Genomic DNA, 144,179 nt, shown 5'->3' with positions numbered 1-144,179 from the left:
CTCAGTCTGTAACCATGGGCACTCCCTGTACTATCCTTACAAATAAGGATAGTATTTCCTGTCAGGAATCCTTCCAGTCATAGTGAGTATGTCTGAGGATACCCTGCTCCCAGGCATAACAATCGGCTCCCAAAGAGAAAAAGGCTCAGTTCCACTCCTACAGGGACAACTCAGTCTGTAACCACGGGCACTCCCTGTACTATCCTTAAAAATAAGGATAGTATTTCCTGCCAGGAATCCCTCCGGTCATAGTGAGGACATCTGAGGATACCCTGCTCCCAGGCATAATAATCGGCTCCCAAAGACAAAAAAGCTCAATTCCACTCCTACAGGGACAACTCAGTCTGTAACCATGAGCCCTCCCTGTACTATCCTTACAAATAAGTAACATCATTATAGTGTTATCCAGTGTCCTAACCAGTGTATGCGATAGCAGCCTGCCGCAAGTCCCCTGAGTCCATGGTTATCCCTCGACTGCTCCTACTAACCCCATAAAAGCATTACAAGTGCTGTGCAGACTCCTAAACTGCTGTGCATTTTCTTTTTTGTAGAAATTATAACAGTTTTTGAACATGCTATTAGTACAGACACCACAAAGATACAACCCACTCCCTGGCTTTACCTGCAGTTGAAATCCTGTTCACTGATTGTTTATTTTCCTGAGCCACCTCACCTCTCGGCTCAATACCCCTCCCCCTCCCCTACTGTCTCTACCTCATCCCCTCCCACAAAGACTCATATCCGCCCCAAGTTTACATAGCAGTGGTGCTCTTTGTGGTGCCATTTTCAAATCAGGAAGCAAACGGCAGGCTGCACGTCCCGCTACCCGGTAATGACAGAAATGACAACGTACCTTGTTTAATGTAAATCATCTGCCTTATTGCTATATTTCAAGTATGTTAGAAGACTGTTAAAACAAAATGCACCGCAATGCAGTGTAACCGTAGCTTGTGCTGTTAAACCTACTATGCTATGAATGCTGTACTGGTGACACGTGCTTAGAAATGACCATTAAGATATCCTTAGTAGCTTTATTATTGTTGGATCATTAGCGACTGCAACTTATAAGGTTACAGATATTTAATATAGTCGCCTGAAGCATCATTTGTTTCATTTGGCAATATCCCTACTATCTACCTCTTATACCAGTAGAACTACCTGCTTAACTGCTGACAAATGCTAATTTCTGTTAAATTAATGATTAGAGGCTATATGAATAGGCGCTAGTATACTGTCCTGTGAAACGTTTGTACTGTCGTTTGTGTACTGTGCAAGCGTACATATTTCCGTCGCTAGCTGCTGTAGAGACACAAAATACCTAGTGGCTCCTAATCTTTAGAATTCTGCCACTATTTGCTGTTTTAGGTCCTCTCGACCTTATTGTGTAGTACGTTATTAACGCATTTATACAGCCGCTAGTACGTATTCAGTCACTAATGCTGAAAAGACGTAAAATACCTAGTGGCTCCTAGATTTTTTTTAGAATTCATCTAAAAGTATGTTTTTAGGTCCTCTTGACCTCATTGCATAGTGCATTATTAGTGTACTTATACAGTCGCTAGTACTTATTCAGTCGCTAGTGCTGAAGTGACATGAAATACCTAGTGGCTCCTAGACTTTTAAATTTCTCCCAATGTTTGCTGTTTTTAGGTCCTCCCGACCTCATTGTGCAGAGAGTAACCATATCCATTTGAATGCATTGCAGTGTGTTTTATTTTGTGTAGAGAGATTGATGCAAGTGCTCTCCTCAAGTTAACAGGGGCATTGTATTTGTATAGAGAATAACAGATCAAGTATTGTTATACAAGTGTTCTCCTTGAGTTAACAGGGGCATTGTATGTGCAGAGAATAACCATATCCATATGAATGCATTGTAGCATAATTTATTTTGTGTAGAGAGATTGATACAAGTGTTCTCCTCGAGTTAACAGGGGCATTGTATTTTATTTTGTGTAGAGTGTTTGATACAAGTGTACTCCCCGAGTTAAAAGGGGCACTGTATTTAATAGTGGAACTCCATACTTTGTACTACTAATCTGCCTCCCATTCCTCTTCATCTATTCTTATTTCTGCAGTTGTCTCTCCTTCTGCCTCCTGTTCTACTCTTTCTTCTGGTACAGTAGAGGTCTCTCCCTCCACCTCACTCTCTTCCCTCTTTTACTCTCGGTATCCTCTTTCCTTGGCTCATGCTGGTACTATCCCTCTCACTCTGAACTCTCCTTCTCTATGCCCTATCCTCTACACAATCCTCCTCCTACTTTCCTGAAGTACTAAGGTTTTTTGTCTCTCCTCACCTTACAGCTGTAACCACGGGCACTCCCTGTACTATCCTTACAAATAAGGATAGTATTTCCTGTCAGGAATCCCTCCGGTCATAGTGAGGACGTCTGAGGATACCCTGCTCCCAGGCATAACAATCAGCTACCAAAGAGAAAAAGGCTCAATTCCACTCCTACAGGGACAACTCAGTGTATGTAGCTCTAAGGGCAATATTGTAACAGCATTATAGTGTTATCCAGCGTCCTAACCAGTGTATGCAATAGCAGCCTGCCGCAAGCCCCCTGAGTCCATGGTTATCCCCAGACTGCTCCTACTAACCCCATAAAAGCATTACAAGTGTTGGGCAGACTCCTAAACTGCTGTGCATCACTCCCCCTTCTTCACCACCAGGTGGCAGCATTTCACCGTAAAAAGGTCCTGCTAAACCCATTTTATAAGACCTTGCAGACTTACCAAACAGGATTTCTCTCTGCCCCTAAACAGAGTATTTCCACTTAATAATTCTCTTTCTCCCTAGGTTTTTTCTTTTTTGTAGAAATTATAACATTTCTTGAACATACTATTAGTACAGACACCACAAAGATACAACCCACTCCCTGGCTTTACCTGCAGTTGAAATCCTGTTCACTGATTGTTTTTTCCTGAGCCACCTCACCTCTCAGTTCTTCCCGCTCCGTTCGCCCTCTGGGCTCACTCCGCTCCCCTACCCTACTCCCAAATCCCACCCACCTGCAGTGCAGCGAAACTTATACTATACCCTGAAAACCAATCCAATCTCCACACCAATCAGCAACCTCCTTCAGTTACACCCAGCCACTCCCAAACTAAACACCCCACCCAACAGCCAAACTAAAGAACCAAGATCCAACCACTACCACACCCATCTTACTTCCTATCTCAACATCTCTAGTAACTAGACTAACCATGCAATTCATACTACCAGTACTAGTACTAACTCTCTCCACTCTAACCTACACCACATCCACACCCACTAATATACCATTAAACAGTACCTTCCACACAACACATACTTTCACACACACACACAGACACATACATTTTACAATCTGCTCTACACTATTTAATGATAGCTCATTATTCTGTATATACAAAACACACACCGCTCTACCTCTCAGAAGACAAACACTACCTAGAGCAAATATAGACCTAGCACATGCTATAAAACTCAAACTATTCTACAAAAGATGTTTACTAATCTCAGGAGACATACACCCCTACCCAGGTCCATGCAACAACTTTCTCTCACACAAACAGAAATCAGACCTACTTATTATTAACCTAAACTCAAGAAGTATATCTAACAAATTGCATGACCTACACACATTCATAGCCCACTACTCCCCAAATGTACTAACCATTACTGAAACCTGGCTAAAACCCTCCACCCAAAATGAAGAAATTCTCCCACCAGGTTATAACATCTTAAGACTAGACAGAGATGCTAGAAAGGGAGGCAGAGTTACAATTCTATTTAAAAACACACTCAACCTCGAGCCTCTGCAAACCCCACATCCAAAATTCCTAAATGCAGAAACATTAGGCTCAATTTTATCCCTAAAAAACAAAAAGAGAATCAACATCCTATGCAGTTATATCCCTCCAGGAAATACCTCCCCAATAATAGAGGAAATCTTACAATGGGCTACAGCCAACCTGCCACAAGAAACTATCCTGTTAGGAGACCTAAACCTAACCTGGCTATCCTGCAATTCTAGCAAGTCCACAAACCATATTAACTTATTCAGATTCTGACAACTAATCCAAGAACCCACCAGAGTGGACAAAAAATCCCACAATCAGTCAATTCTAGATTGGACTTTAGTAAACTTCCCCAAGCAGAATTATCACGTGGGCTGCCTACCTGATGCACTCAGCGATCACTGCCCCACTTTCCTTCTTTGTAAAAAGGTAAGCATACCCAAACCCATACTGTATAAGGAAACTAGAGATGAGCACAAGGTAAATCCAAAAATTCTTAACAGTATGTTACAACAATGTAATTGACACCCATTATATACTCTAGCACTAGACCAGGCAGTTAAACTTTTCAATAGTACTTTTATGAATGTTCTTAATACAGTAGCTCCCATTAGAAAACTTAGAACCAAAGTAAACTATGGCCCTTGGCTGACTAGGACCACAAAAGGCTTACTAAAAGCCAAAGACAATGCCTGGAAGACCTGGAAAAAGAACAACACTAGCTTAAATAGGCAGAACTATCAACAACTTCGTAATCAAGCCAAAAGACAAACAAAGCTAGATAAACAAAGCTACTTCCTAAATATCCAAAACAAACATTCCAAAACCCCCAAAAGTTCTGGCAGGCTATCAATTCCCTTCTGAAACCTGGCAAAACTACCACCCCAGCTCCCAACACAAACACTAATAATGACAGCATAGCTTCTCAATTCAACCATCACTTCATAGATTCTATTCTATCACTATCTACCCAGCTATCTAGCAATAACTCTCTATCCACCCCACTAAGGATCACAATAATATACCATCATTTACTCTCTCACCAGTACCAACCTCCATAGTCAAAAAACTACTCTCAAAACTAAAACCTACCACTCTCACAGCTGATGGCTTACCCACTAATTTCCTAAAACTGGCAGCGGAGTCCCTAGCCTACCCTGTCTCAATTCTGATTAACTGCTCCATACAAGAAGCTTACATCCCTCAACTATGGAAAGTATCATATATTACCCCTCTACACAAAGGTGGCAACTCCTATGAGCTATCAAACTACTGCCCCATTGCTATCCTATCCCCCCTGTCCAAGCTCCTTGAAAAAAGTATTCACACCCAAGTGAGGCATTTCCTAACCTCTAAAACAAACCTCCTGCATGAGAGCAATTGCACGGCTCCAACCAAGTAATCCAAAAACAAAACGTATGAGCCAGCAAACTGTGACCTGAAAAAACTTTATTGTTAAAAAGTCATGAAAAACAAGAAGTAACCAAACCGGTTTCAGCTGGACAAAAGCACAGCCTTCCTCAGTGCATTTCCTAACCTCACATAATCTCCTCTCCTCAACTCAGCATGGCTTCCGCCCAAACCATAGTACAACTACTGCTCTTCTGTCTTTTACTAATCAGGTTAACCATCTTAGACATAACAACAACTTTGTATCAGCCATATTCTTAGATCTCTCTAAGGAATTTGACATGGTCTCACATAACCTACTTCTAGACACTCTATCCTCCATGACCTTTGCCTCCTCCACAACTGCATGGTTCAAAAACTATCTCTCTGATAGGAAACAATTAGTCAAATGGCAAGGAGTACTATCACCTTTACTATCATCTACCGTAGGTGTTCCACAAGGCTCAATACTGGGCCCATTATTATTTACTATTTTCACCAACAGACTACACACCTCCACACTGCATGCATCACTTATACAGTACGCAGATGACTCCACCTTAATCTGCTCAGCCCCATACCTAACCACTCTTCCAAACCTTACCCAGGAATCCTTCAGCTCCATTGAAAAATGGATTACTGATATCCAACTGATTCTTAACCCCAACAAAGACCAAATTACTCCTATTCACCCCTAACAAATACAGATCCACACCGCTTTCCCTCACAATCACCTCCAAAAATGGCACCACAATTTCCCCCTCCCTCCATACTAAGCTCCTTGGCATTGAAATAGATAAAGATCTTCACTTCAATGTCCATATCTTTCAAACCATTAAAAAAGTACATAAAAATTTAGGAACCCTATTCAAACACAAACACTTCCTATCAGACCAAGCATGGGTCACCCTAGTCCAAACCCACCTTCTAACTACCCTAATGTATGCATCTCCAATCCTAACCCACATTAGGAAAACAGACATGAACAAACTAGAGTCATGTTACAATAAGATTGCTAAATTCACCAGTAACTCTGCTTTTGGAAACCATCATTGCCTTGTTCTAAAGGAGCTACAGTGGTTAGAACTTCCTCATTTAATTAGTTACCACCAACTAGTCCTCCCCTATAACATCCTAAATAATCCCCACAAGACTCCAGCCCTGAACCACCTACTGAACCAATACTCAGCAAACCGTCCGCTCCGCTCATCCAACAAAACCGTTTTGCAGATAACTAATGCCAACAACACTGCAGGAAAAGCGCTTTTCTCTCATACCATAGCAAAAATGTGGAATAAACTCCCCCAGAATATTTTCTTAGCACCATCTATCTCACCCTTCAAAAAATCACTTAAATCACACCTCTTGCATTCCTGGCTCTGCCCTTGCATCACATAAATGCTTTCCTGCTTTCCTCAAATACTTCCTACCTTCCTCTATACTCTGCTTACTGTCTCTATATTACAGTACTAAAAACTCCTCAAAACTGCCATACAGGGCCTACCTCTGGATACATTTAAACTTGCTTAGCACAAAATATTGTCAATTTATACTGTCTTATGTGATGTCTCTGCTGACTGTATTGTTACGGTGGAGTTTTTTTTTCTCCCAAGGCATATAAAACTGCCATTCAGGGCCTAATATGTATAAATTAAGCTAACTTGAACAAACCATTGTAAATGTGTTCTTCTTGTAAAAATCCCACTGTACATATTGTTTAATTGTGGAGCTTTTCTCCCTGGGACTCCGCTGTAAATGGACCTCGTTCCAGTCGGACTTTCCCGGTCAACAAATGTAAAATAAATAAATAAAAATAAACATTGTACAAATTACTTTTATCAGTGTGCAAACCCACTAAATAATTGTGTGACATCATAAAATTTATATACCCAATACATGTCTGCAAAGTTTAAGCAACTAACAGGTATAACGGCAAACAACCCATAAACTGTCACATTACCCTTCCTATTTCAAATGCTGCCTTCCTCTCTGTTTGGCACTGTTGCTCTCCACTTAACATATTACAAATACAGTTGGCATGGTTGTTCAGGTTTACACACTAGCTCTAAAACAAGATAGCACAAATTGGTGGGAAAACACTCTGACTGTTGCTGTTGGACCAGTATGGACATGGCAAGAGCTAGAAGGGAAGGTGCCCAATTTAGGGCTGAAAGATGGGGTGTAGTGGAGACTAGAATATTCATTGGAATTCTTGTAAAGTATCACAGCCATAGGCTGTTGCAGTGGCACTGTAATGCGTCTCAGTACAAATCAGAGGCTTGCAATACTCTAGCCAAGGCTGTCTCCAGTGTGACTGGCATTCCACAGACTGGACAGCAATGCAGGAAACTATAATTACCTGAAAAGATGCAAGCAGGGACAACTCAACCAGTGTCTGGATGAGTTTAGGACTGCTGACATCCCAAAGTTGTGTAAGTATACAGATAAAGATACTTTAAATGATATACAAAGCTGGATAGAGCCAAGACTGGTATCCATAATGCTCTTCTCTTTTTCTCCCCTTTTTCTTTTACAGCCACCCAAGAGATTGCAGCAAACAGGGATGCCCATGCTGAGCATTTGGAAGGACTTAGTGAAGCACGGGGTATGTATGCAGCACAACATAATACTATTTTATGTAAGTATTGGTCTTGTATAGATTATTAGCAAATTCAGCGTGCATATCTTAACTGTAAAATCAAGCATGCATGCTTTAGTCTGTAGTTCAAGCCAACTGTAGGAGGCAACTGTAATAGCATATTCAGATGTTTTGGATTTATATCCCACAGGTAGCAAATATATTGTAAAATAATTTAAAAAATATTACATAATAATTTCAACAAAACTTGGCATACATGCCATGCTGTTAAGTTAATCTATATTATTTGTTAAAGCATATGTGCAATATATGCATATTGTGAAGATTACTTGGAACAATCATCAGTCATAGCTTGTAGTTGTTAAAAAGTATGCTTAATGTGAGAGTAAAATTATTATTTATATTGTAGCAATTTATTGTATGTCACATGTGATGGTACTAATTATCTTCTTTTTTTGTCTCTTACCCCACCCCTTATCTTTCTTTTTTATTTTTATATATGTGGTCACAACATTTTGATGTCATCAATTTCTCACAACTCACAAAAAGATTTATAGCACAGGGAGAAATGCCAACCAATATGGCTCAGACTGCCACCCCTCGAATGGCTGCCACATTGATGCACAGTATATCTGGAACCCAACCTGGCAGTACTGCCTCTGCAGTCCCTACTGTACAATGACCATCCACATCAGGCAGAATTGCCCTTTCAGCTGGTGCAGTGGTACCCTCAGAGAGTATTAGCAGAGGTGGTGATTTTGTCACCCACTAGGAGATGGCAGGCATGGTGCATGAGGTCGTGGAAAGTATCATTGGTGCATGACTCAGCTTGATGGTGAAGGTGCTTGCTGGAATACTGGGCAAAAGAAAACATCAAGCACTCCAACAGCAAGCTGAGGAGGGTGACAATGATGGCAGTTCTTAAGGTGAAAACTAGATTCTAACTGTCCTCAAGTTTGATGGGCATGGACCTCCAATGTCCCCACCTTATCCTCAGTCATGGTGTCCCCCAACCTGTTATGTCCCTCACCATCCATCTCCTGTCTTATTTGTTTTGTTTGTCTGCATCTACTTCCTCACCTACCTGACATACCTGACTGTGACATACCTATATCCCTTACCCAACATTCCACTCTTATGAAGTAAAAACACAAAAATGGTCACCTGTCCCAAAAAGAATATATATATATATATATATATATATATATATATATATATATATATATATATATATATATATATATATATATCCATTATCTCATGCATAGGTCTTCTTGACACACTTGATTTGGTCTAATTTACTATATAACATTATTTCATTATTGTCACCCATCTTTGTTGAGGTGACAGTCCAAACTCATCCAATATTCTATCCATGTTAATTTTTTCACTGCTGAAAAAGTGGATAGCTACAGTTCTTTCCTAATTCTCTCCTGCACATTCCTATATTGCTTCCCATTTGTTCATCCCCCTGCTTGCTCCCCCCCCATTTCATTGCTTTCCTATCTACACCGTTTTCACACCTTTAATCTGGTCAAATAATAAAATTAAACACCATACACATGGCAGAAATGCCTCCTAAAAAGCCCTTCACTTTTTGTCCTCTGTGTTTGCATGCACTTTGGCATCGCGCACCAATGCCAAGCATTGGTGACTGGCTCTTCATGTCCTATGATATTGAATCTTTACCTCCATTCAATGCTGCTTAAACTCACTACACTAAGGAAACACACAGTTACATTAGAATAAAGACACTCATATTAAAAATGTCACATAAATCTATTCAGACTGCTGAATGTATAAATAGGCAAATCTATATGTGTGCTGTTGACATAAATCAATTGAGTAGTGTTTATACAGTACTTCACTGTAGTCAGTCCTTCTCACATTTGTAAAAATTATCACCTGTAATTATTTAATTATTTTAAGACACATGTAAAAGTAAATTAGCTGGAGTTCGACCCTGTATAGTCTGTACCACAGAGACAACATGGCAGCAGGTGTTTTTCTTCATATCCTTCAAAAAATGCATGTTTTTCTTCCACTTAGTACTGTCTGTAGTGTTGAATTCCAAAACCTCTCTGCTTAGCATGTTTGTTTGAGGAAAGCAAACCAATAGAACTCTCATAAGTTTCTCAGTAAAGCAGAGACACACATTTGCTTGTCACTCTTAACTACGTGCAAATGGGGAAAGCAGTATAAATACTTTGTTAATGTTAAATAATTTATAACACAGTTCTTTTTTTAATCAAATACATTTTATTTTTCTTGTTTACAAAATTATGAGATAATACATTCCTGAAACATAAACTGATAGTCAACATTAATCAAATTTAACTATATACATTATGTGCAATGGCCTGAAAGAGAATAAAAAACTGTTTTTAATACATTCCTAATTAAATAATCAAATAATGTTTAGATTCTATTAAAGAGAGTTAGAGTCCATTTTTAAAGTTTCAATGAGAGATATAACTTTCTTCCAAGGATTATTGACAAAAGGTCTGGGATAAATCCTGGATTCTTTGACATTGGTTTCCTTGAACGCTGTTTCTTTCAATAAGGATAAGAAGCCTTCAAGAAGAGTAGAAGCAGAAGGATCCCATTTTCTAGTACAGCATTTCCTAGCAGTCGCAAGTATTGACCATAGTAAAAAAATATATCTTTATTCAAAGGAAGATCATCATTAACATTAAATAAAGCTGAGGATTTTGTTAATAGAACTAGGTCAGAGAACAAAGCTTTTAAAAAGTCATCTATGTCATTCCAAAATTCTTTTATCATAGGAAAATCATAAAAAATATGTAACCAATCCACTTTACAGATCTGAGGGCACCTCCAACAAGAGATAATTTTAGACTTACTACATTTAGCAACCTTATCTGGAGTTAGAAAAGCTCCATGTAAAACTTTACAAGCAAATATACTCCAGTATTGTGACAAAGATGTGTTTAACAGATGATAAAATGTTGAATTTTCTTGAAATAAATAAGGAATATATCCCATAGTAATATGAAACCAACATTTATGTTGTGGTTTTGTTTTGTAATTTCTTAAAATTTTATATAATTTTGAAGTAATGCCATATGTGTTGCATTTGTTATACAAGATTTCATATAAATAAGTTATTAGTTTAGGTTTATCTTTAAAGGATGAATTACTAAGTATTTTGCAAAGATCATGAGAATACTCTAATATGCTTTGCAAGAGCAACAAAACCTGAGATGACAAGTCAAAATCTTTCATTATATGTTGGATATCTACAACTTTGTGCTCTTTAGTACAATGTTGCCAACAAATAACATTTTTGACTTCCCATGAAGTAAATATATTTTTATACATCTTATAAAAAATCTTTGTAATACTGAAGGGTATTCACAGTTCAAACCAGATTTTAATATCAACATTAACTTTAATACATTTCCTAAACATGTTAAGGATGGAGTTCATAGAGTTACATTTTGTAGGTTTAGAGATATTATATTGCAAGATATAACAAAGTAGAAGCCAACATTTGTTGGATTGATCATTTAAATAAAGATTGGTTAGAAGATTATTTCAGTTGGTAAAAATGGTTGTAAAGATTTCCAATTAGTGGTGCAAATTTGGATCCACCCAATTCAAAAAGACTTTAAATATTGAGACACTGATATAAGGTTCAGCATCTGAAAAATGTATCCCTTCCTGATCCTATGTTCTGATATGATGTAGAGAAGCAATTCTATTTTTGTTAGGACACCAAAGAAAGTTTAAGAAGAGCTTATTTATATATTTGATGAAATTATTTTTAGGAGGAATAGTAAAAGCTTGAGCTATATATAACATTTTGGGAATAAGAATAATTTGTATAAACTATAGCTTTTCCTCAAAGGAAATGAAAATTTAATCCATTTAACTGTATAACGTTTTATTATATTTAAATTATTACTTTTTATTTATTTATTTTATTTATTTATTAAGTTAGTATTTGTTTACTGGGAAAGACCAACTTGAAATGAATCAATTTTCAGTGGAGGCCCAGGGAGAAAAGCTCCATAATTATAATTGATTTCATTATTCTAATTGGTTTCTATTGTCTCCTCTATAATAATACATAAAACAATATACAGATAATTAAAATAATTTACTTGTTCCCCCAATAATGCAATTTTGACAAATTTGTGTTTTATTCTTTTTATTTGGTAATGTATTTAGATTTTAGTTTATTAAATTTAAGAACAGACATTGATTGAAAGTATTTTATTGAAGAATCTAATTCAGATAGAGTTGCTTCTGAATTAGGTAATGTTAGCAAAACATTATCTGCAAATAACATAATTTTTACCAATACTGTTATTTATATATATATATATATATATATATATATATATATATATATATATATATACCATTAAACATAGAATTATTTCATATTAATATAGCGAAGATATCAATGGCAAGTGCAAACAGAATAGAAGGACAAGGGACAGCGTTATTTGGTACCTTTCATTAAAGGGATAGATATGAAAGTAAAAGGGCCCAATTTAACATAAACTAAGTTATGCTTGTAGATACTTTTTAAAGGGGAAATAAAAGAAGAAGGAAAATCAAAAATATGTATCACTTTAAATAAATAATCCCAGTTTAAAGAATCAAAAGCCTTTTCAATATTCAGACCAATTACCAAAGCTTCTTCATTACCTCTATTCAAGAATTCAATAAGAGTTTATATTCTTATAACATTAGCATGTGTGAGTCTATTGTATATAAATTCAAATTGATCATCATTGATTATATGGGTCAATGGAACTTTTATTCTGTCAGTGAAAATGTACATCTTGGACTTGGTATTAACCAACATGAGTAACCACTGCAGCATTCCTAAAGTGTCTGAGGGAAGGTATAAACAGTTTCACAGGTTCCTCTCCCTCCATAGGAACTGGCACATCTGTCCAAACCTACACCAAAGTACTATGCAAGCATTTACATAGCTGCATGGAATCAGGAATTCCCGACAGAGCAAAACCATCCTCCGCAAGGAAGAGTAAATCTGCCTGGTGGACATCTGCAATAAATAAACTCTATAATAAAAGGAAAAAAAATGTTGTTGTCCAGGACCAAGAAGGAGCAGCTGACTAATTGGAAAAAATAGCTCCTTAGCCTGAACAAGCAAATAAGAGCACTAGTGAAATCCTCCAAAGCAAACTTTGAGTCCAAACTGACCACATCTACTAAAGACAATCATAAGGCCTTTTTCACATATGTCCACAATTTCAAAGGAAGAACTCAGATCTACTCAGAACTAGTAGTCAGGGAAACCAAATACACAAATGCCATAGATATAGCCAACCTGCTGGCAGACAGGTTCAGTGAAAACTTCACCTGTCTGCCCCCACGTCAGTATTTATTTATTTTATTTTACATTTGTTAACCGGGGGTGTCTGACTGAGCCGAAAAGGCCCTTTTTCAGCAGAGGCCCTGGGAGAAAAGCTCCACAAAGAAAAATTACAGACACATTTAGTTATTTAGACATGATCAATATATATACACAAATTACAGGAGATATGTTTTTACAGTGGTATGCGGCACATAAAAAGTTACAGTGGAGAGAACAAACAAACAAATATTAATTTTAAAAATAAAGGTAATTAATAGATTTGTGGTGTACACCTGAAATTTGGAACATAGATAGAATACATACATAGTACACAGGTACAGTACATACATTGTAGATTAGCCAGTGTTTGTGGGTAAGATTGAAAACTATTATCAAGTGCTCTAGATTTTGTATGTGTGTGTTATCTGCTTTCACTAGTCTGGGAAGCAATCATGGCACTGCCAACTTTCCTTGAGATGTTACCTGATGAGGTCTTTAAAGGAGGCTTTGGATGATGTGTTCTGAATGCTTGTAGGGACAGAGTTCCACTTGTTAGCCACTGAACTACTATATAGTGCATCTCCAAAGCTATTGTAGCTGTTGGTGACTTCTAGTAGTAGTTTGCTTGATGATCTAAGAGGCCTTTTGGATGAGTGATGTTGTACTAGGTTTTTGAGGGCAGGACACTTATTGGGGAGGTAATAGATAGAATGACAGAGGCAGAGCTGATTGTAGGTTAGGAGGTTGGGCAGTTCAAGCCAGTGGAGCTGTCTCAAAGCAGTACAGTGATGAGTTCTATATGAGCAATTTACAGCAAAGCGGACAATTCTGTTATAGCAGGCTTCCATTTTGCTTAGTTCAGTTTTGTTGAGATTACTCAGAATGGGAGACGCATAGAGTAGGGTGGATAGAAGCTGGGAGTGAGCAATGGCTGATCTTGTGTTGTTGGTAAGAAATGGTTTGATACGGTAGAGCGACCCCAGTTTGGCATGTACTTTTTTAATAGTTAAGTTGAGATGACTATCAAATTTTAGGTGGGAGTCTATGGTTATTCCCAATAGCTTAGCCTGTGCCACTGGAGCAATTGGAGTAGCATTAGTGGAGTAGATAGTGAATTGACTGTTAGTGTTTTTGTTAGAACTGGTTATAATCATAAGCTGAGTTTTCTTTGGATTGAGGATAAGTTGGGCTTTGGTAAGGTAGTTTTCAATGTCAGAGAATGCTAGTTGAGTTGTTTGCAGGAGGGTGGGAATGTTTTGTGCAGCACAGATTAAGGTAGTGTCATCTGCATAATGAATTATAGATGCATGCTGTTTGGAGGTATGGAGGTAATTTGTGAAGACTGTGAATAGTAGTAGTCCTAAGACAGAACCCTGTGGGACTCCTATAGTTATGGGCAGCTGAGGAGAGAGAGAATTTTCCTATTTCACAGCTTGATACCTTTCAGTTAAGTAGCTCTGGAACCAGGCAAGAGTGGAATTTGATAGATGATATTGGTTTAGTTTGTTTAGCAGGATTTGGTGTGAGACTGTGTCAAATGCTTTGGACATATCCAGAAAAAGAGTTGACACTTGTAGGCCTTCATTTTTGAGACGGTTTACTGTGTCTGTGAAGCAGAGGAGGGCTGTAGTGTTACTATGGGCAGGTCTGAAACCATGCTGAGTAGGTGACAGGATGTTGCTGTCTAGGAGATAGTTTAGCATCTGGGTATGGATGCATTTTTCTAGGATTTTGGCCAGGGGGGAGAGTAAAGCAATGGGTCTGTAGTTATTAAGTTCAGTGGAGGTCCCACCTTTATGTATGGGTGTAACATAGGATATTTTCCAGAGTTTGGGCACATAGTTTTCAACATTTGATCTGTTTATGAGAGTGGAGAGTGGGATAGCAATGGCATCTGCTGTGAGTTTCAAGAAATAGCTGGGGAGTAGGTTGGCTGCTGTTGATGAGGTTTTTAGTTTGGAGAGCATGCTTTTGATTGAAGTGGTGGAAACTGTTTTGAGGGTAAAGCTTGTATTAGTGTTATTTGTGTTTGGGGGGGATAGTGAGGAAGGAACTGTCCTGTGATACTAAGGATAGAATTGAGTTCACAAAGTGGGAGTTGAATTGTGTTTTGATGGGAACTTTAGTGTCAGGGGTGGTTGGTTTGGTGGTAGCCTTTTGGGTGGAGTTTAGTAGCTGGTTTACATTTTTCCAAAATGTTTGCAGGGTCTGTTGGTATTTAGTTTGTAATGTTGTGTAATATGATTTTTTGTCCAGCCTAATGCATTTTTTTGCACGGTTGCAAATCAGAACATCCCCAGCACCTGCCCTCTCTCCTTATCTCTAGGGAGCAAGTAATCACTGCCCTCACAAAGGCAAAAAATACAGCCTCCATGGGACCTGATAACATCCCAGACTGCAACCTATATGAACTCAGGCAGGAACTTGCAGCACCATTAGGCACCCTTTTCAACCAAAGCCTGAGTACCAACTTCATCCCAGCTGAGTGGAGGACAGACACTGTCATCCCTTTGCACAAAGGCAGAGCTTCCACCGATCCAGGAAATAATAGAGCCATCAGCCTAACTAGCCTGATCTGCAAGACCATGGAACAGATTATCGTTGATTTCACTAACAAGGATATTAGCAACCTCCAAACACTTGATCCCACACAGTTAGGTTTTGTCAAGGGGAAGTCATGCCTGTTAAATTTGGTTGACTTCTTTGAGACAGTCACCAAAGCCATGGATGAGGGGAATACAGTGCAGACCACCTACCTTGACCTGGCTAAATCCTTCAATAGTGTTCCCCAGTCGGGTATAATAGATAAACTCTCTCAACTAGGCATCAATCCATATGTTACCAGATGGGTAGCAAACTGGCTCATTGATAGAACCTACCTAGTCAAAGTAGGGGAAGCCACCTCAAGCAGTAGACCCATGACAACTGGTGCATCCCAGGTATCAGTCTTGGGGCCTCTGTTATTTGGGATATATTTTTCTGAGGTACATGGCAAAACCAATGGGCTATGGCTGATCAAGTTTACAGATGACTGCAAGCTGGGCACTGTCATCAATTTCTCTAGTAATGTGGACATCCTCCAGGAGGGTATCACCCAAACAAATGACTGATGCTAGATACATGGCCTCAAAATGAATACCAAAAAATGCATCATCATCCCCTTTGAGGAGAGTAATCTCCCCACAAATTATCACATTAATAACAATGTCCTAAGCATGCAATCAGTCATGAGGGATTTGGGCACCCAGGTTAATAGCAAACTGACTTTTGACCACCATGTTGCTTCCATTGTATGGAAAACCTTCTACATAGCCCACCTCATAAGTAAGGGTATCTCATCCAGGAACAAGGAGGTCATAACATCCCTGTATTCTTCCCTTATAAGGCCCATTATTGAGCACAATGCCTCTTTTGGCATATACCTCGCAAAGCACATGCAGCAGCTGGAGAGACTACAGAGGTGCCTCACCAGGAGAATCCAGGGCCTCAAACATCTACCATACACAGATAGTCTAAAAGCTCTATCCCTCTACTCAGATTCATACAGACTCCTCAGAGGTGACTTCTGTCTGGCATACAAGGCAATCAAGGACCCCACCTTGATGGGACTGCTGCATATCTGTAAGTCAAGCTCCACTCAGGTAACCGGCACATGTGGCCTCAACCTGGTCTGTGACATCAGCAAGACTTGCTGGTGGGACAGATTTGTATCCCAGAGACTCCCCCATCTATGAAATAGACTCCTTCTCCACATTAAGCAGAGTACCTCTTTACCCCTTTTTAAGCGCAACCTGGATAACTGGATGGGAAACATAAAATATACTCCTGAAATTCCACCCGTGTCCCCACTGGACAGGGGCATCGGGTGCTGATTTGTCTAAACATGGGCTAAACTCTTGGCTAGGCTTATAAGGGCCTAAGGGTCAATAGTCTAGTAATCTCCTATGATCCTATGATCCAACATCAACAGACTTTACAATAAATGCAAAATGTTGCTGTCCAAGAAAACAAAGGTGAGACCCCAACAATGGAAAAGCACCTTCCTCAGCCTCAACAGGCAAATAAGACAACATATCAAATTCTCTAAGGGCTCCTTTGAGAAAAACCTAGCAAACACAGCCAAAGATAACCATAAGGCTTTTTACAGCTACGTGCATAGTCTAAAAGGTAGAACCCAAGCATGTACAGAACTAGTAACTAACAGTATCACACACACTGATCCTACAGAGATAGCAACCTGCTAGCAGATAGGTTTGATGAAAACTTCACTCCCTTATCCCCCTCCAGACTTATCATAAACAATCCCTGTAGGATGACTGTTGGAGATGCTGGGTGGGCAGATTGGTGTGATGAGGGAGATGATTTTTTTCTGATTTTTCTGAGCTATGATACAAAATCGGAATTGCCTAGACATGGTAAAGCCTTGCCATCTCTAATTATGGTGGCTGCCAAAAAAGCAATTACTAGAAAATGGAAATTAAAATCTAAACCAACTGTATTATAAGTAGTGAATATAGTAACAGAGATAAAAAACCTGAAACTGAGATCTTTAGAAAAAGGTAGGAGAAAACTACATAGGAAAAAAAAGGAATTGTGGGAACAATACATACAGGGGAGGAATGAGGTTTAAAAGAAAGCAGAACTTGAGCCATGTAATGTATGACTGAAAATGATTGGTTAGATTATAAGTGATAAGTGATCTCCTTAAAAAGGAGAACATCGACATCTGTGTAGTGACAGAGACCTGGTTCAAGGCTCTAGAGAGCACCCCTGCATTACCAGGCTATAATTCATTCCACACCTTTCGGCCACCTAACCTGGACCGAAGCACTAAAGGTGGAGGTGTGTCCATATTCATTAAGGATATCCACACCTCCAGGCTAGTTGCTCAGAATAATGCACCTGAGATTATCCAAGTGCAACTAACTCTGGGGAAGACCTCAATGCAAATTGTAGCTTGCTATAGATCCCCCACCATGCCCCACGACTCCCACTCCTCATTTCTTGATACACTGGAAAATATTAGCGTACAACCTAGCACCCTAAAATGGGCAATTTCAACTACCCCACCATTAACTGGGAAAACTACTCATGTACCAATTCTTGTGCTCAACGTTTTCTAGAATTCATAAATTCCAATGCCTTGAATCAACTTATCCACACCCCCACCAGGGGCAGCAATATTCTAGACCTGGTCATTACCAACATGGGCAACTGGTGTTCCACACCAGAGGTCAATTCCTCATTGGTCAGATCCGACTACAAGCAAATCACCCTAGACATCCACATCCCACCCCCCATTAGGGAAACCACCGTAAAAAATTTCTCCAAAGCCAACTTCATGCTTCTTAAGACAGAAGTGGCAAACTTCACGACACCCATGCTGACGGACAATAGAGATATGACTGCTGAATCCTAAACAATTGCACTTTTCTAAGCACTTACACGAGTGCATGGATTGTGCAATCCCTAACAGAACCAAGATGCTATCCTCCAAAAAAAGGAAGCCAATCTGGTGGTCCCTTGCAATAAACAAACTCTACAACAGAAGAAAGAAACTGTTGCAAAAAGTAGTAAAATCCCATGATTGGAGGAATTCCGTGGTCAGCCTCAGTAAGAAGCTGAGATCCCTTATAAAATCCTCCAAAGCTAGTTACGAAAACAAAATCGTTACTGATTAAAGACAACCACAAAGCATTCTTTAGCTATGTCAAGAATCTCAATGGCAACACTCAGATCTGCTCTGAGTTACAGCACAATGGCACTAAATATACAGAACCAAGTGATATTGCCAACATCCTGGCAGATAGGTTCAGTGCTAACTTTACCCCTGTCTCATCCCCTAAAAGGCCCATCTCTATACCGGAAGAATGCAACGTACCTGTAATCACAGCTGCACAGGTAAAAACACACTCTCCAAAGCCAAGAACACAGCATCCATGGGACCTGACAGCATCCCAGGCTGTGTTCTACATGAACTACAGAACGAACTGGCACCCCACCTAAGTACCATGTTCAATCATAGCCTCACCTCAGGCTTTGTGCCCACTGAATAGTGCACAGCAATGGTTATCCCACTCCACAAAGGGGGAGCCACCAGGAACCCCAGGAACTACCACCCCATTAGCCTGATGAGCCTGGTCTGCAAGGCTATGGAGAGTATCATCATGAAACTTATAAACAATGACATTGGCAATCTCCAAACTCTGTACGCTACCCAATTTGGGTTTGTAAAAGGCAGATCATGTCTCCTAAACCTGATAGACTTCTTTGAAGTGGTCACCAAAGCCATAGATGAGGGTAAGGTGGTTCACACAGCCTGTCTAGATCTTGCCAAGGCTTTCAACACCATCCCCCACTCTGGAATTGTAGACAAACTCACTAAACTAGGTATAAATCCCTATGTCACAAGATGGGTTGCCAACTGGCTCACTGACAGAGCCCACACTGTGAAAGTAGTAGACTCTAAATCCAACTTCAGACCAGTGACAAGTGGAGTACCACAGGGTTCAGTCCTAGGTCCCCTCCTGTTTGGTATCTACTTCTCTGAAGTACAGGCTAACACAGAAGGTCTTTGGCTAATAAAGTTTGCAGATGACTGCAAACTAGGAGCCATAATCAAAACTCCTAATGATGTGGACATCCTACAAAAGGGCCTCACTGAGACAGATGCCTGGTGTCAAAGCCATGGCCTCAAGCTCAATGCCAAAAAGTGCATTGTCATCCCTTTTGGTAAAAACTCTGTGCCCATGGACTACCACATAGGCGGTAATCTACTTAACACCAAAAGTGTGATAAGAGACCTTGGGACACAGGTGGACAGTAGTCTCTCCTTTGATAATCACATCGCCACAATAGTCAGGAAATCCTTCTGCATGGCACACCTCATCACAAAAGGTTTCTCATCCAAGAAAAAAAAGGTCATTGTTCCCCTCTACTCATCACTCATTAGACCCATTATAGAGTACAATGTCCCTTTTGGTATGTACCTCACATGACATCTACAACAACTGGAAAGGCCACAGAAATACCTCACAAAGAGGATTACTGGCCTCAAGCAGATGCCCTACCCAGACCGTTTCAAAAAACTCCAGCTTTACTCTGTCACATATCACCTACTCAGAGGCGATCTCTGCCTAGCATACAAAGCTATGTCAAACCCAGAGCTGTTGGACATGCTCTACATGAAGAAATCCTAATCCCTCCGAGCTACACGTTCTAGGGACCTAAACCTTGTTACCACAATAAACAGAACTTGCTGGAGGGATAGAGTCCTGTCCCAGAGACTTCCCATACTCTGGAACAAACTACATATCTATATCAAACAATGCTCCTCCTTAGCACACTTCAAGAATAATCTTGATGATTGGATGGGAGATAGAAAATTCACCCCAGGGATCACTTCTGTGGCTCTGCTTGACAGGGGCACAGGAAAATAATTTTCTTGGGTGGCAAAAGCCAGGGTACTGTTTGGCTAGGCTTATATAGGCCCTAGGGCTAATAGCCTAGTACCTACCTATGAACCTATGAACCTATGTATAATGTTTGCAAATGGGAGTGTGTCAGTATGGTTTGTATTGTAAAATGCTTGCAACTAGAATTGTGTCGGTGTGGTTTGTTTTAATTTAAATAAATGCATGATTGCTTATGTCATAAGTGATGGTTTATTATACAATGACCACCCCCATTAATATTCCAAAACATGCACGCTGATTGGTCAGCGTGCCCATTGTAAATCTGACCTATACTAATGGAAAACATCCGGTCGCCTGGACTTTTTCCATTAGTATAAGTCTTGATTTTTTTGTGTTTTGGTAGCAACAGAGAACGGAAGAGCTCCGTTGCTGTAATCTCGCTATGTTAAACCCAGATATCTTAAAAAAGCAACGGAAAGCAAGATCTCCGTTGCTTTTTAAGATGTCTCGCTATGTTAAACGAGTTTAACATAGCGAGAAAGCTTTAAAAAGCAACGGAGATGTCTGTTGCTTTTTTAAAGTTCTCGCTATGTTAAACTCATTTAACATAGCGAGACACCTTTTAAAAAGCAACGGAGATCTTGCTTTCTCTCTGATGTACTGCACAGGCGCCAGTACACAGAACTGCAGCGGATGCCAGACATCTGCGGAAGGGCAGTAAACAGGCATTATACTATGCCATTATTTAAGAAAAGTAATAGTTTTTTCTTAAATAATGTCATGTATAATAGCAATAACCCACTTCTGGGTGTGGGTAATGCTAAATTTAGCCACGGTTGGCTTTGTTTGGTGCCTCGGGCTCCGCCCTCAGGACCAAACCACGCCAACCGTGGGTAAATTAGCATTACCAAAGCGTGTGAGTTATTGCTATATACAATGACCACCCCCATTAATATTCCAAAACATGCACGCTGATTGGTCAGCATGCCCATTGTAAATCCGACCTATACTAATGGAAAACATCCGGTCGTCCGGACTTTTTCCATTAGTATAAGTCTTGATTTTTTTGTGTTTTGGTAGCAACAGAGAACGGAAGAGCTCCGTTGCTGTAATCTCGCTATAGCGAGATATCTTAAAAAAAAAGGAACAAAGATCTTCCTTTCCCTGTTGCTTTTTTTAAAAATATCTCGCTATATTAAACTTGTTTAACATATTGAGAAGGCTTTAAAAAAGGGAACGGAGATCTTCCTTTCTCTGTTGCTTTTTTTAAAGCTATCTCGCTATGTTAAACTCTTTTAACATAGCGAGACACCTTTTAAAAAGCAACAGAGATCTTCCTTTCTCCATTGCTTCCACACACAGCTCTGATGTACTGCATAAGCATATGCATGCACAGTACATCAGAACTGCCGCAGAATACCAGACAGCTGCAGAAGGGCAGAACGGAAGCATTATACAATGCCATTATTTAAGAAAAGTAAGTATTTTTTTCTTAAATAATGTCATTGTATAATAGCAATAACCCACTTCTGGGTGTGGGTAATGCCGGATTTGCCCACTGTTGTCTTTGTTTGGCCACTCGGGCTTCGCCCTCATGACCAAACCACACCAACCATGGGTAAATCCAGCATTACCCACACTCAAGCATGGGTTATTGCTTAAATATAGCAATAACCCATGGCTGGGTGTGGGTAATGCTGGATTTACCCATGGTTGGAGTGGTTTGGTCATGAGGGCGAAGCCCAAGTGACCAAACAAACCCAACCGTGGGTAAATCCAGAATTACACACACCCAGCCATGGGTTATTGCTATTATACAATGGTGTTAGTTTGTTTTGTGTTATCTTTGTGTTGTTGCTATTTAGGTTTTTGTTTGCTTTACTATGTATTCTTCCACTTTTTGTGAGATAAAATAGTCTACACTTTCAGTTTGTGTTTATTGTTTATTTCTGTTTTAATTTAAATACAAGTTATTATTAATTTTTCAAGAGATGTTAGGAAATAATTATAAAAGTAGATATAGTTTTAAAGCTCTTGGTATGTCTTCATGTTGTAGTTTCTTTTATATTTCTGTATTGTTTCTGACTTGATGGTTATCTGTGCTTATATGTTGGCCTGAGTTCTGGTTAGTGTAGTACCTGTAATGAGGGATTGTGTTTATAGTTAATTTTATGTTTATATATATGATCCTATATATATATATATATATATATATATATATATATATATACAGATCTACTCAGTAGATCGAACATATTACAAGTTCGAACCGCATATGGCCGAGACCTAATACTCTAAAGTAAAAAAAGAAAAATCAACAAAAAACAAAATTAAACATCTGTAGCAGGGGGACTACACCCCTGCACCCCACATGGGGATTGCCCCACACCCCCCTTACATAAATATACCAACTCTGAGATCACACTACATTGTGGAAAAAGGGAAATCTTCCTGTTCAGCATTGTACAGAGATCTCCATTCAGTCCGATCAAACATTTACAAGTTCAAACATATGGTCTCGGCCATATGAGGTTCGAACTTGTTATATGTTCGATCTACTGAAGGGGACCCATATGTATATATATATATATATATATATATATATATATATATATATATATATATATATATATATATATATATGGTTTTAGTATACATTTACTTAGTTATTTTGTTGGGTTTTTATGTTGTAGATGTTTATTGTTCCATAATTTATAGTTTGTTGTTTGTCTTGTGGTTTTTCTGGTTCATTTTCCAGATATGGATGTTCTGTGTTATGGAGTTAAATTTTTTTTTCTTGGTCCATTGTCTGTTGTATTATTGATATTATCTTCATGTATTGGATTTTTTTGGTGTTTCTTATTGTGTTCCAGATATTATTTTTCGTCATGTTTTAAATTCATCTACTGATGGTTGGTAATAGGATTGTAGTGATGTTTCACTTTTATGTCCCGTCACAGTCATTATTGTTGTGCTTCAATCCCTGATTGTGACAGTAATGCTACTGCTGTTGCTCTTAAGGAGTGGTTTGTGTATCTGATAGGTTTGCTTGTTTGCAGATTTCTGGTAACATGTTTGAAAGATAATTTATTCCCATCAGTTGTGTTGAGTACCATGTTTCCATTTTGTCAAGTACATGTTGTGGATGTCTTAGGTGGCCTTTTGTGTAAGTATTTTTTGAACTTTTTACAGGACATAAAGGGTCTGTGCAGTTTTCAAATGTGAATCCTCTTAACAAATGTTTTGTAGCATCATCATGTTCTTTGTGTTTTTTTGTATGTTCGTTAAAATTTTTTGTTACATATTCTGTGCCATCTGTATATTTCTTTATTATAAAACTGTCTTCCATGAGGTATCGTACTCCTTCATGCCCACGTCGTGTGAAGTGTAGCTGTATATCAAACCAGACTTTTCTTACGAGTCCATCTAGTGTGTTTGGGGAAAGTACTTGGCTGTCTCTCAGTTGTGTTATTTCTTGTATTGTGAGTGGATGGTGGTGTTCTGCTGTATCTTTTCCTTGTCTTCTGTCATTTTTAATTACTGACTTAAATACGTTATTTGCATTTGTGAGACGTATATCTGTTATTATGTTAATCTTTCTATTTAATGGTGGGTTGTTTATATATCTGTTAAGTCCTGCACGTAAGGATACAAATGCACTTTTCTGTTACATACTGTAGCATAGAATTCTCCAAGTATTGTGTTTAAGTTATCTGGTGTAATAGTGTGCAAGTCTGTGTTGTAGTTTTTTTGTTTGTGCCAGTTTTGAAATATGTTTATACCCCGCTGTGTTTGTTTGAAATATGTTTATACCCCGCTGTGTTTGTTTGAAATATGTTTATACCCGCTGTGTTTGTTTGAAATATGTTTATACCCGCTGTGTTTGTTTGAAATATGTTTATACCCACTGTGTTTGTTTGAAATATGTTTATACCCGCTGTGTTTGTTTGAAATATGTTTATACCCGCTGTGTTTGTTTGAAATATGTTTATACCCGCTGTGTTTGTTTGAAATATGTTTATACCCGCTGTGTTTGTTTGAAATATGTTTATACCCGCTGTGTTTGTTTGAAATATGTTTATACCCGCTGTGTTTGTTTGAAATATGTTTATACCCGCTGTGTTTGTTTGAAATATGTTTATACCCGCTGTGTTTGTTTGAAATATGTTTATACCCGCTGTGTTTGTTTGAAATATGTTTATACCCGCTGTGTTTGTTTGAAATATGTTTATACCCGCTGTGTTTGTTTGAAATATGTTTATACCCCACTGTGTTTGTTTGAAATATGTTTATACCCGCTGTGTTTGTTTTCTTGTACTTGATTCTCCTTTTTCTAATTCTAGTGTTTCTATTTCTTTAGGAGTTTTTTCTGCATGTCTTTGTTAGGTTTCTGTGTGGAATAGGCTTTTAATGACTTTTTTACCTTTTTGAAGTGTATGGCTTGTCACACTGTTGTCTTCTCTATGGGACATGTTATGCTGTAGTACTTCCTGTTGTAGTTGGAGAACTTCCTTGCTTGTTGATGGTTTCATCGTGGTTTCTGTGTTGTTAAATATTTCTTCAATTTCACTATCACTTATTAGTTCAAAGTTTACTTCCATTTTTTTTTTTAATTTTTTTATGTATGGTGTCTCTCATTTTGGTGTTTTTTCCTTTCTGACTTTGTAGTCTTTATGTTTAAGCAGGCCCGTGCAGGTTTTAGAAGGGATGTTATCAAACAGGGCTAGGTGGTGCTGGGTAAAATACAGTTTAAATACTTTAGAACGTGATAACATGTGCAGTTATATTTTATTAACTTATAGTTATGTTAGAAATCTGGTCCAGTTTTAATGCACATCAACTTTTGAAAAGATCCTTTAATGTAATTTTATTAATTGGTAACTAGATGGTTATGTAGTATGCGGTTTTAGAAGGAATATGCTGGTTGTGGAAGTTATGTATGGTGTGTCTGTTCTGACTTGTACTGCTCATGGAATAGTGGAGCTAAATGGAGTTGAGTGCTTTTTTTTTGGGAGGGGGTGTGCTGCCTTTATTTTTAATGCATACCTTTTACGGTTCCTTTAACTGCGTGTAGCTATCGCAGGCAAACGAACAGAGTGCAATGTGGTTCCTGTGTTAATATACTGCCGAGTGTGTGTCAGTGGTTTGATTAGAATTCACGCTGTTACAAGAATTTTGTTTTTAATATGTTAATGCTTTATGTACAAAGAAATATATTACAAAAATAACACTGCTGGGAAAAATCTATTATAGCTGGCAAGTTGAAGTCTGTAAAGATGTAAGATCTGCTACTGCTTGGGTCATGTTGGTTTATTAATCGTAGTGATGTTGCTGTAATTGTATTTGTTGGCTACTGCTTTTACATTTGGGAGTTTACCGGAGATTAAGGCTATGCTTTGCTAGTGAGTTGAAGGTTTTCATTTGTTGGTTTTATTGCATCATTTCATTAGAGAGAGAGAGAGTTATTTTGCTTGGCCACGACTGCTGCTGAAAACTACAGAAAGGAAGTTTTAATATAGTGAGAGGATCATTTTGTGGACAATGTTGATTATGAATTCTGTATACTGTATTCGCGACTGCATGATACGTTAGTGGCCGGACTTCTGGATTTACAGTGTGCACGCTGGTTGGATTGGCCATTCAGCGTGCACATTTCTCAGGATTTCCGAGTTGCCATTCTATAATAAAGATGTTTCTTGTTTAAAAAAATAAAAAAACAAACCTTCCCCCAACTATCTCCACCATACATATCTGACGAGCAAAGTTTTTTGATTAAAGCTTATTTTAATCTCTTTCGTTTCAACAGTTTCTTAGCCTACAATTTTATCAGCCTACAGCTTAGCTGTGGTGATGTATTCAGGATTTCTTTTCTCTGTCTGAAGAGCAGGTAATTAAAGCCTTGTTCAAAACAAAAAACACAGCCTCTATGGGACCAGACAGCATCCAGGCTGTCTTCTAAACAGGCTAAAACATGAACTAGTTTCACCATTAAGTGCCTTTTTCAATCATAGCCTAAATACAGGCTTTGTTCCTGTGTAATGGAAAACAGCAAAAGTTATTCCCTCCATAAAGGTGGCCGAGCAACAAATCTGGGAAATTACAGACACTTAAGCCTGACCAGCTTCATCTGTAAGGCCATGGAATGTATCATTACGGACCTCATAATTAAAGACATAGGCAACTTCCAAATGCTGGAAACAACCCAATTCAGCTTCATCAAGGGCAGATCCTGCCTGTTAAATCCAGTTGATTTCTAATTAAAATGTGACCAGGGCCAAAGATGAGGGCAAATCTGTGCACACTGCATACCTTGACTTGGCAAAGGTTTTCAACACAATCCAACACTCAGGCATTACAGATAAAATTAGCAAACTGAATGTAAACTCCTTTGTTGTAAGATGTGTTACCAATTGGCTCACAAACCAGACACACACTATCATAGTAGGTGACTCCACATCAGCCGGCAAACCTGTCACCAGTGGGGTCCCACGTGGTCAGTGCTGGGCCCCCTACTGTTTGGTATATACTTATACTTCAGAAGTTCAGGCCAAATCGAAAGGGTTGTGGCTGACCAAGTTTGAGGATGACTGCGAACTGGGGTGAAATTATTGAATCCCCAAATTATGTCAGTATACTCCAGGAGGGTCTTCCACAGACCAACGATTGGTGTCTTAGTCACGGTCTCAAACTGAATGCAAAGAAATGCATCATCATTCCCTTCAGCAAAAATAATGTCCCTTCACACTAATAAATCAACAGCAATACCCTAAGTACCTGTGAAGTGGTAAGGGATCTGGTATCACAAGTAGACTGAGATCTTAACTTTGACCACCATGTGTCTGCCATAGTAAAGAAGACTTTCTACATAGCACACTTGATTAGTAAAGGCATCGCCTTGAGAACAAAGGAGGTTAGGAAGCACTAACCCAGCCCATAATTGAGCATAATGTCCTGTTCAGCATGTACCATAAAAAGCCCCTACATCAATTGGAGGGACCTCAGAGGTTTCTAATAAAAACGATCAAATGACTCCAGCACATGCCTTATACAGACCAGCTAAAGTCCCTGTCACTATACTCTGTATCATATAGACTTCTTAGGAGAAATTTATGCCTGGCTTACAGAGCAATCTCAGACCCAAACCTAATGAATGTGCTGCATATCTGTAATCAAACGGGACTAAAGCTATTCATTCCAGAGACCTAAATATGGTTTGCAACTTAAATAGGACATGCTGGAGGGACAAATTTGTCTCCCAGTGACTGATGCATTTTTGAATTAGCTGCCAGTTAATATGAAGCAGAGCACCTCTATGACACTGTTCAAGAGGAACCTGGACAAGTGGATGGGGTACCACAAATTCTTACCAGGGTTAGCACCCACATCTCTCCTGGACATGGGCAGTCATTACTAAACACAATCCTGGGTATTGACTACTATATCTATGGTATTACAGTGGTATGAATCGGCTAGGCTTGAAATGACCTCCAAGTCGATAGCCTAGTAAACTCCTATGATCCTATGATCCTAGGGATGATGAAGCACCACAGTGCTAAAATAGAAGCCCATGATAAGTGACTACAGGAATGTTAAATCAGTGCAAGTAAAGGACGGGTTACCTGTGGTATTAAATATAAACAAGACAGCACAGAGAGCTGCAGTAATATATCATATCACATTATATTTACCAGAATTAAACTTTTAACCAGTCCTAAATATGTATCCTTTGCCCAATCACATTCTAACATAGTTTTGATAGAGAACATTCTGGGTATCTACTTAATTCTGTTTAGAAGTTCACTCTATTAATTTGCCATTCTTACTGTAAATTACCTTTTGTTTCTATCAGTTTTATAGATTCTTAGTCCTGTCTCTGTTGTCCTTCCCCAAAAATTAATATTGTGCTCCAAGTGTTCCGTTCTTTTAGAGTCAGATAATAAGACATTTTGAAAGCTTTTTCATCATAATTTATTATTGTCAACTCATAATCTTATTGTGTTTATTCATTGTTTGTTTATTACATTTTTTAACCAGAAAAGTGAACTGCTCCATAGATACTTTTCAGCAATGGCCTGGGCCAAGAAAGTAAAGACAACAAAAAATTTCATAACAAAGAAAATAAGTTAAATTTGCAACAAATCATGAGCATTTAGCCAATGAACATTAAATACATTTTCTTTGTATATATGCATTAAAATAGTACACTTAAAAAGGAACACCTTGAGCATAATTTACAAAATATACATGGAAAGTGCATTTTTACCAAAATCAAATGTTCTGATTGAGTAGAGACAATATCAACTGCAATGTGTAATAAAGGATAGTCCCAGCAGGATCAGATATTAGTCATCACTTTTTATGCTACAAAGAGTAATGCCTGAGCTGTATTAACTTTTCAGAGAACAAAATATTTGCTAATTGTGATATTGTTCTTGTAAACAATTTCTTTACCCCTAAGGCTTTTCCTTTAACCTTTTTGCCTTCATTGAATCCTCTAAAAGAGGAACAAGTTTTAAAACTATAAATTAATATTCTTCAATCCTCCATAATCTGATATATGTAATCTGAAGCATACTTTTTAATTTTGCCATAAAATGAACAGTTACCATGCATTTGATTTTCTAACCTTTATTTATTAAAACTGCCATGTTGTTCAGATTATCTCGTTTAAAAGCTCTGGGTACTAATCTCAAGATCATGATTTCTACTGGATATTTCTGATTTATTAACTGTAAAGATAAAATGTCTTCTGGCATGTCATTGTATGCACTACCTCAAGATATTACTTCCTATGTGCAGATGTATATGTTTAATACTATTGTTCGCTGCCAGTGGGCTCCTTTATTATTATTATATCTTCTGTTCTTGCCTCTGCCATGCATGAAACCATTCTTCAGTCTCTGAATCAAGACTATATAAAAGTCAGCAATTTAACACAGTTCAAGTCATTGTTTATCCATCCCACATTATTTCTATTTGCTTACACACTGACCTGATATTCATGTGATCCTATATAACAATGTATTGCCTTCCGTCATTTTCCTTAACTGTTATTTATCTTGATTCACCAAGGTATAGTTTTTGTTTTACAACATTCCAAAAAATTCCAAAAATGCTTCTCTTTCTTTAATTTCTTCCTTCTTCAGAGGATGTGTGACTTTTATCATCACAGTCACATATATTATACATTTTTCTATCTCCCTTAATACAGCTCATTGTCTTGCTGGTCATTTTTTTTAAAGGCATTTCTTCTTTTGTTTGTTCTTAAGTAGATCAGACACTTTCTTCTCCGTTTAATGCTTTCCCTCATTCTTATTGTCCACTTACAATAGACATCAGACATGCACTACTTTCATTTAGGAGCAACACCAGAGTCTGAATCAAACTGAATTCTATCTTGTTCAAAGGAGAGCCCTACTGTTTATACTACATAGTTGATTGAGTCACAGAACATCAAACCTAAAAGATCACCAGTGTCCTGTCCTGCCAGTAGACTTGGAATATAAGAAGGTGAGTGTTGCATTTTCTTCACTTTCTCCCTGTTTTCCAGGTTTGTGAGATCTTGGTTGACAGTGGTGTAGCAGATGGTATTGTTGCCTTATAGCAAATGGTTCTCTGGTTTGTTTCATAGCTGGGATGCCTTCTGCATGTAGTCTGCATGTCCTCCCTATGTTTGCATGGGTCTTCTCTTGGTGAGCCAGTTTCCTCCTATGTTCCAAAAGACATGCCGTAGATAGAATGGACACTCTAAATTGGACATACTTGTAGGTGTGAGAGTATGCATTTGTGTGTGTGGGTGTGTGTGTGTGTGTGTGTGTGTGTGTGTGTGTGTGTGTGTGTGTGTGTGTGTGTGTGTGTGTGTGTGTGTGTGTGTGTGTGTGTGTGTGTGTGTGTGGATGCCCATGTGTGTATGTATGAGAGAGATATGGAAGAACAATGGCAGGGCTTGCCACACAGTAGTGTGAACCTTGGTGCAAGATAAATGCCACTATTGAAGTGACAGCTCAACCCCATGTGTAAAATTGAGAAAAATGGATTGAGGATGAATAGATAGATAGATATATAGATAGATAGATAGATAGATAGATAGATAGATAGATAGATAGATAGATAGATAGATAGATAATGGGTTTAGGTGCTTGCTCCCATGTCAAGAGGTACAAGAGGTAATGGTGGCTTAACACCTGTAAAAAACATTTTCTGTGTTTTGTGACCTTGGGAGTGCCACTATTTTGACAAGCAACTTCCCAAACTTGTATATATTTTGGAAGTATAAACCACAAATTCTCCTCTTATCCACAATATATAACAACACTGACCACAAACCACCGATTGTAATAAAGTGACAATCAGGAAAAACAAATTTCTTTTATTCTCTAGTGCTTTGGTGTTTCCACCTTCAAGGAATATCAAACAGTAAAATTACAAACCAAACTTGCCTATATAATACATTCAATTAACAACACATGCCTACTAATTACACAACATTTTGTCTTAAAGCAAACACTTCCAATTTAATTCATTGTTAAGACCATTAGGTATCATTGTTTTATATTTTAAAATAAAAATGCTTTCTTTATATAATAATTTTTGTTTTAATACATTTTCATCCATACTTAAACATTTTACACTTTCTAAAACAGTAGCCTGTAACAGGGACCCATTACTATTATGAAACATCCTAAAATGAGCAGCAATTATTTTATCCTCTCTAATATTTTTAACATCTCTCATATGCTCCATGGATCTAACATGAAATTCTTGTTTAGTTTCCCCTATGTAATAAAGTTCACATGGACATTTCAATGCATATATTACCCCTCTACTTCTACATGTGTATGTATCTCTAGGCTCGAATTTAACCTCATTTATATTTTTAAATGTGTTGACTATATTGTTACAAATACTGCATCTATTGCAGCATATTGTACCTTGACTCAAGATAGTTCTTGGTATAGCTATTCTTGGCATGGAAAATTTACCATGTACCACCATATCTTTTAAATTTCTACCCCTTTTCTCCATGTGAACTTTATTACATAGGGGAGACTAAAAGAGAATTTTGTGTTAGATTCATGGAGCATATGAGAGATGTTAAAAATACTGGAGAGGATAAAATAATTGCTGCTCATTTTAGGATGTTTCATAATAGTAATAGGTCCCTTTTACAGGCTACTGTTTTAGAAAGTGTAAAATGTTTAAGTATGGATGAAAATATATTAAAACAAAAATTATTATATAAAGAAAGCATTTTTATTTTAAAATATAAAACAATGATACCTAATGGTCTTAACAATGAATTAAATTGGAAGTGTTTGCTTTAAGACAAACTGTTGTGTAATTAGTAGGCATGTGTTGTTAATTGAATGTATTATATAGGCAAGTTTGGTTTGTAATTTTACTGTTTGATGTTCCTTGAAGGTGGAAACACCGAAGCGCTAGAGAATAAAAGAAATTTGTTTTTCCTGATTGTCACTTTATTACAGTTGGTGGATTGTGGTCAGTGTTGTTATATATTGTGGAGAAGAGAAGAATTTGTGGTTTATACTTCGAGATATGGCTTCTGACCCGAACCTAGATGTGCCTCGGGCATTTTGTGAAGAACCAGCTTTTCAGTTGGGAATGACCATCGGTTCTGGCTCCCAGGTGGGTTCCCAGAGAACTATGGAACACTATTTGAATGGCTCTTTACAGGTTCCGGTAATGACTGTGGAAAACCGGCGTACTAACTTGGGTACTGGCCTTATTTTTGATGTGTTTATAAAAGAAAGGATGAAAAGAGTACCTGACCCCTTCACTTCAGTGGGACTTAAATTTAATGCAATCCCATCAGAAATGCGAGAACTCTGTGATAAATATGGTAAGCTGTTAGAAAAAGAAACTAAGACCTATTTTAATATTTTGGGTCTACAGAGATATATCGATCTCGATATCACCCCAAGGGGACTTAGATTTGTGAAAAATCCCAGCACTCCTTTTGATATAAATTGTTCAGTGGATAGATTATTTAAGGAGCGGTGGTTTAAATCTGCACATAAATGTGTAACCGAATGGTTACATATTTTATTGGAAAGAGATCAACTTAAACAAGAACTGGCCGTTTTATCCCAGACAATTAGTGATTCCATGAATTCAGCTAGCATTAATGCTTTTTTAGAAAAAACTAATGAAAAGTTGTTTTTGTTGGAGGCGGAGCTGATTGAACAGAAAAAAATCAAAACTGACGCGGGACATCAATGAATATGAGGCAGGGCTTGCCTTCACATATTCAACCAATCGGAGAGCTGGCAAGCAAGGAAAACATCAAAGCGTGAGGTTTAAAAGCACGCCTTCTTCTTCGTTTGTATCATCAGGGGAAGAAAGCAGGTTTGATACAAGCGGCGAGTTTCCAGAGTTACCTCAACCGCAGCAGCCTCAAGAACACATACAAACTTTTCGGAAGCAAGGGGGACCACCGTTTAACCAGCAACAACATGGTCAACAGGGACAAAAACGGACTAGAAATTTTGGGACATACGCCGGTAACCAAGAGAGAGGTTACCAGGCAGATTTTCAGCAGGGACCAAGAAATGGACAATATAACAAGAGGTTCAAAAAATAAGGTATGTGCTGAACCGAATATAGTTTTGAATTTATCCCAGTGTGATTTAACTTCAGAACAATTTGTTGTATTAAGTCTGGGTTTAAAATTTGTCCCAACTGTGTTGCCTCGAAGGCATGTAGTCAAACAGGAGATGTTTAAATTGCTGAGAAAAATACATCTGAAATATTATTTTTCTAGGGATGCTATTAATGAAAATGCAGCTTTTAACTCCTTACTCCATGATGAATCTGAGGATAGTTTCTTTTCTTGTAATGAAGAAATGGATGGAAGCCATTTTGATGGTAGTGTTAATGCTTATTGTAAAATGGATGTTTCTCACATACCAGTGTTTAATAAGTTTATGCCACCGTTTGTTAATCAACGTATTACACAATTTGGTTCCATGATTGGGTTTGGGGGTGAAAATATTTGTGATAAAGTGTTATTAAATAAACAAGAAGTGTCCTATAATTTAACTCTGAAAGAATGGCAAGCTTTGAAAATATTGAGTGAAAGAGAGGACATAGTAATCAAACCCTCTGACAAAGGGAACAAAATAGTTATTATGAATGTATTACAATATCATAGTATGTGTATGGAGCATTTAAATAACACTGAAGTTTATGAGAAATGTGATAAAAATAAATCTGAGCAAGCTATGGTGGAATTTGAAAAAATTCTGGATAGAAGTGTTAGATTAGGTTATTTTAAAGAAAAAGATCTTAAGGATAGGTTATTTAACCAAAGAAGTGAAATAGTTATTTTTTTCTGTTTGCCTAAAATACACAAATGTTTAGTTAAACCTCCGGGAAGACCTATTATTTCTGCTTGCAATTATTTTTTACACAATATTAGTTTAACACTACATGAGTTATTATTACCCTATGTTCTTAAATCCCCTGTATATATTAAGGATAGTGTAGACTTTTTACATAAAATTTCCCCGGTAGTATGGAATAAAACTAGATACTGGCTGGTGATTGATGTTAAGAGTTTGTATACTTCCATCCACCATAAGGATAGTTTAGAGACGATAAAATATTTTATGGGTGATGGTCCTTTATCTCATTTTGTCATCAATATGGTTGAGTTCTGTTTAAAAAATAATTATTTTTATTTTGATAATACAATATATAGACAGAAACAAGGTACAGCGATGGGGGAAGCCTTTGCCCCCATGTATGCAAACTTGTTTATGTCCTTTTTTGAGAAAAAGTTTTTATTTAATTTGGATTTTATGAAAAAACATGTGGATTTTTATTTTCGGTTTATTGATGATTTGATTTTTATATGTGAGGGGGGGTGAAGAAGAGGTAGAGAACTTTATAACAGATATGCATAGGAATCCCTTTGGTCTTGCTTTTGATGGATTACAAAAAGGGAACAAAGTTGTGTATCTTGACCTTGTTTTGGAGGGCATGGAAGATGGGAGTATTTTGTCCAATATCCATAGGAAATTTGTGGATGGCAACCAATATCTACATGCCACTAGTTGTCACCCTCCCCATGTGTTAGAAGCTTTACCATATGGTGAATTGATATGTGTTTCAAGGTTATGTAGTGATAAGAATGAATTATTGAAAGAGATGGAAAGAACCAACCAAATGTTTTTGTATAGGGGCTATGACCCAGATCATTTAGAAAAGGCTTATATTAAAATAATGAGAACGTTAAATATGGAAGGGGATGTATATATAAATAAAAGAAGGAATAAATACCAGGACAGTAGTTTTTTTGAGGAGAATAAGGGGATGGGAGATGCCATTTATTATGTAACAGTATATAATATAAAAAGTGATGAAATTAAAACTTTAATAGAGTATTATTGGAAATACTTGTTGGAAGATAAAGTTTTGGCGAATATTCTTCCTTGTAAACCATTCTTCTCCTACAAAAGGGGTAGACATTTAAAGGATATGGTGGTACATGTTAAATTTTCCATGCCAAGAATAGCTATACCAAGAACTATCTTGAGTCGAGGTACAATATGCTGCAATAGATGCAGTATTTGTAACAATATAGTCAACACATTTAAAAATATAAATGGGGTTAAATTTGAGCCTAGAGATACATACACATATAAAAGTAGATGGGTAATATATGCATTGAAATGTCCATGTGAACTTTATTACATAGGGGAGACTAAAAGAGAATTTTGTGTTAGATTCATGGAGCATATGAGAGATGTTAAAAATATTAGAGAGGATAAAATAATTGCTGCTCATTTTAGGATGTTTCATAACAGTAATGGGTCTCTGTTACAGGGTACTGTTTTAGAAAGTGGAAAATGTTTAAGTATGGATGAAAATGTATTAAAACAAAAATTATTATATAAAGAAAGCATTTTTATTTTAAAATATAAAACAATGATACCTAATGGTCTTAACAATTAATTAAATTGGAAGTGTTTGCTTTAAGACAAACTGTTGTGTAATTAGTAGGCATGTGTTGTTAATTGAATGTATTATATAAGCAAGTTTGGTTTGTAATTTTACTGTTTGATGTTCCTTGAAGGTGGAAACACTGAAGTGCTAGAGAATAAAATAAATTTGTTTTTCCTGATTGTCACTTTATTACAGTCGGTGGTTTGTGGTCAGTGTTGTTATATATTTTATATGTTTTGGGTTTGAATAATCACATGTCAGTTAGATGAGATGCATTTATTCATTATGGGCCCTGCTCAAAATTATTCATGTGCACTTGCTATCAATTAATTTAATTTTCAAATGTAATTTCCTAAGAATTGTATATAGAAGTGTTTTTGTCAAGTTCCTTTATTTGCATAAAGTTCACTCCCAACCAGGCCAAACATGTAACAAAAATAACATTGGTGTAATACAAAATAAAAAAATACATAAATTCAGCTGTATGTTACCTGTCAATTAGTTTATTAAACAAACAAACCAAGGACATCTTCAGAACTGAATATAAAACAAGTAAAGCCGAGGTGGTGCAGAGGTAGAGTTGTCGCCTCACAGCAAGAGGTTTTCCCGTTCGATTCTCAGCTGGAGTGCCTTCTGTGTGGAGCCTGCATGTCCTTCCTGTGGTCAAGTGGCATTCGAAAGACATGAGTGAATGGGCGTGCCTTCGTTGAAGGTTGGGCGTCGAGCTGGCACTTCGGCACCGTAAAAATCTACTGCCAATCATTAGCAGACCAGAGACCTCTAACCAGGAAAAGCCGAAAGAATAACAAACAATCCATTTCATAAAATATATTATAAATGATAAAACAAGTACAATCAGTTTCATAAAATATATTATAAGTGACATAATGTAAAGCATCCAATCAAAAAGAAAGGATAAATTTTAAATCTAATATTGACTAAAATCCCTGTCCTTAAGATCACATTTCAAATTTTACATTTTGTTTAAACTAGGTGGATTTAATCACAGTCTAAGTTGTCATTTCAGTTCAGCAATTCCCAAAACGTTTTCATAATTCTCAGTTTACGGGTTCTCAATCACTTCTTCCAAAACACTAAAACAAAGTTTCACAATTCACGCAATGCTTGCAAGGGACATTGTGAAATGTTAAACATTGAATGCATTTTTAAAAGACAGGGATGTTAGCCAAGACTAGATTTTACAATATATACACTTTGATAAGATACACCAAATCCACTGGATACACCACACGGAGATGCCGACTGTTGTAACAAAACTTCTTTAATGAATACAGGAACACACAAGCGCTTTCACGTAGCTATACTACGCTTCTTCAGGTGTAATAAAATAAGAGATTGAGCAGCCATTTATACAGAAAATCTTGGTGCTCAAACTCAACTAATTAAAGCACTAATTAAATAATTGTAACATTCATCATATACTGTTTAGAACAAAGTCATTAAAAGATTCAAATGAACAATAAAACAGTAAAAACATTTAAAATTATTTAAAAATATTAAAAACACGCAAATAAACACAGTTAGTATGAAGCGCACTCATTGCGCCTTAAATAAACTGTATTATTATAAAAATATCACATGCTGTGCTGTAGCGCTGACGATTACGCCAGTTAGCAAACCAAAATTGCTGCAGGACAACGCACAAAATACCGGTGATCAATGTATTCACTCCAAGCACAACCAAGACACTTATAAAACAAAAATATATAATATATAATGATGTAGCTGTTAGAATCAAAACGTATGTACTAACACTAGAAGTAGGGTCAGTATCATCCTGGGCTCAATGACAAAACATAAACAGTTAGGAAACAGCAGATATACCAAGCGCCAGATATAAGTGGGGTATTATAAAAGCAAATAAATTTGCCAGAATCCAAAATCAGACAGAGTGCCCATAACAGTAACCGTTCTTACAAAGAACGGCAATATATTATAACCATTCAAGAATATAAATCATAGCGATCAGTGGCGACAAGTCAACGCTACCATCTCTAATATATAACATCAAAAGGTAAGCATCAAGGGATAAATGCCAGTCTATGCTAAGACTGCAAAATAACCTAAACTGACGTATCAACTTTACCTTCGGTGTGGTAAAAATAGAAGCCATCGGTGATGGTTGTAGTCAAATCATGTTCGCTGTTGTAATCCATCCAAACAAGCTCATATAATCACAATCAGCACGCTGAGAACTAGTCCGACAATAAAAGGCAACCTACTAGCAACAGCAGCTGGTCAACGGCAAGTTCACCTTTGAAAGCTAAACTTATATATCAAATAGCAAACCTTGGAAGAGGTGTCTATAAGTACTGGCTCAAAAGACCAACTGTTAGCAACATGCAAGCAAGAAAACTAACGCTAGTAACAACTAACAACCAGAAGTCTACATAGCAATAGTAAAATTAAAATTCAATGCTTCTGCGATTAAGATATGAAATGTACCTGCAGAAATGCCTACAAATGATAATAAACCCAAAAAAAATTCTTTAGCAATCAAATAAATATAACGATGAAAATAAATAATAAAGAAGTAATAAAAAACAAGATGGGTATGGCAAATGTAGCATGGCAAAGTAAAACCAACCATTAAATACTCGAAGAGTATATACGCAAAAATCTATGATGAACTGTGGGTTGGTGACAACCTTGATGTTACCGATAAAGTCATTATGCCAAAAGACTCATATATAAGGCAACAGTATATCTTAATAACAATCCTAAAAGATGAAAATTCAGAGGACATCATAAAAATATAACTGTATAATTATCTTAACAAAAATAAAAGCTGCATCATACCAAAAAATATATGTGGTAGGAGCAGCATAAATATCAACTATCTTTCTAGTCAAGCCACATGGGGCCATGATAATAAGTGCATTCTTAATAACCAACAAGACAATATTAAGGTCGCATAAAATCCTTCAACAACCTATATTAAAGCAAGGTAGATAAAAAGATGCTAAGTATGGTTCAGATTGCCTTATCTATTGGGAATGGAACTGGAGAGCATATAAAGGTGTCAAGGGGTATTAAGCAATATGAAAGGGACTGGGTCAAGTGCTTAACATCTGGAACAACATGTTCATATTTTTCACTTCCTCATATTGAGAACAGGTCTAACTGAGACGTACTGATTAATGCCTGGATGGACATGTGCTTTCAGTGTAAAGATCCACTTAAGCTCCCTAAGGGCCAGCTGGTTCATAATGTCTCCTTCTCTACAATTGATGGCCATCAGTTCCAGAACCATAAATTTGAACCTGTGTGTGTTGAATTCCAATACATGTTTGGCCAAAGCACTACTATCATTGCCTTTCTTGATATCATAGCAATGGTTATATATCCTGTCACGAAGTCTTCTTTTCGTGAGGCCTACATAAAAAGCCTGACATGAGTCGCATGTGGCCAAATAGATAAGATTAGTACTATTGCAAGTACTGTGGAATCTGGGTGTAAACAAAAAAGAGTCATCTGGATGGGTAAAGCTGTGATCATTAGATATGTGGTGACACATATGACAGTGGCCACAAGGAAATGTCCCTGTGAGACCACTGTAGGAGTTGTTATTCAAACAATTCGGCTCTGTACACAAAATTTGTTTTAGATTGTTGCATGTCTTGTAACTGAATGTTGGACGAGCCCCTACAATATTTCTAGTAAGTGAATCTGCAACCAGCACATTCCAGTTCCTGCTGATAATTCTGTTGTGTGCAACTACATCACTGGTGTATCTAGTAACATAAGAGAGTCTGTCAGCATGCCCATGTTTGCGAAAAGCATATAAGGGAACAATGTCCCTGTCACCCCCAGCACTACCTTTCTTACCAAATATATACACTTTCTGTTTTGATGGGCTGTTTTACATCAAGTGATTTATATGGCTTTTTTTATACAATGCTAGTTGTCCTTATACTCAGTTCTGAAGAAGGTCTGCTAGATGGAAATTTGTTTAATAAACTGTCTGATGTGATTTTACAACTATTTGCTCCATGTTTTGATCAAATTTCAAAGTAGCTTGCTGCATTCTATCATTTTTTTCCAAGTAGCTTTGTCTGTACTGATAATGAAGTCATCTTTGAGGGTGGAATGATCTTACTTGAGGGCTGGCTTAGCATTAGTAAATATCATTGCTTTAGTTTTGTTGGCATTAATGATCAGGCTGGAGTTGAATAGCCACTTGTCTAAACTGTTAAAAGATGTATATGCTGATCTCTTTGATCATTTAAGAGTACAGTAAACTCTCAGCTAACCAGCATCCATGGGGATTGGTAGATACTGCATAACTGTAGTTTCTGGTTGTTTACAGTTAAGATTAAAAATAGGCATGATTAATACTGTACCCTATACTATTTGTTTGGTTTGACTTGTTCTCAAGTTGGAGAGAGGGGGAATTTACTCCTATCTTCCTTTTTAAAACTCTAAAAATGTAAGGTATGTTTCTGCGGGGGGAAACAGAAAGTGCAACACATGAAAATTGTACTGTATTTCTTTAATATTTTTTTGCTGGTTGTTTGAGAGTGCCGGTTGCTTGAGTTCCGGTTAACTGAGAGTTTACTGTACATTAAAACTGTTGAATTAGAATGGCAGGAAGTGAGGCTGTGCATATAAACAAAAGTTAAGTAATATATAATACGAAAAGAATGCACTTTGTGAGTTTGTGAGACCTGAGTCACGCAGGTATACCTAGGGCCCAGAACAACACTGTAAGCACACACACACAAATGAGAAGAATTCATCTTAGCTCTGCATTTTTAAACATACAGATGCCAGGGGAGAGCACCATTATAGCACCCCATCAAGGAACTTGGATAAATGAATGTGAAATAAAATACAGTAAAATTCCAAAATAATGCTCTTCAGTGAAGATGTGACCCCCTACAGCAAACAACTATACCCAGGATCAACACCAACACAGTAATTACATAAGAAAGTAAAAAAAAATTGCATGCTAGAAATGTTTAAATATGCAAGAGCAATGTAACACTGTACAACCAATTAATTTGGATAACTATAAACTAATACAAAATAATATCCTTTAGCGAATATGTGAGCCACTGATCAAACAACTGCATTCAGGGCACACACCGACAGTCTAATCATGTACAGTGCAAAGGTTATCACAATAGACATGTAATATACATTTTTGCATGTTTGTAGAAATCAATATTTGATATTGCACTATTGTATACAAAAGGCAGAGCACACAGTGTTGACAATATAATTGTATTGTGTGCTCACCACCTATATTCAGACATATCTGTGGTGGGTATCTGGAAATGTGGTATTTTGCTTTGTACTTTATCATGATGGGGGACTAACATGCACACTTTTTAAAACAATTAGTATGGAATTCAAATGTATATACACTTTGTTAGTGAAAAAAATGGCAATCACACTTTCCATTTATCTTCATAGTGCAAGATGTCTTAATCAGTGTTAATGATAAATGCATTTGAACAGTATTACACTACTGTTACATAGCACAAATCTCAAATGCATCACAAATTGTTTACAGTTGTAAGTGCTGCAAAATAGATTTACTCATCAGGGGTAATCAGATAAAGAACAAATATAAACCCATTTCTTTTAGAAACAGCATAACCACTACGAGTGTCCAATTTCCTTTATCGTGGCTGCTAATAAGTTTGTTATTCCGACGTGGCCACGTTCCCTGAACTGAAACTTATAACCTACAAATCAACTTGTGACAGAAGATAGCTACTATGGCTCTTTTGCTTCAGTAACTCTCTTTAGGTTTATATGTTCATGGGTAATTACTAGGCTACTGATCTGTGAGGATCTTAAGAAGCCTAGTCTTACATTCCCATGGAATTTGTCACACTTATTTTCTGCATGAATAGACAGAGTCAGGCAGAACAACTATATTTTGAAACATTTACCTGTTGCCCCTGTCCATGTAGGACATGGGTGCCATACTGGAGAAGAACTTGCAGTTTCCCAACTATTAATCTGAATTATGTTTTAATAGAGTAAGAAAAAAATTTCACTTTATGTGGAATAGAAGGCAGCTCCACAGATGTGGTATTCATTGTTCTATATACCTATCCTTCTGATATGTCAGATTTATATTGCAAAAGATGTTGAGATCTCTTGAGCAGGTGTTCATGTTGCCACTGGACTTTGTTTAATAAGTCTGACAGAATAGGGTTTCTTGAGGTTCTATATGTGAGGTAGAAGTCACCTCTTAGTAGCCTGTAAGATATCTAGAGGAGGGACAAGGCTTTGAGATGGTCTGCAGAATTTTTATGATTTGGGCCCTTGTTTTTTTTTTTTGTTTTTTGTGAGGAAGCAAAGCATTGTGGTCATGCCAATTGTGACAAGTATTGTGTGGGTACATAGTGAAAGGGGCATTATGTTCAATGCGCAACCTAATGGGAGATGAGTATAGTAGAATTATGACATCTCTGGATCTGGATGTCATATATTTAGATATTGGCTGTGCAATGAAAAAGGACTCCCTTACAATAGTGACACAATGTAATTAAAAGTCAGTTTGTCATCGACATGGGTTCCCAGATACCTAAGTACGGGATCAGCTTTCAGCGGTATGTTATTAATGTTATAGTTACAAAGGGAAGCCATGTTTGCCAAATGATAACCATATGAAATGTTGGGACCCACTAGACTAAGTCCCAGAATATAGAGACTGAATGACTGAAAAAAGCAGACTTACATATGTTAAGTCCGAGATGGCCATTCCCCAGAATATTCCCTTTTCTCTGAGGTATGACAGTCTCAAAGTTAGTACATATACGATCTGCTGGTGTGAGAAGGATTGACACCACATTGTGGGATGCAGAGGGGCTTTGTCCCCTGTAAAAATAAAAAGTTATTTTAAAGGAGAAGAGTGTTGTTTGACATTTGCTCTTCTCCTGCACTTTCGGTCTTTTTTCCAGAGTGTTCTGAGAGCCAAGCCAACATTTCAGTAGCAAGCCTTGCCAAAGTATGTTATTTTACATTTCTTGGCATTTAGTTTTAGGCAGTGATTTTAACACCAGCTATTGGGAAAGGCCTTTCTGGAGGATTTTGATGTCCTCTGGGGAGTTTATGATAGCATTATTTACAGTTATCTATAAACTTGGTCAATCATAACCCCTTAACATTTCCTTTGACCTCTGAGAAGCATGTGTCAAAGAGGAGTGGTCCAAGGACTAAACCTTGGGGGTATATCTTTAATGACAGGTATTTTAAAAGGAAGTAGAGCTACCACTGTAATTTCCTGATGTCTATTTGTGAGCCAATTTGCCATCCAAACAATTACATAAGTATTTACATTTAGCTGGAAGAATATATCTGTGATCCCTGAGAGTGGAATGGTGTTGAACACCTTTGCGAGGTCTAGATATGCAGTCTATACTGATTTTCACTCATCCATTGCTTCATTAACCTTAGGAAATAAATTGATCAGGTCAGGTTGAGTAGGTAGAATCTGCCCTTCATGAATGCAGACTGGTTTGGATTGAGAGTGTGTAGGTTACTTATGTCCTTATTTATTAATTCCATAATGATTCTTTCCATAGAATTGCAGATGAGTCTGGTCAGGCTTTTGGGTCTATAATTAACCAGGTCTGTTGACACCTCTGTTTTGTGCAAGCAAGTGACCGTTGCTGCCTTCCATTCATCGGGCTGAAAGTTTATTTAGAGGTTGATAATGAATATCCTCTGTACAGGGTCTGACAACTGTTTTAGGATGGCCAGTAGCCATCTCAATATGTTTCACCTGAGTAATTATTTTACCTCATATCTTTGATTTGATCTGAGTCCAGAGTTTTCTATTTAGTTTAGCAAGAGCTTTTTTTGGCATTTTGTAAGTTGAACTTATTTTTGCTTGCAATGAGTTTTTTTTTCTCCTTTCATCCTTCTTCTTTCTTTTATTATAGAGCCTGTTTATAATTGCATTCCACCACAGGGGTTTATTTTTAAATCCTACATTGTGCTTTCTTTGGTGGGAGACAAATGCATCTATGTATCTATTTACATGTGGTTAGAATTTGCTGGTAAGGGATTCTGCATAAGCAGTGGGTCATTAGATGGGGAGGTGGTTTTGTATTTTTCCAGGTCATCACTGTCTTTTATTAGATTCACCCTTGAAAATCTCTGAATATAGAGGTATTGAAGGATGAATCTGACTACAGTCTTATGCTGAATAGGACTGATCTGTGGTCCAATTTGAACAGGGTAGAAGTTGCAACTGGTGGAGAAAAAAGCATCCCATATACTGGTAAGAACTAAATACAGAATTATGTTTCACCTCGTTGGGCGGGTCTATATTAGATGATCGAACTTTCAAAAGTTCGACCGTCATATGGTCGACACCATATGATCGAACTTTTAAAAGTTCAAACATCTAATAAAAAAAAAAAACTACACAAATAACCTACCTAAACATTTTAAGCAGGGGGGCAAGCACCCCTGCACCCCTCCACACCCACCTGCTCTTTAAATATACTAACTCCGAGATCGCACTACAGTGGTGCAGAAAAGATAAATATTCCCATTCCACGCTGTACGGAGAGCTCCGTTAAAATGTTCAGACTTTCAAAAGTTCGATCATATGGTGTCGACCATACGATGGTCGAACTTTTGGAAGATCGATCATCTAATATAGACACAGTCAGGCTGTGGCCAAATGGTCCAGTGTGTTTCTATTGATGAATCCAGAAATCTCTGGTCATACAAGTTTGAGTTTGAATAAGTCTCCCAGTTGATTGAGAGGTGCTTGCAGTCTCCTAGGAGAATGGTGTTTGGTTTAATTTACAGGAATGCCATACAAGTTAGGCATCAGGTATGGGCTGAGGAGGACATAGAGGGGATCTTATAGTTAGGTGTGTGAAAGGGCCTTTATTGATAGTAAGTTGGACAAGGAGTTTTGGGTCATTATTTTGTCCAGTAAGTCTACACGTGAAATGTTTTAAGAATATGGAGACACTAGCACCTTTAGTGCTTTCATCCAGTGTTGTATCCTCAATATGTAGTAGGCATTGAAGCCCTCTACTGATGGAGTGCTCTCACTGGTACTGAGCCAGGTCTCAGCGGCAATGACTATATTAATGTTTTCAAGGGTAAAGGGTGCATCTATCGAGAGGAGATTTTTGTTAAGGCTCTTGCCATTGAGCAGCAATACCATTTTGTTATCTGGTTTCTGTTCTGTTATGCTGGCAAGCTTTAAAGACTGGTACTATGGGGTGGACAAAGATTTAGTTAACATGCAAAAGCCTTGAGGTGATAGGTGCAAGTCATCCCTGGCAAAGTAGTTAAGACCTCTATCATCTCCTCTCGGACTTGTATATATTGTACTCCCTTTGACTGGCATCAGAAGTTTAGCCAGTTGTTGAAGTCAATACTATTTTACACATATTGTAGCATCATTCTTGGTGGTGGTTGAGTGTTGCTCAAGGCTAGGAGCATAGCAGCCTTGGACACATATTCCAAGAGCTCAATCTTCTGTCTCTTCATATTGTCCAGGGAGATAATCTCAAGTAATTTACACCTCTATGCAGTATGACTGTGTCATATATGCCTTGTGATGTAAGGACTTGCGTGCATGAATGATGTGGTGAATCCCGACATGTGGCAGGCAACTGATGGTGACCCTCTCTTTGCACAACCAGTTGTGTGGTGTATTGCTGTGTCTCTCACTACAGAGTCCTCTATGACTAGTATATCGGATTGTGTGGAGATTTGCCTTATGGTCCTTTGAAATAAATTAGCGTGTGACTCTTAGATGTATATTTTATGGTGGGTGTTGCTTGTGTTGTGTATTGCTGAGGGTGCTTGTTTCTTTAAATTTCAGGCACCTTTGTGGTTTAGGTAACTTTTAAGAGCCTCAGCATATGTAGTTGTATGTATTTGGTGTGAGCTTTATGCGACTGATTTAGTGTGGTGCTGTATATTACTCACAGCCTACTTGTTAATTGTAGTAGCTTTGTGTTTGATCACAACCTGTTTGTTAATTGTACTAGTTTTGTATGAATAGTTTGCCTCCAAAAACATTATATAGCTACATCTCTCACACACTGCATCACTTTAAATAGTAGTTGGTTATCAGTAAACATGATTTGCCACATTGGCTCAGGTTGCCTATTTCAACCAAGCTGGCTACAAAGGCTGTTGAAAAGTGCAAATCCATGGTTCTAGAAGCTTATTTGTGGGAGTGAAGGGGGATACTACTAAACTGCTGCTTAGTGATGTGCTATCAGTCTAAAATGAGCAATCTTAAGTTTAGCCACAAAGAACAGTAGGCCTCTTATAATAACGTAGTGCCACTTTGTACTACTACTGACTAGGAATTTGTGGAGGAGGTTATTATAGTACAAGTTAAGGTTCAGTGTACCTACATCTATACTATACACGGTTAAATACGGCTACATAATGAGCAGCACCATGCAAATATGAGAAACTTATAACAACATAGAAAAGCTAAAATTTTCAAATGTGCCCACTGACCAATGGCAAAAGAGCACACTCTAAGGTTTTATAGCAATCAGAGGCCTAGAAATTGGTATGGTATTTCGACACTCTCACTAGACAACAAGCCAAGGCAAATCTTAGGTAAATATCACAACTCTGTAGGTGACTGGGAGATATCTGGCTTTGGAGAGGGTATTGCAGTGATGATTCTGAGTGTGGTGGGGGGGGGAGGTGGAAATGAATCGGCAGATAATGTTTTCATTGGACTGTAGAGTGGATGATTTTTTTGCAGCAGCAGCAGCAGCAGCAGTTGTGTCTATGATGGGGAGCCCATATTCAAGCTGAGTAAGGAGGACTGTCTTGTCTATTGCAGCCCTAGCTTGTCTTAAGAGAAAGGGAGATATTTTCCAGGACCAGAATAAAAAGGGGTTGTTCTTTTTTCCTGATGTTTTTAAGGTGATCATGGAAGTTACGTGGCTGGTCCAACCATAAACCTAGCTATTTAAAGGCTATGGTTGTTTCTATCGGGGTACCATTGTGATCTGTGATGTTGAAATTTTAGGAATTTATTTTTATTTTAGCACAACAGACAAATCATCTAGACCACTGAGCCCATTTTTAGTTTTGGCCTTGTCTAATAAGAACCATGAGTAAGAAGCAAAATGAAAAAGACAAAGTGTAATAGTTACATACTGAACAAAAATACCATAACAAAGTAGCCTAGTGAGGCAGTGTGCACACAAAAGAATCATTAACAGCTTAATAGTTGTGACTAACTAAAAATGCAAGTATCTTGCAACCTAAGACTGCACAATGCTGGAACTATGGAACTGTGCTCACCAGAGTAACAACTTTATAACTTCAATGACTGCTAAGTGAATGGGCCTAAACAAGTCTGTTTTGTTTTTTTGTGAAAGCCAAGTATAGTTATGTGTTTTGATATGATCAGGGAGTTCTAGAAATGGAAACCTAGTACTAAAATGCTCTGCAAGACCACTGAAGTGAATGAAGTAGAATTTTGATGTTGTATTCTAATTAACTGCTAGATCTGGCAATTCCAGTAGACATGTTTAGCTTCAAGATGCTGTGAAATGATTTGCACTGGCACGTTTAGTATTTTGGAAATTAAGGTCCAAATGAGTAGTTTAGCCTTTTGCAGGACTGGTGCTTGGATAGGACTAGCCTATAGTGTGCATAAGAGATTTAATTTCTCAAAGTCTTTTGTGATTCTAATACCATGATGGGAATGAACCCCATTCCTAAGTCAAGTATGATTAAAGTTCATGAAATTAATATTATTTCAGTCTTCACTGTTAGCCAGAAGTACTCTTCACAGCACCTGCAATGTGTCTAAAACATACTTCTTCTGCAATTCATAAGAATTTACATGTATCAGTAACATATCTAAATATGACTGTAAATTATTTTTTAGAAGACCCATTGTTCCTACTAGTATTGGAACTGTCTGGGTATCCTTCTTCCACATTGTCCTCATTTCTGCCTGCACATTCTGGTATTTTAGGAGTTTGTGTCTTTCTGTACGCAAGGCACTGTAATCACTGGGTGTAGCAATTTCAATGATCTATGCTACTTTTGTCTTCTTTTCGTGGACTACTATAGCTGGTTTTCTCGCATCTATTGTTTGAACTGTTGGTAATGGGTGATCCCATGTGATATAAATGTCACCATTTTCTATAATGCTCTGTGGTTCATGTTTCCAGTGTTTCTCAGCTACTTCAATATTACATTGTACAATTGCAGGTGCAATGGTCATGCCACATTATTATGCCTTTCAGTATACAGGACTTCTGCTATTAATTTATCACACCCAGCAACAAGATGTGTGACTATTTCTTAGTCTGTTTTACAAACCTGCATTTGTTTATTTCTATGTTCAGTGGACTTTGTAAACCAACATGTATGTAGTCCACTATAATGGGCCACCAATATTAACCTTGTGTCTTTTGGTTTAACTTCACTTCTCCTTAACAACTCCTGATTTCTGTGTACTTGTTTGATTTCCTTTCCTACTTGACACCAATATGATAAATATGATTCAGTTAAACTAAGCAGGGAAGTCATCTTAGATTTGTTCTCCTCATGTTTTAAAACTTTGGATCTTGTGAGGTCAACAGATATGTATGAAGTCTTACAATTGCAGATCTATATATATGTAATCAATTTTGAGGAGGCCCATACCTCCTTCAGAATGGGGAATATATAATCTTGGTATACAATGATTTTTATAAATCATTTCATAAGCATGAAGCATTTTTCTTCTTCTCTTGCCCAATGTATCCAATACCTTTTGGGAACCATCAGTCACACCAAAACTGTTAAGTTAGAACTAGAAGAGCAAATTGGTTTATAGCTTGGGCTATTTTCCTAAGCTCTATATTAGATTATCGCACTTTTAAAAGTTCGAACACCATATGGTTGACACCATATGTTCGAACTCTTAAAAGTTCAGGGAGAAACATCCAGAAAAAAACTACCTGAAAGGTTAAGCAGGGCACCCCACACCCCCAGCTCTGTAAATATACCAACTCCGAGATCGCACTACAGTGCAGAAAATGGAAAAATTCCATCTTCACATTGTATGGAGATCTCCGTTGAAACATTTGAACATTTACATGTTCAATCATATGGTGTCGAGCATATGACGTTCAAACATGTAAATGTTCAACAACATAATATACACCCTTTTCCTAGATGTCAGGGCTGTTTTCAGTATTAATTTTAGTCTTCTAAAATATTTCTTGCTAAGTTTATTCTCATTTGTTCATGTTTTATTGTTGATCCTTCATCAGTTTCCAGATATTTATACACTCCCTCCTGGTCTCATTCTTTCATATCACATTCCTGTCCCAGACTGATATTTTCTTGGTGCTGTAGCCTTCCTGTTTTAAAGGTTGCTTTTGCACATTTATCAAGACCAAATGACATTCTTTTATCATCTGAGAAAGTTTTGACCAGTTGCAGTTGTGCTTTCAGTTCCTCATCTGATGAACTATGCAGTTTTAAATCATCCACAAAAAGAGATGAGAAGCCTTTGCACTCTGTTGTTTTCTATGAGCCAAACTGTAGCCATGACCTATTCTGCTAAGTAGACAGCTTAATGAGTTAAGGGCAAGACAAAATAGCAGCAGTGACAGAGAGTCACCCTGGAATATCCCCTTTCAATTTATATCCCTAAGATAATAATTTTTGCCATTGATCAATGTAGGATGTATCTTATATATTTGTAAGCACTCTTTTATCCATGAATGTCAGATGCTGCCAAATGTTTTTTTGTAGTCTGTTCATGCCACACTTAGATTCTTCCCCTTTTGACAATTCTCCATTATGACTTTGTTTAACAACAAATAATCATTTCTTTTATTACCATTTTGTTCTACTACCATGATCAAATGTTCTTCTAAATGACTATAAACTCTGACTGCATCATTTCCAGTGTATACTTTAGACATTGTCAGAAGGTTTTTAGTTTTTTTTGTAGGTTCACTTTTAAGGAGGAGTATTGTTTTTCCTGGTGTTAACCAGGTTGGCATCTGTCTGGGATGTGTATATAAATAATCCTTACTCAAGGCTAAATTTTCATGTAAAAATGTTAATACTTTTTATCCAGATGTTAGGTACTGCATCTGGACCTGGGGTTTTCCAGTAAGGAGCTTTTCTTAATTTTGTTTCAATTTCTCTGTCCATTACTTCATGCCATTTCATATCTTGCACATTTGAACTTTGTACTCTTTCTTTTATTTCTTCTATCCATTCAGCATCTTTCTTATGTTCCATAGGATCTTCATAGATATTTCTCAAAGATGTGTCTATTTCTTCTTCTTTTTTTTTTTTTGTGGTGTTTCTATTCCTTTGTCTTGTTTCACAATTATTTATAAAACTTTTTTGGGTCCTTTATATTTATCTGCATATCTTCTAAGTTCTTATGCTTCTGTTGATGTCTTTAGTTTATTATTTTCAGCACTGTACAATAGATCCCAGTCTGTTCTGATACACTTTGATATGTTGTATTTATCATGTCTATCTTTCTGAGTATTTTTGTTATTCTGTTCCCTCTTCTGTATTCTTCAAACAGTGGCACTTCTTGTCTTATTTGCTTTATAGCTTTTGCTATTCAATACTTCCATGATGACATTTGATTTCTCTCCTTCCTTTCCCTTATTACCCTGTGTTTTTATGGTACGACTTTATCTGTTATTAATTTAGCTGCACATTAATATAGTCTGTTTTTTCTGTTATACTGCATACATTTATATGAACAGCCTGGATTACTGTGTTCATTTTATCAAACTTCTAATATTTTGGGTCTTATTCACTTTTTGTAATCAGTTTCTTTCATTTATCTTAATATATGTATCCAGCTCTATTAAATCAAGCAATTCTTCCCTTAGGTGCATTTTCTTCTAAACTAAGGGCATATTCTTTGTTCTCTGTTTTCTGTGGGCATTCTACAGAAAACTCCAGAAAGTCTTCCTTCTTTTCTGCTTCATCCTGTGTCATCCTTTGTTCTTTCATATGGGAACTCACTGTCCTATCATTCCACAACATTGCATCAGAGTTTCCACAGTTTCCTGTTCCTTCCCTTGATGTACAACTGAACATTTGTACTGGTTTCCTACTAAATGCTCCAAAGTATCTTTACATGGCTACTGATCAGATGCTTCCTGCTCCAGCAGTTTCTCCTTAATTTGGGGACTCATTGTTCTATCATGCTGTGATGTCATCAGAGTTAGATTTTCTACACTAAATCCTTCACTTTGCAGGTAATCCATAACTTCAATTTCTATTTCATTAACTTCTCCATTACTAATCCCCTTTCTTACTTTTCCCCTTTGTTTTCTTATTTTTTGTGTTGAAAATTATCCATATCCAGATGCAGCTTTTTGGTATTGGTTAGTTTTGCTTTCTCCTTTGCATAAATATTGCACCATATTATATCTCTTTTTCTCTCCCATGTCCATATTTATTCTTCAGATATCTCCTGCTCCTCCTGTTTCTCCTTACTTAGGGGAACTCATTGTTCCATCATGTTGTGATATAACATGTGTTAGGCTTTCTACACCAAATCCTTCACTTCACAGGTATTCTGAAACTTAAGCTTCTATTTTTTTTAATTCTACTTTATTAATCTTCTATTCTGCATTCCAGTTTTGTGATCTTATTTTTTGTATTGTGAAATTTTCCATACCTGTGTGCCTTTGCCTATATTTCTCTTCAAATATCTTCGGAGCTGCTTTTTATATTGATTCATTTGGCTTTCTCCTTTGCATAAACATTGTACCATATTAGATCTCTCTCATCCCATGTCCATATTTCTTTTTTATACCTTTCAAAAATCTCTTGATGTTTTCTTTATATTTTCACAGTTCTTCAGTCGCTTCTTTTTCCAAATGTCCCAAGGTTTCTTTGTGTATATAATATTTGTCATGAATTTTGTTATATTAATGAACACAAATTTGCATTTGAAGCTTTTGATAGTTTTTCTTGTGCAAGTATTTTTCTTCCTCTAATTTATCTTTTTTAATCTTTTTTTATATCTTCTGTCTGGAAATTCTGAATTTCTTACATAATCGTAACAATACAAAATTTCTTTCTTATCTCAAAAGTCCAGTGTATCATTTTTATGGCTCTTTTATGTCAATTTTTGTGTTTTTGTGGACTACTACTTCCTTCTACAATGGGGGGTCATCCTACCCTAAACCTGGCCTAGCCTCATTGTAGGAATGTTTTCCTGTCTTGAGGATTCTACACTGTCATTTTTTCCAGTCCTGGCACCTGTTCAACTACCAGGATTGGGCACTTTTTTTATCCTGGGATTTGTGCACCCATCTGTCTTTATTTTTGACCTATTTCTGTCCATGATATATGCTATATAAAATACAGTCTATATATCAGTGTTTTCTTGGTAAGATTTTGTAAAATCAGGGTCCACCTTATGTAGGTACTCACCAAGACTTAAGGATGAATTCTATTCCAGCAATACTACTCTCCTTTGCTTGGGGGTTTTAGCATCTATCCATTCAGAACTCATATTTATAACATATTTACATATTCACAAATATTTACAAATGCACATATATACATATACAAATATATTTACACATACTCATAATTTTTCTTACAGTCATAATACATTTTCATCCTTATTAGGCCCTGATTCCTTTTTCCATAACTGCCACCTGATTTTACATAATATTGTTGCTAAAATAAATTTAACACTAAACATAATTTAATGTATTTTTTTATTCAGTATAACTCATATGACATGAAATAACTATTTATCTATTCTTTTAACATATCCTTTACTTCTGTTCTTATAACATCTATATCTAATAGTGTCCATGTTTATTTTATCCACTTTTTATATCTTAGAAAAAATCTTTACAGTTTTCCTCATAACTGTGTTACTCTTTTATATTTCAAAAACACATGTTCAGTAGTTTCTTCTTCTTGATAATGTAAACATATTATATCACTTTTATTTTTATATGACATATTTCTTTTTACCTGTTACATCTATTACTAGTCTACACAAAACATCTTGGAATTCTACTTCTGATTACACTATTTCCTTCTTATTTTTATACCTTTAATTTTTTCATCTGTTAGATTTTCCCATGGTTTTACATAGTAATGTTTTATCATTACATTCTTATAACATACATTTCTTTCTTTTTCGATATCATCAGTTTTTATTTCCCACAAAACTATTTTTTCTCCGTAACATTTTATTTCTTCATTTATATACCTTTTTCTCTTTTACCATAAACCTTCTTCTTACTGGGTTAATCTAGAACCCCATATAAATTTAAAAAACTATCAGCAATAATTGTTTTAAAAAACTGTTGGCAACATAAATATTCTTGCTAAATATGTTATTTTCCCATCAGTACTGAGTTTAACAAATACACTTTTTTTCTATATGTTCTCCAGAAAAAGGCAGGTTTGTTTTATTTCTTCTATTGTTTTCCCCAATTGAATTCTACTTACATCTTTATTCCCATATTTTATACCTAACACAGAAATTTTATTCATTGTAAATATATACCCCGGCCTTTACTACAGTACCTACATTTTTACTTTGCTCTTTATTTACAGTCATCCTTATCTCCTCTAGTTGCTCACTTGTGCAAATTATTACTTCTTTAATACAAATTTTCTTTTTTGCAATTATTATGGGCTAGGCTTGTAAAGGCTCCAGGGCAATTAACCTAGTACACACCTATGAACCTATGAACCTATTAGAATATTATCTGTGTATGTCAATAGGACTGGAATTCTTAGCTCTTCAGATACACCTCTTGGCTTAATCGGCCATTTACAAATATTTTTACTTTATTATTACTATATGCTAAAATTCATAATTTCCTAAATTTCTCACTTATTACCCATAAGATTTCATGTCCAATTTATCAAATGTCTTATTAAGGTCTCCTATCATGATTGTTGATTCTTCTTTTCTATTCATAATATTATCCACAGTTTCTTTATCATTAATAATTCTTGACAACCCATAACCCTTTAAACTATATCTATTATCTCACATAATATTTTCCATTGTAGGTTGAAATTCCTTTAGCATTATTTTCATAAGATTGCATAATTATTAATATTCAGTACTATTGGTCTCCAGTTTTATCTTATATCCTCCTTCTTCCATATGAATTTAAGTATTCCACTATATAATTTGCTATACATAAAACCTTCATTTAACCATTCATTCAAAATCTTTACAAAATATAAATTTTTTTGCCACTCACTTAATTTTTTTTACATTTCATTCCCTGTTCCAGCTGGTTCTGCAGCCAAATTTAGATTTACTTGTCCTAATATTTTATCTAGCACATACAAAGAAATCTCATTTCCATCTCATTTCCTTTTTCTGTTAACATTTTACTTTCCATGTTTTTTCACTATCTTGTTTTTTCTTTAACCATTTCTTGCACATATTCTACTACACAATTTCTAATATTTTTCCTGAGTTTTTTCTATTTCCCCTTTTACATTTTTATTTCTCTCATTACACTACTCTCTTCCAATACTAATCTGCTTAAGTAACTTGATATTTCTTCATTTTTCCTTGTAAGATGTATATTCATTTATATAACAATGCTTGTATTGTTTTATTGATTTCTTTCATATAATTCTTTTTTTGTCAAAGTACTTTCTATCATTATGTTCAAATCTTCCAATGCATCATTATATGTTTTCTTTATATTTTTATTTCTCTACTTTTCTCATAACATATTGCCACTGCAAAAAAAAAAAACAAAAAAAACATTTTTTTATATTTTTCCTTAAATATCATCCACCATTCACACCAATTTTTATAAAGTGTTTTCATAGTAATATGATCTTTTCATAACTAAATTACTAATCTCTTTTTCATTTATCCATTTTATTCCTTTGCATTTTTTATATATTCTTTGTTTTCTTTTATCTCTAGCCATATTGTAAGATGATCAGAAAATCCTGTTTCAGCTATCTCCCCTTTTCCTACAACTAACTCTTCTGGTACTATAAAATAATCTAAGTGCTATGCATACCCCTTTTGTAAGTCCATGGATTTTTGTAGTAAAGTTTTAATTTACCACCTTATAATTGCTAACATTGTTCTCATATAATTTCCTTTCTTTTTACACTTGCATCTTAAATCACAATTAAAGTCTCCTGTTATTATGCTATTCATATTCATTGCTATATAGTCTAAAATCTGAGGAAATAAGCTTTAGATTTCTTTACAATTACTAGAAGCATACAATGCTATAATTCTACATACTTGTTCTTTCAATTTTAAATCTACAGTAGTTAATCTTCTCATTTTTGCTACTTTTCTACAAAATATGGCTATTCCAGAACATCTCTCATTTCCCACATTCCAGAATATTTTTCCTCTTTATGGTTTCTCTGTTTGTAATCTTTCTTCATTTGTTAAAAAGATGTTGTGTCTTCTGATATAATTATATCTATATCACATGTATTACACCATTCCAAACCCCCTGTTCATCTTATATATTCTTAATACTATTCACATTTACAAAAAGAACTCTAAAAGTTTCATTTTCCCTTTTCTTTAGATTCGTGGTTTCATAAGATTGTGGTTAATTACTAGGCTAGCTTGCTTAATGTACAGTTCTAAGCCTAGCCAATTTCCCTCCCAAGAGTAAGAGTCAAACACTGCACTTTATATCTGTAAGTCAAACACCTTAACCATTATATCAATGCCTAACAATTAGCTGTATATATTACTTTTCATCCATTTCCTTTCTTTTTTTCTTTTTACTTGTCCCTTTAACTTTTCTTTATCTATATTTTACCCTTTTCCTAATATAATTCTTTTTTTCTTTGACTGTCTCTCAATTTAAGTCTTCTTCATTGCTTACTTGAGATCAACTATGTCCTCTTTATTATTTTTCTAATCTATTTTCTTCTATTTCTACTACTTCTAAAATGTCTTCTGTTTGTTCATTTTCATCTCTTTCTTTTTTTTTCCTTAATCATATTTTCATGCTTACAATCCATTCATAAATGTCCAATTTTGTTACATCTATGACATTTCTATTCACAATTTTTACACCATGTCGCATTTCCCCACAATATAACATTTTCTTTTATCACAGTTACTTATCAAATGTCCTAGTTTTCTACAAAAAAATAAAACATGTTTTAGTTTGTCTCTAGTATTTTATGACACACCTATTTCCCACCCCATTTATCATGCTTGGTATACGTATATATTTTTCTCTATTTTATCACAATACTGCAGTCCCATCCACAGTCCATAACCCCATTTATCATAAACTTTTGCAATGTCCAGTAGTTCTGTAAATAAAGTTTTCAAATGTCCTTTCAAAGTCTCTCTTTCTACCTCTGTTCAAAATTGTACATGAATTTTCTTTTTTTTTGTTTCAATGTTAAATGCTTTTATCACATAAAGATTCCATGAGATGCAGCCTTTCTTTTTTCATATTCTCCAAGAAAATTTTCCATTGAAAAAACAGTTTCAATTATAATGTCACAAAATGCCTCTTTTTTAATATGAATACATGTTATTTCATATGCTTTTAAATCCCAAGGAGCAATTAAATTGTCCCATAGTTTATACCTGTCTATTTCTTAGTCTTTACTTTGAATCCTTACCACATACTTTCAATTTCATTTTATTCTGCATTTTTCTTTTCTGCTACTCCCCTTTTGCCTTATTTTACTTTCTCTGTATATGTCTTCTTTTCCATCTCACCACTATCCTTCACAATTCTGTCTACATCCTCCTTTTGTATTTTCTCCATAATGTCCACTCAGAAAACACCCCCTTGAGTTTATATCTCATGTTGCATGGCCATTTCTTTAAGTAAATCATTCTGCAACCCTCATGATGGGAGGAATGTAATTATACATCCATCATTTGCCAGCTCATCCCTACCAAACAGATTTCTTTGAAACATCTCCTCAGAATCCTGCACCTGTTCTCCAGTCTTGATATTGGCTTTCTCCTCCATTTCTCTTACCACTCCATTATCTCCTTCTCTCTCCATCTGCCTCCCTATTTCTCTGGGCCATCTCTGTGCCTGGAATGGAAATAGGTAGTGTTCATGCAAAATAGGTTCCACTTGCAGCAATGATGAGTAAGGAAAGCTCCCCTGGTGCCCAAGCTAATTGGATTCATGTTGATAGATAAATTGAACTGTACCATAAAAGTTTAAATGAAATCACTTTTGACAGAACTGTAAAAAAATCATGTTTGCAGGGGGCAAGCCCTCCTGTACCGCCCATGTGGGAGAGCACTCCCACACCTCTGAACTTAAATATTCCTAGTGCACAACAGTCAATAAAAGGGAATCCTCTTCTATTGACAAAAGTGCTTTCGATTAAACTTTTTCAGCTGATTTGTGCATGACTGAACAACCTTCACAAGAGTAACACATTCCTGGTCAAAATTCCCCTAGATGGTATTAATACCACCTTATGTCTTCCCTGAAAAGTGGCCATTAGCCTAGCATAATTAACCCAATCAACAAAGTGTGAATAAAGAAATAAAATAAAATAAAATATCTCTGAAATAGCACAGTCTTTGTTTTTGCCACATTCAGCTGCTGATCCAAATCAGATAGCCATAATATATTTGTTAATGATATTTGCTTGGTCTAGAAGAAATTAAAATCTATGTCTTTATGTGATTTCCAGACTATAAAATCATTAGTGTGACCATGTGACATGAGTTTTATTGAGGCTCAATGTAAGTGTGTTTATAAGCAATGAAAACAGAAGAGTTCAAAACATAAAGCCTCATATTATTTTTGCCTTTACAGCTCACAAGGAGTGTTAAAGTACAGTCCATAAAGATCCCAAAAAACATTTCTTTCATGCAGCTATGAAACCATCGATGTTATGTTTTTCACAATGCCTGCAATGTTAAGTTTTGCAAATATATGTGACTGCATGCTTTTGTAATATCAAGAAAAATAACCACTGGCAGTTCTAGTCTGTCAACACCCTACAGTACGTTATCGATAAGGGAAAGCAGACTTCTACAGAAGCACACTGACCTGAGAGCAAAGACTATGCTATTTGTCACTGCAGAGACCAAAAGCAATGAGCTGATTTGTGATCTGTGAGACTGCAGCTTTATAGGTTTATGAAATATATAATTACACATCAGGCTGCACATAGTGTAAGTAAGATGATTGAGTAAAAGGCTATGTTCTTACATGTACAGGACAGCATATGTTATATATATTTCTGTATGCAATATTTGCTGAACCTTTAGAAGTGGTATATCCTCACCAAAATTATACAGCTATTTTTTATAAATTCACTATTTTTGTCTTCAAATGTAAAAATTCATGGGTCAAGAGGAGCATATCATTTAGCTGTCCAACATGGTTGGATCTGAAGATACATTCACAAAACTGATAAGCTGCACAGGAAAATAAACAGTTAAAAAGAACAGTCATATTTGTTTTATCAGGAAATGCCATGCCTATGCATGATAACACCATCTGGTGAAGATTAACAGTGATGGCCTATTCAACATGTTCCTGCACTTTCCTGTCAAAATACAAGTGATGTGTTTAACCAGTAAAATAATATAGCAATCATTATGACTGTGTGCATCTGTTGATGTAATCTTTATTATTACCTCATGTGATATACAGCAAAATACCTTTTGTTGTTTAAATGAAGCAATTCCTTCAATGTACTTAATGTTGCGTAGCAGTTAATGGAGTGTTTTGCTTAATTAAGATGAGTTTATTACCTCATTTCTAACAAATTAATTTATGATACAAGATGGGAGTGAAATGAAACAACACACCAGTCTGGAAAGCAGAATTAAAGAGTGAGAAATAGTTATCTTGGATAATTAAAATCACTTAACTTCTGAAAGATTGAAAATAACAAGTGTTAGTGCCGGGTCTCATATACAATGTTCTTCTAGTTAAGATCCAGTTAGAAATGTGCTCAGATTTATTTTCATTACTTCTTTCCCAACACAAACAATATATTTAAGATAATATTGTTGTGAATATATGACTGATGCAAGTGCTAAATGTAATTATTTTATATGACTTGCACATATAATTTTATTTATTTGTTCAAAAGCAACATATTCTACAGCAATTCTAGGGCATATTGGAAAACAAGTTGCTTCTGATAATGCCCCATTAGATTTCAATTTAAGCTAGTGGTGGTGTTATAGTATTCATTTGCTAAATAATGCACTGAAAATAATTTTTAATACATTTAACTGCATTTCTTTGTTCTTCAGAACCTGCTTATTTTATTAGTTTTTTTTTATGTTTTGCATTTTAGTTTTACTTCAGATTTCACTTATTTCTTCTCTTGGTTTCTATTACTCAATTTCTAACAAGCAGATTCAAAGGCATACCTCTCAACCTGGAAACATCAAAATCTGGATAAAGGCCCGTGAAAAATAGGTACAAATCTGCATGCTGGTTAGCATAAAATTTGCATACACAATTGTGTAACTCCACCCACTCTGATGAGATTGTGGGATACTGGCATTCAAACTCAAACTGAAGAACAGACAAAATATTAAACACAAAATATAACCAGAACAATAGTGTTTTATTTATATTGATATTTGAACTTGTGTAAAACTAAAATACAAAATTATTTTATAAAAATATAATTAACTGCTTCTAAACTAATATTAAATAACACAATACAACATAACCAGAGCAAAACTGTTTATTTATGTTAACATGAACATATATAAAACTACATATCTATTTCTATCTATCTGTCTATCTATCTATCTATCTATCTATCTATCTATCTATCTATCTATTCATCCATCTATCTAGAGAAAGATACATAAACTCTAAAGTTGATTGGGGATAAAGAAAAAAAAAAGTACAAACTCTTGGAATCACTGCCAGGCAGCACATACCCACGCATAGAAAACAAAAAAAAGGAGTATGCCAAAGTGAGATTTATGACTGAAATCATCATTTTTGTTTGAAAGGAATGAATGAAGCAGTATTTATTTCAATGTCAATAATGCAACAATACTAAAAGAGAATTTTAACTGCAGCTGTTACATCAAAAATTACACAGTAAGACCAATGTACTACATAATATGTAGACAGGAAACAGCAGCAAGAATTCAGACTGCAGTACACAGCTTCAGAAATTCCAAGACAGGTACAGTGTGAGCATACACCACCTGTCTGAGCTCACTGCAATGCAGCATTAGTAGATAGAACAAATGACTCACCTGCTGTAGCCTGCTATCACATGGCCTGTCTCCAGAGTGGTGCATAAGAGACAGCCTATGGTGGACACACTTTAGCATATCCTATCATCTTCCCATACTGAACTGCATCTGACAAAGCAATATCTACCTGTTCCCATCCAATAAATCAATTCTAATATTACCTCTGCTAAGGAATGGTCAAATCATAATACCAGCCAATAAATCAATCAATCTCCCCCAGCAAGATTCAGCCTATATAAAATGTTATCTTCTATGAGAAAGTACTGATCACACACTGTTGACATCTTTCCAAAATGTTTATGTCTTGCAGCTTTACTCCTTACATATCCTACTGTTCAGTAGAAGTATTGCTGAAGGATGTGAACAATGGTTTTGAAAAAAAAAATAAATAATCAAACCTTTACATAAAGAAGGGGCTCCAACCTTCTTCTGTAACTGTTGTCTTGTAGTGGTACTATCGCTTGTTGCAAATGTGCTTGAAAAAGTAGTGTGTAAAGCAGACCCTAATATTTCTGCTCTCCAACAATCTTCTCCAAGATAGATAACATGGGTTTTGTTTGAAGCACAGTGGTGGCATGGTACTCCCAAATGTCGCAAACTGTATACATTTGGAAAATAATGAATCCAGAGTTGTTTTTGTCTTTTTGTACAATGCCCTTCTCATTTCACACCCTGTTAACACAGGCCTCAAATTCACACCAGTGATTGTTTTAAAGTTACCTAACAACTAGAATCTAATGCAACTTAAAATAAACTAACACAACCAAATAATGACAACCAATAGAAATAAGTGCCCAGGAACCTTAAAAACAGCTAAAATATACATTACTCCAACAGCCATGTTCTCTATAGCTTCCTCAGTCCTCCTTCCTGAACTAATCTACTGTTGCTGAATAATTATAAACCTTTAAAAACTTATGTTCTATGTATTCCAAGCACCTTGCCATAAAATAATCAGACTTGTTTTAAACTTTCTCTATACGTCATTGTAGCATCCAAAGAGCAAACAAAAGGTTACCTTTAAACAGATTAACATTCTCTACATTATCCAAGCATATAAAACACTTTTCCTGAATAAATGCCCAACTGTTGCCATGTTGGTCACATATAAAGCAAGTATCATCATTAAATTCATTAGATACTATCTAGCTACATGTTCAGCAGTCCAGCAATAGATTTGGGGACGTAATACATTCCACTCGTGTTTAAAATTTCAAAACACTTCATCTGACAGCACACATCTACCCATCTAACCTTCTTATTGTGTCACTGTCAATCATATGCTCACATATCTAACAAACACAGAATGCAGAGATTTTAACTGTTTTTCCTTGCTTAGCCAGTATCATTACACAAATTAGACTCCTGCACATTTTGGTATAATATCATGTTGGCTACAGTTGCAGTTTGCAGATAATAATAATCTTTTATTGCTGCCATGGTGATTCTGCTGCTATGATACCTAACATGTGATGATTAAAAGGTTCAGCACTGCAGAAATATTCCTGTAGAGTTCATCACTTCATTTGTGGAGGTTTTCTGCATAAGTAAGTATTATTAAGCAGCAGAGTTATAGCAAATTGCAATGCAGGAATCCAAGCTACAGAAGTCTCTCGTTATAGCTTAGTGATATATGTGCTGAAGTAACCCGTTCACATGTCTAACAGAATACACTATTTTATCCAACAAATGGCACAGCTGAAACGGCTCAAATGAACTTTCATTAACAAGACAACGAACACTAAAAAATAAAATGAGCACTTTCATCTGATAATGATCAAACTTTTTCAGAAAAGGTTTGATCATTATCAGACGAAAGCGCTTATTTTGTTATTTATTAGTGTTTGCTGGATATTTTAGCTTGGTCTTTTTAGTGTATGTTTCAGAATACATTATTTTTCTGTTCTTTTTCCTTGCTTACCCTGTACCATTAGGACCATTAGGACCATTGTGCAAGTTATACTGGTTGTATTTTGATGCTGCCTGTTACTGTACTCCAATGCGTTGGTTGGCAGCATTACCAGAGATTTGGAAGAAGCTTTTTTAACATTTTTAAATTGTTTTTACTTACCTTGGGGGAACTGAGCTGCTGGAGAAGAGACAGGGAGTAATTTTTCTTCTCATCTGATTCCTGTGGAGTACGTGCAGGGACAGGCGGTGGTGGGTGGTCTCACTGGACTGTCGGACCCTGCTGTAGAAGAAGATGAAGAGACAAGTTAATTAAGCAGCTCTTCTCTGTTCACTGCTGCAGTTGCTGCCTGCCTGCTGGTATGGTATTCCACTTTACAAAGTTCAGTTCAGTTGTCTGACCAAGAAAGATTCTGATAGGTTGCAGTACTGTCTGCCTCATGGCACTGACGATGTGGCTGATGTCATTACACATGTCCCTGCTAGTTTGATGATATGCTGGCTGGCAATGCGTGGTGATGTCATCCATAAGTTTAAAGTCATATTATAAATAAAAAATAAATTTAAAAAAATTGGAAATTAAAGGGACCACTCGGGAATTCATGGCACCCCATTATTTTGCTCTCAAAACTGGTAAATACTGAGGGATTTGGTATGGTTGATAGGTATGTTCAGAGGATTTTTTTATGTGGTTATAGCTGTTTATCATAACCAGAAATTATAAATCCTAACTTTCCCTTCTACATTCAGTGATGCAACAAATGGTTGTTTGTTGTACTACCTAAGTGTCAAATGTTCTAAACAAAGAATTATAGCTATTATTCAGGCTTCATGGCCATACCTCCAATTGAATAAAGAGATAATCCAATGAAACAAATGACATATCGGTGGGCTGCATGTTTCCCAGATTTCTTTTTTTCCCTAGAATTTAACATGCTATTCTAACAAGAACCATTGGTCATTCTGAGTTGCCAGGCATTACATCTATCAGAAGATTCATTATTTCATAAAGAAATAATTTGCAGTGCATGGAGTGCCATGATTACACTCCAATATCAGTTAAATGACACCCTAGTTTAGAGCTAGTCTAGCTTAAGACCTGATCTTAAAAACACTTGGATGGGTGTTTGACAATTGTTAAGCAACCCCTAGGTGCTGTTAAGATCCCATCTGGTGCAAGCAACTAAAAGCTGACAATGCTACCCAGTAAATAATAGAACATGAAATGGCCTCATTTCAATTCCATTTCTGCCTGCTGTCTACAACATTGTATAACATTACAGCCAATAAAAATGTATTTGGGGACCATCTCCTTCCCTTAGATAGGGAATACATAAAGATATAAAGTGCTTCTGAGCTGTTTTACCTGCATTGAGAAGAATACAGCACTTTGCTTTTTTTCTGTAACCAGTAGTGCATGGAGCAGATTAATCTCAATGCACTTCAAAGAAATATAATCAGATCTCTGATTGTAACTGAATATTGTGTGCTTTCAAAGAGTGAATTTCTTGGCATAGGTGTATCAAACATATAAGTAGGTTATGATCGGAGACCCACTCATAATCATCTACGTTAATACAGATGTAGGAGGTATACTCTCCTTGAAGTGACAATTTTGATTCATTTGCAAAAGGAGCTCCAACATTTTGCAGTGTGCCTCAGTGCAAACTATTTTACCAAAGTTACTCACCAAAAACCTCTGTAACCTGAAGGCATCCATTCCAAAACTAACAATGTTGAAGACATACAGTCTTCAAGTATAGTATTAGGATTAAGGATAGGGGTAGGGAAGGGGAAAGTATAATGTGTCTATGTTTTGTTTAATGTTAAGGTCAGGTCTCCACACACACCCCCACAGTACTTATTCAAATATGCTAACTGCAACTCTAACCCTAACCGCAGTCCTAACAATATTTACAACTGAAATCCTAATGCTATTGTCAATCCTATCTCTGAACCCAGTACTAAACAAGACACATACACACACGCATGCTACTGAAAATGTTAGTATTTTTGAGCCTTTTGTCATTATGATACACTCACATTTCTGAATTGTGAGATTTTCCAGTTAGAATTGTACCTTTCAGTAGATCAAACTTTGATTTACTGATAGGGTCCCTAGATGTCATAGTCATCTGAAGAGACAGCAACATCTACTCTTACCTACAAAAGCAACTCCATGAACACTTTGCTGAATCTAACTAGCTCATTTCCAAAAAAGTCTAACTCCATTAAAACCCCAATGCATTAGATATCAAAGACTAATATAACCTCAGCATCAAAACTGCATAAGCCTTTAAATATCCTTATATATGGCTATATCAGACCCTAAACTTCCAGCTTCACTTCAAGAAAACCAGAACAAAAATCAACAACATATTATTCTGGGCTCATAAAATCTCTCACTTCCTGTCCATACATGTTTGAGCAGCCATAGGTAATGATATACTATTTGACCATTTGAGTATGGTATTCCTTTTGTAGCTGGTACATTCAAGACAAGCTGCACGTCACGTCAAACTCTGTCTATCAAAGTCTGTTTCTTCATAACCAGCTCTCTTAGGCATGAATACAACTGTTTCACAACCAAAAGGCAAATAAACTTCCTGTTAAACAGAGAGCTGGCCTCTTATTCATTTCCCTCATATTCAAATTGCTTCATCAAGATCTGGTCACATCATTCTCTGCTAAACTCATTCCAGTTAGACTCTTCTATGTCCCCAGAAATCATTCTCACAACATATTTCCAGAACAAATTTTCCTGGTAAGGGCTTCTATTCAACTTAAAATATGTCTCCAACTACATCAAATTCAGACCTCAGTTTAAAGCCTACCTGGTGAGGCAAAGCCAATGCAAATGCCTCATCTCAGGTCACATGACATCGATCCTTCTTATATTCTTCTGCTGCCTTTCACACACCCTCACTACTCACTCTTTTAATTTCTCTAAGTCTTTTGGGTTTCTAATATTATGACAGGAATGGACCCTATTCCTAAGTCAAAGTATGATTAAAGTTCATGAAATTAGTATTGCTTCTATCTTTGATGTCAGCCAAAAGTGCTCTTCACAGCACCTGCAATGTGCCCAGTAATGGCTCATTCTATAATTGGGGGGGTTACATGTACTGGAAACATATCTAAATACGATTGTAGATTCTTTTTTATACAATCGTTTTTATATGACCCATTGCTCCTACTACTATTGGAACTGTCTGGGTAACTTCTTCCACATTGTTCTCATTTCTGTCTGCAGATCCTGATATTTTATGACTGACTACTCACAGTGTGATTTCTATTGTGTAAGCATAGATATGTGTCATTTACTCTACTGTACATCTTTGTGTACACATTACCTTTCTCTCAGATTGATAGTTTGATTTTACTATGTGCAAGATTGTACAGTATTTTAAGGTCTACCATGTCTTTGTACTATATTATAATTTCATCTACATGTGGAAACTGATTTTTCTGCCAGTGCCCAACCCCGTTAAACAAATAAGCATTAACAAATAAAACATACATGACTGGGCTCAAACAACAAATGAAAATATTGTAGCATCTAGTTTTAAACTTTCTGTGAGTTTTTGACTTTGGAGTTTGACATATTAGAGATATTAGGTATCCTTCTGCATGGAGCTATCATCTGCAAGGTGCATTGGGATAACAAAGCTCCAAGATGAAAATATATTTGTTGAAAGCTCCATTTGGTCAGTCATGCTCAATCAAATAGGCTACAAGGATTCAGGTTTTGATAGATCCTAGTGCATTTATAATTAACTTTTAATAAACAGATAAGGATAACCAATGTGATGCATCTCATCTACCCAGTTATCCGCCAAATGGATAACCTCCATCTCTTGGTTAAACAAAATATATTACCAAACAGTAACTCTTTAGGCTATCCTTAGGTCCCATTTTCATTCTTCATTTTCCAAATGCCTCTTACCTAAAGCAATTTTCAGAAAGACTTTTCAATGGCATCCATTTCCTATTGCAATGTGCATGTTCAGTAAAAAAAAAAACAAATGGAAATGTTAACCTTTAAGAAGCAGGAAGATATGCACAATCAGGACCTTTAACTTCCCTGATTGTACATTTTTAACATTCCTGTCATTAAAGGCTTTACATCCCATAGAAAAACTAGAGGAATTAAGTGCCGGGTTCTTACTCTTTCTGGTTGGTCTCCCAGTATGTGAGTGAACAAATTCCTCAAACAGCGGTATTCATGGGTCTCTATTATGTCGCCAAAATGGCAACACAGTGAATGCTGTTTCAGCGACACGTAAACATCGATCCACCACTTCTGTGAATGGTCAGAACATCGATTTTGTCCAAGGGAAAAAAAATCACTTGGCTGTCTCAGTGTAATTGCCTATTTCCCCACTGTAGTGCAATCTCAGAGTTGGTATATTTAATTAGGGGGTTGTGGGGTGTGGGGGCAAAGCCCCCCACTTTGTAATGTTAGGTATGGTGTTTTGTGTGTGATTGGAAAAAAATCGATGTTGTGGCTGTTTGCGAAAGTGGTAGCTCAATGTTTACATGTCTCTGAAATGACATTCGCTGTATTGCCGTTTCAGCAAAATAATATAGGCTCGTATTCACCTGCAGTATGTTAGCATGTCTTTTCACTGACCATAAGTCTGCTCCAGCAATACTGCTGTTTTTTTTTGTTTTTTTTATGAATTTGCTTCTCTTCTTAGTTCCACTGATGCTTTTGGAATGGCTGCTTTTGGCTTCACTTCTCACCTGCACAAATACCTGATGTCAGTAAAGGCTAAATAACAAGATAACCAATAGTCTTTTACAGTGCTTTTTTTGATAGCCTAGCCTCATTGAGATTTGCGTGTCACTGAGAGTGAGTTAGAAGTTATTAAAACCATTTAGATCATTCTTTTCATCTGCTCTTCAAGTAGGTGTTCCCATCTCGTGTTATAATCTTGAAAGATCCTAGATGGTATTAAGGCCTTTGTAAAAGTAATGATTGCTGTTCACAAATCAATTCTTGCATGGAACTGGAAGAGGCATGTGTGCAAATACAATGCAGGAATGCCTAGAAGAAAAGATAATTGTGTTCTGATGCAAAATTCAGGCAAGAAAAATAAAATAGTTGTGTTTTGATTTTTTTTTGGGGGGGGGGAATAACATACTTAATATTATGAAGAAGCAGCAGTAAGCATTTTGGTAATATAAAGTAATTTAAATTCTTATTTTTACTTTTTTTCTTATTATTATTATTTAGCATAGGCTGTTTTTATACAACTAATACCAGACTTTACAAAGCTTAAATGTGTGCTCATCAAGCAAAATCTGATGAGTCTGTTATCAGTCTTTATTTGGAAACACTGGGGAAGCTTCAAAATGGCACATAAAAATTGACTAGCACTTGGGATACCCACTGCTTTAATTCCTTTTGCATAGCAGGTATGACTAGTAAGATCTTCTTTGTTAGTTAAAAGTGTTAGTGGAAGCTTCTCATATCCCAGAGTATCATTCTTGTGTGCAGCCTGCATTGGGGACGAGGTGAGTGGTGGCCACCTGCCATGGAGCTAAGTACCTTCTGGGTTACCCTTGTTGCTGTGCATGTGTTTTCTATATGTAAGAAAATATGTTCACTAGAGAGGTTTTACTACTGGGACAAATATTCTCTTCTCCAGGAGTCCAGAGCTGTTCATATGCACATTTTTTATGTAAGAGGAGTTAAAACTGAACTTCGGCCAACTGATGGAGATGCCCAGACTAGCAGGATCCAGTGCCTTTTTCAACAGTTCAAAGGAAAAGACATTTATCAAGAAACTGTTCAGCTATGACCAAATATGAGTACTCTTTAGTCTGAGCAGTACAAAAACACATTTGATGGACAGCTGAAAGGGAAAGGTGTGAACTAAAAATGATGCATCCTTGCAATAAACTACAGGAGTCTGGTATTTTTCTTGTAAATGGGGGTTATAAAAGGTATGCGTACTTCATACTGAAGGTGACCACAACAGCATCTGTTAACAATAAAAGATGGAGGAACTGAAGTAAATTTTTTTTAATCTTTCCTTTTATTTAAACATCAGCAAAAACATTAAAATACATGTGCAAAATATACCTGTCACGTTTACCTCATTATGAGGAATGTTCCTCATTTTGAGTCTTGAAAAGTCTATGATCCACTTTCAGTTTGTCACACATTCAATATTAAGAATTGTTTTAACTAGTATCCATAATATAGTGCTGAATCATATTAATTCATCAAAAGAACTTTCAAGAACTATAAAGCAATGCATTTTAACTATCCTGTGAGTTTCTTAGATGAAGTTATTAGTAAACTATTAGTAAGTCGTCCACATTTTGGACATTTGTCCCACATTATGAGGTAGTGTTCCAAATTGTTCCCATTTGTTCCACATTATGAGAGGTAGTGTTCCACATTTTTGACATTTATTCCACATTGTAAGAGGCAGTGTTGCATGTTTAGGGCATTTGTTCCACATTATGAGAGGTAGTGTAAAGTCTTGAACATGGATGGCTGAGAGCTATGGTGCAAACCAATCTTAAAATGGTTTCTCATGGTAATGTTGTATACAAAAACAACAGCAGAATACTGGCTGATGCACCATCAGGATCCTTTATATATTTAATTAATAAAACCTTGATTCCAGACATTTCCTAGCTGCAATTTCACATTGAAGATGCATTTCCCAATAAATCTGGTCAAATATTAACAATAAATGTCCTGATAAAGGGGAAGACTTTTTAACCTGTAACTCACAAGTTGAAAAACATGATGCCATCTCCAATAATACATGGAAAAATAACAGAATGAACTAAAACCAAGGCATTCAAGTTCACTAAGAACTCTCATGTCAGTCCAAAAGGAACTGCCTCATCTGCCCCATAGGCAAACATCAGCCTGATAATCTCATATGGCAGTGTAGATCTATGCTGTTCATTTTTCAGATCCTCCTGCCATGTAGGGCATTTAATCCATGTTCATCCTAACTCCAGGCCATAGTACTTAGTCCTTAACCTCGTACATTTTCATTGTTGAGAAAAATTCACACTTATCAAGTAACACAAGTTATGTTCCATTAATTAAAATTTCATTGACACCTTATAGGTGTAAAATGACAATGATCTGAAAGCAAACATATGTCAATATTTTTTTAGTTCAAATTTCCCTTTTTTCTGTGTTATCTAAAGTGGCATTATATCCAATATGTTGAGCTAAATTTTAGATTTCTATTTCTAAGTACCTTTTTGACTACTGTCTTTATTAAATTTATTCATTCCTGTTATTTTTTTGTAAAATGCATATAATTATCATAACAGAGAAATGAGTGCTTTAGTAAGTATCACTGCTTCACCAAGTACATCAGCTTGTAAGTATTACAAATCTACTTTAAAGATATGCAACCACTGGCAAGACCAAAAGGTATGCTCACACACATGTACCTAATTCACATTCCTGAGATGTGAGGTTGACTGAAGGAACATCCTTTGTAATCTAGTCAGTGTATAAAAGAATATGGGCAAACATTTCCAGGTAAAACATGCATTTCTGAAATTTAACAGCACAGCTGTAAGAAAGGTGAGGCAGAAAAGTGATCTGCTCTTGGCACCAATGTGTACGTGGTACATGTAGTACCTTAGAGAATAAAACACTTTCACAGCCTAAAAGTCACCAGAATAGATAGTCACGATAAACAATGGCAGTGTGGTGTAATTATAATGCAGTTATCTTTTGTATTAATGAGGAGGGGTGGTTTGTACTTAAACTTGAAGCCAGAGTTGCTGGAATTTTACTTTTCTCTTGCTAAGAATTTTTCGTGAATCTATGTGAAGTTTCTTTTTTAATTCAATATTACAATGCCAGATGACACTTTCCAGAATCATTACCTAAAATAATTTATGTTATTTCCCTGTCACAATATAGAAAAAAAACAAAATGTCACAGTTCTAATTTGGTAACTATGTTTCCTTATCCTGTTCACAACAGTATGTATTGCACAAAATATAGTTACTATCATTGTTAACTCTAAAAACAGAATCAGAAGAACACATCTTACATAACAGGTTCATTTTAATATATTATCTTTAATGCAGGCTCGACATGTTGCTCCCCCCTTTGGATTATCACAGAATGATAGCTGTTACTACAGAATAGCACTATGCTGCCAACTATGCATACACAGACGTTTTTATTCAATATTACAATGTTAAACATCGGTTTCCACCTTTATTTTTAAATGTATTCTGCTTTCCTGTCTTTATAAAATGTTAAAATAAGATCATTGCTCTGCTATTTTTATATAGGGCAGTGCTATTTTAACTGCTTGTTTTGCAAAAAAGGTATCACAAAATAGTGATACACTGTTCCAAATCTGTCTCTTATTTCAAGTTTTTTAAAAGAATACTTCCTGCTAAAAACAGTGCTGCATTGCTAATGTGTGCTCCATCGTTTTTATTCAGCACTACAATGTCAAATGCTCATTTCCACATTCGTTATAAAATGATGCATCTTCCTTTCCCATCATGATGACATGCAAAGCAAATTATCACAATCCCACTAGCAAAACTATGCAACTCTACCCATTCCTTATTGACATTTATAATACTAAGCACTGCTATATTAACCAGTGGTTGTAAAAAAAGCTATCACATAATAGTGACACATGGATTACTGTCTTTATCCTGTTTTAAATGTATACTACATTATGAATAGTTACCACCAGTAGCAGAATAAATGTGTCTATATACCCTCACATCTCAAATCCTTGCTCATAAGAATCGAAAATCCACCAATTACATGAACATAGCAGCTCATCATAGCTCACCAAACTTATATATACAAAGTACACAGCTGCACAAACTGGGGAAGAAACAAATTCCCAAAAAATATGCACAGCAGTTTCAGGAAATCACGTTTTGATAGCAAGGGACTTAGGAGATGATGAGTCTTGAGAATAAATGGACTAGTCTCCTGTATCCTTTGTCTGTATGGAAGGTTGGATAAGTCACCCGTGAATCAATCACAGATAGCTGGCAATCCATTAATTGCTTTTTCTTACTGTACTGTGTTACTATTCATAAAATTGCTTACATTAGTAACTACTTGCCTCTGTATGCAACATCTCGTATATATTCGGTGTGCTAGCCATATTGCTATTAATGCTATTACAACCCAACTATAGTATTTATGCTATACATGACATGTGAGTGCAATGAATATAGTTAACAATAAGGTACATTATGTGTAGCTATAAAGTGATTATGTCGTTGTTACAGTAGACCTGGATGTGCTCTGTGATATGTATGCAGATATCGAAAATGCATGTGCACACACACACACGCAAACACATACATATGCATATATATATATATATATATATATATATATATATATAGAGAGAGAGAGAGAGAGAGAAAGAAAGATATATATATATATATATATAGATATATATATGTATATAAATGTATATCCATAGATAAAGATATTGCTATATAGTTATACATTATTCAGTCATCTTTTGTCATACCACACGTATGTGACTCACCTCCCATCAATGCCAAGCCATCAGCTAACAATTTGATGAATCACTGGAATGTGTAAGTCATGCTGGGAGAAGGGGCAAGTGCTGGTCTCATAGCTCTTTGCAGTCAATGAACCAAAACTAGATGAAGTGTGAATCACAAGTCCGGAGTCAATGTAAAACTGCTCAACCCTTCTGACCACACACACACACAAACACAAACTTGTATCCATTCGTGTAAAACAATCTTGTATCTGGAACAAACCAAACAGAAAGTCGCACATCTGCCTATGTGGATTAATTTTTCCTGTGTCTGACTTTATAGATGATTTTGCTTCCCAGGTGCCATTAAACCTGTTGTGGCTGTCTGGTATGATTACCCTGACTCTATCATAATACTGTGTATACCCATAATTCCTTTGTTCAGTCATTCATTCATTTGTTCTATAACAGCACACTCCATTCAGTTCAGGATCACAGTGAGCCAATACCAATTACAATACTGAGTGGGCACAAGACAATAAAACTAATCTTGAAAGGGATACTGACCCTACCAACACATCGATGGACACAGACACTCAGAGACAAACAGATGCACACACAGATACTGACACATACACACAAATACTCACACACATACACCTATGTGCAGTTGTCATTCAACACTATGTTTGCTATAATACCACGTTAAGCTTAAAAATGCCTATTTCACAATTCCTGTTCTCAAGATTCTTACAATATTTTACAGTCTAATTGTCAGTTTTGTGCTAGCTACATTTGCATCTCCTCTTTTGCCACATTCACAAATATATACTAAATGCCACACTGGGTCTAGCCCTATCCACCTTTGCATTTCTTGCTGCATCCTCAACAAAAGAAACTGAAAATGGGCACTACAACATTAAAGAGACAATTACTCTGTGCAGGATAGAGTTCATGTCACAATAGTATAAATTAAGTCAAAGCTATACGTTAATATTACAAGTACTGCTGCCTGCACTGTTTTTGATGTCCTCTGTCTTAAAGCAAGCTATCTGTCCATGTGTCCTCTTTCTTAAAGCAAGCTATCTGTCCATGCCATCACTCTTATATATGCTAACAACCTCAGCTGTCGCAAAGAATCTGCAGGGGTCAGACATCCTCTCAAAGGACACTCCTGAATCTTAGCTGTATCAAAAGTATTTCCTCTGCTGCAGTCTCGTTTTGTCATATTGACAAGCTAATATGTACGAGAGTTATATCTGCACTTTCTGCACCAGTGAAATGTGTTAATATACATTACTAAGGTTACTTACATACCTACTTACCCTGCAAACACGGGGCAACCCTGGCCTTACCTTTGTAAGATTTTCCTTTTATTTCTAACTGCTATATAAGGCAGGTTGGAATACCACACCAGTAAGCTGACTAATTTTTCTTTGAAAATTTCCATAGACAAAAGCAAGCTCTTAACGAAAAGGGTGCATATTTACATCACAATGAAGAGGCAGGACCACATGAAGCTCACTACTGTGTATATTTACCGTAAATACACCCCCTACACAAATTAAGTGCTTTGACTGTTTACTCTCCAGTCTAACCAGTTACCACAAGAAGTAGAACAGAGGAATATACAAACCAAATAGTCTCTGTGTGCATGCTAGGTTTGGCAAGCCATCACTGAATCAGTCACAGAACCCTAATACTCACTTTCTTACCCTTTCTTACTGTACTGTGCAAATATCCATAACAGCTTTATATGCTAGAAAGCTCAAAATTAATCAGTGCATGCATCAACACATATATTCATTATGTATGCTAACCATATTGATCTGAATGCTGACACTAAAAATAACATATGAATGCAATGAATATAATCAAGAATAGTGAAGCGCATGGAGAACTGGGATTATGTTCTAGAAGTGGGGAGAAACTGGTTTATTAAGCCCCTTCTTGACTAAGCGTTTCATGGTTTTTAATACTGTGAAGTACTTCATGCTCCTACACTTTTCCTCTGCAAGTAATAGTGCATCAGGACAGCTGAAACTCTACACACTACGAAGGATTCAGATTGAATTTCCAGTCATAACAACTTATGTGTTCATGACACGGATGTCAAGATTCATCTCTTGAGCTTTGTTTCACTCTGGACTCAAGGCGAATTTCTCACATCCATGTCTGAAACACGTAACAAGCTGGTGATCACTGGAAGTTTGGTCATAATCATCAATGTTCTATATGTAGCTTTAAAGTGACTAAGAGTCTCTCACACACACACACACACACACACACACACACACACACACACACACACACACACACACTCACACACACACACACACACACACATGCACACACACACACACACACACACACACACACACACACACACACACACACACACAGACACTCACACACACACACACACACACACACACACACACACACACATATATATTATATATGCAGGTACATGGAGGCACACATGCACACAGACATTTAAATGTACTTGTCCCTGAAACCAGTCAACTGAAACAAGGTCCTAGTTCATTGTACTTCTGGTTTTGCATCACACTATGCACACAACTTGTTCTTATCTCTGACTATTTATAATGAATGTGTTTTAATTATGTTGTGATTTTCCTTTCCATTGCTATTAAACTTGTTCTGACTGCCTATATGATTAATCCCACTCTGATTTAACTCTCTACACATCCTTACTACACTCAATATATCCTCACTACGCTCTCTGCTAACACACTGCACATACTTATTACAATCTTCCCTAACTCTCTATACATCCTTACTACACTCTATATATCCTCACTACACTCTCTGCTAACACACTGCACATACTTATTACAATCTGCCCTAACACTCTACACATCCTTACTACACTCTGTCATAACACTCTGCACATCCTTACTATACTCTGTCATAACACTCTACACATCCTTACTACACTCTATACATCCTCACTACACTCTCTGCTAACACACTGCACATACTTATTACAATCTGCCCTAACACTCTACAAATCCTTACTACACTCTATATATCCTCACTACACTCTCTGCTAACACACTGCACATATTTATTACAATCTGCCCTAACTCTCTACACATCCTTACTACACTCTACATATCCTCACTACACTCTCTGCTAACACACTGCACATACGTATTACAATCTGCCATAACTCTCTACACATCCTTACTATACTCTGTCCTAACACTCTGCACATCCTTACTATAATCTGCCCTAACACTCTACACATCCTTACTACACTCTATAATTCCTCACTACACTCTCTGCTAATACGCTGCACATACTTATTACATGTCCTAACACTCTACACATCCTTACTGCACTCCGTCCTAACACTCTACACATCCTTACTACACTCTGTCCTAACACAATGCACATCTTTACTAAACTCTGTTCTAACATTCTGCACACCCTTACTACACTCCGTCCCAGCTCTCAACACATCATTACTACACTCTGTCCTAGCACTCTGCACATCCTTACTATACTGTGCCCTAACTCTCGATACATCATTACTACACTCTGTCCCAACTCTCGACACATCATTACTACACTCTGTCCTAACACTCTGCCCATCCTTACTACACTCTATACATCCTCACTACACTCTCTGCTAACACACTGCACATACTTATTACAATCTGTCCTAACACTCTACACATCCTTACTACACTCTGTCCTAACACTCTACACATCCTTACTACACTCTATACATCCTCACTACACTCTCTGCTAACACGCTGCACATACTTATTACAATCTGTCCTAACACTCTACACATCCTTACTACACTCTGTCCTAACACTCTCTACACATCTTTACTACACTCTCTTCCAACTCTCTACACATCCTTACTACACTCTATACATCCTCACTACACTCTCTGCTAACACACTGCACATACTTATTACAATCTGTCCTAACACTCTACAGATCCTTATCACACTCTCTGCTAATGCACTGCACATCCTTATACCATCTGCCCTAACACTCTACACATCCTTACTACACTCTATACATCCTCACTACACTCTCTGCTAACACACTGCACATACTTATTACAATCTGCCCTAACACTCTACACATCCTTACTACACTCTATACATCCTCACTACACTCTCTGCTAACACACTGCACATACTTATTACAATCTGTCCTAACACTCTACACATCCTTATTACACTCTGTCCTAACACTCTGCACATCTTTACTACACTCTGTCCTAGCACTCTGCACATCCTTACTACACTCTGTCCCAACTCTCGACACATCATTACTACACTCTGTCCTAACACTCTGCACATCCTTACTACACTCTGTCCTAACACAATGCACATCCTTACTAGGCTCTGTCCTAACATTCTGCACATCCTTACTACACTCTGTCCCAACTCTCGACATATCATTACTACACTCTATCCTAGCACTCTGCACATCCTTACTACACTCTGTCCTAACACAATGCACATCCTTACTACACTCTGTCCTAACATTCTGCACACCCTTACTACACTCTGTACCAACTCTCGACACATCATTACTACCCTCTGTCCTAACATTCTGCACACCCTTTCTACACTCTATACACCCTCACTACACTCTCTGCTAACACACTGCACATACTTATTACAATCTGTCCTAACACTGTACACATCCTTACTATACTCTGTCCTAACACTCTACACATCCTTACTACACTCTATACATCCTCGCTACACTTTCTGCTAACACGCTGTACATACTTATTACAATCTGTCCTAACACTCTATACATCCTTACTAAACTTTGTCCTAACACTCTCTACACATCTTTATTACACTCTCTTCCAACTCTCAACACATCTTTACTACACTCTATACATCCTCACTACACTCTCTGCTAATACACTGCACATACTTATTACAATCTTTATTACACTCTCTTCCAACTCTCAACACATCTTTACTACACTCTATACATCCTCACTACACTCTGTGCTAATACACTGCACATACTTATTACAATCTGCCCTAACACACTACACATCCTTACTATACTCTATACATCCTCACTACACTCTCTGCTAACACACTGCACATACTTATTACAATCTGTCCTAACACTCTACACATCCTTACTACACTCTATACATCCTCACTACACTCTCTGCTAACACACTGCACATACTTATTACAATCTGCCCTAACACTCTACACATCCTTACTACACTCTATACATCCTCACTACACTCTCTGCTAACACACTGCACATACTTATTACAATCTGCCCTAACACTCTACACATCCATACTACACTCTATACATCCTCACTACACTCTCTGCTAACACACTGCACATACTTATTACAATCTGCCCTAACACTCTACACATCCTTACTACACTCTATACATCCTCACTAGACTCTCTGCTAACACATTGCACATACATATTACAATCTGTCCTAAACTCTACACATCCTTATTACACTCTGTCCTAACACTCTGCACATCTTTACTACACTCTGTCCTAACATTCTGCACACCCTTACTACACTCTGTCCCAACTCTCGACACATCATTACTACACTCTGTCCTAGCACTCTGCACATCCTTACTACACTCTGTCCTAACATTCTACACACCCTTACTACACTCTGTCTCAACTCTCGATACATCATTACTACCCTCTGTCCTAGCACTCTGCACATCCTTACTACACTCTGTCCTACCACAATGCACATCCTTACTACACTCTGTCCTAACATTCTGCACACCCTTACTACATTCTGTCCCAACACTTGACACATCATTACTACCCTCTGTCCTAACATTCTGCACACCCTTACTACACTCTATCCCAACTCTTGACACATCATTACTACACTCTGTCCTAACACAATGCACATCCTTACTGCACTTTGTCCCAACTTTCTACACATCCTTACTATACTCTGTCACAGCACTCTACACATGCTTACTACACTTTCTGCTGACACAATGCACATCCTTACTGATCATTCAGCAGTACCTTTGATCTTTGCTATGATATCACCATGTAGTTTCTTGCATGCTCTTGCATATTATTCTGTTCCTTTGACCTACCCCATAATATTTTTGGAGTCCTCACCCCTTTTCACATTCAAATTGCAAATTCTATTATAGCTGCTTTCAATCCCATTTCTTGCCTGATTCACAAGTATCTCCTAACCCTTATATTTTTTTTTTATTTCTTCCTGCCTACATGTACCCTGCTTGGAAACTCCAACAAAAACTACAATGGAAATAGCATTAAGAAAGGAGATTGTATACCCCTGTGCAAGATAGGATTTATGTAACACTAATAGAAATAAAGTAAAAACTATCTGTCATAGGTCCATATGTTCATAGGAGGTTACTAGGCTAATGGCCTTAGAACCTTTACAAACCTAGCCATGTAAAAAAAAACATGTACCCTAATTGACCATAGTTGGATGGTCACTGTTAGCAGAGACATTCTGTGATCAGCACTAACTACCCCTGTCCATGAGGGATATAGATACCACCACTGAGGGTGAATTTACTGTCACCCATCCAATTGTCAAGGTTTTACTTAAATATGGTTATTGAGGAGCTCTGTTCACATGAAGTAGAAGCTTATTTCAGAGGAATGGCAATCTCTGGGAGATATATCTGTCTCTCCAACATGTTTTGTTACTGTCACAGGCTAGGTTGAGATCTCTGAAAATGTTTGAAGCACTGTTGCCCAGCCTGCTATAGAAGTTTTCACTACAAAGCAGCTTATATACTTTCTCATGCTGATTTCATGGATCTTATGGACATTAACAACTCATGTTATCAGGAAGGATCTGCAGGGATTCCCCCAGAGGAGCCTACTGCATCCCAGGAGGATTGACAGTACAGTGTCAAATGCTAGTTTCTGCAGCCATTGTAAAATAACTGTTTCTTGCTTCACCCATCATGATAATATTCAAAGTAAAATGGAAGCAGCACATAAAAAATATGTTTTCTTGTCTGTTGATACTTTTACCTTTTTTGCACAAAAGCTATCACAGAACTGCAATATATTTTTATCTCTATTTTGTTTTTAGTACATTGTCAAATATATGTGCATTCCTGTTTTATATTCAACAGTACAGCATTAAATACTGTTTTCCAGTCATTTGAAAATCTTACTTTGCCATCGTGATAGAATGCAAAGCAAAATGTCACAGTTCTATCCAGAAAACTACTCCAGTGCCAAAAGCTTATTTCTACAATAATTAAAATAAGATATTTCCTAGTCACCATGAAATGCAAAGCAAGAATTTCACAGATGCAGCTAGAAGAAAGCTTATGTTACTTCCCTGTCACCATAAACTGCAAAGCAAGGGAGACATAGCTCCAGGTGGTAAAACGTTTCCCTTCCTCAGTATGTAGCAGTATGTATTGTGCACAACAGTATTATTGTCACTGTCCACTATGCAACCAGTGAAGAGCAGTCAGGACATGGTGTAGAAGTGTTCTATCTTAGATTTCTAGAATCAAGGTAGGACTGCGAATAGAACAATAGAGACAGTTCAACATGGGCAGGGAAGGTAAAGAAGGAAACAGGAGGGCTCATGGTAAAGAAAAACTTTTAGGAGCAAATAACACAAAGCAAGGTCAGAAGGAAATGCTTATACATAAGGGAGGATCATTTGAAACTTGGAGCATGAATAATGGACAGAAATGATTATGTTGCACATGATGACTGCTAATTTTGTAAGGGGGTGTAATATGAAAAAAGATGTCAGATGTAAAGCAGGACCAATATACCTCTATCTGTCTATCAATCTACGCATCTATTTACTGTAGCTCTGTCTTCGTATGTATGTATGCATATATATATATATATATATATATATATATATATATATATATATACACACACACACACACACACACACACCCACACACACACATATATATATATATCTATCTATCTATATATATATATATATATATATATATATATATATATATACACACATATATATATGTGTGTGCGTGTATGCATATGTATACACAGACACACATATATATTATACATACACACACTCACACACACATATTATGCATATATATATATGTATATATATATATATATATGGGTTCATATGAGATAAACGACACGTTGTTCCATCGACAGCCGGCAGATGGACTTCAATTAACCGAAACGTCATAACAACGAAAACTAACATAAACGAAACTCACTCAACCGACAAGTCTAAACTACATACTAGTACTAGACAACACATACCTGCAAAGTACAATCACTACCACAGAAACACATACACAACTACATACATACTCGCGCTGCTACCTACGATATACACCTCATACACTCCACACCACAACAACAATAATTAAAAAACAAAACGGATCCCCACTCCAAACACCACACACACAACACAAGCAAACCAAACTCCTACCAAAGCAACACTAAACCTGACATACACACCTATCGACAACCCTGACCCAAACCCTAACCCTAAGGTCCGTACTCCCAAGACACTCACCTAACCCGGCCCTAACCCTAACTCACTTAACCCACCCCTAACCTAAAAGATATCACTACTACACACTTACCCGACCGAGCCCTAACCCTAACTCAATTAACCCACCCCTAACCCAAAAGATATCAGTACTACACACTTACCCGACCCGAGCCCTAACCCTAACTCACTTAACCCACCCCATCCCCACAAACCGTGAACATCACACACTTACGTACGCACCCTAACGTCTCACTACTGCATACATACACATCCCTTACACATTTCGCTACCTCCGCCGGTGTCGGTTGACTGACTTTCGTTGATTTAAGTTTTCGTTCCTTTGACGTTTGGTTAACTGACGTTCGTTGATTTCAGGTTTCGTTCCTTTGATGTTTCGGTTACTTGAAGTCCATCTGCCGGCTGTCGATGGAACAACGTGTCGTTTAACTCATAGGAACCCATATATATATATATATATATATATATATATATATATATATATATATATATATTTTTTTTTTTCCCTCAGAGGGTGGTTAAAAACTGTAGAAATAGAAAGAGGTCCCACAAAGTCACAAGAAAAAATATGCTGAACAGCTGAATTTTTGAGTGCTTTTGTTCTTTTATTATTTAAACTTCATCAGAAAATAACAAGTGCTGCTTCTGTGCTTGCAATAAATAAGCAGTTCTGACCAATCAGGTTTAAGAAAAAAAGCCTGCCAAAACAGAACAATGGGTTAGGTAAAAAACTAGAAACAAATTGAGATAACAATTGTAGATACAGAAACTTCGAATCAAAGACAGGTGATGCTTTAACCACTTAGAGTGTCATTTGAGTACATTTCTGAAAACTAGGTGGCACTGTCACATGGATTAAGACAACTGCAAAATATGTTATGTCAACAATTGACAAACAACTGGCACTGTTGCATAGAATAAAACAATTGACAACTTATTAGATACTAAGGATCAAACATATATAGCTTTAAATGTTAAATCATTCTTAATACTGAATAATTCCTGAATCAGACTAGGAATCATAAAGAAAGGTGTGGTGACACAACTCATGCTGCAGACTTAAGCTAAGTGGTGTTGCTGCATTAAAATGGGACTTGTGATTCAGTGTCATATACATTCCCTATAGTACTGCATTTAATTAAAAGTTAATTTGCATATATCTATGAATCACTCAGCTGGGCAGAGGAAACAACTGCCCACTTAGTACCCTACCAATTTGCACAATTAGGTACTATAGGCACCTAGAAGACAAAGCGCACACACACACACACACACACACACACACACACACACACACACACACACACACACACTCATACATCCTGATCAGACACTCGCGCACCCACACACAGATATGTGTTTGGAGAAATGAGGTTTGCCCTGGAACAACTTCAAGTGGTCTAGATAAATAGAGTGGCAGGAATTAAGAGGATAAAAGGAGGATATGGTTAATTTGGACTGAGGGATGGTTGGGAGAAAGTGAGATAATGGTAGGGAGGGGCTTAATGTGTTTTAGGCTAGTGTAACTGGGGTAGTCATCACATTTTTGGCGTGAACTTCCTACAGTGCAGGTTTTCGTCCGTGACGACCGGTAGGTAGTGGTGGTCAGGTAGGCCTTAGAACAGCTGACTAGGAAGAGGTGAGTAATGTTCCATAACAAGTTTTTGGTAGTATTACTTGTTGCTGGGCTAGCAGTGCAGAGAGTACTGGGATAAGGGTGGTCTACATTGGGGGAGAACTCCTTTGGGATTGCAGTGGTGGAGTTAGTAGTGGTTGTAGTATCTTTATCTATTGTACGGATTTGCAGAAAAAAAACAGTTTGTCTCATATTTTTCACTGTTTTATATATAACAGGGTTTTGGTGCTTTGGGTAAGGTAGCATTAGGTCTTAACCTTCATGGGAGTCATGAATATCTGTTGTGTGTGTCTTTCTACCATGCATAGCAGTAGCTCTGTTGTTTTGATTTAATTTGCATTACTAACCTTATTAAGTGCTGCTAGTGACCTGTTCCTGGGTCCTGGGGTGCTGAATTTCGTTGCTAATTATGTTCATACTTCCACTTCAATTTAGGGAAGGTGGGTATCATGGTAGAATTTCTTTTTATTTCTTGACTGCTGCCCTGTCATTTCCAGCTCTGTGCTGGCCTGTTTGCAGTGTGTTTGGCTTGTTTTCATAAACTTGAGGGGCACTCTGGTACCAGTTCCTCTGTTTTGCTGGTGGCGGAGTGCCAGTCACTGGAAATTATTTGGGGTGTTTAGCAAAGTGCCTACACTCCTGTATGGTAGTAGGAAGGTGCTGAACCATTCCATGGGCTTACAGCCCTCTGGGATCCCTTGCTTGCTCATGCGTGGTTGTGGTTCGAGTGGTTAGTGAGTCTTATTTCAGAAATTTCAGCTTTCCAGATTTTCAACAGGCAATTTTGTTTGGTATTAAGTGATCTTTTTTATTGTCGTTGGTGTAATGTTTAGTAATTAGATGTTCCTTTGTTGGAAGGAATCCAGTAGAGTGAATTGGGTTAGGCAGGGCACATTATTCCAGTGGCACTGCAGCACACAAGCTGTTAACCTGCGTATGTATAAAATGTGCAATACTCTTTTTCTGCTACAATGGTCATTCACTAAAAAAAAAAAATATTAGCAAGGGAAGTTTAGCGCGAGGTACTTGGGAGTTTAGCTAGAGTGTTAGGTAGCACACTTGATTTTAAAAAGGTGTAGCAGTCATGTTATTATGCTGGCAATTATTTATCCCACATCAGTACTGGAGTAATGGGCAAGCTAGTTTTACTTTACTTGACGGAAGTTGATTCCATTTGAAATTTCTTCAGAACAGAGAGATTGAAAAGCCTAAGAGAAGTGGTCAGTGTAGATGAGCCATTTCAACAAACAAAAGTAAGAGTACAGATGAGTCATTAAGAGGGTATAGTATGTCAGAGGGTTTTTTTATAATGAGTTCAGTGTTTTGGTTGGCAGTAGTTCAAGGACTGTTTCTTTTTTTTTGGGAGGGTTGAGGAGTATATTTAAAAGTGTTCTTATCTTTGGGTCTTTGTCCATTGTAATTAGGGGAGCATGGCTGTGGGAAGATTTCTTGCTTTAAGAATTTGAGAGGCTAGTTTAGGGGCGGGGTGGAATGGCAACTCACAACCATCCGGATTTTCTCTCGAGTGTTCAGAGTTGCCGCATGATTTGGTTGTTACATCTGAATTTGGTTCCTCATAAAATTTTTGATCTTCTGAATGATTTCAGTGATGTCCTGTCTTCAGTCTGCTTGGTAATACATGGCTTTTTATTCTTGAAGTTTGCTAGCTGGTTGTTAGAGGTGTTGCCAAGACGTGTTTGTACGGGCTTGTCGATTCCATTTGGATAGATCCTATATTTTACAAATGATGGTTAGTAATAAACATGTTTCTTTAAGCAAGTGCATATTTTATTAGATAACTAATGGATTTTGATGCTGAGTTCTGGGAGGATGAGACACATTTAAGCATGTATTGATGAAGTGAATTTGTGGTACAGGAGTTTTCTGAAGTGGCAACTTTTGGGGATGGGAGACTGGCAATGGCTGCACTTTGCTGTTGGGTGCCTGGCTAAGACAAGGTGGCCTTTTTTGCAGGCTGGGAGTGTGGTTAAGTGATTGTTGCTTCGCTGGCTTGGGCATGTGACATTTAATAAACAGATGCCGTGCATGCACATTTAGTAGTAACACTCAAGGAGGAGGAGGAGGGGGGAAGGGGAGGATTTGAGAACTCTTGGTGTCGGCAGTTTGTGATAGGTTCTTCGAAATTTTATCAGTGTTGCTGGTTATTGCTGCCTTTGTGCTATGGTCTTAACTTCTAGTTGTGTGAGCAATATGTATCCCATATATAAAATATATAAAATGTAGACAATTGTCCCTATTTTGTGCTTTCTTTACATTTTGAGGCCTTTGGCAGGTCTGTGCTGTGGTCATCGGATGGGCTGCTACTTGTAGGTATTTATAGTATCTATCATCTTTATTCATAGGTTCATAGGTTGGTACTAGGCTTTCAGCCCCAGGGCCTATACAAGCCTAGTCATAATAATTCCCAGGATATTTCTTCCCACAATATTTACTTCCCTGGACCCATGTCTAGCAGGGCGACTGACGTGATCCCCGGGGTGAATTTCCTATCTCCCAACCAATCGTCAAGGTTCCTTTTGAACAGGACCCAGGAGGCGCTCTGCTTGACATGTATGGGCAGTCTATTTCAGAGTATGGGGAGTCTCTGGGTCAGGAACCTATCCCTCCAGCATGTTTTGTTCATTGTGATGTCAAGGTTTAGATTCCTGGAGCATGTGGCTCTGAGGTATTGAGATTTCTTTAAGTGGAGCATGTCCAACAGCTCAGTGTTTGACATGGCCTTGTATGTTAAGCAGAGATTACCTCTGAGTAGACGATATGCCACAGAGTCTAGCTGGAATTTTTTTAGACGATCAGCATAGGACATCTGGTTTAGGCCTGTGATTCTTTTACCGAGGTATTTCTGCAGCCTTTCCAGCTGTTGCAGATATCTTGTGAGGTACATACCAAACAGGGCGTTGTACTCTATAATGTGTCTAATGAGGGATGAGTACAGTGGGACAATGACCTCCTTTTTTCCTCGATGAAAAGCCCTTAGTGATGAGGTGTGCCACATAGAATGATTTCCTGACTGTTGTGGCAATGTGGTTATCAAAGGTGAGACCTGTGTCCCTAAGTCTCACATCACACTTTTGGTGTTTAGTGTACTGCCACCTATGTGGTAATTCATGGGTACATGGTTTTTCCCAAAGGGGATAACTATACATTTCTTGGCATTAAGCTTGAGCCCATGGTTCTGGCACCAAGGATCTGTTTCTGTAAGGCCCTTTTGTAGAATATCCACATCATTTGGGGATTCAACAATGGCTCCCAGTTTGCAGTCATCTGCTAACTTTGTTAGCCAGAGTCCCTTAGTGTTGGCCTGTACTTCAGAGAAGTAGATGCTAGATAAGAGTGGTCCCAGGACTGAACCCTGAGGTACTCCACTTGTCACTTGTCTGGAGCTGGATTTGGAGTCGACTACTTTTACAGTCCGGGTTCTGTCAGTAAGCCAGTTGGTAACCCATTGAGTGACATAGGGATTTATGCCCAGCTTAGTAAGTTTATCTATGATTCCAGATTGGGGGATGGTGTTGAAGGCCTTGGCAAGGTCCAGATAGGCTGTGTGGACTGCCTTACCCCCATCCACAGCTCTGCAGACTAATTTGAAGAAGTCAATCAGGTTCAGGAGACAAGATCAGCCTTCCATGAACCCAAACTGGGTGGGGTCCAGTGTTTGAAGGTCGCCAATGTCTTTGTTTATAAGTTCCATGATAATGCATTCCATGCCCTTGCAGATCAGGCTTGTTACACTGATGGGACGGTAGTTCCCAGGATCCAAGGTGGATCCCCCCTTGTGGAGTGGGATAAATGTAGCTGTGCACCATTCAGTGGGCACAAAGCCTGAGTTGAGGCTATGCTTAAACACGACACTTAGGTGAGGTGCCAGTTCATTTTGTAGTTCATGTAGTACACAGCCTGGGATGTCATCTGGTCCCATGGGTGCTGTATTCTTAGCTTTGGAGAGTGTGGTTTCTACCTGTGTGGCCATGATTACCGGAATTTGGCAATCTTTTGTCATTGAGTTGGGCCCTTTAGGTGATGAGTGGGGGGTGAAGTTGGCACTAAATCTATCTACCAGGATATTGGCAATATCCTTGGGATCAGTATATTTAATGCCATTCTGTTGTAGATTCTTGACATAACTATAGAATGCCTTGTGGTTTTCTTTGGAATCTTTGGCAATTTTATTTTCGTAACTAACTTTGGAGGATTTTATGAGGGATCTCAGCTTCTTACTGAGGCTGGTAAGGGAGTTGTTTGCATACTGGGATTTTCATATTTTCTGCAACAGTTTCTTCCTTCTGTTGTATAGTTTGTTTATGGCTGGGGACCACCAGATTGGCTTCCTTTTTTTGGAGGAGAGCATCTTGGTTCCATCTGGTATGACACGATTCATGCACGAGTGGATGTGCTCGTACAGTGCCTTAGTGTAGGATTCAGCAGTCAAACCTTCAGCTCCCGTCTGCATGAAGTTTGTCACTTCTGACTTGAGTAGCATGAAGTTGGCTTTGGAGAACTTTTTTACGAAGGTTTCCTTACTGGGGGTGGGGGAGGGATGTGGATGTCAAGGGTGATTAGCTTATGGTCAGACCTGACCAATGAGGGCGTAACCACTGGTATGGAGCATCTATCTCTCATGTTGGTAATGACCAGGTCTAGGATACTGGAGCCCCTGGTGGGACAATGGATTAGTTGATCCAAGGCATTGGAATTTATGAATTCGAAGAACTGTTAGAAAAGGTGTTGGTACCCAAGTAGTTTTCCCAGTTAATGGCAGGGTAGTTGAAATCACCCAGTATAGGGTGTTTGGTTGTATCTTAATATTTTTCAGTATGTTTAGAAAGGTGTAGTGAAAATCTTGGGGCATGGTGGGAGATATGTAGCAAGCTACAATTTGGATTGCAGTCTTACCTAGTGTTAGTTGCACCTGGAAAATTTCAGATGCATTGTGTTGGGCAACTAGCCTTGAGGTGTGAATATCCTTGGTGAATATGGACACTCCTCCACCTTTAGTGTTTCGGTCTTGGTTTGGTGGCTGAAAAGTGTGGTAAGAGTTGTAGTCTGGTATTGCAGGAGTGCTCTCTGGAGCCTTGAACCAGGTCTCAGTTACTGCACAGATATCGATGTTCTCCATTTTTGGGAGTGCCTCGAGAGAGTACATTTTGAGGTTTAGACTTCTAGCATTGAGTAGCATTACCTTCAGATTTTGCATGCTTGTATCTGTTATGGGGGTGGTTTTGTCCCTTGAACCTTGCCTAAAAAAGGCACTATAGGGGTGGCAAGTGCTTTAGCCAGTAACCTGAATCCTAGGGGCGACAGGTGCAGACCATCTCTGGCAAAGCACTGTGGTTTGTCAATCATGTCATCACAGGCAGACAGATACTGAATCCCCTTTGAATGACACCAGAAGCTTAGCCAATTGTTGAAGTCAATCATTTTGTCCTTATACTGTGGTATCATTCTGGGTGAAGGCAGGATGCTACTCAGGGCTAGGGTCGTACCTGCTTGGGCCACATGATCTGAGAGCTCTTCCATGTCTCTTTTCATGTAGTCCAGGGAGGTATGTCTCAAGTCATTCACTCCAACATGGACAATGACAGAGTTGCATTTGTACTTTTTGTGGAGTGACTTCAGTGCATGCGTTATGTGGCGGATCCTGGCACCCAACAGGCAGCTGACTGTAATTTTCTCCTTGTTCAGCCTGGTGAGTGGGACATCAGTGTGCCTGGCTATAGAGTCACCTATGACTAAAGTGTCGGGTACGTTGTCTTGCCTTAGGGGCTGTTGTTAGGTGGCACACTGGTGTTGTGAGCTATGTGTCACTTAGGTTGTGACTGGTGTCTGTTTGCGTTTCATCTTCAGAAGTCCTTGTTGCTTAGGCAGGTTAATGTTAAGGGCCTCCGCATATGTGGGTTTAGTGTTGCTATAAGTGGGCCTTGATGGTGTGGGTTTTGAAGGGCTATGTGTTGCTTGAGGTGTAGTGCAGGTGTTAACCTTCTCCTTTTGACTGCCTAGCACAATCTTGGCTGGAGAGAGCTTTGCTTCCAGTTTGGCTATATAAGTGCATCTCTCGCAGGTTGTAGTGTTGGGTGGTAGGAGGAGAGGGTTGTCTGTGTACATGAGGCAATTGCTGCATTTCCCCAGTATGCCCAGATTCACCAGGTAGACAGGAGAAATCACCGGAAGCTGACCCTTGGACATGCCTGTTTAGGTGCTTTTTTTGTAAAGTACAAGAGCTGTTTTCCCTTAACTTTGCAAGGTACTTTGCAATTATAGGCTGTTTAGTGCCTACAATTAATTTCTCCTTATTAACAAGGAGAGTTGAGTGCTTGTATCAGTTTAATGCTTCCTAGTGCTTTCCAGTAGGTCCTAAAGCAAGTGCTAGTCACAGGGGTTCAGATTTTAGTGCTACTACTGAGAAACCAGCTAGTTCTAAGGGAAAATTTGAAGAGCAGACTTTCTGGCACAGTTTAACAATAGCCCCGTATTGCTGCACGATGTGAAAAATGTGCAAACACACACGTTTTAAGCCAGAAAGTTGAAAGGGATATAAATCAGCCCAAAATGGCTAATAAATTACAATTTCAGAGCTGGAAACCACTCCTCTAGCGTTAGATAGGCAGTGCAATGCTCACCACTCCCACTGGTAAGCAGTAGGACCTTTCTCTACCACAGCAAGGTCTGGATAGCTTTGAACACAGAAAATAAAGTCTTAAAACCAGCAAAGCCTGGGATCTGGACTATACTAGTTAGGAAAGGCGGGAAATGAGCAAACAAGATAGTATTTTTTTTGGGGGGGTTGTTTTTTGTTTTGGTTAAAACAGGCTAAACAATGCAATAATACAGTAAATAAACACAGAAAAGGCTAACACATTTGAGTGTGTAGCCCTAAACAGTAAATGCAATTAAAACTCTACAAAATTAGTAATTTAAAACTTTTTAAATGAAGCAAGGCAAGTGCACAACTGAAAAATGATTTAAGAGGCAGTAATACAGCAGAATAAGAAGCTAGTCTACATATACAGAGAAGTCTATATATACAGAAAAGCAGCTAAAACAACACTAAAACAATTCAGATGCAGTACAACCTGGAACACTTGAGTTGTAGCCATATTAAAGCAAATACAGTTTTAATAAATGCGTTAAAATATACTCTATATTTCCAAAATGTTTGAGAAGCACAGTCAGAACACAAGGAGATTCAGGCAATTTTTTTTTTAAAGAAAGGGAGAAAGGAGGAACAGAAGGAAAGAAACTAAGTGGGTTGGCCTTCTCAGATGTTCTCTCTGTATTAGGTAGAATGAGCTAATGACACTAGACTGAGAGGAGTGTCCAAGATCAAATTTAGAGTAGGGGCAGGCAACTGCAAGGCCAGCAGGTATAAAGACAAGATGTCAATAGGGGAGGAGGGTGGGAAGCTATTTTAGGCAGAAAATACTACAGAAATGTTTATCACAGCAGAAAACCAGCAGTGAACCAATAGCTATGAAATACAGTACAAGTATGCAGTATACAATAGCATTGCTATAAATATCTAGAATAAGCAATAACTACTAAAAATAAGCAAAAAACAGGCTATTTATTGCTATATATCACAGATAAGGTGCTCCTCCTCAGATAGCTCTGTGTGTAATGGCTGAAACACTCAAGTTAACTTTTTAAGTAACAGAAAGTTGAAACCTGAAACAACTTTTAAAAAAGCTCAAAAGAACCAATGAGGTGCTTTCTCCAAGCCATAGACCTGGCAACCCAACTAGACAATGACCATAAACACTAAACTCTCACTGAAGTGAAGGATGGTCTTTGCTAACTAAGATGGCCTGGACAATGAGCTCAGAAAACCGCCTCTAACAAACAACTAGGTCCACAAACACAGCCAGGAATATGAAGAATATTACAGCTACTACCTAAACTATTTTAGGCAGAACACACTACAGAAATGTTTATCACAAACACAATCAGGAATATGGACAATATTACAGCTACGACCTAAACTATTTTAGGCAGAAAATACTACAGAAATGCTTATCACAGCAGAAAACCAGCAGTGAGCCAATAGCTATGAAATACAGTACAAGTATGCAGTATACAATAAAATTGCTGCAAATATCTAGAATAAGCAATAACTACTAAAATAAGCAAAAAGCAGGCTACTTATTGCTATACATCACAGATCAGGTGCTCCTCCTCAGATAGCTGTGTGTGTAATATTTTTATTTTAGAAATTACAAATAGAAAGTTGCATGGGACCATACTATGAAAGTTTGCTGTGATGGTCTAGATTCTGTACTTAAGATAAGGATTACAGGGAATTAATTGAGGTTGTGATTAAACAAAAAGTAAAAAATGGGGGCATACGGTGGTGTAGGGGGTCTACTCAGTTTTGTACTAAGGTAAACTGCTACTTTAATAGAGAATGGTGTTCTTCAGCTGGGGCACTATGGGATGCAGCTACGTTAATGCAGGTAACACTTCAGTGGACTGTTTGAGGGTCTAGTAAGGCAGTATTTGACTGTTTCCTGGGAATGTGACATTAAGGGAAAATGCTGTGCCAGTTATCGCTGAGCAAATTGGGCAAATCATTACAGATGAAAGTTGGAGAATAATGAAAGACGTTTGTAGCTGTAGTGCTGCAATGTGGTCATAGATGGGTGAGCACAGTGTAGGCAGCAGTCGGTGACATGAAGGTGATGGATTCTGCTTGGCTACATATGTTGCCTACTGGAGTGGTGTACCAGGATGGTTGCAGTTGATCCTACTTTAAGTTGCACATTAAAATTGGTTAGACTTGGTGCAGTTTGGGAGTAGCATGGAGGCAAGTGAGGTGGAGGCTGTACAAGAGTGTGGTAGACCGGGTTGGGGGTTATATATGAGTGTGCAGGAAGACAGCTCCGATGGCATAGTGGTACATTCCTCTAACGATAGTGTTCAGGATCATGGGTTTGACACTGGGGACTGTTGTTTTGAGTTGCAGTTGTCCACAAGTAGGGTGGAGTCATGATAAGGTAGTGAATCAGATGAGGGGGGCATGGTGGTTTAGGTTTGAGTTTTCCTGGGGAATGGCAATATTTTCATGAGGTTGTGGTTGGCAAGCACATTACTGGCATCTTAATGGGGCTTGAGATTTGGGTGTGGTGGCAGATGTTGAACATATATTAAAAAAAAAAAAAGACATCCTTGGCTTTTGAGTGAGGAGATGGTCACCTTTGTTTGGATGTTTATTGGTTAAGGTTATAGGGGAAAATCCATTAAAGTTTTCCCTGTTTAACATGGAGGCTGTGGCAGGCTCTGTAAACTGCTGTATGGGCAGGATTACAGGATGCTTAATTCCTTGACCTTTACTGCCTACCTTTCAGGGTCAGGATGAACACTGACACTTTTGGGGAAAGGGTAGACAAGGGAATATTTGCCAGAAAGCTGCAGGTTGTAAGCTGTCCAATGGGACAGTTGCCTCCACAATGGGTGGAATGTCGTACCATAGGTGGATGGTTTGGATGACTGGGTTAGGGGGATAGGGACAGTCACCGGCTACATGTCAATTTTTGAGATCTGCTATGGGCAGCATAGGTAATTTATAGGTTGTGGGGTATGGGCAGAACCCTTCTGAAATTCAATACAATGTTGGTTATCTAACACTGTTAGTTATGGTTATAAAGCACTTTGAATTGGAAGGTAAGGTATTCTGCTGTGGTAGGCTGGGTTGATGGTGGTAAATAGTACAGTAACAAGTTTGCTTTATTTTGTACTAGTTAAGGCAATTAAAGGTTAGTGCAATTGTGTAGGGCAGGTCCAAGGGAGGATAAGGTATGTTGGAGGGCAAGTTATAGCAGGGTTTGGTATTTTTAAGGTGAGTTTGGGGTTCCCACTGGTGGGGAGGAATGGCACCAATTTCAGGATCAGGGGTGGTTACTAGGCTAATGGCTCTAAGGTTTTAATAAACTAGCTAGATTCAGGTATGTAAGATTCCTCAATCCAACATCCAGCACATGATGCCCTTATCTAATAGGATGGTGCAGTGGTGCAGCGGCAGTGTTGTCACCTCACAACAAGAGGTTCTCTGGTTCGATTCTCGGCTGGGGTGGAGTCTGCATGTCCTTTTTGCATTTATGTGGGTTTTCTCTGGGTGCTCCGTTTTCCTCCCACATTAAAAATACATGAATCTGGAGCATTTCTCCCTGGGCATCTGCTGAAAATTGGCTCATTCCAAGTCAGACTTTCCTGGTTAATAAATAAATAAGAGGGACAGGGATGGATGTGGTCCTTGTCCATAAGGGACATAGGTGGAGCCATTGGGGGGAATTTGCACTTTGGGTTTTATAATCAGCTGTATTAGCATGTCTATGGATGGTTAATTTTCTTTGCCCTAATTATTGGTTAACAATTTTGTTGAGAGCTCATATAATGGTTAAAGAGTGTTAATTTTATTTATATAATAGGCCTTTTAATGCATTGATTTTGTTTTATTTCACATGCGGTATCAGTTGTATCACTAATATGGGAAGTGGGAAGAAACTTTATGTGGAACTTTAAGACATCTTAAGTCTCATTGAGGTCTTGCATTTGGTAATGGGTGCATTTTATGCAGTTTATTTTTATTTATTTATTTTATTTGCAGTTGTTTAACCAGGATAGTCCATTGGGCCTAATGAACCCATTTTCAATGGAGTCCTGGGGAGAAAAGCTCCTAAATACATATTACACAAGGATTAATATACACACAGATTGCATGTAGATTACAGAGGTAAACAAACTATGCTTAATATACTTTTAAAAGCTCCTAAATACATGTTACACAAAGATTAATATACACACATAGATTGCATGAAGATTACAGAGGTAAACAAACTAAGCTTAATATACACACACACAGACTGCAGGTTCATTACAGAGGTAAACAGACTGATCAAAAGTATTTCAATCAAAGGAAATGATATCAAAACATTTTTTTTTTTTTTTTTTTTTTTCAGTTGGAATGAGGATAGGTAGTTAGATGGAGTAGGGTCAGGAGTTACTAGGTACTAGAGACAGGCAAGAAATGAAGTAGAGTGTTGGTTATGAGGGATGGGAGCAGGAGCATTCCCATGTGGAAGTTAGATGAGAGTGGAGTGATTTTTTAAAGGATTGGAGGCTAGTAGTTGTATGAATGGAGGGGGGAAGGGAGTTCCATAAGCGAGTTAAAGAGTGTGACAGGAGGTATTGTCCTGGGGGGTGGAGTGGTCGGTAAACTTCTATAAGGTTTTGATTATTAGATCTGAGAATTCTTTGTGTATGGTGCATTTTAAAGGTAGTGGCGAGGGAGGGACAGAGGGAAGGCTGGAAGATGAGTTTATGGGCATAGGTGAGCTGAATATAGGATAGGTAGTTTGGTAGTTCTAGCCAGTTTAGTTTGTGGAGAGATTCACAGTGATGTGTTGATGATTTGTTGCTAGTGGCGAATCTGGCAATTTTATTGTAGCAAGAAGACAGTTTGGTTTTGAGAGATGATTGTGGATTTGTTAGAAGGGGGCTCCATAGAGAAGGGAGGGTAAGAGAAATGTAGTAGAGAGAGTAAATTTGGTAGTTGAGGTGAGAAACCGATTTTGTCGGTAGAGCATACCAATTTTTTGGTGGGTTTTTTTTATGTTTAGTAGTAGATGGGAGTTGAATTTAAGCCTGTTGTCGATTTGAACTCCTAGTAGTTTGGCTTCGGATACCAGTTCAAGAGGTGTTGAATTTTAGCTGGTGATGGAGAATAAATTTTGATCGAAGTTCTTGGTTTTGGAGGAGGTAAAAATCATAAGTTTAGTTTTACTAGCATTGAGTGCAAGATGGTTGTCTTTCATCCATTGCTCTGTGGTAGAGAAGGCATCTTGAGTTAGTTTTAAAAGAGTTGGGATGGATGCAGCACAGATGATTGTGGAATCATCTGCATATTGGATAACGCTAGTAAGAGGGATGGAGTGGTAAAAGTCATTAATGAAAATATTGAAGATAAGGGGTCCTAGTATGGAACCTTGAGGGACACCTGTGGGGGTGTTGAGGAAGGAGGAGGTGGCCTTATTCCATTTGACTGCTTGTTGCCTATTGGAGAGATAGCTAGTAAACCATTTGAGGGAAGAGGGTGAGAGGTTTAGGTGATAAAGAGATATGCCCTTGGTGGTGCATAATGTCATTCAGAAGTGGTTTATGCATGTGTGGATTATTTACAATATTTTCTTTTACAGATCCTACTGAGGTCACAGATGGGGACGTGCAGATCGGGCATTTCTTGGTGGGTGAAGGAATGTCGACTTGACAGGTGAGAGAGGATGCTGAAGGATGTGTTGGCTGATGGAGCAATATGAAATGAGGTCATGGTTTTCCAGTAGTGCAGCTGCATATGGAGTTGTTTGTTGTGTTCTCCATTCATGCAGCCACAAAGTAATGTTTTGTTTTGTTGCTCTTGTGCAGGGAGTATTAGGACTGAATTTCACACTGTATTATTGCTAGCTAGGGTTTCTATTTGGAATGGGTCAGGTAGGCGTATTACCATGGGAGCATCCCGAGTAATGGTTTACTGTGAAAGGAGGTATTAGGTGAGCTGAGGCATGTCAGGTGGCCTTTAGAAGGATTACATGATTGCGGCAGAATCATGGGATTGGTTTATAAGTGAAGCTTATTGTAAGGGAAGTGTTATCTTGGTCAAAATGGGTTGCAGCCATCACGGGTAGGGGTTTAGCAGGTTGCATTGAGTAAGCAGGCTCAGGCATAAGTTAGGTGGGGTGTTTTGTGTGGGAGGATTTAGCTTCAAGTTACTGCAGTTTCATGGGGGACAGGGTTGGGTTAATTTACTACATTCTAGATAGGGTGACATGTCACACTGAGCTTGTTTGACCTGGTGACATTGGGCATTTTCATGTTTTGGGTTCAGTGTTTGGTTATTTTTCCTGGCTTGGATTTACTGTTTGTGGTGCACTTGGATCATACTGCTAAATGTCATGATGGTGGTTTAGGTGTCCTATTGTTTATAATGGGAGTTGGTGATGGCAAGATTGCTATTAAATGGAATTTGAAAAGGGATTTCATGTGGCTATTACTTCAGTGGCAGAAAATGGGGCTGCAATCTGATATGAGGGTATGCAATTGACTATGCATGGTTTTAATTGGCAGTGGGTTCAGTGTTTAGTTGTCTAGTTGGCTGGTAATGACCTGAGAATCATGATAAGGTTTTATTGGTATGGTAGTTGGTTAGCTGAGTATGGGTATACTAGATTATGAATTTAAGTTGTTTTAGCATTGGAGAGGGATCAGTGGTTTGTTTTTATCTGTTTAGGCAACTGAATAATGTTGTTTATGTGATAGGTAGTTGAGAGGTAATAGCATGGATAAGCAAGATGGGGTACACTGAATGCTATTTGGCTTTAGGCCTTTAATGGTGTTTAGGTTGTAGAAAGTTTGGTTGGTGAGTAGAGGAACAGCCTGGTCAGGCTGGGGGGCAGAGAAGAGGTGCAGGCTTGCCCTCTTCTATTCCCCCTCTGGTGTTGGATATTCAATTCAATAAGTTGGGAAGGAAAGTTAGTGGTTGCTCTGCTTGATAAGTAAATAAGCAAGCAGAGCTGCTAATTTGGTTGGAGGTGTAATTCAATAAACTGAAGGTGAGCGGGTAATGCTGCCTTGTAAGTGTGAGGATAGGTGAGCAAGTGGGAGATGCTGCTTATCAAGGGTGAGTGGTTATGCTGCCCTTATGGTTATTTTTGTTTTCTTTCCAGGGATGTTATTATCACCCATGTCATATTTTGAAATTAATAACTATTGGTTAACAATCATGTTTATGTAAATTTAATAAAGGTCATCTAATGTCATTTGATGTGATGTGTTTATTGAAGGGGGCCAGGAAAAATATCTATGAATATCCTGTGGAACATAACAAAGATACTAAATGGATAGAAGAAGTAAAAGAAAGAATAAGAAGTTCAAAGGTACAGGATAGGAAATTCAATGAGGTAATGGGCAGACAGATTGAGATAAAGTTAAGAAAGTCCTCCAAATGACAACCCCAGGCCCAGAAGCAATACCTAACTTCTGGCTAAAACTATTAAAACCTTTGCACAAAGATTTAGCCATGAGTAAGAATTATTTACATGCATATCCCAAACAGAAACCACCTGGTTAAAAACAGGAAAAACAATGTTCCTACTGAAGAGTGAACCTGCAAGTTATCCTAAAAATTATAGACCAATAACTTGCCTTCCAATGACATATAAACTGTATACCAGAACTGATGCTGACAGAGTTTATAGTCATTTAGAAGAAAATTCAATCATGGCAATAGAACAAAAGGGTAATAAAAGAAAGTCATTTGAAACAAAGGATCATCTGTTGCTAAATAAACTCATAATGGAATACTGTAAAAAGGGGAAGAATCTAAGTATGGCATGGATTGACTACAAAAAAGCATTTGATAGTATCCTATATTCAGTGGTGAAAGAGTGCTTAAAAATGTATAAGATACACCCTACACTGATCAACTACATCACAGTAACCATGAAACAGTGGCAAACCATTTTGCAATTAAGCCATGATAAGGTACAAGTTATTATTCCAGGGATAAAAATCCAAAGGGGGATATTCCAAGGTTACTCTCTGTCAACACTACTATTCTGTCTTGCCCTTAACCCTTTAAGCTGTTTACTTAACAGATTAGGCCATGGCTATAATCTGGCCCCAAGAAAAAAACAAAGTGTAAAGACCTCACTTCTTCTCTTTGTCGATAATTTAAAATTGTATAGCTCATCAGATGAGGAACTGAAAGCATAAATGCAAGTAGTCAAAACTTTTTCAGGTGATATAAGAATGTCATTTGTTCTTGCTAAATGTGCAAAAGCAACCTTTAAAATAGGAAATCTGCAGCACCAAGAAAACATCAGTTTGGGACAAGAACTTAAGCAGGAGGGAGTGTATAAATATTTGGGAACTGATGAAGAATCAATAATAAAACACGAACAAATACAAATAAGACTTAGTAAGGAATACTTTAGAAGACTTAAATTAATCCTGAAAACAGCATTGATGTCTAGGAACAAAATTCAGGCTATAAACCATTTTCTCTTCCTGTCCTAACTTACAGTTTTGGTGTGACTGGCCCCAAAATGTGTTGGATAGATTAGACAGGAAAACAAGAAGAATGCTTCATGCTCACCAAATGAATTGAGAAATCAGTGCATACCAAGACTATATATTCCCCATTCCGAATGAGGTATGGGCCTCCTTGAAATTGATTACATATATAGATCTGCAGTTGTGGGACTGCACACATATCTCCTGCCCTCACAAGACCACAACATAGTGAAAGCTTTGAAACATGATGAGAATAAATCTAAGATGATTTCAATGCATAGTCTAGCTGAAGCATATCGCCATCAAGCAGGAATGGAAATAAAACCAGAAGTAGATAAAAATCAGGCAGCAACTCAATGTGCCAAAAAACAAAAGAAAGAATATAAGGTGAAGGATCAGATGAGAAGGCAAGAAATTTGGAAAATGCATAAATGTAGTTGCAAGTATAGAAAACTTCTGGAAGAACCTCATGCTGATCAGGAACAAACACAGGAATGGTTAAGGAGAGGCAAATTCAAACCAAAAGATGAAAGGTTAATATTGGTAGCCCAAGACAGTGGGCTATGTACACGTTGGTTTACAAAGTCCACTAAACATATGAGAGAAACTGACAAATGTAGGTTTTGTAAAACAGAATTGGAAACAGTTGCACAACTTGTTGCTGGTTGTGACATACTAATGGCAGAAGGACTGTATACTGAAAGGCATAATAATGTGGCAAGACAGTTGCACTGGGGATTGCACAAGCATTATGGTATTGAAGTGGCTGAAATACACTGTAAATGTGAGCCACAAAGCTTCATAGAAAATTATGAAGTCTACATCACTTGGGATCACCTATTACCAACAGTTAAAAAGATAAATGTGAATAAAGCAGATGTAGTTGTTCACGAAAAAAAAGACAAAAGTAGCATTGATCATCAAAATTGCTACACCCAGTGATTACAGTGTCTTACATACAAAGAAACACAAAGTCATAAAATATCAAGATTTGCAGGCAGAAATGAGAGCAATGTGGAAGAAATATACCCAGCCAGTTCCAATAGTAGAAGAAGCAATGTGTCTTATAAAAAAGAATCGACAATCATATTTAGATATGTCACTAATATATGTAACTCCATATGAATTGTAGAAGGAGTCATTACTGGGCACATTCCGGGTCTTGCAAACAGCACTTCTGGCTGACATCAAAGATTGAAACAATACTAATTTCATGAAATTTAATCATACTTTGACTTAGGAATGGAGTCCATTACCATCATCATATTAGAAACCCAAAAGACTTGGAGAAATTAAAAAAAATATATACACAAATACATATACACACACACACACACACACACACACACACACACACACACACACACACACACACACACACACACACACACACACACATCCTGATCAGAAACTCACACACTCATACAGATGTGAGAAAAGTAGTAAAGTAGAAATTAAAAAAATAAAAACTGAAGTTATGGAATATCTGCGAAGTGAAGGATTTGGTGAAGAAGGTCTAACACAGGTTGCACCACAGCATGATGGAACGAGTCCCCAAAGTAAGGAGAAACAGGAAGATCAGGAGACGTTTTAAAAAAAAATATGGACATGGGAAAGAAAAAGAGATTTAATATGGTGTAATATTTATACAAAAAGAAAGCAATATTGATCAATACAAAAGGAGCAGCACCAAAGATATTTGAAGAGAAATACAGACAAAGGAATCCAGACATGGAAAACTTTTCAATACAAAAACTAAGGAGACAAAGAGGGAAAGTAGAAAAGAAGATTAGTAATGGAGAAGTTCGAAAAATAGAAACTGAGGTTATGGGGTACCTGCAAAGTGAAGGATTCAGTGTAGAAAATCGAACCCAGAAAGCACCGCAGCAGGATAGAACAATAGACATCCAAATTAAGGAGAAACCGGTGGAACAGGAAGCAACTGGGCAGTTGCCATATGAAGATATTTTGGAGCCTTCCACAGGAAACCAGTATAAACATTCACTTGAAACTGGACAACAAAGGAAGGAACAGGAAACTATGGCAACTCTGACACAGTCAATGTTGAGGAGTGATGGGCCAGTGGGTTCCCATATGACAAAGCAACGGATGACACAGGATGAAATTGAAGAGAATGTGTCACAGGAAGATGCTATAGAACTTTCTATAGAATGCGCACAGGAAATGGAGAACAAAAAATGTGCCCTGAGTTTAGAAGAAAGTGAGCTAAGAGAAGAGTTGCTTCATTTAATAGGATAGATACATTAAGATCATTGAAAGAAATAGACTGCAGAAAGTCATTTAAACCCAAAAAGTCAGAAGTTTGATAAAACAAATAAACACAGTAATTAAGACTGTCTTTAGAAGTCCGTGCAATATAACAAAAATAAACAGGATATATTACTTTGCAGCTAAATTAATAATAGATAAATTCTACCACAAGAACACAGGGTAGTAAGGGAAAAGAAGGGGTGAAATTGAATACTATCATGGAAGTATCAAATAGAGTAAACTATAAAGCAGTTAAGACAAGATGTGTCAATATTAGAAGAGCAAAGAAGAGGGAACAAATCAACATATTCACCAATCTGTCAAAAAATAACCTTAAAAAACTTGAAAACTCATTTAATAACATAGCCAGATTTGCCACAGGCAGCCCTTACAGAACTCATCACTGTATTAATCTTAAGCTCCTTGGATGGCTTGAACTTCAGCAGCATCTGAAATATAATCAACTTACCATCATCCACAAAATTCTGTATCAACCTGAAAGAACACCCATTCTAACAAATCTTATTCACCCCTATGTAAACCTTAAATCCCTAAGATCATCACAAAAATCTCTTATACACATCAACAAATCAAACAATAGAGCAGGAGACTCTCTATTTTCTGTTTCCATTGGAAAAACATGGAATCAACTTCCATCTGAACTGACCACAATTCCCTCAATTACTCTATTTAAAAATAGGCTTAAACTCCACCTAAAACACACTGGATGTGCCCTGTTCTAAACCAGACTGACCAACCTATCTACTGTTGACTTACTCATCTAAAATTTCTCATCTCTGAACCTACTCTTTCACGAACTTATCTTATCCATATTTCTTTATTTCTATTTTTTTTCTAGATACTACCATGCTTCCTCTCCTCACACTCCATACTACTACTACATCTTTTAAACTGACTCATATCATTACTACACACTTTACCTAACAACCCCTCCATATATTTTCATTATCTTCCTCTTTTATCTATATCAACACTTTTACTAACTTCTTTCCTGTAACTAATACTTTTTTTTTAGCAACACATAAATGTACCGTCTTATTAACTATTCTAAGCCCATTAAAATTATTCATTACTTATTATGTATTCATAAGTGACAGACTCCCTGTTAGTAAATGTATAAAATGTATAAATATGTTTTTTTCTATTATGTTGTTTATGTTAACATTGTTGAAACTGTGTGGAGCTTTTCTCCCCGGGCCTCTACTGAAAATGGACATATATCCAGCTAGACTAGCCCGGTCAACAAATGTAAAATAAAAAATAAAATAAAATAAAATAAAAATACTCAGAAAGATAGATGTGATAAAAGCAATGTGCAGTATTATAACGGATCAGGATCTATATAGCACTATTGCAAATAACAAACTAAAAATCTCAGCACAGGCAGAAAAACTTAGAATATACACAGATAAATATAAAGGAATAGTACAAAATAAGGAATTTATTGATGACCCCAAAAAGTTCTATAGAGAATTGGGAAACAAGGCAAAAGGAATTGAAAGACCACCCAAAAAGAAGAACTAGATTAATTTTGGAGAAAATATCTATGAAGACCCTGTGGAACATAAAAAAGATGCAAAATGAAAAGAAGAAGTAAAATAAAGAATTAGAATTTCAAAGGTACAGGATATGAAATGAGATGAAGTAATGGACAGAGATTGAGATAATGTTAAGAAAAGCCTCCAACTGGAAAACCCCAGGCCCAGGTGCGGTACCTAACTCCTGGCTAAAAGTATTAACATCTTTGTAAGATTTAGCCATGAGTAACAACTATTTATATGCACACCCTGAACAAACATCAACCTGGTTAACAACAGTAAAACAATGTTCCTGCTTAAAAGTGAACCTGCAAGTTATCCTAAAAATTATAGACCAATAACTTGCCTTCCAATGACATATAAACTATATACTAGAACTGATGCTGACAGAGTTTATAGTCATTTAGAAGAAAATTCAATCATGGCAATAGAATAAAAGGGTAATAAAAGAAAGTCATATGGAACAAAGGATCATCTGTTGCTAAATAAAGTCAGAATGGAGAACTGTAAAAAGGGAAAAAATCTAAGTATGGCATGGCTTGACTACAAAAATGCATTTGACAGTATCCCACATTCATGATAAAAGAGAGCTTAAAAATGTATAAGATGCACACTACACTGATTGATTACATTACAGTGACCATGAAACAGTGGCAGACCACTTTGCAATTAAGCCATGATAAAGGGCAAATTATTATTCTAGGGATAAAAATTCAAAGGGGGATATTCCAGGGAGACTCCCTGTCACCACTGCTGTTCAGTCTTGCCCTTAACCCATTAAGCTGTCTACTTAACAGCTTAGACCATGGCTATAATTTGGCTCCTAGAAAACACAAAGTGTAAAACCTCGCATCTTCTCCTTGTCGATGATTTAAAACTGTATAGCTCATCAGATGAGGAACTGAAAGCACAACTGCAAATTGTCAAAACTTTTTCAGATGATATAAAAATGTCATTTGGTCTTGATAAATGTGCAAAGGCAACCTTTAAAGCAGAAAACATGCAGTACCAGGAAAACATCAGTTTGGGACAAGAATGTGATATAAAAGAATTGAGCAAGAGGGAGTGCATACATTTTTTGGGAAATGATGAACAATCAACAATAAAACATGAACAAATGTGAATAAAACTTAGTAAGAAATATTGTAGAAGTCTTAATCCTGAAAACCTCATTGACATCTAGGAACAAAATTCAAGCTATAAACCAATTTGTTCTTCCTGTCCAAACTTACAGTTTTGGAGTGATTGGCTAACCCCAAAAAGTGTTGGCTAGATTAGACAGGAAAACAAGAAGGATACTTCATGCTCACCAAATGATTTATAAAAATCAGTGCATACCAAGATTATATATTCCCTGTTCTGAAGGAGGTATGGGCCTCCTTGAAATTGATTACATGCATTGATCTGCAATTGTGCGACTGCTTTCAAATCTGCTGCCTTCACAAGACCCAAACATAGTGAAAGTTTTGAGACATGACAAGAATAAATCTAAGATGACTTCCCTCTTTACTCTAGCAGAAGCATATTGGCATCAAGCAGGAATGGAAATCAAACAGAAGTAGATAAAAATCAGGCAGCAACTGAATGTGCCAAAAAACAAAAGAAAGAATATAAGGTGAAGGATCAAATGAGAAGACAAGTAATGTGGAAAATGCATAAATATAGTTGCAAGTGTAGAAAACTTCTGGAAGAACCTCATGTTGACCAGGGTCGAATGCAGAAACGGTTAAGGAGAGGTAAATTCAAACCAAGAGATGAAAGGTTAATATTGGCAGCCCAAGATAATGGGCTATGTATAAGTTGGTTTAAAAAGTCTACTGAACATATGAGAGAAACAGACAAATGTAGGTTTTGTAAAACAGAATTGAAAACAGTTGCACACCTCATTGCTGGCTGTGACATACTATAGGCAGAAGGACTGTATACTGAAAGGCATAATAATGTGGCGAGACTGTTGCAGTGGGGATTGTGCAAACATTATAATATTGAAGTAGCTGAAAAACAATGGAAACATGAACCACAAAGCATCATAGAAAATTATGAAGTCTAAAGCAGATGGGATCACCCATTACCAACAGTTCAAAAGATAGATGCAAGAAAACCAGTTATACTGGTCCATGAAAAGAAGACAAGAGTAGTACTGATCATTGAAATCGCTACTCCCAATTTCTAAAGTGTCTTGCGTAGAGAGACACAAAGTCATAAAATATCAAGATTTGCAGGCAGAAATGAGAGCAATGTGGATAAAAGATACACAGACAGTTTCAATAGTAGTAGTAGTAGCAATGGGCATTATAAAAAAAAAATCTACACTCATATTTAAATATGTTACCAATACATGCAACACTATGAATTGCAGATGGAGTCATTACTGGGCACATTGCTGGTGCTGCGAAGAGCACTTTTGGCTGACATCAAAGAATGAAACAGTCATAGTTTGACTTAGGAATGGGATCCATTCCCATCATGGTAATAGAAACCCAAAAGGCTTCAAGAAATTTAAAAAATGTACACACACACACACACACACACACACACACACACACACACACACACACACACACACGTAGACACACCTAGGGGCATACAGTTGCTCATCCTGCCATTCACTCACATTTTACTCTACAGTTTACCTGGATTGGCAAACTGAGTAGGGAGAAGCTGCACCAGTTTTCCTGCAGAGATTCAGTCCACTGAAATGCTTAGGCGTACATAGCTGCAGTGCTGCATCCAATTACACATGCTGTGCACTGCTAGGCAGCGAAACTAACTAGTATGGACATCAGTAAATCACCATCATACCTCTCAACTGTCCCTGATTTTGACTCAAATTTTAGCTCTGTCCCTCTTAATCCCTTCTAAAACTAGTGACTTTTGGAGGAAAGGTGGTGAATTACACTTAATGAATAATGACAATAATTAAAAGTTATAGACTTCTTTTACTTCAGAAAATGTGTATTAATTCATATGCTCTGATTCTGTCAATGTTTCAAGTTAATAGCACTAATATTTTAAAAGTGTCCCTGATTGTCCCTGATTTTTTTCTTGACTTGTCCCTGATTCTGTTGAAATTTGTCCCCGAGTCATTGAGAGGTCTGATCACCATACATGCAATACTCCTTGTAGAGCAGTTCACTGGGATGTTATTAAATACCATTAACATGTGCCACATGTGGAGTTGAACTTTGTGTTCCCATGCATTGAGGAGCTTTGTGAATTGGGAACAGGCTTTCTAGTATGGAAAGCACCTTGCATGACTTTGACCAAGAGGCAACTTGTCTATGAATCCTGCCCTTCAAGTTAATCATTTGTATTTCTCTGTATCACGACAGCATTTGAAGAATAATTGTGTACCTTTGACCTGAATCATAGCTCATACCAGAAGCCAGTGGTCTAGTAAGGAGTTACACACAGTGACAGTGATACAGAAAAAAACAACAGATGCTAGGACCCAATACAATGAAAACTAAATGCAAGTGCAGTTTTGAATAATAAGTAACTAGGCTTGCCTGATGTAAACTTTTATAAAAGTAGGAGTGCTTTAATTTAAAATCAGGTGTCAACTGCACAAACATAAACTTATACATAATATTGTAATTCCCTGGGGATATAGTCCCTTTTATTGCTTACTTTGATGGAACACAGAACAAGCAGCTAATGTATTTAAAATAAAAAACAAAATAATGCTAAGTTCAAGAATACTATAATAATATTTAAAAGCTTCTGAAAATAACTGATTGAATTTTATGCTTTTCATATACCTCTTAGCCAAATGAAATGTCTGCCCATTTTCTAAACAACCAAAAGTGTCTTTCTAGCATGAAAATATTCCTTTCAAATATGAACTGACACCAAAAAAAGCCTCTCTAGTGTGTGTCATGAAGTCACAGATATGACACTGCCACCCACAGGAAGAGTTCCAGAGGTCCTCTTTCTGTGACTGATCCAGGTGGACAGCTGACCGCCCACATGCATATAACATCTTTTCTACAGACAGTTGATATTTGCAGAAAACTACATTACAACATTAACTGTCTTAGTTAATCATGTGATGCTTTGACTACCAACTGTCACCACGCTCTCATGTTTAACATTTTCATTTTCAATTCCTGTTATGGAGTACTTATACTTTTATTATTTACACAATTATAGTTTATTGCTAGTACCTTAAGAAACATTGGGTTTTGTATTTTCTAGTCTACTCTGTGAGATTATGTGTAAAACTACTACAGATTATTGCAGCAGTTAACAATGCATGCCTGGGATATGTGCTAATAATCTTACTGGAGGTAACTAATATACTCTTAACACCAAGGGGTGTCTCGGTTAAACTTTTCATTGTCTCTTTAGCCATAAACTTAACATGAACCTATGAACCTATGAAAATAAAAACAAAATGAAATACTCTGAATAAACAATGCACTGCACCCCTACTGTAACTAGTTAGATGCAAGCATATATGGCAATAAGGATACAATATGTAGCTCCACTCTTGGCTGGATCCTAACAACTAACCCTAACCTGTATCAAAACCCTACAAACCTACCAGAGTCGCTTAGCAACCACCTGCCTATCCGAGTTCTTAGGAATACTGCTCAGATACCTAAATACCATCTCTATAAAGATTGTCAAAATCTCTCCGCTTTTGACAGTGAGACCTTTAATCACATGCTAAACTTTGGTCAATAAGGTCCTACAACCAGGCAACCCTTCTACCCCCAACCCCCTACCCTAACAAAACCCCTCTTGAAACTACCACTACTCTAAAGTCATACTTTATTGAATCTACTCACAGACTCACCCACAATGGTCAGAACAGTAAACAGCCCCCCACTCCTCATTTCATCAGTACTCCCTCTTTCACACTCGACCCCATCCTGACATCTTACATCAACTCTCTCCTGCTTAAGTTGAAGCCATGTTCCCCCCTTCCGACAACCTTCCCCCTCTTTCTTAAACTAACTGCTCACTCAGAAGCTTATCCCGTCTCTATCCTGATCAATAGATCTATTCAAGAATCCACCATCCCAGATATATGGAAATTATTCTTTATCACTCCATTACACAAGGGAGACAACAACAATGAACCACCCAACTGCAGACCTATTGCTATCATCTCTCCTCTATCTAAATTCCTTGAAAAATCCATTCACAAGCAGCTTATTGACTGCCTTCTAGATAATAACCTCCTAACCCCTACTCAACATGGTTTCAGACCCTATCATAGTACATCTACTGCCCTACCATCCTTAACTCAAACCTTTGGTAAAGCCATGGACAAAAATGTACTGGTTTCTTGACTCTTTCTTGGCCTTTCTAAAGCATTCAATACTGTATCACACTCCAAACTTCTCAATAAAATATCACAACTGAACTTATCTCCCTCTACTATTAAATGGTTCACTAGCTATCTCACTAATAGACAACAATCAGTAAGATGGCAGGTCTACCTGCTCCCCTTACTTACCAATCCAAATTGGTGTGCCTCAAGGCTCGATTCCTGGCCCTTTACTCTCTAATATTTTCAGAATCTAATTGCATACTTCCTGTACAGCATCCTCCCTGACACAGTATGCAGACGATTCTACCCTTATTACCTGTTCTGACAGTTTCTGTATCCTCCTCTCTACTACTCAGCATAGCTTCCTATCTGTAGAAAAATGGCTAACAACCAATTCTAAATCCCCAAAAACAATGCCACCACTCTTTTTTCCAAAAACCCTTTCTAACCTCAAATCAACCATCACCATTTTTTCTCTTGACAATACCATCATACAACCTGATCCACATCCTAAACTTCTTTTTATTATTGATGACCAATTATTATTTGATACCCATATTCAGCACTGTATTAAAAAGACCAATCAAAAGCTTGGCATACTCTATAGACATAAAAATACCTAGCCCCTGACTCTAGGTAGAAACTAGATCAGGCCTTCCTCCTTCCCTGTCTACTTTATGCCTCCCCCAACTTTTTACATCTACAATCTACCCTTTTGGCTAAACGGTGCCAATCATGCTATAGTGTTGTAAGATTTGTTAGTAACCAACCCTACAAGTCTCATCACTGCCATGCTCTAAAACAACTCCAGTGGCTTGGCTTCCCCCAGCACCTGCTTCACCCCCATCTGCAAATGACTCATACCCTACTCTTAAAACCCCTTTCCTGTCCTGCTCTATCCTCACTAATATAACATTATACCCCTCCCGGAACTCTCAGCAGCTCTGACCAGCTCCTTCTGAACACCTATAAACCAAACAAAAACATTGGTGTAAACTTCTTTACAAATATGGTATTTCCCATGAATGGAACAAACTCCCCCTTAACATCTAAATCATTTTTAAGATAAATCTCTTTAAATACAAACTTAAAACTTTTCTCCTAAATGTCAACACCTGTCACTACAATGATCCCAGTTAAATCCCACCTTACCACCTTACTATCTCTCACACTTTTAACACCCACCTATTGCAAGTGTCTTACCTCATTGACACCTCTTTCTCTTTTTGTTGATAAAAAAAATCTCTTAATGTTTGTACTGCATGTTATGTACATTTTATAAATCCAAGATGGCACAATACCAGAGAAAGAACAAATCACACAATCCTCAATATGGTAGTAATATCATCCAACTATCAATCAGTTGTTTTGTCAACCAATTTGTGTCCACATATATACATTTATTTTTGGAATTAGCAGTTTGGAACACTTATTTCAGCCTTATGTTCAGGTACTAAGGTACAAACACACACACACACACCAATTTGTCTTTTGTTGGTTTGGTATCAATGAAACCATAAAAAGGCTGAAGTGGAACATTTCACCTGGACGTCAGAAATGGCATACATACATAGAAGGTGTTGTTGATAATGATGATGATGATGATGATGAGTATCTGCATGTACTGCCAATCTGCTTTAATCAGCAGTAACATCCATGTTCATTCTGCAATACCTCAGAAACAACAGCATATAGTTGCTGGTAAGTATGAAACCTGCTGTGGTAAGATGAACAGTGATTAGAGCACTTCAGAGACAGTTTAACACTCACCTGTGCCTCTCATATGTGAAGAATAATTTAAAACAATGGGGCATCTGATAGGCAGAGAATATTCCCTTTAAGAGCTATGGAAAAAGAAAAAATATATATAAAGATAGTATGAGCACCATGTTCAACCCTTGTATGGGAATAGAACTAAGCCCTTCCTAGAAAGACCTAGAAGGTGTTGAGAAACTTTTTCCACTCTACAATATCCTCTGCGTCTATGCCTGGCTTGGATACATACACCCAAATTAAAATATTGCAAACTCCATGGCTTCAACCCTTGTATGGGAATAGAACTAAGCCTTTCCTAGAAAGACCTAGAAGGTGTTGAGAAACTTTTTCCACTCTACAATACCCTCTGCGTCTACGCCTGGCTTGGATACCTACACCCAAATTAAAATATTGCAAACTCCACAGCTTCAACCCTTGTATGGGAATAGAACTAAGCCCTTCGTAGAAAGACCTAGAAGGTGTTGAGAAAGTATGTACTATGGTTGCTAACCCTCTGTATTAATATAGATACCCAAAAGCCGACTAGGTGTTCAGTAAGCTCCCCTACCAGGAAATCCAGCAGCCTACTTATTTATTTTCTTATTCCTTCTCAAGTTCCCTTTTTCCCTCAACTTATCCCTGTTAGGGATCTGCCTCGTGGAGCTACAGGTGCACTACTGCATTTATCCACTATGTGGCGCCCTCCCCCCACTATCCCCAATTTCTTACATTTTGTTGTTTCTCTTCTCTGTAATATTTTATACAAGCTCTACCTTCCCTTTATTTTTCTATCAATACTTGACTTTAAACATTGTAGCTCACTCCATTCTGCTAAATCCCCTGTCCCCAGTACTTACCTTTCTGCACTTCAGCAGTCCACTGATAGGTTTCCTGCTCTCATCCGGCCTTCCTGGCTCTGCCCGCTCCGCTCCCCTACCCTGCCCCCAAATTCCACCCGCCCCCAGTACATCCAGATTTATTCCCCCTATCTCTCCCTCCCCTCTCCTCCAACCAATCCAGTCTCTCCTAAACCCTCCCCTTCCTCTCTGTAACCACTCCCCCTACAATCTTCTCTGTAACCACTCCCCCTAATACTTTTCAAACTCCCCTTCACCTCTACTTACTTTCCTACCACTACCATCATGCTATCCCTTCCTCCCAAAATCCTTCAACTGTCTTCCTTCCTTTTCCTACTTATCTCCCTTTACCACATCACTTCCTATACTCATATCCGCTTACTCCCTCCTCCTCTTATTCCCCAACACCACCCTGTCTCTCACTACTACAACATATCCACTTCATTAATTCCTTCCTTCCCATTACTCTTCATGAAAATTTAACTTTTTCCTACTTCAGATGTAAACCTTAAATATAAACCACATTTTTACCAGCCACCTCCATCTACAAACAAAACTAAAAAGAACCTTCCCCATCCCACAAGCATTGACTTAGCTGGAGACATTCACCCCAACCCAGGTCCTACCTTTCATCCCACAAACCCCCCTAACAACTACAAGAAATCCTCTAACAAACAACTCAAATTCCTTACCATCAATGCCCAAAGCTTAAACAATAAACTATCCCTCTTCCATGCCTGGCTCAACCATAACTCCCCTGATATAGCAGCTATCACTGAAACCTGGCTAAAACCTCACATTAATGACTTTGAGTTCCTACCCCCAGGATTCCATTATCTACGATGCAACCGACCTAATAAAAGAGGCGGTGGTGTTGCTCTAATCTTCTCCAACCTCTCTCTACTCCCTACCGAAACCCTATCCCATCGTTCAATAACACTGAACTAGTAATTGGCCTATTAAAAATGAATAACCATAAAATTATCTGCATCATCTGTCTCTATATTCCTCCAGGCAACAATACTAATACTCTAGAAGACATCCTATCCTGGACTTCCTCTAATATTAATTTAGAAACCTTCATTTTAGGTGATGTAAACATTGATTGGAGAATAAAATCCCAAACCCAAATCCCTCAATAACCATCAACCTGTTTAATTTCTCCCAACTCATTAACTCCACTACCAGACCAAACAAAGCTAATCCTCCTGGCTCCATACTTGACTGGATTCTCATATCTCATCCAAACAAAATCATAACATCTGACACCTCTCCAGACCCTCTAGGAGACCACCTCCCTGCTTATTCCATACGCGCTACTTCCTCCCCCCCCACTCCCACCACTATACTCACACTCGAAACCTCTCTAACTTTAACCCTACCTTCTTCTCAGACTCACTTAAACTTATCAACTGGAACCCGTTAAGACTATTACCACTAGATGAAGCTGTCCACTATTTCAATTCAACATTTTTAACAGTCCTTAACTCTCTAGCACCTCCTAGAACTATAAGACTTAAGGCAAAAACCTCCCCTTGGCTCACCAAAGATACAAAAAAGCTAATGCTCCCAAGAGATAAAACCTGGAAAACCTACCATAAACTCAAACAACCTGAAATACTCCTTAAGTACAAGCAATTAAGAAACCTCACCAAGAAACAAATCATTAAAGACAAAAAATCTTACTACATCCAACTTCAAGAAAACCATGCTAGAAACCCCAAACAATTCTGGAATTCCATCAATTCACTCCTCAGACCTGGCACTAAAAACAACCCTTGTCCAGACACCAGCAAAACCGACCTCGAAATAGCCTCTCTATTTAATTCCTTCTTCACCTCTTCCATTGCTGAACTAACTAAAACATTTCCTAACAATCACCTATCTCCTGCCACTATTCAATCTTCCTCAAACTGTTCTTACCCACCCTCTTTCAAACTAAAACCAGTATCTATTGACCAAATAAAGAAACTCCTTCATAAACTAAAGCCCTGCTCCAATGTCCCCGATAACATCCCATCTGCCTTCCTAAAAATTGCTTCTGACTCTATTGCTCTTCCCATCAGCATCCTAATCAATAGGTCTTTACTTCAATCCTAGGTACCCAAACTATGGTGTACCACTTTCATCCTACCTCTCCACAAAGGTGGCAAAAATTGTACAGTCACAAATTTCCGCCCTTGCCATTCTCTCCCCTATATCCAAAATCCTAGAAAAATGTCTCCATTTACAACTTCTGCCTTTCCTCACCCAACACCAACTTCTCTCTCCTACCCAACATGGCTTCCGCCCAGGACACAGTACTAACACTGCCCTTCTCTCCTTTTTGCACTCAGTCAACTCTGCTCGTGATTCCGGTAATATAGTATCTACTGTCCTACTAGATTTATCAAAAGCTTTCGATACCATCTCTCACACGCACCTCCTAAGTCACCTATCAAATCTCAACCTTGGCTCAGAATCCCTTTCCTGGTTTTCCAGCTACCTTTCTAACAGATCCCAAGCAGTAAAATGGGGCCAAGCAACCTCTACTTTTCTTCCTACCCCTACTGGAGTACCTCAAGGTTCCATACTCGGCCCACTACTATTCAATATCTTCATAAATGACTTCCGCAAGGCCATCCCCAACACAACTATTGTACAATATGCTGACAATTCAACATTAATCTGCTCCACCCCAAACCTAACAGACCTCCAAGCCCTAACCCAAAGTGCCGTCTCAACCACTGAAAACTGGATGCTACAAAATCACCTCTCCCTAAATGCCAATAAAACTAAAATACTCCTTTTCTCTCCCTCTAGATCCTCCTCTCTTGACAAAAAGTCATTCCAAATCTCCAGCCTCAATAACTCCCCTATCGAAATTGTACCCTCCTCCAAACTTCTTGGTGTCACAATCGACGATCAACTAAAATTTAATTCCCATATCCAACTGAAAATCAAAAAAACACACATAAAACTAGGTCTACTTTACAGAAACAACCACTTCCTCTCCCGTCATTCCAGAGTAACCCTTGCCTCTACCTTCTTCCTTCCTACCCTCCTATATGGTGCCCCCCTGCTCACTAATCTTTCATCCTCTCTTACCAGCAAACTAGAGCTATGCTACAACAAAGTCGCTAGATTTGCCACTAACGCCAAATACTCTTCTCATCACTGCTCCTCCCTTCACTCCCAAAACTGGCTTGAATTTCCCAATCAACTTAACTTCATCCAACTCACCACAGTCTTCAAACTACTTCTACACCCCTCTAAATGCCCTGCCCTTTCTAATATTCTGCACCCTTATACCCCCCTCAGACCACTTAGATCTTCTCAACACAACCTGATCACAGTTCAAAAACCCCAGCACCCTGCTGGCCAGCTTCTCTTATCCTTTACACTTGCTAAAAAATGGAATGCCCTGCCCTTGTCACTTAGGACATGTTCCAACCTAAATAACTTCAAAACTCAGCTTCATTCCTACCTCTATCATAACAGAATCTGCAACTGCACTCTTCTGCCTACAAATCCTAAACTTTCTACCCCATTTGCCCCTGACTAACCTCCTCCTATTCTTCTTCCTATTCCCTTCTAAATGTACTACACTTAGTGACCTACATAGTAAAACATACTAATCTTGGGTTGCCTTTCTCCCTAAACAAAATTGAAACTACCTGATATTTGTAATTCAGACTGCCTATGACTATGAATGTTCTTTGTAATTATTTTTGTAATTCTGAGTGCCTGTGACTTTGCATGTACATTGATATTACCTTTGTAATCAAAATATTTGAACTGTAATAATTCCTTGTTTTGGAGCTTTTCTCCCTGGGCCTCCACTGAAAATGGGGTACCAACGCCCAGTGGACCTCGGTAATCAAACTGAAATAAATAAATAAATAAATAAATAAATAAATAAATAAATATCCAGCCAGTAGTCTATAAAGACTAAATAAAACCCAAAAATGGGTGATCATCTGGATCATGTCCCAAGGTCTATGGCCTAGATGCAAACTGTATATTTTTATATGTAGGTCATAGATGTAGAAGACACAATTCAGCGTATCAGATATTTTTGACTTTAGCAGATATAGAGGAGGTTTTGTCTGAGAGAAGATTTACAGAGGTTCAGTGTCTGACAGATGCTACACATACATTGTTGGGGTTGTTCAAGTAAATAAAGACAAGAAGCAGTTACATAGTCACCAAAGAAGAGGACTGCCACAGTCTATAAATCCATATTAGAGAATGGGCAAGCCATAGATCGTACCCTGATTGGAAAACGAACATTCTCCAGCAGGGTATTAATATACAGGTAATGACCGCTGAAAAATGAATCTACCACTTCAGAGCAGCATATCAAGCTGCTGCAGAGCTCGGACAGAAAAATCTTAACAGCCCCCATTATATCATGCTTGCTAAGCAGCACTTCTGCTGTTTGGCGAGTGTAAAATTAAAAAAAAAAAAAATTAAAAGAAAAAGTGTGTGTCTGTTTATGTCTGTGTAAATGTATGTGTGCATGTGAGTGAAAGCGAGGTCAATCGAGCCATTATTTTACACTCGCTAAGCAGCGCTTTTGCTGTTTAGGGAGTGTAAATAAATAAATAAATAAACAGAAAAAAGTGCATATGTGTGTATATATGTGTATGCGTATGTTTATGTTTCTGTCAGCATGTGTGAGTGAATGCATGCATGAAAGCAGAAGACTGTGTGTGTGTGTGTGTGTGTGTGTGTGTGTGTGTGTGTGTGTGTGTGTGTGTGTGTGTATGAGAGAGATAGAGCGTGAACAGTGAGATTGATCAAGCCATTATTTTACACTCGTTAAGCAGCGCTTTTGCTGTTTAGCGAGTGTAAAGTAAAAAAGAAAAGAAAATTAAAATAAAGTATGTGTGTGTGTGTCTGTGAGTGTGTATGCATGTATGAAAGCAGAAGAGATTGTGTGTGTGTGTGCGTGTGTGTGTGTGTGTGTGTGTGTGTGTGTGTGTGTGTGTGTGTGTGTGTGTGTGTGTGTGAGTGAAGAGTGATAGTGATCCCTGACAGCAGCAGCAGTTAAGAGGTCTGCATACTGCTCTACCACTTACCTAAACATATCCGGATAAGCAGAAAATAAACGGTGGATAAAGGCTCAAAACAAGCAATATATATTTTTACATGATCCTGTTATAAAAATCACAGCATTGCTTAAACATAAGGATTTATGTCATCTTGCATTTTCTGAAGCAGGGGTGTGTATATGTGTGCCTGAATATGAGAGATCGACCACTGGCAATAGTAATAAAGAAGTCTACATACCTCTCAACCTTTCAGCTAAAGAAATCTGGATAAATAAAATAAAGTAGAACAAATGCTCAAAGCTAGGAACAGCTTTTTATTATTGTTCTTATAAAAGTTGCTTAAATAACAAGATTTATGCTAGAATGAATTTTCTAAACAAAATGAAAGTCTGAAACTCAAATCTATGTCATCGTTTAGAGACATCATTCTCTAATAATTGGCAACAAACATTTTAGGAGAAAGAAACCAAAAAAAAAAAATAATAATAAAGTAAATACCTGGACATTTTTTGAAGTGTTATATTTTGGATGTAACATGTTTCTTCCAACACCAGTAACATCTATTACAGCAAGTTTGAAACAGAATAACTATATTACATCAAAAGTATATAAAAATAATATAGTACATAAAGTAAGAAAACAACAATTTTACAGAGAGCCAATTCTCTAAGCACAATAATGTCTTCTGGGACATGTGTTAATTTGTAATTAATGCCCTTCTGGCGGTGTAGAGGTCCTCCACCACACATTAACACACACCCTATCAGGCATTAATCTGCTTGCTTGTGTACTCAAGCTGTGGCGACCAGCACCACTGGGACATCTACCTATAGAGCTAAATCCTCCTAGAATACAAGATAAATCAACACAATGAAACACAATGAGGTGGGCTAATCACTTGAGGGGACCAAGAAAAGCATGCTTAGAAACATCAGATTATATTAACTGCATATAGCTCAGCAGTTTCCAGCAGAAGAAACAGTCTGCTCTGATAGAAAATAATTGGAGTATAGTTTCGTAATCTAAGTAAAGTTAGTGATTAAGCTTGAGCTAAGATGAATAACACAACATTTTGGCAAGATAGCTGGTGCATTACTGATTGTTAGCTCAGTGTGTACCAGACGTTCTTAATTTTTCCTCAAACTATTGCTCTGTCTCAGCTAAAATGAATGATTTTGTTTGTTTTTGTGAAAGATGGTGGATTACAGTTAACAAGCAATGACTTTCATGACAGTTACCGACTTCTTTTCAAAGCAGGATGGAAGATTTCACAGCAAGTGTTCAACAATTATATCTGAAAGTACTAAAAAACAATTTTATTTTGTTATGGATTGATTCAGAGATTGTGTTATCTCAGAAAATCCCCCTTACTGTGAAGTATTACGATCTCAGAGTTTGTGTATCTATATCTATATCTAGAGAGATATACATCTATACACATATACAATTGCCTCATCATTGAGTGAACTGTCACTTGAATAAATGCAGAAAGAGTGATCTCTGTAGATCAAATCCAGGAAGATCAAAACACATACACACAAAAATAAAAAAAATATTTTTTATAGGGAAGCAATCCTCACTGAACCCCTACATCCCCTGTCGCTTATTATGAAGTGCAAGGAATACACAAGACATAACAGGTGTTTTTCAGACATTGAAGAGATAAATATTTATCTTTATATACATTTACTGTGCTGACACTGTTAGAAATTCTTGACAAAAAAAAAATCATATTTACTTTACTTCAGTTACAAGATGATCCTGAAAAGCAGAACTGTACCAGAATGTTGGGGAACAGCACACAGATGATCCTGAAAATGATAAAACTGAATCCAGAATATCAGGAAACATTGCGCATGATTCCAAAAAGCAGAACTGTACACAGAACATCAGGAAACAGCATACATATGATTCTGAAAAAGAAGAGCTGTACCAGAATATCAGGTGACAGCACACTAATGATCCTGAAAATGAAAACTGAACCAGAATATCAAAAAACAATTAAGTGTGTATATATTGCTTTGGAAATCTTTTTGTTTCTGAACAAAATCTATCACAGATTTTTAGAATATATTACAGAAAGAGTTTAAGAAGAAAAGCAGCAGTCAGAGTGACATATAGGAAGAAAATAATGGCAGCTATATCAGAGCTTCATTACTTCATAGATTCATAGGTTAGTACTAGACTAAAATACCTTGTAGGCCATTTTAAGACTAGCAAATTATCCTATTTGGTGCTTGAAATTAACCTATCCCATTGGAGTTTTGATTCACCCAACCCTTTCCAAAATGTATATTTATATATTATTCTAACAATAATTACTAGACCGAAACACACTTAGAGGGGATCCACTAGTTGGAATAAAGCATTTAGGAGATGCCCCTGTCAGTCAGTAGTATTGGAGGAGGAGAACTGGGGTAAATTTTCTATTTCACATGCATTAATCAAAGTTACACTTGAATGTGGTCAGAGAGAAGCATTGTTTTACATGAATAGGGAGGTTGTTCCAGAGCAGTGGTATCCTCTATTAGATATACCTGTCTATCCAAGCCATTTTGCTAAAATTGCAGAAGAGCTTCAGGTCCCTGGATCGAGTATTTCTGATACTGTTTAATTTAATTAAGCAACTCATTTGCTTGTTTAATTTAATAATGAGGGGTCTATCATTTTGTGTATTGCTCTTCTTACTTTTAGGCAATAATCTCTTCTTTATATTGTAAAGCTTGTTGATATTAAAGTTCCACCAGGTGCTTTTGTTTTTATGGTATTCTTTTTGCTTGTTTCTACCAGGTATAGTCACATCTATGCTGCTGTTTACATGCTGGTATAATTTAGCGGTTTATGCTTCCACATATTCAATAGAGTTAGCATAGTTAGTTGGGGATTTAAAGGTTGTCAATGTATCACTTAGGAGTAAGTATTTATCTTGGAAAAAAATTGTAAAGGTACAAGCGATGGAAGTGGTCCCTGGCTTCAGTTTTATTTCCAAGACAAAGATATGCAAAGTATGGTGACATATGCCCTAATTTTAGTAAGGACAAGGTCTAAGATGTTATTCCCCCAAGTGAATATCCTGAATAGTTGTTCTAGGATGTTTGTAATAACAGAGTCCAGGAATCTCTGTGTTTGTGCACTAGTGGTGGTATAGATTTCCCAGTCTATTGAGGGATAGTTTAGATCACCCAAAAGAATGGTACATGGTTTAATTCTTGAAGCTAGCTATTGTGGCTTTCTTGTATAATATGGGAGTTGTATAGCTAGCTAATACGTGCTAAGGGACCTTGCGGATGGCAATTTGGATATGAAGAAGCTTTAGTGCATCATGATGTTTAACCAGCCTTGATGTGAGTCTCTTCTGAATGAAAATTAAGACACCTCCACTTTTTTCCTGCCTGCTCAGTGACTGGTCTAAAAGGATAGAAGGCATTATAGCCCTGCAAGGCCGGAGTTCTTGCTGCTGTTTTAAACCATGTCTCAGTCACTATACAGATGTCCACTTCCTCCAGGGTGCTGACAGCTGCAGGAAGTGGAGGTCCTTGTTCTTTATATTTCCCATTTCTTGTGTCATTATATTGGTAGATGTATCAGCTTGGCATTGCAACAAAACGCATTATAGGGGGTGGACAATGGCTTTGCCAATATTCAAAGGTCTAGAGGGGATAGGTGCAGGGTAACCATGATGAAGCAGCATGGTCTGTCCATCATGTCCTCCCAGGCTGACAGATATTGGACCCACTTTAAATGACACTAAAAACTAAGCCTCGTGTTGAAGTCAGTTATTTTTGCTCATATTGTAGTATCATGATAGAATGCTGCTGAGTGCTAAGCTAATACCTGCCTGTGGCACATAGTGACACCTCTATCACGTCACTATTCAAGTACATCTCATGTCATTGGCATCCACATATTCTGTGACAGAGTCATACTGATACTTGTTGTTCAAGGACTTCAGTGCAGAGCCTGGAACCAGACAAGCAACTAGCCATCACTCTTTCCTTGCTCAATTTGGTAAGACATATCTATGTATGCCTTATAATGGAGCCATCTATAACTTGCATGTCTGATTTAGTGGATGCTTGTCTTATAGGCTTAGCATCCATGACTCCAGGACTTCCTGTGCTAAGTGAGATGGTCAGCTTAACAGGTGTAAATTTTGTTGAGGATGCTTTGTGCCTGTGCTGCATTTTGGAGGTTTTTGATCTTTAGGCAAGTTAATCTTTAGAACCTCAGCATATGAATGATTGTTTGTAGTATGATGGTTATGGTGAGGTGTGGTGTGTGATGTACCGCTGATGATCTTGATGCTAAGTGTGAGATTTTAGTCTAAAATACCATTATATGGGTACATCTTTCACACACAGTGTAATGCTGTTTGAGTAATAGATGATCAGAAAGCCATCTCAATCAGACTGGCTACAGAAAACGTTAAGGACCAAGCTACTCACATAAGTAACTATTCCATAAATGATATAGACCTGAATCTTGGTTTACATGAATTATAGAAGAGACTCTTGGTGAGAAGTTATCCAATATATGTAAAAATTAAGACGTAGAAAAACAGATAAGATGCAATTCTAATAACCGTACAGAAAATGAGGCTACTATGCAAAGATTGTGTGGAGCTACCATAACAGATTAGCAAAGCGTTCATTGAAAATAACATACATTTAGACAGAGCAAAATCTATGTTACTTACTCATTCATTTGATTCTAAAGCAAACAATGACATTATTGTGAACAATTGAGAGACTGATTTCTGTTATTCCTCAACTTTTTATACACTTTAACAGAGACCACTAGAAATCAAGAGAGCTATGAATTTGAAATATTTATTTGATATGTCAGAATTAAACATCACAGCAAAAATTCGAGTACGTGTAAATGTACGAATTATAATTGATGCAGGTATACAATGGAGAACATTATTTATTATAATGTTTTAATAAATAGAAGTTATAGAACCCCAGTTTATTTTACCTCAATACATGACAGTGTAGATGATAAAATTAAGAAGAAGATATGAATGCTGTTAAGTAGTTCAATAACAAAATGAGAATAATGCGCTATGCAGGTATGTAAAATGGTATGGGAAAAAATATATATTTTTTGTTGTAAATGGGGTAGATTTGGGCACAAAAGGAGAAGACAGAGAGAATTTATTAGACACAAAGGAACTGAATGGCAGATATTATTTAATGTTGCAGTATTTCATGGTTTGAATGATACATTTATTTATAAATGTCTATTAAAATCAAAATCATTAAAACATTTAAGAGTTCCGCTTATATGAAATTTTACATGACTTTTTGTAGTGTATTTAAATGTTATTTAACACTATGTTATGGGCAATTAGTAGTTTTATGTCATGTGATTTTAGTAGAAGAGCAACCAGTCGACATGGCAGAATAAAATCAAAATTCTGTTTATTACAGACAAGTAAAAAGATAAGCACTTTCACACCCACACCAGGCGCTTCTTCATATCTAAAAGCAACAATTAAAACACCACTTAAATACAAAGTTTCAAATTTACTGGGTCAAGGCATGTGAGCTAAGAAAAAGTTTTAAAGGGACATTTCTGATCCTTATTTGTGTTTAACCAGTCTTATCTATTTTATTTGGTACATTGTGTCATGTGGTTTTAGTCTTTGAATATTTAAGAATGTAAGTTAGTTGATATGTTCAGTCTGAAGAAGTATATAGAATGTGAAAGCACAAAATGGTAACTGAAGTCAATAAACTGTGGTGATGTTATCAGCTTTTTTGTTTCCATAGCTATACTGTTAGTTTCATTGGACCTTCCTGTTTTTATTGTTTTATTTTATTGTTAATGTCTAAAATATCTTAATGTACACTTTATTAAATATGTGCTAAAAAGGAGTTATTTAATTTGGGCATAAAAATGCTTCTCAGATAATGTTATTAAGGTAACTTTAACTATTCACTTTATGAATCATACTATAGTAAATTGAAATAATATCTGATAATTGGTGTTGACAGGGAGTTGAGTCTCTTGGGATGATTTGTTTTTTCAATATACATGGAAAAGTTTGATATAAACATACTCCTGGTGTTAGGCAGACAAACTTCTTATATAACTTTAAATCTAAATATATTATTGGTCTGGGGACTAAGCCTTTTGGACTCAGTCCTCATAGAAAAGGGTTAGTAATGGTTCCTTATGAGGTCCTTTATCTCTTACAAACATTAAAGCATTGAAAATACATTTGATATTCAAATAATCATTTAATAAAAAGAGAGCCAGCTTGAAAGGAATGTAAGAGAATTCTGGGTTGGACTTTGTTTTGCAGAGAGTGGTAAGCTATCTGTGTGGTTTCAGCAGGTGATGCAGATATATAGACATATATAGTGACCCTTTCTTAATGCTTGTTAGCGTGAATATATTTGTAGGATTCAAAAAGCTATCTGACTGCAGTAGTGAAGGGATAGTATACATGCTGGCATGGATGACATGTGACAGCTTCTACAGGAACATTGTCCAAAGAATATATGAACATTATTATGCAATACATAACAAGATTCCTTTAAATATTATGTAAAGGCAACCTGAGATTGGCTCACATTTTAAGAAATGCCTACTTTTTTGTAGTGGATAAGGTCAAAAGAGATGTCAAGGATGAATACTTTGATAGCATTTTAAAAAGCACAGACTTTAGTAGGAACTTGGCAACTCAGGTCGGATACAAGTCATCCCACACCCAAGGGTAAAAGTGTGTGTGCGTGCGTGTGTGTGTGTGTGTGTGTGTGTGTGTGTGTGTGTGTGTGTGTGTGTGTGTGTGTGTCTCTTTCTCTCTCCAAATAGATATAGACATAGATGTAAAACTCTCAGTAGCAATCTGACAGTATTATAAGTAGTAAAGATATGAATAAATGCAAATGATGATGAATAAAATGCTAAAGCCCATGGCAATTCCCTGTTTTTCCTATACTCAGGTAGTCCAAAGTTCACCTTCACTGATACATTTGTAGAAAACTGGAAAAATCACAGCACGTTCTAACACACAGTCAAGTGAACAGTTGAACAATAGAATTCTTGTAGACATATCTCCAACCTGCAGAGTGACTTAGTATAGAACTTGAGGCCACAGCAGCTCCCATAATGAAATGGAGTTCGACATGGCTGCTGATTTCCCAAAATAAATTCCCATTGGAGTACACCACTGGCTATTTCACTCCATCCATTAGGTTTTGTTGAGGAATAGCACCACCACTACATGTATTTTTCTGCAATAGGAGACAGAGAATTTTGGAAACTGTTTAGATTGCATTTAAATAATATGAAATTCTTGCAAACAAAATGTATCCTGAAGTCACAGAACAATGCTTCTACTCAGCCCACTCATTTACATTCCAAGACTAAAAGTTATGACCTATCATGACTGTTCTGCTGTTCATCCCTTCACTAGATTGTCCACTGCCTCTAGAAATGATCAACTTAATAAGCCTTATATTCCTCCTTCTTATCAATTTTCCATTTAAACAAACCAAACAAAATAACTTCTCATAACACTCCCCCAACAGTAGTGAAAACGCAAACCAGGAAACAGAAGGAGCATCCTACCACCACCAAACTGTTATCGGTGATTAATGGATGGCAAAAATTCACTTTTCTTTTTATATGCTATACTGAGCCTTAAGAGAAAATGTGCTCCAACTCTACATTAACTGAATGGACAAGAAGCAAATGGCAAAGATTTGCCTTGTTAGTTTCAGATGTGGCTGTACATATTCTGTCCTGTAATCAGAACACATCTACCTGTTTTCTTGTTTTTTTTTTGTTTTTGTTTTCTATACTTTGACACAAAAGTATAGTACTGTGTATCTCATTTGTAAATGTTCCACTATGAAACATCAAATGACAAGACTGTAAGCATCAGAAATTACCTGAAAACTAATACTAGAAATACAAAATGGCAAAAAAGTTAGCTGCAAGTATTTTTAAAGTGAGCAAACCTCTGCAGGTAAGTCCTCACACCCCCAAACTTGTACCAACTTGAAGAAAGGAAAAAATCTCCCAAAAAGGGAGTGTCTGCTGGTGCAAATCACACTGGCAGTGCTTTCCTATAGCAAACAGTGATCATCATTGTTTTCCATAGTGTCTTGTGCTTTAGGCACCTGACACTAAGGGAATTTCACCTTGGCCACCTGTAGAGATACCAATTTTCAAAATGAAGTCATAAAAGCCTTACATCTGACTTATTAAGAATTTGTATAAGATATGGGCTTAAACTGAGCTAAAACACTTTAAAGTGTAAGGAAAATGATCCAGTAAACAAACCACATGGCAACATTGTTCCTCTGCTCTGAGGGCCACGCACCTTGTACGGGCTGTTTATGAAAAGAAAATTTGTTATTGCTCAGAAGCAAGTTAAACCTGTAGGAGTGCATTATAAGTGTATGGCTGGTGTTTAGCATAGGTGAAAAGCTGACTGTCTAACAAATAAGGAAAGACTAAAAACTAGTCTTCAATTATAGTTCATTGTATTGTTTCCATCCAATTGCTAGGCCTCATTTTACATTTTCTCTTAATATCCTAAGACCAGAGCCAGATCCAGTGCAAAATGACTTAGGCAGCTGAGTAGGACTTGGTGGTGGCTGCGGGGGGGGGGATGGGGGGGGTGCACAAATGTTAAAAAAAAAAAAAAAAGAAAAAAAGTGTCACATAATCACAACCCCACATTCTCCAAATCTTGATTACCTACATCTATCTGGCTGATGTGTGATGGCTCAATGAAGTCTCTCTGTCTCTCTCTCTCTCTCATTGGCTTGAATTTAGAACCAATGAATGGCAGTCTTCCTTGAGTGAGCCAATGGGAGAGACAGAGAGAGAGAGAGAGAGAATGAGACTTCGAAAAGCTCTTGTTGCACAAACAGATGTATGATAAAGTCAGATCGATGTTGCCTGCCATATAGATTAGTGTTTCAGGCAGTTGATATTATCTCTCCCCAATATTTATGCACACCACTGTCAGTAATCCTGAAAAGCAGACCAGCCTTTGATTGCTACATTCAGTACATAAGTACATCTCTCCAATATAGTTAGCAGAACATCAGTGATGCAGTAACATCTCTATGATTAATCCACAATAAGGCCAATTATGCTCTTATAAACTTAGACTGCTCAGAATGGAAAGAAGCGTATGTGTGTGTGTGTGTGTGTGTGTGTGTGTGTGTGTGTGTGTGTGTGTGTGTTCGCATGAATGTAGGCATATATGTGTGGGTGTGAATGTGTCAGCTGGTAATAACTCTGGAATTGAATTCCTTTGGGATTTGTCCTGCAGGCCCAACCAGGATGTATTTCTTTGAGTAGTATCTGCCTTCCTTGGTGCCACGTACTGATTCCATATACATAAAATATAAGCTATTTGGTTTCTTTCTTCCTTATCTTAAGTCTCTGCCTCAATGACTTATCCAAAGATTTACTCCAAAGAAGACGTAATTGAGCAGGTAGAAGTAGATATTGTGACAGAGGACAGTCTTAAATTTGTGTTACAGCTTGTAGTAAAAAAAAAAAACAAAAGTCATGAATTAGGTTTCTACCTCACAGACAATTCACAGAAAACTTGGATGTGTATCCAGTGCCTCACTTCATACTTTATACTGGCATCCAGTGTTCCTGTGAAGAATATGATTGCATAAATGTGTATGCCATGTGTGTATTGTGTATCTCTACATCCTTGTATGCCTGTGCATGTGTGTGTGTGTGTGTGTGTGTGTGTGTGTGTGTGTGTGTGCGCGTGTCTGTGTGTGCGCGCATCTTATCTGTGCATTCAGTGCATTCAGACAGTGTGTGTTGCAGATAGCAATGCCTGAAATAAAATACTGAACTCAACCCCCATCAGTAATATACAATATTTTTGGAGTTTTTTGCCTCATATTTAAGACTAGTGCTTGTTAGACCAAGTTAAATCCACTCTTCAGGAGAGCCCTGTCAAGTTAAATGGCTTGCTCAGAATCACACATAGGCAAACAGAAGTACAAAGGGTCTCAGTCATCTGCACTAACTGCCAGAAATTTGTTAATGTCTTCATTTTCTAGTAAATAATTCAGGATTATAGTCAGTCAGTAATGCCAGTCATTACAGCTGCACAGTTCTTGTTCTGAAAATGAACATTGTTGTGTTAACTTTTTATGTGAATTAGAGTTGTATGACATGTAAGGGTCTGAGCTGTTAATGGACTGCTTCCTGCAATCAAACATACAGGGTTTGAATCATTCTACCACCATTTATCTACTTAACCAGTCAGTCACTTAAACAGTCACCCCTGGAAAGGAACAGTTCGACAGTTAACAGGTAGATAAAATAAAATAGTATTTAAAAATTTGTTCAATCATTATTTTTGGCTTTGACCAGAATTCTTCAGAAAAGAAGTTGTGTGGTATTTTGGTCTGCTCCTTATAAAATGTGTAGTTTTCCTGCAAGTTGTTGTAGGTTGCAGTCACTAAATAATGAGAGACATATCAGTTTCAGACTTTGTATCCTTTAGAAAATGTTTGCTAACACAAAGCTTGCAATGGGCTACACTGTATGGTTCTGACAAAAGGGAGCCGAGATATATTTCTTGGCAATTAGTTAAGAATGTATTCATTCACTTGTGTTCAAGCAGATACCTAAAGTGTACAGTCACACATGTAGCTCTAATTGCTGTGCGTGTGCGCTTGTGTGTATGTGTGCGCGCACGCAAGCTTGAAGACAGGAGGTATAGCTCTCATCTGTCCCTGATTTTTTTTTCTTTTAGTTGTGATGTGTTCATACAATTTATTGCTTTCTGGTAAAGTGTTGAGGACTGCAGTCACTAGATAAGGACAGATATGTTGAGTTTCAGAATTCATACCTGTCATTCTCCTACTTTGGACAGAATAGAAGAGCCTTTGTGGGTTCTGTTCAAACAGCTTTATTATACACAAACACATCACGATAGAGGTTCACTGACTTTAACTTAAGTAACTTATATACAAACTAACTACTGCAATCATACATGCTCACTGTCTAACTGCACTCTCAAAAAGGCACTAGGAAAAGCACGGGTCTGGTATTTATATGTGCATGTTCAGTCCTTGATGTGCTTCTTAAAGATACAGCACATGCACTCTGATCTACATCCTCCCTCTTTGAGAAATAGATTGTGCAATGTTATGAATCTATGTGGCATGCAGATAATACAAGTATTTTTTTGTCATTCAATTATAAAACACTAAGTACATATATACAGTTATGTACATGTTGCTGTGTATTTCACACTGGGCCTGAAAATTCGACCATATCATGTGACATAAAACTGGGAATTAGATTTAGCAACTGGAGCTGTCTCTACAGAATGTTCAACCTTGGGAATATTTGGAACATCTTCAGCAATGGAAGTAGAGGTTGAAGCACACTCTGGGATGGGAACAACTTTTGGCTCACTCAGAGGGCTAGAGTCTGTATCACAGGAACAATCCCGCAATGATGATTCTGGTACAGGAAGAAGATGCCTGGGATTTCTCCTGTACTTCACACCCTCAGATTCTACAAGGTAGGATCTCAGCTCGGCACATATACCTGTAACTTGACCAATCCAGTGGAAACGTTTCACCATTTGTATCCTCACAGTCTCTCCTTCCCTCAACGGATGAAGAAATCTGCTCAATTTATTTTAACTGGACTTCTGGATAGAATGCTTCTTGAATAATTGAGCCTTGATTGTTCTGTTGTTCTTAGCTTTAGGCCTCAATAAACTGGAAATAATAGGTAATGTTCTGGTTTGCCTGGATAGAAGTCTTTGAGCAGGTGAGCCAAGTACATCATCATGGGGTATGTTTCTGAGATTAAGTAAATTCAAAAGACATTGGTATTGTCACTTTTTGACCTTTTCATGTAATTGCTTTGCACTCTGTGCTGCACGTTCAGCTAGCCCATTTGCCTGTGGATATTTGGGACTGCTAGTAACATGGACAAAGTCACATTCCTTTGCAATTTTCTGAAATAACTGACTAGTAAATTGAGTATCATTATCAGAAACAACTTTGTGTGGACTATCATGGACTAAGAAATGATGTTTCAACTTAGTAATAACAGTAGTGGATGCTAAATTAGGTAGTAAGTCAATTTCAAACCAATATGAATAAGAGTCTACCAATACTAAGTAGTGTTGATTGTTCCACTCGAAGATATTAGTGGCTACTGTTGACCAAGGAAGTTCAGGAACTTGACTTAGCTGAAGTAGTTCTCTTTGCAAATGTGGTTTAGTACTATTGCATACTGAACAAGAAGAAAGTACTTTATCAATGTCTTTCACTAGTGAAGGCCGAAATACTAATCATCTCTCTCTTCTCTTAATGGACTCACCTGTCCCTCCTCAGTTGGAGCCTGGGTGACCATAATGCAAAATCGGGATATATTCTTGTTGTAAGGAAGCAGGAACAACAATTTTAGTACCTTTGAAAATAATGCCATCTTCCATCAACATTTCATCTCTGTAAGAAAAGTAGGTTTGCACTTCAGGTGGTACACTACATTGCTTTGATAGCCATCAACATTGAGCTTTTGCAAAATTGGATAGTCTTTGGGCCAGATTCAGGAAGGCTTACACGGAGTTCAAGAGTAGTGTAAGCCTCCGTGTAAGCCTCCCGATTCAGGTACAGCCCAAACCTCCGTGTAAGAGACAGCTAACACGTCTCTTACACGGACTGGGCGTGGAAATGCTCAATACCTCATTTGCAGCTCAAAGATATGCAAATGAGGTATTTGAGCGATCCACGAAGCAGAAACCAGTCCGTGTAACGGACGTGTTAGCTGCAGAAATGTACTCAGCTGACAACTGAGTACATTTCTGCAAAATCAAAAACGGAGCTATGTCAGCTCCAAATAAAGGGTGCATATGTGTCATTAAGCATGCCAATGGCCAAATATGTGGCCATTGGCATGAAAAAGTGTTGCAAAAATAAGTTATTTAACTTTTTTTTTTTTCACGGGATTATTGTGTTTAACTGCAGCGCACACCCGCGCAAACGGGGTGCGCTACCTAAAACTGAAAACCGAAGCTTATAAGCCCACAATTGTGGGATTTATGTATTACATGGAATGTCAATGGAGGGACTTGCAGACTAAAAACAATATGGCCTCCGTTTAGTGGTTGTCAAGGGGGGGAAGCTCCGTGTAAGATATGTAACTAAGCATTACTAGGCAATCCTATGTAAATGAGGGTTACAATACTGAATCACACTGCCACATAGGTAATGAGCACTTTCTGAGTAGTGTAAGAGTTAGAGAAGGGGGAGGAACAGAGTAAGAGGTAGGTGACATCACAGAGGGGAAGGATAGAAAGAAATGTACCAGATTGGAGGGCAATGTAAGGTAACAGATGACAGACAGACATCAGGGAGGGAGGTGTGTCCCAACAGAACACTAGGAAAGTCAAGAAATTGAGGGTATACGCTATCCCTACACTCAAAGTTTCTTGATATCGTGTATGCGCGTGTGCAGCGTGTAAGGCAGGTTCAACATGTGGGAGTGTGTTGCAAACTGTTTACAACGGTTTGCGCTGGCGTGCACGTGTGTAAGGCAGTGTCTTGGCGTTTTAGCATGAATCAGCCTAGCTAACACCGTGTAAGGATGTGTCTGGCGTGTAACACTGTGTAGGGATGTGTGCAGCGTTTAAGTGACTGTGAGCATGTTTAAGCTGGTGTGCACATTGCTGCCCCTCAGGAAACAGAGAGGAAACAGGAAACAACCAAAATACAGGGAAACTGCCAGGGAATACTGCTGGAGTTAATTGGTGGAAACAATTACAAGCAGGCAATTACACAGGCAGACTAGAAGCCCAGCCCAGCCCAGCACTTAAAACACAACAAAGAGCAGTGAAGGCTGTTTCTCACAAGAGATACTGCCAGAAACTAAGCTATCAGAATTGAAAACTGAAATAAAGCTGAACTCAGAGCAGAAATGCTAGGGGCTGCCATGGCTATTATAATCAGGCATAGGCGAATTGCTGAGGGTGGTGACAATGCAGATGCTGACAGACAACCCAGAGTGAGGAGAAGGAGAAGAGTATACAGGCCCAGGGTCACCTACCATGGGTTACATGAGCTGGAGATAGTAGAGCGCTATAGAGTGGACAGAGAGCTCCTGCAGCAGATTGTTGAGCTGTGCAGGCCACACCTCACACACAGAACCAACAGAGGGAACCCATCCCAGTGGAAACCAAGGTATGTGTTGGCCTAAGAATACTAGCAACAGGTACCTTCCAGAGACCAACTGGTGATATGATGGGGATATCACAGGCATCAGCCTCCAGGGTACTGCACCAGTTCCTGGATGCCATGTCACCACATGTCAGTGATCATATATATGTCCCTAATGACCGTGAGGTTGTGGCCAGCAATATGCGTCTCTTCCAGCAAATAGCGGGATACCCTGAGGTGCTAGGTGCAATAGACTGCACGCACATACGCATCAAAGCACCAGCCGGTGAGCAGGGTAGAGTCTACATTAACTGCAAGGGATACCCCTCCATCAACTGCCAGGTTGTGTGTGATGCCCAGGGCATAATAATGAATGTGTGTGCTGGCTGCCCTGGGAGCTACCACGATTCCCACATCTGGCATCTGACGCAGCTGTACCAATCATTTGCCAATGGGGACTTCCCACACGGACACCTAGTGGGGATGCAGGTTATGCACTTGAGCCGTGGCTGATGACACCCATCAGAAATGCACACACACCTGAACAGGAACACCATAATGAGGCACACGCACAAACACGTAATATCATAGGCGTGTGTTTGGGCTGCTCAAGTCACGGTTCCGGTGTCTGGACACATCTGGTGGAGCTTTGCAGTACACACCAACTACATGTACCCAAATGATCATGATATGTGCTATGCTACATAATATGATCCTGGAAACAGCTGCAGCAGGACCAGCACAGGGCTGGGCCAAACATCCCCACCATTGCCAAGGCCACCACAGGCAGGGGTGACTCGGAGGAGGAACAACCTGACCTTGTCCCAGTAGGCAGAAGGAGGCGTGCCCAGTATGCCCTGGCCTTCCCAAACAGGATACCCATAGCACATACGCTTGGTCAGTAGGAACACTGGGACTGATACCCGCTCTGACTCACTCATATAGTAACAGGGATGCCTAACATGACACAACCTGCATCCAAATGTACAGGGAGTGTAGTATGTGTATCCGACAGAGGTGGCCCTGCAGCACCACCTGAGGCATGAATGCCATGTGTTAAGTAATGTAATATCATGTACAATATGCACACGTGAGGACCCCAACTAACATCCATATCCACGCATATGACCCTGTGGAAACAGCTGCACGTCATACAGTGATGTACATGTGCAAAAACATGGAACAAGATACAAAATGAGGGTGTCTAGCAATAAATAGCATGGATAACCACACACCCATGTTTGTACCACAACAAGAAGCAACATGGAATAGCCATGGTCAAAAAACAATGGCTAAAACCGACTACTACTATATAGCCTGCTGCAGACCACTGTCCTAATAGCAGGAACTGCCCCAGGCCTATGTCCATAGGTTCATACTAGGCTATCTGCCCTAGGGCATTAATAAGCCTAGGCCAGAGTTTTGTGGCGTCTGCCACCCCTGCAAGTTGATGGATAATATGCCCATTATTTTGCTGTGCCTCTGTCAAGCAGTGATACTGAGGTTATCCCTGGGGTATACCTGCAATCTCCCATCCATTGGTCAAGATCTCACTTGAACAAAGCCAGTGAGGTGCTCAGCCCCACAAGTACCAGGATGTTGTTCCACAGCATATGGACTCTCTGGGTGATGAATCTGTCCCTCCAGCACATCCTATTAATATCTGTGTTGAGGTTTAGGTCTCCTGCCCTTGTAGTTCTGATGGATGTAGAGGTCTTGAGGTGAAGCATGTTCATAAAGTCTGGGTTGGACATAGCCTTGTATGTCAGGCACAGATCACCTCTGAGCAGTCAGTAAGTGACTGAATACAGCTGGAATTCCTTCAGTCGGGCAGCATAAGAAATATGTTTGAGACCCTTTCACCTCCTGTCGAGGAATTTGTGGGCCCATCCAATCTGAATGGGGCAGTGTATGCAATCATTGGTGTGATGAGTACAGGGGAACGATGACCTCCCTTGATCTAGATGTGAATCACTGCATGATGAGGTGGCCAATGTAGAAGGCCTTCCAAACTACCCTGGCAATGTGAGTGTCAAGCAAAAGGTCACTGTCAACCTGGGTGCCCAGGTCCCTGATAACCTACATTGTGCTTAGAGGATTGCCACCTAGATGGGAAGTAGTGGTAACCTTGTTCTTCCTGAAGGGTATGGCTATGCATTGTTTAGTGTTTAATGTAAGGCCATGGCCGTGGCACCAGTTATCTGTGTCTATGAGACCCTTCTGAAGGATGTCTGTGTCAGATGGGTTTCCAGCTATGCTTCCCAGTTTGCAGTCATCTTCAAACTTTGCCAGCCATAATCCTCCTGTGTTTGCTCGTACTTCTGAAAAGTAGATACTGAACAAATGTGGGCCCAGGACTGAGCCCTGTGGGACACCACTTGTGACAGCTCTGGAGTGTGAACTGGCACCAGCAACTTTGACCCTGTGTGTTCCGTCACTTAGCCAGTTTGCAACCCATGCTTTGATGTATGGGTTCACAATTAAGCTGGTGATGTTTTCAATGATACCTGAGTGGGGTATTGTGTTGAAAGCCTTTGCCAGGTCAAGGTAGGCTGTGTGGACTGCCTTGCCCACGTCAATGGCCTGGGTGAGTGTTTTGAAAAAGTCAACCAAGTTTAAAAGGCATGATCTGCCCTTGACAAAGCCAAACTGGATTGGATCCAATGTCTGCAAGTCCCCTATGTCTTCATTTAGAATTCCCATTATGATCATCTCCATAGCTTAGCAGAACAGGCTTGTCAAGCTGATGGGATGGTAGTTTCTGGGGTTGGTGGAGGCACCTCCTTTGTGAAGTGGGTCCACCATTGCTGTATGCCACTCCTTGGGAACATATCCTGAGGTGAGGCTAAGATTAAACAGCTGCCCTAACTGCGGGTGTAATTACTCATTGAGTTCATGGAGCACACAACTGGGGACACCATCTGGTCCCATGGATAAAGTGTTTTCTGCCTTGGATTGAGCAGTTCCCACCCCAGCAGTGGAGATGTTTGGGGGCTACAATCCTCTGGTGTACATACCCCCAGTTGGGGGAGGGAATCTGCACTGAACCTGTCAGTCAGTATGTTGCCAATGTCTGTAGGTGCAGTGATATCAACATTATTCTGAACTAAGTCTGAGCATATCTGGGAGTTTCCTCCCAGGTTTCAAACATAGGTAAAAGGCCTCATGATTGTCCCTGGAGTCCTGAGTGGGTTTACTCTCAAAACATGCCTCGGATGATTGGGGGAACCCAGTGTTTTACTCACAATGAGCAGGGGTGTCTTCCCCACGGATTACGCTCTATCTTGTAGTAGCTCCTTCCTTGTGTTGTACAGCTTGTTTATGGCTAGGGTCCACCAGACTGGATGCTTGCCTGTGGTACAAAGAGTCATTATTATTTGGGATTGCCTGAACCATGCAGTCCTGGAGGTGCTGGTAGAAGGCATTTCTAAGTGATACAGTGGCTTGGGTAATGGTGTCTGCTGGCCTGGGGGCCTTTAAAGAGACCACACCAGTCCTCAGAAATGTGAAGTCGGCATTTGAGAAGGTCTTCACCATTTCATTTCCCATCTGGGGTGTGGGTGGGATGTGGACTCCCACTGAGAATAGTCCATGATCTGATCTCACCAATGATGGGTATATGTCTGGTGTTGAACAGTGTGACCTCATGTTCGTGATGATGTGTTCTAGTATGTTGCCTCCACTTGAGGGGATTGGGACCAGTTGTTCCATGGCATTTCAGTGTATGAACTCTTGGAACCTTTGTGTTAGAGTGTTGTGGCATGATTAGTGATCCCAGTCTATATGTGGATAGTTGGAATCACCCAGTAGGATGGTGTTTTGAGATACATTTATCCCCTTCAGTGTTTGCAGGATAGCTGTGTGAGGTACCTGAGTTTGAGCGGGTGGCATGTAACATGCTACAAACTGCAGAGCAGTCTTGCCTACGGTCACTGGCACCTGGATGGTCTCTGATGCATCGTGTGTTGCCACCAACCATGAGGTGAGGGTGTCCTTGATGAATATGAACACCCACCATCCTTCTTGGTGTTGTCGGGATGCTGGTGCCGGAATGCATGATATGAGGTAACACCCAATAGTGCCGGGGTGCTGTCAGAAGCTGTGAACCAGGTTTCAGGCACAGCACAGACATCAATGTGCTACATACTGAGAAGGGCATAGAGTGTGTGCAGCTTGAGGTTGAGACATTGGGCATTGAGCAGCATTACCCTTAGTGTCTTTCCTTTACTGTGTTCTAGGGTGGTAGGTGTAGAATCTGAATCTTGCATAAAAAAGGCACAATGGGGGTGGCAAGAGCATCATCTGAAATCCGGAAGCCCAGGGGTGACAGGTGCATGCCGTCCCTTGCAAATCACCGTGGCCTGTCCAGCATGTCATCCCAGGCAGACAGACATTGGACCCCCTTAGAATGACACCATAGTCTAAGCAAAATACTACAGCTGATCATCTTGTCTCTGTTTATGTGGCATCATACTTGGTGAAGGTAGGATACTGCCGAAGGTCAGGGTCATACCTGCCTGGCCTACATAATCAGAGGGATCCTCTATGTCTCTTTCCATGTAGTCCAGGGAGGTACATCTCAGGTCGTTCACACCAGCATGGATTATGACTGGGTCAGACCTGTACTTGCAGTTTAGTGACCTGAGTGCTTGCATTATGTGGTGGATTCCAGTGCCCGATAGGCAGCTTACTGTGACCTCCTCTGTACCTGATCTGGTGAGTGGGACATCAGTGTGTCTGACTATGGAGTCACCTATGACAAGTGTGTCCGGCATTGTGTTTGGCCTTAAGGGCTGTGACTGTTTGGCACACCAACTCTGTGGTCAATGTGTTGCATGTGCTGTGCCCTGTGGAGGCAGTTGTGTGAGTGTCTGCTGTGGTGGCCACCGCCATTCTGGTAGACTTCTGATCAGAGCCTCCGAGTGTCTCTGTGTGTCTATGTGTATGATCTTAAGTTGTGACAGTGCCATGTGAGACTGGATTAAAGATGTGTGTGTGGTTACCTTCACCCTCTCTCTGGTCTTGCTAGTCCTATGTTGAGAGAGCTCAGCCTCCACTTTGGCTATATAGTTGCATCTCTCACATGTATGTGTGTTTTATGGCAGAAGGTGAGGGTTGTCAGTGTACATGAGGCAACTGTAACAGTGCCTCAATATTCCCAGGTTCACCAGCTGAGCAGGAGAGGACACTAGCAACTGATCCCTAGACATGCTAGAAGGAATAGACAAAACAATGTTGGAATACAGGGAGATATCAAGCCCCCCCAAGCCACATCATACTGTTTGATTGACAATAGCTACACATACACCGGTGTTTCATAGTGTCATAGTGTACTACTAGGCTATCTGCCCTAGTGCATGTATAAGCCTAGCCATAGTGATGTGGCTATTGCCACCCCTTATAGTGGTAATAAGTGTACAGAATAGATTCTGAATATTGTGCCTCTGACTTAGTAGTGACACATTATGACCCCTTACGTAATTGAATAACATGACTGTGTCTCTGTCTAGTCTGTGCCTCCGTCTCATATGCAGTTGTCCAGATGTCTCCTGAAGAGAGTCAGTGAGGGACTCTGTCAAACATGAACTGGGATACTCTGCTAGAGTGTGAGATGCCTCTGAGTTATGACTCTGTCCCCCAGCATGTCCTATACATGTATGTGCTGAGGTTCAAATACTCAGCTCTCATGGCTCTGGTGGATTTGGATTGCTTGCAGTGGAGTATGTCCACCAAATCCTGATTGGACATGGTCTTGTATGTCAGGCATAGGTCACCTGTAAGTATGCGGTATGACACTGAACAAAGCTGGACTTCCTCTATTCTGGAAGCATATGACATGTGTTGAAGAACCCTGATCTTCATGGTAGGTACTTTTCGGTGCAAAGGTGCAAAAGGCAGGATCTGCCCTGTACAAAGCTGAACTAGGTGGGAACAAGGGTCCGTAGGTCAGTAATGTGTCTGTGTAAGAGCTCCATGACTCCTCCCATATCTTTGCAGACAAGGCTGGTTAAGCCTGTGTGGTGGTAGTTGCCATGGTCTGTGGAGGCATCCCCTTGTGGAGTGGGACCACTGTTGCCGTATGCCAGTGTTCAGGTACATATCCTGTAGCAAGACTAAGGTTAAATAGCAGCTGTATATATGGGTCCAGCGCCTTCTGGAGTTCACATAGCATGCAACTGGAGATACCAGCAGGTCCCATGGATGCTGTGTACTTGTCTTTGCTGAGTGTGGCTCTCACATGGACATCCAAGATGACAGTGAGGTTACATACAGCAGTGATAACTATCTTGTTTTGGGGGTGAGGGAGGGGGTAAATCGCACTGAAGCTGTCCGGAATGTTGCCAATATCTGTCAGGTCACTGGGATATGTTGTTGTGTACCAACTCTGAGCATATCCGAGGGTTCACAACCAGGTGTCTGACATAACTGAAGAAAGCAGTGTGGTTACCTTCATTGTCTTTGGTGATTTATGTCCCCAAGTTGACCTTGCATGTCTTTATGAGATAATGTAGCTTTCTACTAGTGCTGATCACAGCTGTCTTCCCTTTTGGAGATGTAGCTCTGTCTTGCATTAGTAACCCTCATCTGTCATACAGTTTGTTTATGGCTGGGGTCCACCAGACAGGACACTTTCCCTTTGTGGAGAGGGTCCTGTTTTCAGTTGTGATTGTATGGTCCATGCTGTCTGACATCTAGCTAAGGGGAGGTCATTCTGGTTCTGCAGTTATCTTTCATCAGCATTAGAAATGACCACAACAGCCCCTGTGGGTGTACCTCATGCACACACATCCAGCACCTGTAAAGTCCACAACAGTACCTCACCAGGAGTATGACAGAGCTGGAACACATGTAATGTGTAGCCTGATTAAACAGAGTGCAGTTCCACACACTGCCATGCTGTCCACCCAGATGCAAGCTGTGCCTGATGTAGAAAGCCATGTCCAAGCTGGAATCAATGCACATGCTGCACCTTGTACAATCTGAATGGCAGGGAGCTATGCACATGAGGGACCTGAACCCCAGCACTGACATATATAGGACAGGCTGTACTGCATTATCCAAAACACAGAAGCTACCCCCACACATGAGTAAACTACCAGTACAGGTTGTCCATAGAGACACTGGTTGAGTCCCCTCAACAGGAATCCTAATGAGTGGATGGGAGATGGGAGGTTTACCCTGGGTATCAATGTTATGTCACAGGTAGACAGAGGCACAGTATACTAAACAAGACATATGACATGTCAAACTACGCTTACAATGTGTTGATGGACAAACACATTCTCCGACTAGCATTAGGTCAAGATACCTCTTGAACACAGCCAGCAAGGTGCTCTGCCTCAAATGGACCAGGATTGTATTCCACAGCATAGGAGTCTCCGTGATAACTCCATCCCTCCAACATGTCCAACATACATCCCTGCTAAGGTGTAAGTCACCTGCACTAGTGGTTCAGGTGGATCTTCTGAGTCTGAGGTGGAGCATGCCCATTAATCTCTGTTTGGACATGGCCTCGCATGTCAGGCACATGTCACCTCTAAGCAGATGGTATGTGAGTGAATAGAGTGTGAGTGTCATCAATCTGGCAGCATATGACAGCTGTTGGGGTTCCTTGATCCTTTAGGTGGGGGACAGTCAGGGTGTCTCCAATTGCTGCAGATGTTGTGTGAGATACAGCCAGAATAGGGCATTCGACTTGATCACCGGTCTGATAAGTGAAGAGTACAGGGGAACAATGACCCACTAGATCTGGATGTGAATCCCAGCCTGATCAGGTGGGCAATGTAGAAGGTCTTCCTAGCCACTTTAGCAATGTGAGTCTCAGAAGAATGGCGACTGTTAACCTGGGTCCCCAGGTCCATGATAACCTCCTCTATGCTTAGAGGATTGCCACCTATATGGTAGCTTGGGGTCACCTTGCTTTTCCTGAAGGGTATGTCTACACATGTTGTGCACTCTGACTTCAGGCCATGGCCCTGGCACCAGCTATCAGTTACTGTGAGTCCCTTCTGAAGGATATCTGTGTGTGATGCACTGTCCACTATGGTGCCCAGTGTGCAGTCATCTGCTAACATTGTCATCCAAAGTCCTCCCATGTTGGCCTGTACTTCTGGGAAGTACATGACAAACAATGGGGGCCAAGGACTGAGCCCTGTGTGACACCACCTGTGACCAGCCTGGAGTCTAACATAGTGCCAGCAACTCCAACCCTGTGGGTCCTGTCCTTAAGCCAGTTTGCAACCCATCTTGTGACATATGGGTTTACATTTCAGTTGTTAGGGTTTTCCACAATACCTGAGTGGGGTATTGTGTTGAAAGTGTTTGCAAGGCCAAGGTAGGCTGTATGGACTGCCTTTCCCCAACAATGGCCTAAGTGACCAATTTGAAGATGTCAACCCAGTACAAAAGGCATGATCTGCCCCTGACCAAGCCAAAATGGGATGGGTACAATGTCTGCATGTTCCCTATATCTTTGTTTATGAGCTCAATTATGATCCTCTCCATAGATTTGCAGACTACACTTGTTAAGCTTATGGGGCAGCAATTAACAGGGTCTGTAGAGGCACTGCCTTTGTGCAGATGTGCACAACTGGACCCTAACCAGGCTGTTGTGCACACTATGGAAATGTAAAGCAGTGATAGGACTAAAGCCCAGGATACTGACCACCACAGTGAAAGTACTGAAACACTACACTAGACAGTGCTACAGTGTTAGGTCAGTATGAACGGATGTTGACAATTGTGTGCAAAGTATCCCATGCAAAACCTGCAGGCACAGTATACTCCCTGTTTTGTTCACACAAAAGCATTCGGACAGTAACTACACAACATGGCACAGAACACACAACCATAAACTTCAGGTATTTGTTGAAGGTCACACTCATCCACAAATGTGATGGGCTGCAGAGTTCAACATATGTAAAGCCCACACTGGGCATGCTCACACACTTAGATAAATGAGACATCTTTCACACAACATGCCACGGGAAGGCTGAACTGGGCATGCTCACACACTTGGTCCAAATGTTACCCCTAGCAAATGTGAAAACACACCAGAGGATGCTCATTCCCCTTTCTAGACACTGATCATGTAAGCACCCTATAAGTATATTGGAGAAAAGGATTCTCTCAGTAATCCGAATAGCGCGCCGCGCTAATGTGTCCGTCTCTAGTGTCATAACATAGTTAGGTAGGGGTTTGAATCCAGCAGGTGGCAAGTGTGTGTGAAGGGGGGTAAGTGTGTATGAAAGAAACATCCCTTTTGGCAACTGGGAAAACACACCACAGGATGATTATTCCACTTTCTAGACTCTGATGATGTCAGCACCCTATAAGTATATTGGAGAAAAGGATTCTCTCAGTAATCCGAATAGCGCGCTGTGCTAATGCATCCGTCTCTAGTGTCATAACATAGTTAGGTAGGGGTTTGAATCCAGCAGGTGGCAAGTGTGTGTGAAGGGGGTAAGTGTGTATGAAAGAAACATCCCTTTTGGCAACTGGGAAAACACACCACAGGATGATCATTCCACTTTCTAAACTCTGATGATGTCAGCACCCTATAAGTATATCAGGGGAAAGGAAGCTCCCCAGTAATGCGAATAGCGCGCTGTGCTAATGCGTCCGTCTCTAGTGTCCAAAAATCCCCAAAATGCGAAGTAATGGCTGTGCTAATGTGTCCGTCTGTAGTGTCTTAACATAGCTAGGTAGGGGTTTGAATCCAGCAGGTGGTAAGTGTGTGTGAAGGGGGGTAAGTGTGTATGACTGATATATCCCTTTTGGCAACTGTGAAAACACACTACAGGATGCACATACCCATTTCTAAACGATATCACAATTATGTATGGCTTTTGATTACAGACATGCCATGTGTGTTGTGCACACAGAGAATGCCCATGTGTGTGGGTTGTCCCTCACAATAATGCATGACATTGATTACACCGGTTATGGCAATGAACACATGCTGTATGTGTGTGCCAAATACACATATGTACCTGTGACTTTCAATAGTTACCATGTGTGATGCCTGCCACATGTGAATACATGGTATTTGCACAGGGTAACATTATGACCGTGGTCTTCTGTGCAGATGCTGCATGTGGGATGTGTATATACAGTGTGAGATGTAGATGCTATCAGCCTAGTAGTGAGGGATGCACACCTGGTCTGGGGCATAAAGTCTACATGTTGTTAATGTACAGGAGCTGCATGTTCTCACCTGTTGTGGGAGTGGTAAGACAGTATTCCATAGCAATGCAGTGACTGCATGCTAAGAACCATTCAGCTAGGGTGTTGTAGCTACACTTATTCATTAGCATTCATTAATTTGTCGGAATCCCTGGTGAGGGTCTGATGCCAACCAAGGTCAGGGGTCTACCAGCCTGTGTCACTTGCTCAGTGATCCCTTCCGTGTTCCCTATCACGTATCCCAGTGAGCGACATCCCACATCAGCTGTGGTGGCATGGACAATGACTGAGTCATGTGTCCATGCATCTGACTGACTTGTATGTTGTTGTTACAGTTTGGCCATGTGTTTCCATCTCATACATGTGATGTACATCAATGGGTAGGGATAGGGTTGACTGTGTACATGTGGCAGCTGTGACATTACTACATGACACACATATTCCACAACTGTACCATAGAGGTGACTGACAACTGACCTTTGCACATGCTACCGGAGTATTGAGATTACATTGGTGATTGACAGCACATAGGGCCAATGGTGAAAAAGAGACATAGGTCCATAGGTTCGTACAGGGATATCTGCCCAGGGCATGTATCCACCTAGCCAGAATGTGCGTGCCTTTCAACATGCATTGTGAATCTGTCTTGCTATGCCCTTTTCCAAGGTTAGTATACTGTGCCTCTTTCTCACAGTGACACATAAGTGATACCCAGGGTAACCCTACAATGTCACATCCAGTCATTAATATCGCTCTTGAAGATAGTCACTGAGTCAGTCTGCCTAACCTCTATTGGGATAATAATCAGGAATGAAGGGAGCCTCTGAGTTGTGAATGTGCCCCTCCACCATGTCCTATGTATATCACTCCTGAGGTTCAAGTATTTCCAGCGTGTATCCTGGTGGGATCTGGATATTCTGAGATGCAGCATGGCCATTACGTGAGGGTATGACCTGGCCTTCTATGTCAGGCACAGATTGCCTATGAAGAGGCAGTATGTCACTGAGTAGAGCTGCTGCTACTTTAACCAGTCAGTATGTGGCATCTGTTTGAGCACTTTGATCCCCTTGTTGAGGTACATATGTGGTAGCCCCAGTTGCTGCAGGTGTCTGGTAAGGTGCATGCCGACAGGTTCATCATAGTCAATTATGGGCATGATGAGGGATGAGTAAAGGGCACAATGTCCTCCCTGGCCTACATGTGGATCCCATGATGATGTGGCCCATATAACATGCTTACCTAACCACTTTGTCCATGTTGTTGTCAAATGGTAGAATGCTATCAACCTGCACCCCAAGGTCCATAATTCCTTGGTCTGCACTTACTGGATTAACACATATGTGGTACATTGTGGTCACTTAGTGTTTGACAAAGGGGATGACTATACTCTTTCTGTCATTCACGTTGAGGCCATGGCTGTGGCACAAGTCGTGTGTTTGCAAGAGTCCCATTTGGAGGATGCGTGTGTTAGCTGTTGAGTTGATTATGGTGTTCGGCCTGCAGTCACCTGCGACTTGCTGAGCCACAGTACTTCCATGATGGCCTGTACCTATGACAAATATATAATGAACATGACAGCTCCTAGGGCTGTGCCTTGACACCACTTGTACCAGGTTGGAGGCTGACATGGCTCCAGCAATTCTACCATGTGTGTTCTGCCCTTGAGCCACTGTGCAATACCCATAGTGACATAGGGGTTATTATGTACACTGGTAAGCTTCCCTAGAATGCACAAGTGGAGTATTGTATCCAAGGCTTATGCAAGGTCCAGGTAGGCTGTGTGGACCTCCTACCCCTTGACAGTGGCCTTGGTGACTGTTTCAAACAAAGCAAACAGGTGTGATAGGCAGGATTTGCCATTGACAAAGCCAAACTGTGTATGGTGACATGTCTGTAGGTCCACAATATCTAGATATGTGAGGTTCATGATGATCCTTGCCATAGCTTTGCAGACAAAGCTAGTCAGACATATGGGGCAGTAGTGTCCAGGATCCGTGACAGCACCACCTGCATGTTGAGGGACCACTGTTGCTGTATGCCACTCTCTGGCCACATATCGTGTATTAAGGCTGGGATTGAACAGTGGTGTTATGTCTGGGTGTAGCTCTTCTTGTGGTTCATGTAGGACACAGCCTGGGACACTGTCTGGTCCCATTGATGCAGTGTTTATTGCTTTGGGAAGGGCATCTCTTACCTGAGCATCTGTGATGTCAGGGGGGGAAGCACTGTGCTGCGAGACATATGTTCCCTTTTGGTGTGGTGAGAGAAGGCAGCATTGAACCTGTCCACTAGGATGATGGCAATGTCTGTGTGTTTTATATTTTGTGTGACATATTGTATTACCTCTGAGCATATCTGGGTAGTACCACTCAGGTTACTAACATAACTACAGGCAGCCTTGTGATTATCCTCAGTGGCTTGTGGAATCCTCTCTCAAAGATGGCCTTAGACAATCATATGGGTGCCTGTAGTTGTCATCCAATACTCATCAGTGGTGCCTTCACATTTTGGGAGGTTGTTGTATCATGTAGTGGCGCCATCCTTCTATTGTATAGTGTGTTTATGGCTGGTGTCCGGCGCCCAGGACATCTGCCTTTGGAGAATTGGGTCATGCTTTCATATGTGGCTTCATGATCTATGCATTCCTGAATGTGTCCACAGAATGACTCTATACAGGTATCTGCAGTCTGGTCCATATTTTCAACAGGCCTTGGGCCTTTGAAGGTTTCCACATCACCCAAAGACTCCCTATGCTGTGGAACAAAATCACGGTATATGTGAGGCAGAGCACCTCGCTGGCCTTGTTCAAGAGAAATCTTGACCAATGGATGGGAGATCGCAGATATACCCCAGGGATTACCTCCGTGTCACTGCTCGACAGAGGCACAGCAAAATAATGGGTATGGTTCCCCATACTAAAGGGGTGGCGTAAGCCACAAAACGATGGGCTAGGCTTGTAAATGCCCTCGGCAGATAGCCTAGTATGAACCTATGAACATGTGTGTACTGCTATAGTACATCTGCCATATGTTGCATGTGTGTGTGTTGTGGGGATGCACAGGTAATGGCCAGATACTTCTGCACAGGTGACACGCCTGACACATTCTGGGTGTTCATCCATACATACTGGATGTGTGCTGCCATCCAACCCTGTGATGTGGACACACATTACTCAGCCTGGATATACATATCTGAACAACACCACAAGCACAGTACACTACCTTGCTATGTATGCATGTTATTACACAGTTATTCAGTAGTTATGACAGTGATGCTATCCATGCAGCCCACTGGGCCAGTGGAAGCCACAACACACACCGCCAGCACCTTTGCATATGCTTACCACAGACATCCCACATACTGCATGTACTGTGCACACAGTTATCTAACCCAGAACAACTGCACACCACTTATTAATCCTGTCCAGTGGACTACAGATACAGGCATATTGTATAACAATAGTAGGAGGCTACTGCAGCACAGGGCAGATTCACATGACGGGAAGGCATCTGTTGTCTGCAGTGTTAAGATGCTTCACATTCACCAAATGCACAGATATTGCCAACATTGTTGCAGACAGTTTAGGTGCAGGTACCCCCATTGTCCTACACACGTGTTATTAGTTATCCCAGATGACTGTAACCTCCCTATCCTCTCACATGTCCAGGTGAGAGCCACCCTCATCATTGCAGAACACATATCATCACTGTTACGAAATGGTATCCCTGGATGTGTGCTACATTCACCCCTGGAGGACATAGCACCACATGACAGACTGATATTAATCCCTGGCCATACTACAGGATATGTACCTGAACAGTGCCATACATACACAGTGGTCCCACACCAATGAGGAGGAACCTCTACTGACCCTGGGAACTACTGCATCATATGCACAACTGGCCTTGTGTTCTAAGCTATGGAAGTGTTAGTTATGGCCCACATGTACAACAATATTACATATGTTTATATTTCATGACTATGTACACACAACCTATCTCATGGACATACCTATAGATAGTGAACTATGATACATTTGAGGTGTCACAGTATACACAGGATTAACCTGCTACTTTGCATTACCTGTGTTTGTGGCAGCTGTTGGTGTGTCACTGGTGCTGCTTGAAGTTTGCTGCTGCTGCTGCTGCTGCTGGTTTTGCTGCTGGCTGTCTTTATTTCTGTTTTGTTCTCTCTCTGTCTCTCTCTCTTTCTCTGTCGGTTTTGTGCAATTAATGTATTGCATGAGTGTAGTGTGGGTACTCATTGCTTTTGTAGGTATCTGCATAGGTCCATGTGATGGCCTCTGCACCAATTGTAAGGCAGCATTTGCTAATTGCATGCAGCTGGGTGTGTACTGATTGCATGTCTCACTGTGATTTCAGGACACTGCTATAAAAGGGTATGTGAGATAGGCGTTGCCCTTTCAGATTGTAGGGCGTGGACCATGCTGGTATGCTGTTGACAGTGTTTTGTGAGTGTGAAGGTTAGTACATCTACCATGCTTCATGCTGTGTTGTAGATTCAGGTTGCTGCATTTATCTTGCCTGTTCCCTATAGTGAGTGTGTATGCATACTGACACCTACAACTATATGTCATATGTATTGCTATATAAATATATATATATATATATCTGTGTACATATACATACTTTCATATATGTACATTAGTTGACATTATTGGGTACAAGCTAACAATTAGCAGGGCTGTTTCTGTTAACACTACACTAGTATGGGAACCCAGTAATTGGGACTATAAAAGTCTGCATGACATGCTTTGGGTAGTAGACATACTATATTGCCTTTATCTTCATTCCTACTATTACGTGTTCCACTTGTTTAGCACTATATTCCTGTATGAGAGTCATGGCTTAGTGGTAGGTCATACAGACTAGTGTTACAATGGTCTTGTGGTAGGGCCTACTAGTATGCTCATATTCTGCTTTTGAGTTGAGTATAGGGCCTATCAATCAAAGTGCTGGAGGCACCTTTAAGCAGTTAAAGGGCTTAGTAGGTCTCACAGGAGCCAGGCTGTGTTGCAGATTCTGGTTGCTGCATATATCTTCACTGTTTCCTGTAGTGAGTGTGTATGGCTACTGAGACCTACAACTATATTTCATATGTATTAATATATATTTATATATATGTATGTGTAGATATACATACCTTCACATATGTACATTACCTTACATTATTATGTACAAGCTAACAGGTAGCAGGGCTGTTTCTGTTCACACTGAACTAGTATGGGAATCCAGTAATTTGGCCATTAAAACTCTACCTGACATGCTTTGAATAGTACATCTCCTATATTGCCTTTATACTGATTCCTACTATTACATGTTATATTTATTTTAGCACTGTGTTCTTGTGAAGCAGGCATGGCTTAGTGGTAGATCATACAGACTAATGTTACCAAGGTCCTGGGTTCGAGACTGACAGTGGGAATTTTTTTTACTTTGCAAACTTTCAAACTGAGTACAGGACTTGTCAATCAAAGTGCTGAGGCCACCTTTAAGCAGTTAGAAGGGTAAGTAGGTCACACAGGGGTCAGGCTGTGTTGCAGATTCAGGTTGCTGCAATTATGTTCACTGTTTCCTGTAATGAGTGTGTATGGCTACTGAGACCTATGACTATATTTCATATGTATTAATATATATTTATATATATGTATGTGTAGATATACATACCTTCACATATGTACATTACCTTACATTATTATGTACAAGCTAACAGGTAGCAGGGCTGTTTCTGTTCACACTGAACTAGTATGGGAATCCAGTAATTTGGCCATTAAAACTCTACCTGACATGCTTTGGATAGTACATCTCCTATATTGCCTTTATACTGATTCCTACTATTACATGTTATATTTATTTTAGCAGTGCATTCTTGTAAAGCAGGCATGGCTTAGTGGTAGGTCATACAGACTAATGTTACCAAGGTCCTGGGTTCGAGACTGACAGTGGAAATTTATTTTTCTTAGCAAACTTTCAAACTGAGTACAGGACCTGTCAATCAAAGTGCCATAAAGGCACTTTTAAGCACTTTAAACCAGGTCTGCGCCGTTTGCTGAGCTCACGACAAGACTGGCGGTGAGCTCCGCTAACACAAGCGACACCCGCTAATTTCTTTGAAAGAAAAGAAAAAGGGGTGACAGGAAAGTGGTGAAAAGGGGTCACAAAGAGGGTAAGACAGTAGGGAAACAAGCGTGGGATTTGCAGGAGGGATGTAGGTAAGGCCCATAGATGCCCATGTCTTTGGCAGCAACAGCTGTGCATTTCCATGTATTTTGGTGAGACATTGGAAACCTTTCACCCCTGAGAGAGGTGTCAGGACAACATTAATAGTTGTTGTAGAGCCAATTGTAATTAACTGTTTCAATGTCAAGCAGACATGTGTGCGACATGGACAGCTATGTATGGGGCGAATTTTTGTGGGTACAGAGTGCCCTTTTTTTTTTTTTTCAGGTGAGAGTGGTATGTCAGGTGAAGGAAGTCGGTATAGCTGGGGAGGTAGGTTGGGTAGGTTAACAGACAAGACAGACAAGACGATACAGGGCGGTGTATGACACGTGGGGGTTACACAATTGACGGGACGGAGGTTGGGATTTCCAAGATGCATGAGCCCACAGATGGCAACAGTGGAACTGATATCCCCACC

This window comes from Protopterus annectens, chromosome 1.part0, assembly GCF_019279795.1.
Source record: "Protopterus annectens isolate FY-2018-M chromosome 1.part0, PAN1.0, whole genome shotgun sequence".
Classification (NCBI taxonomy): Eukaryota; Metazoa; Chordata; order Ceratodontiformes; family Protopteridae; genus Protopterus; species Protopterus annectens.
This window is presented reverse-complemented; position numbering follows the sequence as displayed.